The sequence below is a fragment of the Mustela nivalis genome (assembly GCF_964662115.1).
Source record: "Mustela nivalis genome assembly, chromosome: 2".
NCBI lineage: Eukaryota > Metazoa > Chordata > Mammalia > Carnivora > Mustelidae > Mustela > Mustela nivalis.
The window spans coordinates 122445022-122579267 of NC_139021.1; the positions used below are offsets into that span (position 1 = coordinate 122445022).

The following is a 134246-nucleotide window of genomic DNA, read 5'->3' on the forward strand; positions in this document are numbered from 1 at the left end:
TGGGCCATTTCCTTATACCTCACACGAAAATAGACTCAAATTGGATGAAGGACCTCAATGTGCGAAAGGAATCCATCAAAATCCTTGAGAAGAACACAGGCAGCAACCTCTTCGACCTCAGCCACAGCAACATCTTTCTAGGAACATTGCCAAAGGCAAGGGAATCAAGGGTAAAAATGAACTATTGGGATTGTATCAAGATCAAAAGGTTTTGCACAGCAAAGGAAGCACATAACAAAACCAAAAGACAACTGACAGAATGGGAGAAGATATTTGCAAATGACATATCAGATAAAGGGCTAGTGTCCAAAATCTACAAAGAACTTAGCAAACTCAACACCCAAAGAACAAATAATCCAATCAAGAAATGGGCAGAGGCCATGAACAGACATTTCTGCAAAGAAGTCTTGGCCAACAGACACATGAAAAAGTGTTCCATATCACTCGGCATCAGGGAAATACAAATCAAAACCACAATGAGATATCACCTCACACCAGTCAGAATGGCTAAAATTAACAAGTCAGGAAATGACAGATGCTGGCAAAGTGCGGGGAAAGGGGAACCCTCCTACGCTGTTGGTGGGAATGCAAGCTGGTGCAACCACTCTGGAAAACAGCTTAAAGGTTCCTCAAAACGTTGAAAATAGAACTGGCCTATGACCCAGCAATTGCACTACTGGGTATTTGCCCTAAAGATACAAACGTAGTGATCCAAAGGGGCACATGCACCCGAAATGTTTAAAGCAGCAATGTCCACAATAACCAAACTATAGAAAGAACCTAAATGTCCATCAACAGATGAATGGATAAAGAAGATGTGGTATATATACACAATGGAATACTATGCAGCCATCAAAATCTTGCCATTTGCAACAACGTGGATGAAACTAGAACATATCATGCTTAGCGAAATAAGTCAAGCAGAGAAAGACAACTATCATATGATCTCCCTGATATGAGGAAGTGGTGATGCAACATGGGGGGTTAAGAGGGTAAGAGAAGAATAAATGAAACAAGATGGGATTGGGAAGGAGACAAACCATAAGTGACTCTTAATCTCACAAAACAAACTGAAGGTTGCTGGGGGGAGGGGAGTTGGGAGAAGGGGGGTAGGGTTATGGACACTGGGGAAGGTATGTGCTATGGTGAGAGCTGTGAAGTCTGTAAATCTGGCGATTCACAGACCTGCACCCCTGGGGATAAAAATATAAAATAAAAAATTTTTAAAAAACAAAATTAATTTTTTTTTAAAAACCATGCTTATCTCTGTTCCTTTGTTTATGTTTTCATTTATTCAACAATTATTTATTGAACAAATAATCATGCCAGATAGTGGACTAAGGGCTAAAGACATAGCTACAAACAAGATAAAAGAGTTCTTCTGGTTTTACAGCCTTCTTAGGGTTTGAGTCAATATGATATACCTGCCTTGGTGTGCGAAATTTAAGGTACTCTTAGATCCCCTGGCATAGGTAAAGTTGAAACCTGCACTTGAGAGCCAGGGAAGATTTTCTTGTGGACAGAATATTTAAGTTGCAAATAAAAGGGGAAGCAGAAATAACAAAGGAGAAGGGAAGAAAAATGGTATTTCAGGTGGAAAAAATCATTATAAGCCGAAGCCCATGGATGAAAGAAGTTGGTAGAGTAGTCATAGTGGTAAAAGTGCAAGAAGGACCCTGGAGATGGCTCTGGAAAGACAACAGAGCCCAATCACAAAGGCCCTTATTGTTTTTTTCTCTGCCTGGGGACCACCCACCTGCCTCCCACTCTACTTACATGGTTTTCATAGGGACCGCCATGTTTTCACCAGACCCCACTCCCACTCTACAGCTTCTTGGTCCAGGAGTAAGGATTTGACCAGAGTTGGGCCAATGACCCCCTTTCCTAGGGCTGCTGGTCTTGAAGGTGATCAGAGTAGTGTTGTTCTTTCTCTACTGGATGAAATAGTAAGATATAAATTTAGGAGCCCCCAGCTCTTGTTTTATGGCACATGGAGAAAGCCACGCTATGACAAGAGAAAAAGTTGAGAGCAGAGATACTCAGAGATGGAACAGAAATTGAGTCTTGATTATGTTCTAGTCCCTATTTTGAACTGTTAATCCTAAGGCTCGATGGCCTTAGAGGTGCCCCGATGTCACCTCTATTATCCACATGGAGGCCTCTCTTCATGAATACCCCAATATCTTCCAATAAATGTTACTTTTTACTGAGCCCAGTTTGAATTGGGCTTTTTTTTTTTTTAAGCAAACAACAGTTAAACATACACACATTTAAAAAATTGTTTTGAGGCCCATGACCGATGGATGGACAGGGCGGCCAGGAGAAGATGCTACAGCTGGTGGAACTCCGCATGTCCCATAGGAATGATGGGCCACTGGTGGGACGGAGACATCTTTCCCACTGCCCAGAAGACCAGAAAACAGAATACCCTATTTGCCTTCTGCCTACCTTTTCTGTCCCCTTTGGAGGCAGAGATTGCCTGTGGACCCTTGACCCCCGATGCCAAACCCTACAGAGGGGCTGTTCAGAAGTAGCTCACAGTGAGTGGCAGCATCCTGGCCATTGGCTGGAGAACTGAGGGTCCTCGCCTCCTCCGAGTTTCCATCATCAACTTTCTTGACCAGCTTTCCCTGGTGATGCCGACCATGCAGCGCTAAGCCTGGGCTGGGGAAATGGGGCTAAGATCGAAATTCGTGCCCCTTCCTAGAACAGTGATCCTGTAGTAGCTGCCACGTTATTACAGGGGCCTAATCTTCTGCCTGTACTGGCCCTCAGTCACTCAGAGTCTAATTCTTTTGCTTAGCGCTTAAATCTTGGTTTCTGCAGAAAATGAAACTGATCTTCACTTTTAAAAAAATTGATTTGAGAATTTTTAAATCCAGTTTTACCACTCAGTTGTCTATTTCAAAAGAGGTCCCGTTTTGTGTTAAGGTCAGGGACGCTTCAAGTAAAGTATTGTCTAATACTTTACTTCCATTATTCTTCAATAATGGAAGTAAAGTATTAGACAATAGGAGTTTTCTCTCCAGCCTGATTTATAAAAATAATAGAGATCAGAACCAATCTCCACTCCCCATCCTCTGAAAAAATTTCTTAGGGTAAAGTATGCTAGTTTGTGCAAAACTAGCTAAAACTATTTCCTTAATTATCTGAGCCTCTGATATATGTATGGTTACATATATGGTTATGAGAAAGGATACATTTTGACTAAAAGATTAGCTGACAAATTGTCCACTATTGATATCAGTCATCATAAATTATAAACTTTGAAAAATGAATCTTGTTAGGAAAAGACTGGGAAATATATCCTGAGAGCTTGAAACTCTGATAGATTTTTTTTTAATGTATTCAAAACTCTGATTAATGATTTTACTTACTCTTGTTGCCTTAATTTTATAAAGGCCTACAAAAATTAATTTTCTATAATGCTCCAAAATCAATTGTTTCAATCCCATCACAACTCATTCGAAGGAGAAGGCAGGTGAACCTTCCTTTACAAATTCCCTGTCACGTGTTGGGCACCTGACTCAGAGCTTCCACAAATATTATTACACTTAATCCTAACAGCTCATTTATAGACGAGGAAATAAGGATTCAAAGGCATTAATCTGCTCATTGAAGGTCATCCAATTGTTTGAATGGGGAAGATAGAATCTTTCAGATTTCAAAGTTCACCCTTGAAATATAATAAAGTCCTGATCATTGCTCAATTTCAATTCACTAATTGTCATTCAAAATAAATGAGTCAGTTTTCAGGCCCTGAATAATATTTAAGAATAAAGATCTGAGGGGTTTTAAGTGGTGGAGGGTGGGAGGTTGGGGGAACCAGGTGGTGGGTATTATAGAGGGCACGGATTGCATGGAGCACTGGGTGTGACACAAAAACAATGAATACTGTTATGCTGAAAATAAATTTTAAAAAAAGAATAAAGATGGTATAATATTCTTCAGTGAAATGAGAAGGCTAAAATATGTACAATTTGGAGGTGGCTTATTAAGAGCTCTAACTAATAAATCAGAAGAGTTAAGACCCAAAATGAAGAAAATATTTAGGGGCGCCTGGGTGGCTCAGTGGTTAGGCCGCTGCCTTCGGCTCAGGTCATGATCTCAGGGTCCTGGGATCGAGTCCCGTGTCGGGCTCTCTGCTCAGCAGGGAGCCTGCTTCCTCCTCTCTCTCTCTCTGCCTGCCTCTCTGCCTACTTGTCATTTCTCTCTGTCAAATAAATAAATAAATAAAATCTTTAAAAAAAAAAAAAAAAAAAAAAAGAAAATATTTAACTTACCTAATGATGACTTTTCTTTTAATTGAAGTATTGAGGGTGAAGAGGGTTGGTGATATTTTTATATTTTTAATTTTTTGTAGCTTGCTTTTAGTTATGATACAAGCTTTATTAAATCTGCTTTAAAGACAAAGGTTTAATCCTAACAAACCACAAAAAGAAATGTGTTCATTCAGCTTCTATTTTCCTTCCATCTGCTCTGTCTAAAAGTATTGGTGTCACACTGGGAAGGGTGAAACTACTATTGTTAAGAGGAAATTGAAGCCAGAGATAGATAAAGAGGTTGTAATTGGGGATTTGGTGCTCTACATGAATTTCCAGCAGGAAGAAACAAGTGCAGGGATTGCAGAGAGAGTTGTTGTTAGTCATCTGTGAGGAATCGGAGAGAAGAAAATCATAATTGTACTCCCCACTCTCACGAAATAGAAGAAAGTGGATTCTACAGGCTCTGAACATCCAAGAAGAAATAGAAGGCCAAATGCCATGTACCAATGGTGCTAATGGATATGCGGCTGGCTGGGAGGTGACAAAAGGAATCAAACCCTTCCCTTTCCCCCCAGTTAATTTTACCTTTGTACGTCTTGAACAAAAACCAAGGATTTGGAGCAAAGATTCATAAAATGAGCACCTGAAACTCCCTGGGAATTGAATGATTACAAGCATTCAGTCCCAATCTTTCATCTATAAGTGAAGTACACAGGATGAACCACTTGAAAAATCAGGTTTTTATTCACATATATATCCCTTCCCATCAGTATCCTGCTTTGGATACTGAGAGTAAAGGTTAGACACTCCCAGTACACAAATCTGCCAGCATGCTGCTTAAGAATATAATTGAAAGTACATTACAGGACCATTTGATGTAAAATACCCCTGAAAGAGAAATTTCAGGAAGAATACATTGGGTACAAATTAAATTAACAGGAAGGTATTATGTTAGGCTACGCGGTTTTGGAGTTCATTCCTTCAACAAGAGGTCACAAGTTCCATGCTTCATTTGTGGTAGTGGGTCCAAGATATTTACAATGTGTGAGATGAATTCTATTGTGTCTCTGCTTCATGCTGGAGAACTGTCAACCCCATTTCAAGTGAGTGTTGGCACATGCAGTCTGACTCATGCTAAGAGAGTTGAAAATTATAACCTTTCAGTAGCACATTAGTCTTCATTTCCCAGTTTATTTGTAGCATTTTCAAACTGCAAGGCATTTTTACAGCATACATATATTACTGCAGTTACATAAAAGTCACATCTCATTCTAAAGCAAAGATGGATGATAGATAGGCTGTCATTCCCCATTCCCCCAGAGAAAACAGATTGTAGAGGATGAATTTAACAGTATAATTTGAGATAGCAATTGAAGTGAGATAAAGAGCAGTTTAGGGAGTATCCGAATTCTAAACGGGAATCAAGAGGCACAGTTTTGTATTCCTAAAATTCACGGTGTAACCTTGAACGTGTTCATTTTTTAATTTTTCTTTTCCTTTTTGGTAAAGGGAGAATGATATTCAAATTGTTATCTATCTCATGGGAATGTTCTGATGCTGCAGGAGATGAGAGAGAAGACAAGGGAGTCAGCAGAGATGCTCCAGATCTCTGTCTGTTTCCTTCCCTTTACTCTCCCATCAGAATAGCAATTTTCTCTTCAGCATTCTATGGTTCTTACTCCATGCCTTATGTTACAACATTTTCTCAGTGACCGTCTGGGTTGCTTTGATAATGTTTTGTAGAGGTTTTTTTTTTGTTTATAGTTTTTTAATTTTTTAACCAATGAGCTTTGTTTTTTGTTTTGTTTTGTTTTTTAATTTAAAGGGGAAAAAATAAATACAAGCCACAGTCAGTTTATAAACAGATTGTAGGGGAAAATAAACCCTGCATTTAGCTGATGCAGAAATCCACTGAACTCTCTGATACCAGTGGTAGTACCATAACAAAATTGTCTCAAACTAGTGGGTTTGTCAACAACACAGAGTTGACTGACCATGCTCAGGGATTCCTTGGTGCTTACCACTTCTGTGCTTGTCTGCCCAGTACCTGCAGCTCATTCTAAGGAAACCCATTTTTCTCCTTCTGGGCTTACCAGGAATACCAGGGAAATGATGCTCCCCAGGCAGCCTTCAACCAATGACTGACAGGAGCTGATAAATAAATACCCCACCTCTGGCTGGAATCAGCTCTCACACCCAGAACCAATCAACTGAAGCCACTGAAGGCTTTTTCCTGTGACACCACAGTAAGTATATAGAGCAGAACATAATCCTATTCCAAAAGGACTTCTGTCCATTTACCCATGTAGTTGTACACTGAAGAGAAGATGGACCAGCCCACTGAGGACTGTTTGGTGTAGAGTCTGTTCACTGAACAGCAAAGACGGGAGCAAAGACTGAGCAGTAAATGGAGGCCCAGACCAAGTTTGTCCCTCAGGGGACAGTCTCTCAGTTCCTACACGCATAATTAAGATGATATTTTTACCCCTGGTAGAACACCTACATTAGTTTAGGTCTGGGGAATAAGAATGTGGATGGCCCTATGCTGAGTGAAATGTTCCACCCGAGAAAACATTAGGAGTCCTGCTGAACTCTCTCATCACAGGCAGGTAAAGAAAGACATTGCTACACTGCCAGAAATCCTTGTCTCTGGTCATTCTAAGGAAATAGGTATGTAGCTATATAACGAGGTAAGGGGGAGTAGGTCTGGAACCCAGAGAATTCACTGGAGCCCCTCTACTTGAGGCTTGCATGCCTTCCTCTAACTGCACTTGCGCAACGGTAATAACACAGCGTTGCTGAAACAATAACCAGGGGCTGAGGCCCCTTGGAGATAAAAGCGTGGGTTATTGCCCTGCATTAGCAACCTCCCCACGCTGCCATGCCAGCTGAGAGAGGAGGGATCTAAGATGGATGGAGGCGAGAAGGATGATAAAAATCAATCATGTCTTTGAAACCGATTGAAATTTGAAACCAAGTCAGTGGGGAGTGTAGCTTGTCTACTAAGTCCTTGTGACTGGCCCCAAACTTGAAGAAATGTAGGACACAACATGAACATGGGGCCTGGGTGGATGCATGAGGGGCAAAGAAAAGACAGCAGCAGAAATCATGAGTCTTATCTCTGACCCTCAACACTTACTCTTTCCTTACTCACCTCCCAACTGCCATCACCTTTACTTGGTTTTCAAGAGCCCTTTTTGTCCTGGAGCTGATGGAAAGTGTCAAGAAACTAATCTACCCCATCCTGGAGCACCCATCCATCAGTAGCAAAGGGAACTGGTAGAGAAATAGCAGAACCCCTCCCCACTCTGGTGAGGTAATGCTGAGTCATGTCTTCTCCACTGTCTCTCAGACTTCTCTGAGGGATTAAACTCCTGTTGCCATAGAGGTAGCCTGTTATTAGCACATCCTTTTTTTGGCTGCCTTTTCTTCCCTGTTTCATTTGCCTACTCTCTATAGTGATTTCTTTGACCCCATTTCAAAGAAACTTGCATCCTTGCCTCAAATTTGTTTTTGAAGGAACACAACTTATAGGAGATGTGTTTTCTGCTAGCCACTTGCAAAAGCAGAGGTATTTACTCTCCTATAAATAAGCAAAGATGTGCTCTTCCCTGAGGCTCAAACCCACTGTTTTTGATCTCCTGTTAGGGGATCAAAAGGAGCCAGGGATTTTCCCTTGAGACCTTCATGTTTTTCTTACAGGTCTTAATAAGGAGACAGGAGTGTCTATTGAACTTTGAAATTCTTCACTTTAGGTGGAAATAATCTGAGAGTGTATGCATTCAGAAATGAAAAGGTTATGATCTTAACGGGTAATATTTATTCAGCACAAAATATACCAGATTGTCTGTAAAGGGCCTTACATACATCTTTTCATTTTATTTTCACAGTAACTTCATGAAATACTTGGGATTGTTATCCCCACTTTACTGGTGAGAACATGGAGCATAGAGTGTTCTTATAGCTTAGAAGATTCACTTTTGGGCATGGATGCCTTGAAATTTCATGCAGGTACTTTCTGGTCTGCTGCAGAAACTACCTGCAATAAAATAAAACAGATTTTGTACATTTCCTGGGCTTGGAGCTTGGAGTACATGCTGACTAGTGCAATCTCCAAAAACCATTAAGAAGCCTGAAAAAGAATATCAATTCTCAAGACAAGGAAAATGCCTTAATAAATGCAGTTTATGCTTACCAGGACTTTAGTTACTGTATACACTGCTAAGCTGTGCAGCAAACAGTGAAACAGACGTCCAAGTTCACCCAACATGAGTACATTGCCCCAAGTGTGAAAACATAGGGAACTCACAGCAGTGCTCTACCCAAAAAGTTTTCCTTTTAGCTGCAAATAAGCACACCTCAGGAAAATAGAAAGGGATAAACATAAAGTCAGACACCAAAATTATGATTTATTAGAGAAAAAGTTAATTTAAAATTTTTATTTTATTTTTTAAAAGATTTTATTTATTTATTTGGGATAGCACAAGAGGGAGGGAGACAGAGGGCAAGAGTCAGGAAGCACAAGCAGGGGGAGCGGCTGAGGGAGAGGGAGAAGCAGGCTCTCCACTGAGCAGAGAGCCCAATGCAGGGCTCAATCCCAGGACCCTGGGATGATGACCAGAGCCAAAGGCAGAGGCTTAATGGACTGAGCCACCCAGATGGTCCGATTGAGAAATTTTTAAATGACTTCATCAAAAGCAAAAGCAAACAAACCAAAAACAAACAAACAAACACAAAACAAAACAAAACCAATAACCAAAAGAATCCTCACTTTTGCTCTGTGAAATGTCCTGTGAAAAAGAAAAAAAGAAAGCTACAGACTGGGATAAAATATTTGAAAACCACATACCCAACAAAGGATTGCATCTAGAATACATATAGAACACTCAAAACTCAATAATAAAAAGATTGTAAATAATAAACAATTAGAAAATGGGCAGAAGACATGAACAGACATTTCAATGAGGAGGATATACAGATCACAAATAAACACCTGAAAATACTCAACATTGGTCACAAGGAAAATGCTAGTTAAAACCACAATGAGCTATCACTATGCACTTATGAAAATGACTAAAATCAAAAATAGTGATAACACCAACTGCTAGCAAAAATATGGAGATAGTAGATTGCTCTTACATTACTGGTGGGAATGTAAAGTTGTTATATACACTCTGGAAAAGAGTCTGGCAGTTTCTTACAAAACGAATCATGCATTTACCATGTGATCCAGCAATTAATCCTTGGCACTTATCCCAGACTAATGAAAACTTACATTCATGCAAAACCAGCATGCAAATGTCCACAGCAGCTTTATTTGTAATAATCCAAAATTTGGAAGCAATCCAAATGTCTTTCAGCCAGTAAATAGTTAAACAAGCAATGGTACATTTATATGATGGAAAAATACTCAAAAATAAAAAGGATCAAAACATTGATACACATAACAACCTAAATGGATCTCAAGGGAGTTATGCCAAGTGAAAAAAAAAAAAAAAAACTCAAAAGTTTATGTCAGAAAATGGGCAGAAGATATGAACAGACACTTCTCCAAAGAAGAATACAAACGGCTAACAGATACATGAAAAAATGTTCTTCATCACTAGCCATCAGGCAGATTCAAATCAAAACCACATTGAGATACCACCTCATACCAGTTAGAATGGCCAGAATTAACAAGACAGGAAACAACGTGTTGGAGAGGATGTGGAGACAGGGGAACCCTCTTACACTGTTGGTGGGAATGCAAGTTGGTACGGCCACTTGGAAAACAGTGTGGAGATTCCTTAAGAAATTAAAAATAGAGCTTCCCTATGACACTGCAATTGCACCATTGGGTATTTACCCCAAAGATACAGAGGTAGTGAAAAGAAAGGCCATCCGTACCCCAATGTTCATAGCAGCAAAGGCCACAGTCACCAAACTGTGTAAAGAACCAAGATGCTCTTCAACAGACAAACGGATAAAGAAGATGTGGTCCATATATACAATGGAGTATTATGCCTCCATCTGAGAGGATGAATACCCAACTTTTGTATCAACATGGATGGGACTGAAAGAGATCATGCTGAGTGAAATAAGTCAAACAGAGAGCGTCAGTTATCATATGGTTTTGCTTATTTGTGGAGCACAAGGAGTAACACAGAGGACATGGGGAGATGGAGAGAAGTGAGTTGGGGAAATTGGATCGGGAGATGAACCATGAGAGACTGTGGACTCTAAGAAACAAACTGAGGGTTTTGAAGGGGATGGGGGGGATGGGTGAACCTAGTGTTGGGTATTAAGGAGGGCATGTATTGCATGGAGCACTGGGTGTGGTATATAAACAATGAATTCTGAAACACTGAAAAGAAATATATATAAATAAATAAGTAATTTTTTTTTAAAGTTTATGTGTGGATCCATTCATATAGCATTCTTGAAATGACAAAATTGTAGAGATTAGTGGTTGCCAGGAATTAGAGAATGGGCAGGGAAAGAAGAGGCTATGGCTATGAAAGGGCAGCATGAGGGTTCCTTGTGATGAAACTGTTCTGTACCTTAAACATAGTCGTAACTTTGCTATTCTACACATATGATAAAGCACATGGAACTAAATATCACACACACACACACACAAAACAGTGCATGTAAAACCACTGAAATCTGAACATGGTCAACGGATTGTATCCATGTTAATTTCCTGATTGTAATACAGGACGTAATTGCACAAGACGTGACCATCGAGAGAAGCTGGGCAAAGATATATGAAAACTCTGAATATTTCTTACAAGTCCATGTGAATCTATAATTATCTGAAAATAAAAAGTTTTAAAAATTTAAATACAGTGGAAATGGACAATGTAATGTAACAATTTTTGTGTCTGTTTATATATTGACTAAAATGGAGTATTACGTTCACAAAATGATGGGTAGGGAGTTTATTTACATTTTTGATGCCAAGGTTGATCAGTTATTTCTCTTAAGTAAATAAAGAAAAGAAATCCAGTACTGAATTAAAGCAGACTTGGGTCTCAACAAGAATTCTTAGTTTTTCATACCTCACATGTCAACAAAAGAGTGGTGGAAATTTGCTCTAGGTAGTTTCACCATAAGCATCTTCACCAAAAGCATTTTTGCTGCAAATATTTTCTCCACAAAACTAATTGGCCAGGGCAACTAGGTGGCTCAGTAGTTTAAGTGTCTGCCTTCGGCTCAGGTTATGATCCCAGGGTCCCAGGATAGAGCCCATCAGGCTCCCTGCTCAGCAGAAAGCCTGCTTCTCCCTCTCCCATTCACCCTGCTTGCATTTCCTCTCTCACTGTCTCTCTTTCTGTCAAATAAATAAAATCTTTTAAAAAAATAGTATTTTGACATAAAAGATAAAATTACAAAAAATAAAAGGACATTAAAAAGACCATAATGAAAAAGAAAAAAAAAATGATTAATAAAATTGAAAAGATTTCTTTGTGAAATACCAAATATTTGAATACATTCAAAATGTGTACTGTAGACTCACAGCAATACCACACAAATAACTGATTTCTTTTACAAATTATACTTAAACACTTACCTTCAAAATCTTTCATTCACAGTATTATACCTTTTTTTTTTTATTTTTGATTCATTTTCACCTTGGGCATCCCATATTTTTCCTTTTTTTGCTAAAATTTCTTCCTAAAAAGAAGCATTCATTTCTAATACTAGAATGCATATTTCTTTTTTTTTTTTACGATTTTATTTATTTATTTATTTGACAGACAGAGATCACAAGTAGGCAGAGAGGCAGACAGAGAGAGAGGAGGAAGCAGGCTCCCCACTAAGCAGAGAGCCCGATGCAGGGCTCGATTCCAGGACCCTGGGATCATGACCTGAGCCGAAGGCAGAGGCTTTAACCCACTGAGCCACCCAGGCGCCCCATAGGATGCATATTTCTAACTGCATTTTATATTGTGTTGTGAAAGCTGTTCTTAGCATATCGTCATGTGTCTGTCAATAGCCATTCCAAACTTAAGTGGGAAATGGGGTTCAAAACTCTGTGCCACTGTACAGACCATTACAAGGGCTAAGACTTCCATAATTTAAAAACTGAGGTACTGCATCAAGGGAGAAATGAAACCAAACGTTGAGTTTGATGAAACCAACAAACTGACAGCCAAACTGTCAGACATTTATTTTTTTATCTTTCATGGCAAAAGCGCCTTACAACCAATTAGTTATGCAGTGAAATGTTTGCAACAAAAATGCTTGCAGGAAAGAGGCTTGCGGTTCAAATTCCAGACACGGTGGAAATGCTCCTAACATAGTAGTTAGGAACCCTATGCTCTAAGTCTGATTTTGCCTCTTTCAAAGCCTAAGCCATTTTAACCTTTAGTAATAACACAACACAAACACAATTTCCTTTAAAACATCAGTATTTGGAATGTCCCTCCTTACTAAATACTTACTCATACTAAGGTATCTTAAAGCAGGTAAGAACAATTTTTTTCCTATTTCTCCTACTTACACACTATGACCCAACCTTTTTTTTTTTTTTCCGAACAAATTCATGGAGGACCTCAGTCATATTCATAAAATTTTAGACATCTGTTCAAATAGCAAAATGTCCCAAGCCAGAAACTCAGAACTTCTCAGACTTCATAACAGACCTCATCCCTTTCATACACTACTGCTAACCTAGTAGCACAGACTCTTCCCAGCAACTCAACCTCCTCAGCCAAAATCAAACTTGAATTTATTCCAAACAATTGTGTCATTAGAACACTTATTAGCTGCATGCGATGATCTAACTACCTTTCAACAAGAGCATAGCGTGATAAAGCAGAGAAGGAGGCACTTACTGACATAGTTTCAGTTTGTTTTTGTCTTTGACATATCTGGGTAAAAAGTCACAGCTTTAAAAATGCCAGTCTGTGACTTTATCTTGCAATTAACGTTGCTGTGTCCACACTCTTTTTTTAAAGTTTTTACTTAAATTCCAATTAGTTAGCATAGGGTATAATATTAGTTTCAGGTGTACAGTATAGTGATTCAACACTTCCCTACATCGCCCTGTGCTAATCACAGCAAGTGTGCTCCTTAATCCTCAACACCTGTTTCACCCATCCCCCCCCATCCACCTCCCCCCACCAACCCCGCAACCATCCATTTCTTCCCTATAGTTAAGAGTCCTTTTGCTCAATTGTTTTGTTTGTTAAATTCCATGTGTAAGTGAAACCATATGGTATTTGTTTTACTCTGATTTATTTCACTTAGCTTAATATACTCTACCTCCATCCACGTTGTTGCAACTGGCAATATTTTATTCTTTTTATGGCTAATATATTATTTATGGCTAAATGATATTTCATTTTATATATATCTGTATCTATAGATAGATAAATGATAGATATCTCACATCTTTGTCCATTCATCAATTGATGGACACTTGGGCTGTTTCCGTAATTTGGTTATTGTAAATAATGCTGTAATAAACACCAGGGTGCTTGTATTCCTTTGAATTAGTATTTTTGTATTCTTTGAGTAAATACCTAGGAGAAGAATTGCTGAATCATAGGGCAGATGTATTATTTACTTTTGAGGAACCTCTGTAATGTTTTTTACAATAGCTACACCAGTTTGCATTTCCAACAAGAGTACAAGGGAGTTTCTCTTTCTCCCCATGCTCTCCGACACCTGTTGTTTCTTGTGTTGTGGATTTTAGCCGTTCTGACAGGTGTGAGGTGATAGCTCATCGCAGTTTTGATTTGCACTTCCCTGATGATGAATGATGTTGAGCATCTTTTTGTCCGTCATCTGTATGTCTTCTTTGGGAAAACATCTATTCAGGTCTTCTGTCCATTTTTAATTGGGTTATTCATTTTTTGAATGTTGAGTTTTATAAGTTCTTTATATTTTTTGGATACTTTATCAGATAGGGCATTTGCAAATATCTTCTTCCATTCCACAGTTTACATTTTAGTTTTGTTAATTGTTTCCTTCATGGTGCAGAAGCTTTTTTATTTTTTTTTTTTTTAAGATTTTCTTTGTTTATTTGACAGACAGAGATCACAAGTAGGCAGAGAGGCAGGCAGAGAGAGAGAGAGAGGGAAGCAGGCTCCCCGTCAAGCAGAGAGCCCAACGTGGGACTCGATCTCAGGACCCTGAGATCATGACCTGAGCCGAAGGCAGCGGCTTAACCCACTGAGCCACCCAGGCGCCCCCAGAAGCTTTTTTATACTGATGTTCCTGTAGTTCATTTTGCTTTTATTTCCCTTGCCTCAGGAGACCTATCTAGAAAAACAGTTGCTACAGAGATGTCAGAGAAATTACCGCCTGTGCTTTCCTCAAGGACTTTTATGGTTTTAGGTGCTATGTTCATGTTCTAATACATATCTAACTGATACTACTTTTTCCTCTTCAATGTTGAATGTTGAATCATCTTGTTGCAATGTCAGGGAGATACCTTACAAGGTGGGGGCCCCTACCTCCAATACATCTTGCTTGTGATTTTAAATCAGGTAGATTTCAAAGAAATTTTGGAAGAAGAGATGGCCATCTCTAGCAAATATAGGCAATAAATAGAGAATATAGTAAAAATCTCTTTGGATAATTGTTCCAAGAGAATATCTGTATTAAAATAATTTGTAGCAAATATTCTTTAAGAGGTAGCAAGCTTTGAACTTGGGCAAATACCATTTGAAACTTATAAGTAAGCGGTGATAGAAAGTGATCATTAAATTCTGAAGATAACAATCAAATTGAGATTGTGTAGGATTGTATAAATAGGCAACATTTTAAAGCTACCATCATAAAGGAAATCAAACTTTTAAGTCATACTGTGGTGTTTGATGGTCTAAAACACAACAGTAACAACAAAACTTTCTTGGTGCGTTGGCCAAGAATGGGTCTAAAATTTTGAAGGAGCTAATACAAAGAAAGAGCAAAGAAATAACTACCCAGGTGTTTCCATGTCACCAAGCACCCCAGGTAAGTCAAGCCTTAATGGGATTGTAACTTCCCCAGTATAGAATTCTGGGGTTCTCAGCACTGGGACTTTATGGGGTAAAGGGCAGACAAGGTCAAGTTACTAGCGGAAATATTTATGTGTATATATTTCTAATCATTCTTGTCTAATCTTCTCAACACTGAAACCATTACTCTCTCACCCCCGCCATGTCAAAAATAACAACTCAGAAACAAATAAAAACAGGACATTGACTGAAGAAGTAAAAGCAAAAAATTCCCTGGCTTTATTTCTTTAAAAAAAAATTAAGTGAAGTTGACACATAATGTTACATTAGTTTCAGGTATGCAAAATAGTGATTCAACATCTTTCTATGTTATGCTATGCTCACTACAAGTGAACCTACCCTCTGTCATCGTATGCTATTACAATACCGTTGACTATATTCCCTAGGCTGTGACTTTTATTCCCGTAACTTACTCATTCCATATTGGTTGCAAAGCCTGTCTCTCCCAAACCACTTTGTCCACCTTCCCCTTTCCACTGGCAACCATTGATTTTTTTTTCTCTGTATTTATAGGTCTGACATTACTTTTTGTTCATTTATTTATTCATTTGGGGTTTTTTTAGGTTCCACATAAGACTAATATCATATGTTTTTGTCTTTTTGGTCTTATTTCACTTAGCATCTTAATCTGTTTTATGACCATGTAATATTCCTTTGTAGATATACCACATCTTCTTTATCCATTTGTCTATTGATGAATACCTGGATTACTTCCATATCTTGGCTATTGTAAATAATGCTGGAACAAATACAGAGATGCATATATCTTTTCAAATTAGTGTTTTCATTTTCTTTGGGTAATTACCTATTTGTGCAATTATTGGATCATATAGTATATCTACTTTTAATTTTTTAAGGAATTTCTATACTGTTTTCCACAGCTACACCAAGTTACGTTCCCTTTTACAGTGCACAACAGTTCCTTTTTCTCCAAACCCTCACCAACACTTGTTATTTCCTATCTTTTTTATTTTAACCATTCTGACAGGTATCAGGTGATATCTCATTGTGGTTTTGATTTGCATTGGATTTGCACGATTAGTGATGTTCAGCATGTATTCATGTGTCTGTTGGCCATTGGCATGTCTTCTTTAGAAAAATGACTGTTTGGGTGCTCTGCCCATTTTAAATATTATATTGTGGTTTGTTAATTTTGGGGGGGGTATTTGTTTTTTTTTGTTTCATTTTGTTTTGGTATTAAGTTGTGTAAGGTTTTTGTATATTTTAGTTGTCCTGGCTTTGTTTCTTTTTCTGCAGTCCCCACTACTGTGGGGGTTGTGCAGAAATGCCAACAGCTAAACACAATCACACACTCAAGAGGGGCCAGATTCATGGTGGTGTCTCTAATATATTTCCCTTTTGCAATCCTCTAAACCTTAGGAAAGTCTTCTTCTGACTGCCCCAGCTGTGTCTCACAGGTACTGTGAGAAAAAAGGGAAGAGTCAATTGTCCATGGTGGGCTGGAATTCTAAAGAGAAGTTGGATATCAGTAGGAATTAGACATGATCCTAAGAGGAACATAAATGTTGGGGAAGAGTTGGGGTCATATGCTCCTGCCACCCCATCCCACTTAAAATATTTATCATCTGATCTTTACAGAAATATTTTGGGGTACCTGGCTGGCTCAGTCAGTAGAGTATGCAACTCTAGATCTTGGGGTATGAGTTTGAGCCCCACATTGCATGCAGAGATTGCTTAAAAATAAAAGCTTTAAACAAAATAATTTTGTTGCCCCCTGATATAAATAGTAAAAACAAAAAAATAAAAAGAATGCAAATAAATGCATACAAAGTATTCTTTGTACCATATTTTTAAAAGCTTTTTTCGTATACATAACCCTATTGATCTATCAATATATATTCTCTTTGGTTTTCCCACAATAACCCTGAATGTGGAAAAAAAATATGTTTTTTAAAAATATCCAAGTAAGAATAGGGCTTTAGAACAATGTGTGATGATAATCTAATTTACTATCATTTTCACACATTCCATTTGCTAGGAAGAGCAAATGCTAATCATGTTATTAGTTCTTGAACCTCTCAGGTCTGGGGTAAAACTAACTGCAGGTAATTTAACTAGCAATTCTCCCCCTGCTGGCTAGAGATGTGGCAGTGAGAGTTGGAACTAGGACCTTCACACACTGGTGGCTGCTGGCCATCTTGTCATCCCCAACCTTCAAGAAAAGACACATGTAGCAGCTACTTCAGGTGGAAATCATCCATGGGAAGAGTTACAGCTTCCTACCAAATATCTTCAATGTCTTGTGCATCAAGAGTTTTTTCTTGAGATGGTTTGAAATTTTTCTTCTTTGAGCTTTTTCATATTTTTCAAATCTTCTAAGATAAATATGCATTACCTTTGTAAGCAGAAAAAAAGGCTATTTAAAAATAAATTATACAGCATCCCATTGTATTCATGTGCACTATTTAGATTATATATATATGTCTTCTCAAGGAATAGCCATTGAAAAGGTACTATGTTGTCATGCATGTTGTTCTATGGCCACCAAGGTATGTAGGGTCTACTCCAGCACAGTTGGCCCACAATGCACCTATAAGATCTAATACAAGATCTCCCAAACTTTGTTGTGTTTTTTAAAAACAGTTTATTTTTAGAGTAACTTTATATTCCCAAAAAAATTTTCAGAAGATAATGCAAAGTTCTCATATATCCACCCTACATATAGTTTCCTCTACTAACCTCTTACCTTAGGATGGTTACCTTTGTTACAATTAATAAACCAACATTGATACTTTATTAATTAAAGTCAAAGCATTTCAGACTTTCTCAGTTGTGTGGGTTTTTTTAAAGATTTTTATTTACTTGTTTATTTGACAGAGATCACAAGCAGGCAGAGGCAGGTGGGGGGTGGAGGGAAGCAGGCTCCCCACCAAGCAGAGAGCCCAGTGTGGGGCTCCATCCTAGGACCCTGGGATCATGACCTGAGCTGAAGGCAGAGGCTTTAACCCATTGAACCACTCAGGCACCCCTCTCAGTTTTACCATATGTTCTTTTCCTATTCCAGGATCTCGTCCAGGATACCACATTATATTCAGTCATTATATCTTCTTAGGCTCCTCCTGGCTGTGAGAGTTTCTCAGACTTCCCCTGTTTTGATGACCTTGATAGTCTTGAGTACTAGTCAAGTATATTACAGGATGTCCCCCCATTGAGATTCGTCTGATGCTTTTCTTATGATTCACCTAGGATTATGAATTTTTTTTGGAGTAGGATCAAAGGGGTAAAGTAGCATTTTTCATCACATCATATCAAAGGTATATGCTATTAACATAATATATAATTACTGATGTTGACCTTGATCAATTGGCTAAGTAGTATTTGGCAGTTTTCTCCATTGTACAGTTATTTTCTTATCCCTCTCACTTTCCATACAGTACTCTCTGGAAAAATTCACTGTGCGCAGCCCACAGTTAAGGAATGGGGTGTTTTGCTTCACTTCACTGAGGGTGGGATATCTCCAGAAATTATTTGGAATCCTTCTGCATAGGAGAGTCGTCTCTTCTGCCCCATTTATTAATGTATTCATTTACTCATATCCATATGAACTCAAGGATATTTATCTCATATTTGAGGCTCTATGAAAATGTACTTTCACAGAGTTATAAAATAGTATTCCAGAGGAACATAGGCCCTGCCTGTGCTGCTCAAACAATTGATTCTATTTATTGGAACAATCTATTTCCAGGTCCAGCTCTGTCCCTCTGGGGATGGTGCTCCACTACAGAAAATAGAAAGGTTTGAAAGTGAAATGCTGAGCCCAGCCTTTCCCATTCCAGCCACAACTGACTTGTGGCTTCTGCCTGCATCATTCATTTAAACAGTACTTGCAAAATGATTAATCAATGAAAGAGTGAGGCCCTACATCTTTCAAGAGGGAGGTCTGAGTGTCAGAGAATGCAGTAAATGACATCTTCCCTAGGATGCATAGTGGTTCAGACAGAAGCCTTGACTCTCTATAGAATTCTTTCTCTTTTATTTTCCCATATGTAGCCATTAGATTATTGCCTCTCCCAGCAAAGAAAGAGATAGCATACTTTTGCCCCTGTAATTGAACTTTGATGCTGAACTAAGAATCTCACATCTATCATATGAATATTCATAGAAGCACTTTTAGGTCTTTAGTTCATTACCAAAAGACAGGGATCTTTTGAGCTCAGAGGACGTCTTTCCCAGAGAAACAAAGCATTCCTCTAAGAGAGGGTCAGGACTATGGGCAGAAACAGCACTAGTACCACTAGTACCCACATACGACAAATGATAAATAAATATGTGATGAATGAATGAATGAACTCAGGGAAGGAAATCAGGAGACCAGTCTCCCTGGCCTCTAACTGGCTATCTGTCCTTGAGAAATCATATTCTTGCTCTGGGTCTCAGTTTTTCTTGGCCTGGGATCAGGAAAGGCTATTCATTCCAACTGTTAAAAAGCAAAAGTATTCAAAATACTTTGTACGGGAAGTTCTTAGGCTTAAAAATATGTTCCAGGAACCCTATTGAGAAAATGCCTTTGCTGGGTGGAAGTAGCTAGATTGATTACAATTGTGTGACAGTCACAAAAAATGTTTAAGCCAGCCACTTCCAGCACTTCAACAATTGCTCCTGAGATGAAAAGGGGAGTGAGAATAAATAGTATACCTAATCTTCATAGCTATTTCTCTAGATCAAGCTGGACTTCAAAAAAAATGAAAATTAAACAGTTTGTGCTTTTTCATTCTCTCCCTTCTTTGTGTGTTAGGTTTAATATTTTTTTAAATCTTTTAAAATAACCTGTTATTGCAGAAACAGAACATATGATAAAAATGCAAACAAATAAAACTTAAAAAATAAAAACATCACATTCTTATTATGCAGAGATTTATACTGTGAACACCTAGTACACATCATTCTGGGTCACTTTCTACGTATGTATGTACATATGTGTGTGGGTTTAACTGAAATGAGATCATATACTTTTTTATGATCTATTTTTCAATCAACAACCTCTACATTATTTCTACTAATATCTACACAATATTCATATTTTCCCAACTGACCCCAAACTCCCCTCTAGCTGGCTTGTTCAAACTAATATCAAACCCAGGAGAGTGGTCACATTGCATCTTTTAACTTTTTCCTTCAGTATCTTTTAACCTAGTTCGCTGCCCTCCTCCTCCTCTGAATTTGGATTTGTTGTTCCCTTGCAGTGTTTTTTAGCTGTTCTCATATAATGGAAATTCAGTGTAAAGAAATCGCATCACATGAGAAGACAAAGTATCTTCGCACACCATTGGAATGCTCAGCCTGACCCCTGGATTAGCGTGATGATGGTCTCCTGTCACATCGGACTGGAAAGTATTCCACTTGCCTCTGAGCATGTACCTCTGTGCTATTGTCCTGGCATTATAGGGACATTCAATCATCCTTCAACCATCCGCCTAATGATTTTTAACATGTCGATCATGACTACCTGGGTCAATACTTTCATTATGGTTTCCAAAATGACATTTCCCTATTCCTTTCCTTTTTCACACAATGTCCATTTCCCTTTGAGCATCACAATTGTCCCAGGCACTTGTAGATTTTCAGGGTGCCACATCAATGGTCCCTACACCCTTCCTGCCATGAGGACCATACATGAAGGTGCAAGTGTCCACGTTTGTATCATACTGTTTAGCATGGAGAAGGTTAACCCTGGTCACATCCTCATGAAAAAGTGCCTGACACTTCTTTCTTTTATAACAACACTACTTGAAATGACACCATGTAAGGGAAGTTGGGATGGGTCATCAACTTCCTACATGGGATCATGAATTAGATATTGAAAATAGGCATACTCTAGGGCGCCTGGGTGGTTCAGAGGGTTAATGCCTCTGCCTTCAGCTCAGGTCGTGATCCCACGGTCCTGGGATCGAGCCCCGCGTCAGGCTCTCTGCCCCGCGTCAGAGAGCCCGCTTCCTCCTTTCTCTCTCTGCCTGCCTCTCTGCCTATGTGTGATCTCTCTCTGTCAAATAAATAAATAAAATCTTAAAAAAAAAAAAAAGAAAATAGGCATACTCTAAAGTGCTTTGCTTTTGCATAGGAAATATTTAAAAGCGGGGGGGGGGGGGTCCCTTATGGAGTTTGCCCTCTTCCTCTCCCTCTCCCTTATCATTGACCCATCAGGCTCCTCTGTAACCTCTAACAGAAAGGGGCTAACCTTATCCAAGTCAAGTTTACTTGCCCCCATCTGTTGTCCTGTATGGCCCCCATCACCCCACTACACATGACTGTTGGGACAATAGGTTCCTGAAATTCTTGAGCTTTGGATGCTGGAAGGGAAAGAACACAGTTTAATTGAGTTCATCTTGACGCCAGGCATCCCGCTAGGAACATATCTTAGGTGAGGCACCTATAACAGAATACCGCTGTCTGGGTATCTCATAAATGTTAATTTACTTCTCAGTTCTGGAAGCTAGAAGTCTGTGAGCAGGATGCCAGCATGGTCAGGTTCTGGTGAAGACCCTCTTCCAAGCTGCAGGCTGCTGACTTCTCTCTGTGCCCTCACATGGCAGAAGGAGTAAAGAGCTCTTTCGGGCCTCTCCTGTAGGCATGGATGCCATTCATGAGGGCTCTGTCTTCATGATCTAATCACCTCCCAAAGGCCCCACCTCTTCCTACCACCACACTGGGGATTAAGTTTCAACATATGAATTCTGGGGGAACACACACCCTCCTTATACGGTAGAACATACCAATTTTATGGATAATACCAATTTTATGGATAATACCAGTTTTATGGATAAAGGAACTGAGGATAGGGTTATTTCGATTTCTGACCTATGTTTCAGACTTAGAGTTGTGTATCTGACCACATCACTCTTACTTCATCATCGCTAATAGAATCTACCACCCATTCTATAGGCTAAAAATGGCACAGCTAGGGCATGGGCATGTGACCTATCCAGGCCAATGATATTTAAGAAGTGTTCAAGGGGCTTCTGCAGTCAGTTTCCTGGGCTCATAGAAAGAAGTTCCTGAGAAGAATCTGCCCCTCTCCACTGTTTTTCTTTTCAGCCATAATCATGAGAGACTGTAACACCTGGAGCTATGGTGGCCATCTTGCTCCCATTAGAGAATATGTCTGAGGAGAAGCAGGCACACTGATGGTGGCAGAGCAGAAAGACGGACAGAACTGAGTACCTCATGGAATCAAGCTGCCTTACTAGCCTTGGAATTGCCCTGGATCCCAACTCCCTCTTACAGGGGATCATAAATATCATCTAAATAGCCGACTAATACACCTAAGAAAGCCAGGAGTGAGGGTTTGAACCCCACCCTGTCTCCAATGAAGATAGAAATTTCAATTCCCTGGTTCTCCTGGTTTGTTTCTAGGCCCTCAAATTCACTGGAACCTCAGAGACTGCTTCCACGCTAAGTTCCACCCAGCTGCCTGCAAATATGTGGCGTGACATTCAGCTCTCTACGTCACTTTGCTCTCTTCCTGAACTAGGACTTATTTTCCAATGATTTGGTCTGTGACCTGCTGCCAACATTGGCCTCAAGTCTGTCCCTCCACTGAGGTTTGAACATGCCCTTAGGATGTGGCTCTGGGAAAGGCGTCTCATGCACTAAACCTCTTCATAACTGCAAGGGCCAACAGAGGAGCTTCGTTGCTGCCTGGTAACCCCAGCCAAATAAATGCTGGGCAAATGCTTTCAGTCTTCAGAATTCATTGGCCTTGCAGCTGTGCTTTCTGCTTACAGATTTGTTATCTATTCTCTATGACATATGTACATATATATATATAATATATGATCTATAGTCAGATATCTTTATGTCACTATATGTGTAATTATATACTATATATGTATAATTATATATAACTATAATATATATATATATATATATATATATATATATATATATGAATGTTCCTACCCTTTGCAATATTGCTTTTTGGCAAGTAAGTGCATACTACTTTCCCACATCAAAACTCACCTTTCACAAAGGCCATGTAATGTACTTTTATACTAAGGTTAAAGTGGCAGATAAAAGCTTAAATCTAGGGGCACCTGTGTGGCTCAGTTGGTTAAAAGACTGTCTTTGGCACAGGTCATGATCCTGGAGTCCTGGGATCAAGTCCCACATTGGGTTCCCTCCCCAGCAGGGAGTCTGCTTTTCTCCCGCTGACCTCTCTCCTCTCATGCTCTCTCTCTCTCTCTCTCTTTCAAATAAATAAATAAAATCTTAAAAAAAAAAAAAAAAAGCAAGCTTGGGACGCCTGAGTGGCTCAGTTGGTTAAGCGGCTGCCTTCGGCTCAGGTCATGATCCCAGCGTCCTGGGGTGGAGTCCTATATCAGGCTCCTGGCTCTGCAGGGAGCCTGCTTCTCCCTCTGCCTCTGCCTGCCACTCTGTCTGCCTGTGCCTGCTCTCTCACTCTCTCTGACAAATAAATAAATAAAATCTTTAATTAAAAAAAAAAAAAAAAAAGCTTAAATCTACTCCCTTAGCAGAATTGTACTTTAAGGATTTTCACTGCCTTAACCCAAAGGAAAAATTCATATAGGAACTATAGCTACTGACGCCACCTGGTGGAAAGGAATTTTTAGTTCTGAGGCTCCTTTCCTGTGCCACCTACATCCCTCCCACAGATAGCGTTGTGACTGGCATGGCAGTCCACAAGCTTTAGCAAAACATTAATAGTGAGCCAAGAGCAGAACTCCACAGTGTTGCCTGATCCAGGAGCACTCAAAGGCTGGAGTTTGTTTCTGTTTTTATTTAGTATCTGGAATTGCAAATGCCTTCTGACCCTGTTTGGTTGGAGGCTGGAGGGAGGCGGAGTAATACATTCTATGGTCCTGTTAATTACCACCATTGTTCCTTGCCTTTGTTGGAACATGTAGTTAGAATACTATAGGCAGATGTGCACTTCTTTTTTTTTTTTATGTTCAGTTAGCCACTGTATAATACATTAGTTTTTGATGTACTGTTCAACAATTCATTAGTTATGTATAACACCCAATGCTCATCACAACACATGCCCTCCTTAATATCAACGCCCCTCCCCTCTGAAACCCTTGGTTTGTTTTCTGTGGTCCACAGTCTTTCTTGGTTCATCTCCCTCCTTGATTTCTCCCCCTTCAGATTTCCCTCCCTTCCCCTATGGTGCTCCGTGCTATTGCCTATGTTTCACATATGCATGAATCCATATGATAATTGTCTTTCTCTGCTTGACTTACTTCACTCAGCATAATCCCCTCCTGTTTCATGCATGGCGATGCAAATGGAGGGCATTCATCCTTTCTGATGGCTGAGTAACATTCCATTGTCTATGTCCACTACATATCCATTTCTTAATATGGAAGGATCTCCACTCTGGGTCACAGGATTCCCAGCCCACTTGTCAGCAGGAAAGGGTCAGCAAGGCAGTGCTCATTCAAATGTTGGGAGTCAGAGAAGCTTGTGTCCAGGACCCTGCCATCTACCCCTTTTTGCCCCCTTTCCTCTCAATTAGAAGCCTATCTTTCCAAGGCTCTTGCGCCATTTTTCTCCCCAGTAGTCCTTGTTAGAACATCCTCTCCGTTAAATCTTGGGAAAATGTTAAGATAGGAAAAGATAGGATAAGCTCACCCTAGGAACAAAGCCTTAGGGTGAAATCCCAGAAGGCTGACACAGAGATGATGGGATCAGGGCTGTCCAGCTGCTCCTCAAAGTGTGTCTCCAGCCCACTTGGACACAATGATATTAACGTTCCAAATAATGCTGTTATGGGCTGAATGTTTGTGTTCTCCTCCACCCACCGAAAATTCATAGGGTAAATCCTAACCCATGTGATGGTGTCAGGAGGTTTGGTCTTTGGGGGGTGATTAGGTCAAAAGAGCGGAGCCTCCATGATGAGATTAGAGTCCAAATAAGAAGAGGAAGAAATTCGCTCGCTTTCCCTCTCTGCTCTCTGCCAGAAGAGAATACAACAAGTCAGCCATCTGCAAACCAGATGGTCCTCACTGGGACCCAACCATGCTGGCACCATGATCTTGGACTTCCATCCACCAGAACCATAAACTTTGGTGTTTATAAGCCACTCGGACTATGGTACTTTTATATACAACCCAAACAGACTCAGGCAAAGGCCATATAGCTACCAGCAGCTGCAACATCACCGTCGTCAACATCATTGTCATCACCATGATGGTGATGGCGAGGACTACAGGGAGACCAGGGAAGCACTCAATATCCAAGTCATCTTGCACTCTCACTCAGTCCCAGCTCAGATTACTTCATAGTGAATATTTAGGTTGCAGATTCAATTTAAGGCCTTTAGATGTTAGTAGTTTAGTGAATGAAAAGAGGAAATCGAATCACAGAAATATGACCAATAGACATTCTGACCAAGCTACACAGTTAATGAATGGTAAAGCTTGCATTTGAATAGTTGACAATAGAGAGGTCCCCTAAGTTTTTTTGTCACCACCCCAGGTTTATTGAGCTACAATTGACAAATTCAAAATTGTATATATTTAAGATGTAATGTAATGATTTGACATGCCTATGCATCGTGAAGTGATTGCCACAATCAAGCCAAGGAGATGTTGGGACACAGGGAGACTAAGGATATATACTCTATCCATTACTGAGTACAAATGCATCTCTGCAAAAACCCAATGAGTTATTTTTAATAGGAAGTTTGTGGGAGGAAGCAATGATTAAGAGTAGTAAGTTAATCAATAAGGTTTTGCCAGTGCCTAATGGTATGACCACAAACAAGTCAATCAGCATTTGTGGACCAGTAAGGAAACTGCCAACTCACATCTTTCCCAGAGAAGTAACCAATAAAGGGATTAAGGAATATGGGTGCAGGATAATAAGAAAGCATGTGAGGTTATGGATATCAGTAAAGCTTCTGCTCCGTCTGTCAGTTTTCTAATGCCACTTACTTTCAACCTATGCTGGCCAAGCCAACATGTCTGTTGGTGAAATTCAGCCACAGGTTGGGTTGCAGATCCATGAAGTGAGTGCAATTTCCAGGGTGCATCGTCGATGGCCAGAAGCGAATCTGTAACTTGGAGTAACTGAAGGCATTAACTCAACATTTTACAGTAACAGCTAACAGAGCTGCCAAGCTCTCTGGCTGAGCCAAGTCATCTGTGAAATGTGGACACAGTTCAATTTAAATAATAGAACAGGAGCAGCCTGGATTTGTGATTCTGCGTGACTCCCTGCTTCATTCAAATTGGACCCACTACACCGCCTGATTTCTCAGCGGGCGGTTTAGCCTCTAGGAGACATTCCACAACCAGCAATAAATCTCATTTCCTCTCAGACTGAAGAAGACAGCAAAAGCCAGATGGCCTTCCAAGGCTGTTCACGATGTTGGATGATCCAAGATGGATGCGGCCGACTTTTGGACTTCTTCTCCTGCACCACAAGGTGGGGCTGAAACACAGGAAATGCTTCTTAAGCGGGCAGAAGTCGCCAACTTCCAGAAGGCGAAGGTTATTTATCTCCAATAGCTGAATAAGAAAGGAAACCACCGGCCTCACCTGGGCCCTGCGAGGAAGACCTCCGTGCACAGCGAATTCCTACTTCTTCCTAGCAAACCCACAGATGCCTGAGTTCCAGGAGCTCGAGGCTGCTGGTAAATGAGGCCTGAAAATTCAAAGGAGCTTAAAGAGCAATTAAGCCACACTTCGATTTTGGTAATGAACCCAGCACTAAGCAATGGGCTAGTTGATTAATATAATTGAGCTCAGAGCTGAAAAAGTCACCAAATCTATGTTGTAGATTCCACACCTGTTAAGGGCTGTGTGTGTTTGCAGGTGAGCTAAGCAGTGAAGGAAACCCTAGGAAGATCCTGCAGGAAACTGTAAATGGCTAGTCTCCTCCCCAAAAGCCAAGGATCAAAGAGAAAGAAAAGAGGACAGCCTTCCCCACAGTCCTCCTAGAACAGCGTTGTCCACTTGTGGCTGTTGGGTACTTCCTGAAGAGAGATGGGCTTAAGTTTAAAATACCCTAAGTTTAAAATTCACACTGAATTTCAAAAAAAAAAAATTGATCCCATTAATCACGTTATATATTGACTATATGTTGAAATGACAATATTTTGGATCTACTGAGTAAAATAAAATATTAAAATCAATTTCCCGTTTCTTTCTTTTATTTGGTTCCTAGAAATTTTTTAACTATATATGTGGCTCACGTTGTTTTTCTATTGGACATTGCATCTTGGGATCTAGGTACTGGGATAGCCGTACCACCTTTAAAGTATTGAAATACTTTGGGGGCACCTGGGTGACTCACTTGATTGAGTGTCCAACTCTTGATTTTGGCTCAGATCATGATCTCAAGGTCATGACATAGAGCCTGGCCCCGGGCTCCACACTGAGCATAGAGCCTGATTATGATTCTCCCTCTCCCTCTCCCTCACCCCCAACCCCCGCTAGCAGGTGTCTGTCCACGCATTCTCTCACTTTCTCTAAAAAAAATAAAATAAAATAAAATAAAATAAAATAAAGTAGAATAAAGTAGAGATAAAATAAAATATTGAGATACTTCCATACCGGATGGATGAGAACCCTGGCCTAGTCCCTAAGTCCTTCCTATGTCCCGCTACTCTGGCCTCAGCCCTGAGGTGCCCACCACTCCATCCGCTTAAAATTCTTCCATGGAATGTAAAATGAAAAAGTGGGCATTTCTTATAACAGAAAAAATGCATTTCTACCTCACAACCTAGCTACTCTTCTTCTAGGTATTTCTCTCAAGAGAAATAAAAACATATACCCACAAAAAGACTTGTACAAGAATATCCATAGGAGCTTTATTCATAATAACCAAAAACAACCTAAATATCACCAAACTGTGGTACACTCATACTACTAAGTACTACTCAGCATTAAAAAAAAAAAAAAGAACTATTTTTTTTAAGAACTATTAAAAATACAATATGGATCAAAGTTACCAGATTTAGCAAATAAAAATACAAATACTGCATGGGATATACCTTTACTAAAAATTATTTGCCGTTTATCTGAAATTCAACTTTAGCTGGTCATCCTATCCTTTATCTGGCAAACTTAATGGGGCTTAATCCTAAAAACATAATGCATAATGTTAAGTAAATGAAGTCAGATGCAAAGAGCAGATCTAAATGATTCTTTTTCTATGAAGTTCGTCAATAGGCAAAATTAATATTTGCTGGTCGAAATTAGAACAGTGGTTGTCACTGAGAGGTAGAAATTAAATGGAGTAGATCCTCAAGGAAATTTCTAGGGTACTAGGAATGTTGATTGGGCTACATTTAGCAGAAGTCATCACTTTGGACACTTCATCTTACCTTAATTTAAACAACAACAATCTTCCACAGATTCTCAATACCCAAACTCGTAATAACGGCTTACAAGGTCCTTCATTCTCTTGCCATTATTTACCCATTATCCTTCCATTATCTTTAATTAATCCTACAGGTTAAATGTGTTAAAACTTTTACTCATTTCACCCTCTGCTTTGGCTCTGTCTCCTAGAAGCTCAAGACTTGCTAAGAGACATAGACCATTCTTCTCTGGTAAATTATACCTTGCAATCTACCTCCACGATACCATTGTCCCATTGCATTATTGCTACTGTCTACACCACACTAAACTGCAAATTCCTGGAGGGCCAGGACCTTTCCTTTGTATTCATGCAGCACAAGATAAAGCACTTAGTATCAACCATAACCAGAGGAACAAATCATCCAGTCTAATCTCTCTCCTTAATTCCCTACACCTATTGTATTTTTTCCAAATACAATATTAAACACATGTGCATGTAAAAAATATTCAAATGGTCAGAAGTGAATGAATGAAGGGCACAGTTTCCCTAACCAGAAGCAACCACTATGTTTTATTCTAACTCATTCCATAAATGTTCTATTCATAAGCAAGTGTGTGCCATTTCTGCATATATGTACACATTTATATATCCCTCCTATTTATATAAGTGGGAGATACTGTGTCACTTATTTCCCATTTGGTACTCCCATTCCCCATGTATTTTTTGTCCTATTCTTTGCCCCCCAAGAGGTGGACCCTGTATACCTCATTACCCAGCCTCCTTGGTTGGCTGGTTTCCAGTTGGGTTTACCCAGTGAGAGACAATGGAAAGGGTTTGGAGGATAGGAGAGTGAAGTTTGGGTATCTCTTCTTGCTGCTTTAGCCCCTAATCTGGGTGGTAACAGCACCCTTCCACACCACAGCTCCTGCATACAGCCCCTACCCCAGGCTCCAGCACCTTCAGCCCTTTCAGCTCTAGGGATATGCTCTAGACTAGGTTTCCTGGAGACACACTGAGACGGAGAGGTGAATGCAGATGGCTTATTGAGGAGTGCTCTTTGGATACTCACCTATAAGGAAAGGAGGAAAGCTGGACTGACCAGAAGGAGAAGCTAACATGAAATGCATTTGAATGAGAACTCAGATGATACTACAAAGAGCTCTGGAGTTGGGATGTTCCTTCAGAATTGTCCCAAATTGCGAAGACGGGGCTGGGCTTTTGCATCCCTATGTCAGATAGTCATTGACCATAGCTGCTCCCAAGGGGGAATATAACCTGAATGAAGTTGTCCCCTATAGAGGCTGAGGGCAACCAAACGAAGGGTCATCTGTGAGTCAACGAGGGTTGGTATTTTCCGCCCCTATGAATGGGTGCCTCAGCTCTGAAAAGGAGACCTGGATGGAGACCCTTAGGTTCTGCTATAGGATCATAGCGCCTTCCCACTGGTACTGGTACAACGGCTAATGCCTCCCCCCACACTTCTGTACATCACCAACTCATTTGTCCCATCAGGGGCAAAGTCTATCTCCTGATGGGATCCTGACTAACATATACAACACAACACACACACACACACACACACTCATACTTAATGTGTAGTGAAACACATTACATCTCAGTCAATACAATACAACATTGTACAATACAACATTGTGTATTTTTTTGTTTTTTTAAGATTTTATTTATTTATTTGACAGAGAAAGAGAGCACAAGTAAGGGAAGCAGCAGGCAGAGGGTGGGGGGGAAACAGGCTCCCTGCTGAGCAGCGAACCCAATGCAGGGCTCGATCCCAGAACCCTGAGATCATGACCTGAGCTGAAGGCAGACACTTAACAGACTGAACCACTTAGGCACCGCAAGTTATTGTCTTTAATGGCTGCAGAACAACTCACTGTATCAATATAATATAATGTAGTTACCGAGTTCCTTTCTTAGACACTGAGGTGGTTCCTGGCTTTGTTCTTACAGATAATACTTCAATGAACATTTGTGTACATCTTTGTACACTTCTATAAGATGAAGATACATTTTAATTGTGAAATTGCTGGGTCAAAGACATGCACATTTTTGATGAATGCTATCAAATTACCTGTGAACACCATGGTGAGTATGTGAGAGAGGCTATCTCCACACTTGCTGACTGGGTGCATGTTCCCTACTTTCAAAGCAGCCTGTTTGGTTCAAGATCTCCCCAGCATGAACAGTCCTCTCACCTGTCTCTTCTGCCTTCCCCCAGCCCACCCCACCCCACCACACCCCACCACACGCACACACACAGGCATGCACACATCTCTTTGTATACAAACTTATTGCTGGACTGGAGGAAGACCTCTCAGACTGTGTGTGGCTTCACTCCCTTATTTCCCTCACGGTCTTTCTGACTTTCCTTCACGTAGATGGTCTCATGATACTTGCCTCTCAGGGCTACAGTGGCAAGTGTGACAAGTGGAGGATTGCAGATTTTCTATCCGTCTTCTCTCCCTCCTGAGTTCAGGATGTCCTTAATAATTCCAATAAGTGTCGAGAACCAGAAAACTAGAGGTTAACCTAGAAAAATGAATCCTGTCATAGATGAATGCACTTTGCTGTGTAATCAGTAATCAGACCAGAGTCTTCCACTCTGCAGACATCCAGACACTCAGTATGTGTTTGCTGCTGAAAGATACTAGTAATCTCACCTTGACACCTCTTTAAAGCCATTACAACATCTCAAAGGAGGACCGATCAGATTTCAGACTAAATTCAGCTTCATCAATTCTGCCCCGTCAGCTCCAAATTCTGCCTCGAATGCCCTCCCACCCAAGCATAACATATAGATACAGTTCATTTGTTAATTAGTATGTCAACTACACTCTCTAAAATTAGTTCTGGAACATTCTTGGAAATGGAAGAGAAGTTATATAATCTCAAGAACACAAAATGGAAGAACACCTGTCATTTCGTCTAATGCTTTAATCTCTTGGTTTTAAAAGGAGCTACATTTGATTTTAATAGAAGTGGAGGTCATCCAGCACGATCTGATAGGCTTGTCACCTCCCATCACACTTTGAGGCACAACCTATGAAAAACAGACTGACTGAAAGGGCCCGGGAGAGGAGAGCAGAAGTTGGGCCAGAGTTGACTTCCAGAAACTGAGGCAGGGCTGGGTGCCTCAGGCTGTAGAAGTACCATGTGAGGGCTCCATGCCATCCTGTTACCAGGAAGACATGACCTTGGGAAAAAGAACAGCTGCTGCTCTCTGGAGCCAAGTGCAGTAGGGCTGAGCTACCAGGAGAATCTGACTGAATGGGAGACAGGTGGTCAGAAGTTTTAGGTGCCCATCCCAGCTCTGTAGCCTAAAGCAGTTCCTTAGACGCTGGAATTCTCAGTTCCTTCCTCTATAAAATGGTGAAAGCATCACTGCCTTCCTATGCCATATGGCTGATACGAGGATCAAATGAGATATTGGATAAAAGACACTTTGTAAGCCAAGCAGGGCTGAAGAATCAAAGGGGGTTATTATTCCCACCCTCCACCACCCCTCATAGCACCTGCCAGCCCGCAGGCCCAAGGGAAATGGCTCGCCCCAGTGTGCTCGATGCAGTAGAGATAACTTCCATCGGAAATAAAGCCGGGGCTCACTGTGAGTCAGAGATCTCAAGCTCTTCTTCCAAGACCATGGATGAGTTTGTAATCATCTGCCCACACTCTCGCGGGTCATTTTCAGAGGTGATTACTCCGGATAATCAAAGTCAGGAATTCATTTTTGGCCAGGAGACAAAGCAAACCAAACTGACCCTGTATTTAAACCTGACAGAGTAACAGAAATAGTAATTTGGGGCTAATTAGCATAGTCCCAAATTAGTCAACAGAGCTAATGACATTTTCATCACACAGAAGAGTAAAACTGCTTAGGAGTTGTTTGCATTCAAGGTCCTCCATCACGTTTCCCATCACCGGACCCACCTGTCAGATGGCACAGGGGACTCTCCCTCTTCTCTGAACCACCTTCTCTCCTGGGCTTCGGGGACGCCATTCTTTGTCCTCCTATTTATCCACTTGCTTGAGCCTTTGGGGCCTCCTTTGCTGGTTCCATCTTATCTTCCAGATTTCTAAATGACTGAATGCCCAGACTCAGTCCCTGCCCCTCTTCTCTATGGACAATCACCTCCTGGTGGTCTCCCCAGACTTGAGGCTTCACTTTCTCTGACGACTCCCAAGCGCGTGCACAGAACTCCTGTGCATCCATTGTCTGCTCCATATCTCTCCCTGGACGTGGAATAGATATTCAAACTGAACACACCTATAGCAGAACTTCTATTTTACAACCTGCACAATTTCTCTCATCTCAGCAAATGGCAAATCCGTCCTTCCAGCAACTGAAGCCAAAAGCTTTGGGATCGCCCTCGCCGCTCTCTGTAATCTCCCACGTCAGCTGTGTCAACGGATCTTCCTGGCTCAACCTTCAAAGTATATCCAGAATCTCGTTACGTGTCATCACCCCTGATCAGTTCCAATTCACCCTCATTTTCCAATTAAATTACTACAATAGTGTCCTGCCTTGTCTCTCTGCTTTTTCCCTAGTCTTCTATAGTCCATTCTCAATACAAAACCTGGAGTAATCTTCTTAAAACATTAGTCAGATCTTCTTCTCTCCCTCCCTCCCTTCCTTCCTTGGTTCCTACTTTCTTTCCTTCCTCCCTCCCTCACTCAGCCTCTCTCCCTCCTGCCCCTCATCACTAGGTGCCGTCAGCCTCATTTAGAGGAAAAGCCAACATCCTTACAATGGCATATAAAGCCCATACCTAAGCCTATAAGCCCCTTCACTCTCTGATCTCATGTCCGCATCATTCTCTCCACTCCACCCACCAATGCCAAGCACAGTCCTGCCTAAGGGCCTTGGCACTCGGTTCCCCGTCTTTCTTGTTTGCACCATGCTTCTACTCACAAGTCATGCCACCCGTGAAAGCTTTCCCAACAATCATAGTTTAAAAACTCCTCATACCCTGGCACTCACATCCCTCTTACCTGCCTTTCTTCTACTGTATGTGTGTGTGTATACACACACACACATACATGTGCACACGTGCACATGCGTGCACACGCGTATATACATGTATACACATGCATCATGTACATATGTGTGCATATACGTGCACACATACATGTGTACATGCATATATAGACATATACACATATGCACATACATACACACCGTATATTTGCTGTTGACTCTCATCCTTACTTAAAATTTAAGCTTCTACAGGATACTATGTGCCTGGCAGATAGTTGACATCTTGTTATTTTTATGATAAATAAGATATAAGTATATTTAAACATTCAACTTTCAAAATAAAAATATTACTAGCATTTCACATGACTTCTCAGCATAAGAGTCATGATTTTTAAGTTATATTCCATATAGTTATCTGGGTTTCAGATGTAGAGACAGAGAATATCTCTGGCTTTCATAGTATGGACTTGGTATGTGTGAGCAATGCAGTTTCCACGTTCTATCTCACAGGATTTTATGCGACATCATAAACTTAAAAGGCTTTATCAAAAATTCCCAAGACAGGGGCACCTGGAAGGCTCAGCGGGTTAAAGCCTCTACCTCCTGCTCGGGTCATGATCCCAGGGGCCTGGGATCGAGTCCCACATCAGGAGCGTGCTTCCTCCTCTCTCTCTCTCTGCCCGCCTCTCTGCCTGCTTGTGATCTCTGTCTGTCAAATAAATAAATGAAATCTTGAAAAAAAAAATTCCCAAGACATGAAAGATGTTTTTCCTCAATATTTCCTTTTAGAAACTCACATGAGAGAGCTGATTAAAAAGATAAAGTACTGGGGCTCCTGGGTGGCTCAATTGGTTAAGTGTCTGCCTTTGTTCAGGTCATAATCCCAGTGTCCTGGGATCCAGTCCAGAAAGGGCTCTGCCTCAGTGGGGAATCTACTTCTCCCTCAGCCCTCCCCCCTACTCGTGCATGCACACATAGGCGCGCACACGTTTTCTCTCTCTCTCTCTCTCTCTCTCTCAAATAAATAAATAAAATCTTTTTTTAAAAAAAGCAGGTAATACAAGTTTAGAAACATGCACGTAGCTGGTATTTAAAATACATAAATTTGTTTTTAAAATCAGTAAGAAAACATTCAGTAAAAAATCTGTCAAACGCAAAAAAATTTAAACAGGGTAAAAGAGATAAAAAACCACAAAGACAAATGACAAACTGGGAAAAATCTCTTTAAACTTATAGTACAAGGGGCAGATATCCCTAATATATAAAGAGTTTCTAAAAAATAAAGAATAAAAACACCAATAACCCTAGAGAAAAACAGTTTACAAAGAATTAAATTCAAATGTCCCTTAAATATATGAAAAGATGTTTAAGCTCACACACAGTAGGAGAAAGCAAGTTAGAACTGTACAAATAAGGCTCAGTGAGTTGCAAGTAGGTGACTTAATCACACAGAGAGGTACTATTTCAGTGGGCTAAAATACAATAATCTAAGTGCACATTCTGAATAAGTTACCTTCAGATCAGAAGAACTGCAAAGTAGTGTTTCAGTAAATGTATTACCAATAATAATAGTAATATCATTATTTTGAAAATGTTAAACACAGGACATGATAGAGCAAATGCTGTCATTATCAAATCAGGATTTCCAACATCAAAGAAAAGAGTTTAAATATAAAATCGATGAAATTAGGTTTAAAATGTGATCCTCAATTATTTAAACTAAATTGATTTATCAATATTAGCACATGATGCATTTTCTGTTGAAAAAATAAAAATATCTGTATGGGTTTTTTTTAAGATTTTATTTATTTCTTTGAGAGAGAGAAAGATCACATGTAGACAAAGAGATAGGCAGAGAGAGAGGGGGAAGCAGGCACCCTGCTGAACAGAGATCCAGATTTGGGGGGGGGGGGACTGGATCCCAGGACCCTGAGATCATAACCTGAGCCAAAGGCAGAGGCTTAACCCCGCTGAGCCACCCAAGCACCCCTAAAAGTATCTGTTTTGTAGAAACAATCCCAAGTGCCCAGATTGTGGTCTAAAAACCATCCCCTTGTGCTTCTTGGAGGAATAGCCAATTCCAGATCTGGGGCAGAGAATGTACAAAATGAGTCAGGCTAAAACTTTTTGTCATAAGAAGAAGTAAAGAAACCAGCAAAGACTATGAACTTGTGTCATTAGTACTTAAGAGTCAACTTGATGGGAAAATTTGGGCATCAGAAAATACCTGAAAATGCTGAAACCACCCCCTCCATGCCCCCTGCTTAAAATCCATAACTTCATGATGGTATCTTCTCCAGAGGCCTGGGTGGGGAGGGGGGCGGGGGGGGGGGCGGTGCAGAAGAGGGCGACTCATTGGTGACATCTGGAGGATGCCAGAAAAACCAACTTTTTTTCTGAAACTGATAAACAATTAAATAAGAAAATAAGTGTCTTGCTTTTCTGTTCCTGGGGGGAAAGTGATAGTTGACAGAAGGAAATTTCTCTTTATAGAAGTATGTCTATGTGAAGGAACGATAGAATTAGAATATCACCATTTTGCACCCTCTAATGTAATAATGAGCATAGGTAATGCTAATAACTAACTACCAAAAAACATCAGGTGAAGAAAATATTATGGGGAAATTATAATGGATAATCATACTGGACCTACTCTTCAATCTTAACACAAAATAAATCAGACAACCAGACATTTAATGCATCTTGATGGAAGTGCACACAACCAATGAATTTTTTTCTTACCAAAATAATCACACCTGACTGTGATCAAGCTCTAGGTATAACTATGTGTTTCCAGGTAATACAGGGTACAAAGGAATATATTAAATAATACCAGGGAGTTACAATCAGCAAGAGAGGATATAGGATACAAATCTGATTTCTTTAACAAATAAATCAAAGGAAAATCCTAAAAGAGGACTGAGATTCCTATCAACCAAATATAATGCGTGTAAGAATTTTAAAATATATTTTTGGATAACAATATCTACAATTGCACTATCCAGTAAGTATATAATGGAAACCATATGTAGAACCTTAAATTTTCTCATAGCCACATTAAAAAAGAAAAAGAAAGAGAAGTTAATTTTAATAATATATTTGATCTAATATGTCCATAGTATCTTCTAATCATTAAATGATCATGAGGTATATGATCAAAATTTAAAATTATTCAGTTATTTTACTTCTTGTACTAAGCCTTTGAAATCCAGGGTATTGTACATTTTATACTTAAAACACAGCTCAAATGAAATTAGTCAAATTTCAAGTGCTCAATAGCTACAATTTCTAGTGCCTACCCTGTTGGGGGGGGAATAAAAAAGGACGGTTTTGCTAAAAATAAAGTTCTGCTTACGTATTAAATGCCTGTTTTCAAGGGGCAGAAGTGATGCCATGAATTTCTAGATATAAATAATGATGCAGGAGAGTTCTGTTCTGAACCTGTCTCCTTCCGGCCCACAGTGTTTTCTTCTGTGAAGTCATGGGGTTGCATCAGATCATTTCCATATGCACATTCACTTCTCCACCTCCATAAAGAGGCAGGACCTGGGCCTGTGTCTGAGACACGGGCTGGGTGACTTTGAGCACATTGCATGGCTCATTTGAGTGTTTGGTTTCTTCATCTGTCCCAGGGTGATTGATGGTGGCTCCCTCCGCAAATGCACCGTCCACCTAGACTGCCTTCTGAGCAGTAAAATAGCAGTCGCGAGTGAGCAGGTATTGCCCAGAGGCTTTGACGGGTAGCACTAAGCTGTAACCTGATCAAAGACAGTTAACACACTGGGGAGAGAACAGGGGCTGGTCAGCCGTAATCCATTTACAAGAAGATTGTCATGGAGATAAATACTGTCTGTGCCCAAGTCCGCACTGTCTAGAGGCAGTTCCTTATAGTGGCAAAGTTTGAACCAGGCTGTCTTCTCACGATGCTATTAAACACTCATATTACTCAGTGAACTAACATGGTGCCAATCCCAGGAACCTCAAACACCTTCCAATTAGTGGTATGTGGCTTCGCGTTGGACTTAGCTATGGTTTGGAAAGGAAGACTACCAGGCGAGCTGGCGCATTCAGTCCTCTTGGCTGTTTTATTGCTCATCATACAAATCAGTATTTGCATTTTGGCTCCTATATCCATTCTTTTGGGAACGTTAGCATGAGTCAGAAGTGACAACTCCATTGGGACAATGCTAAGGGGCTATCTCAGCTCCAGAGCTTCCCATAGGAGCTGAGGTGTCTGTTGGAACCAGCTCTGGGGCCCAGACAAGCCTCCCAGAGCCAGACTCAGCTGTGAGCTCTCAGCAGCCAATCCCAGTCCCCAGGGGAATGAGTGCTCAGGTCCTGAAGGGGTCTGGGTGGCACACTACAGCATCTACTATGATAGCAATCATACATGCGTACGTTTCCCTCTCCCTAGGACAATCTTAGAGAGAGAAATGGCCTTAAAGCACAATTACTAGTTAGAATACTGTGGGGTCTAATTTTTACTTTAAAAAATCTTTGTCAACACAGGGACCCCATTTGTCTGCTTATCGCCATCACCTCAATGCCAGGATACCTGCCACATGGTGTGTGCTACATAAAAATTAGTTGAGTGAATACATAAATTAACAAGAAAATTCTTAAAAGTGGTTTCTGAATTTATACTTAATTGGATATCAGTTGGTCCTACTGAACCATGAACTTCTCAGAGCAAGAGCCTTTCTTATTTGTTCCTGTATTTCTAGAATCTAGGACCGCCCCTGAGAGTGATACACCCCTCCCCCCCACCATACCACCACTAAACAAACATTGTTAGCAGAATAGTTTGATTACATGCCCACATCATAACAGCAGTGTGGTAAGAATCTAATCTACCACATACATTGTATATCCAACATTTTACTATATACTTCCTACTTTTTTATAATACTGGGATTCACTTTATGGGAGCAGAGGTTAAAAATAATCTCTATTTTTTTTTTTTAAGAAACTACTACACACTGGACATTTTGCAACTATTATTTCTAAATCTTCCAACAATACAGTTCACCAATAACAAAAGTGAAGCTAAGAGAGTTTAACAAATGCAACTAAGTTTACTCACCTAGTAAGATGGTAGTTGGAGGAACCAGAAGGTCAAGCCTGCTCTGTTGGACTCCAGATCCCATGCTTTCTCCTATATTCTGGTCTATTTTCTTGTTAACATCTATCCCCAGTGTTCAACTTACCAGGCCCTTGGTGCTCCATGGACTTCTTGGGGCACGTTCCTATTCATAGAACGGTCCTGGCTAACTATTCACTAAGCTGCCCTCTCCTTCACTGAGAGCCCCCACCCTTCCCAAAGATTTCTTGAGGAGGGGTGGGAGAGGGGAGAAAATTCTCCTAAGGAAAAGCCAATAACCCACAAAGGAAGTTGACCTCAAACTTCCTCAAGAAGTCCAACTGAGAGGAGGCTTCCTGTTGCCTAAAAACAATCTGGGGATTTTCAATTTTCAGGTCTTTCTGGAAAGACCAAGATGCCTCAGGTCCTGAAACAAGGTCATCCTCTGAGATATTGCATAACTGTCGCCTCAGTGGACTTAGGCTAGGGTAATGAGGAGAATCCCTCTCTTGAACACCCACAGCTTTACAGCTCTCTCTCTTTCTCTCTCTCTCTCTCTCACACACACACACACAACACACTTACTCTCAGATTTCTTTGCAACATTGATTCCCAGTACCGTCAGAGCTGTCTGCCAAGGATCCTTGATGCTTCTGTTGACCCCTTTCCTTGGTTCACACCACTTCCCAGGGCTTTAAGAAAAAAGCACAGAGACAGCTCTTATCTCAGCTCATGCCTCTCTGCTAGTGACAGCAAATGCCACATGGAGGAAGGTCCTAAGTCAGACTCATAAAATGCCCCTTAGAAGTCACAGCTGTTTTTAATCTTGAGCAAAGGGGGGTCCTCATATATTATCCCATTTTATCAGACAAACTGCCACTCTATAGTTGCATCCAGAAACCTTAGCTCATTCTGCCTCTGTGTGTAGCATGGCAGTCTCCTTGGCGTCAACTGATTTCTCCATCAGTCCCTGTTCACATTTGACCTTCAGAGAGAACTTCCTTCAAGACATGATCCTGCCCAGGAGTTCTCAAAATGGCACCCTCCCAGCAACCATGGACACTATATGAAACTGGACAGTTGAGCCCGGCCCCTCATCTTTTAGCGGTTAATATAACCAGTTCCATCTGTTCTTCTTTTTTGTGATGTCCTAGGGTCCTTTGGACTACACTTAGAAATGCCCTATTAAAGCTGTAGATATTGAGGGGCTTTCAGATGTAAGCTGGAGGAATAACAGCTTGTATTATCACATTAGGCATTTTCCAGGAAGGAAAAACATGCATGTCTCCATGGGTTTGTAAGTTTAAGATGACCTACTTGACCACAATTAATTATTTGTTATAGAAAATATGCTGCTGGGGCACCTGAGTGGCTCAGTCGATTAAGTGTCCAACTCGCAGATTTTGGTTCAGGTGGTAAGTCAGGGTCATAAGAAGAAGCCCCACACTGGGCTTTATGCTGGGCTGAATGTGGAGCCTGCTGGAGATTCTCTCTCCCACGCCCTCTGCCCCTCCCCTGACTTAAAAAATTTGCTTTAAAAAAAAAGAAAGAAAATGTGCTGTTTACCAGTGTTTGTAGACTATCACTTAGAAAAATTTATTAAATTCTAAATATATATTATATATATTTTTTTAATTTTTGCAAAGAAAGAAAAAAAGTAAATGACTCTTTAGGACAAAGAATGCATATGGAAAGAAGGAACTAATGTGACAAACCTGCTAGGAATAGATTCCCAGAACACCTGGCAAGGAATTACCCTCCCCCAAGAGTAAATCTGAAAGAGGTCGGGGGAAGGCAGAGGGAGATGAGAGCCGGGAGCTGAAGCCAGTTAGTGTTCAATAAACAAATGAGAGCATTGCACTTTCTGCCGAATTTCAGGCCGGCCTTCCAAACAGCTCAGATGATGAGTTCTTAAGGAAATAAATAAAAGTTCAAATTCCCATAGCAATTCAATTTACAAAGTGAATGCTGTTTGATTTGTGGAGGAACAGCTTGTGTTTTGTTTTGTGTCGGAGCCTCTGAATGGCAATTCCAGAAAAAATGTGCTGAGTCATGAATCCCTAAGGGTAAAAGATTTTGACAAGAACATGCGTGGGGGAGGGCAATATTGTGAGAGCTGTTACCAGTTAGGGATAACAGAAGGCTCATTCTTCCACCAAATGAGGCCCTAGGAGACAAGCATTTACCCCACACCTGTGCCCAGGAACACTTGACACCTCCCTCAGATACTGAGAGGCCACACAGTAAGGGATACCGATAGCAACAAAAATAATAATAGCTAATATTTACCAAACAGGTGCCAGGAATGTACATGGGTTATGTTATTCAATTCCCCTAATAGCCCTAGGACATGGCCCATAGATAAGGAAACTGAGGCTTTGAGAGGTTAAATGATACACTCACAAATCACCTAGCACAGGACCTGGGCTGGGATTAGAACCCAGAAACCATAACCTTAACAAATATGTGTACTGCATCTGTGAATATTATCCATGTACTCATACATCTCTGATCATTTTAACTGATTGCCGTTGGACTCTTGACTCAAAGAGGCATTTTATTAACTGCCATCCTTCAGCCACAATTGACTGCAGAGCAAAAGGTCCCAAGATCTAGTTATTAATGAGGGAGAAATTGTATGGCCCTGCTCATGTAAACTGTGTACTTTGATGTGTTTAAAATAATACTCCTAAGTAAGAGAAAAAATGAGGCATTCTTTCCCTCAAAAAGGGGCTCTCCTTTATTTCCCAGAACATTTCGAGTTAAGATAATCCCAGATTGATTGCTAGAAGTGGAGGTTTTCTGAGGTCAGTGGACTTCTCCAGCCAGCAGGACACAGCTGACAGCCCCCCAGGTCATGACCTCCCGCAGCGTCAACTCCTGGTTCCTGGGAACGGTTCCTCGTGGGGCTTTTAAAAGTTGGTGGCTGAAACTTCTCTCTTGATGACATGGTCACCCTAGAGAAAATTGGATAGGCAACTGGCTCCCGGCAGGCTTCTCAGAGACAGTGAAGCAGAGGCTGACAGGAGGAGGGGCTCTGCAACGACCCCAGCACAGCTCCAGGCACTTCCAAGTTTAAAAAATACCATTTGAGTCACAAAAGAAAGATCATATTCTAATCAATGTAATTTCACTGTGTTTTCTTCTTCTTCTTTTCTTTTTCTTCTTCTTCTTTTCTTTTTCTTCTTCTTCTTCTTCTTCTTTTTATTCATTAAATGTGTTTTTAAATGTTAATTCTTGGGGTGCCTGGCAGGCTCAGTCCAAAGATCCCAGGGTCATGAGTTCAGCCCCTAACACAAACAGATACATAAACTTTTTTAAAAATGCTAATTTTTAAGAAATGGGCAAATCTTGAATAATTATTCACATAAACATGACTTTACTATTCATTAAAGGATTGGCTTTATAGTAACCCTCCCACTGAAGTCCCATTTCCTAGCCGTGTTGGAAATCATTGGGTTTAGTGGAAACTTTCTTCATTTTGCTTTTGGAAGCTACTTATACATGTTTCCATATCATGATAATTATGTTTTGCAGCATCTAATGAAGACTATAAAATCCCCACCTCACAGGGCTATAATGAAAGATAAATAATATAATGTGCCTAGAACTTATTAAGAAATCCATTAATGATTGCCAAGATCATTATTATCTTGGCAATTATTATCCCCTTTCCCTCAAAAAGATTCTGTAGTATTGACATGTTAGCTTTCTGGAAGGCAATGGTCAAAATAGTTTAGCAGATTGACTTGAAAATGTTGAGGCCCAATCACCCAGTTCTGGGGTCTGAAGTGAACATGTGGTAATTAATTTTTCTACATTCAGTGAAATGTCACTGCAATTTGGGGGAGGAGGATGGCCAAGAAGAGAAAAAGCAACCAAACCAATGCAAAACAAGCCAAAAAAATATTTTATTTTAACATAAAATTCATTCCCTAGACAATGGAAAACACACACACTGGATGACATTAGTAGACAAAGGGAAGATGCATTTGGACAATTATCAACATTGATGAATGCGAGGATGTCATGAAAGTTAAATTTTTTCAGGTTATACGATTTCCCGAAGACAGTGTTGGCAAAGAGGAACTTTCAACACTAAAACGTTCAGTTCAACTTTTTAAAATGTCACTTGTTTTATTTACTAACCTTGACAGTGACTAAAGAATGAGGTACAGAAAACTTTCCAGAAGTTTGAGTATGGAGTAGAAGTCCAAAGGCACTTTGGAGCCCCATTATTGCATTATTGAGTAGGATTAACTCAGTTATGAAATTCCCCCACACTTCAGGTTTACTGCATAGAAAAGTACTATTTACCTACCTCACTGAGGTGTGGTGGGGCTTCATGATTATAAAGTGCTTTAGGCGCCTTCCAAGAAAGGCAACATAGAAGTATAAAATCTTACATATTTCAAAAGAAATGAAAAGACAATTTTGGCACAATAGGAAGAGTCCTATTTAAAGAACCACAGTTGGCTATTTGTAAAAATCCCTCACCTCAATGGTTTATTGCTTTTTTGTGTTTCATTTAAGAGAATGACTGTTTCTCTATTGCCAGTCTTATAACACCCATTGTCGACCCGGCTGTGTTGTTAGAATTCCTTGAAGAGTTCACTACAAATATTGATGCTTGGCCCACAGCCTAGACCTACAGAATTAAAATCTCTAAGAGTAGTACTCAGGTAACTATATTTTTTTAAACCATCTAGAGGATTCCAACTTATAGCAAGGTTAAAAATATATTTCTTTAGAAAAATGTCTATTTATTAAACATTGATTTTCTTCCAAAAAGTTTTTATAAGACTGAATAATGTTGGATCAGGGTATCAATTTCTTACTGCCTTTTTCTCTTCCCATGTCCCACACAGACTTGGAGTACACACACACACACACACACACGCACACACACACCCGCGCGCGCGCGCCGCGCATTTTAGTTCTGGCCTTGAATTAAAATTTGATAGTGGTAAAATCTGATAGTGGCAAATAAATGCTTCATTGAGAAGTTATGCAAGGATTTGCAGTTCATTCCCACTGTGGCCGAAGCAAATGGATGTTGACCCTTTGCCAGAACGGAATGGTTTACGCATTCCCTATTGGGAAACAGGTAAAATGAGCACTTCCTGGGAAACACTTCCTGGGAAACATCCGTCCTGTGGATGCTGACAGGGAAGAGTGAGCGTGGTTCTAGCAGCCAACCATGACACAAGGCTGTGGGGAGGGTCCCTGTTTGGAGACTGCCTGCCTCTCAGGAAACACCTTGGGAATTGAAACGATTTAAGCGCAGTGGGTCCAAACAGGGGATGCCGCCTCAAGGTAAATAAAATCAAACAGTGAAAACTAGTGACTGTAATTTAAAATATCTTTGGAAAAAAGAAAAAAAAAAGATCGGCTTGCTCCACCACAATTCTTAATGCCATTGAAGTAACTGTTTTCATGTGCTAGCCGGTGTAACATAGGAGAATGATTTAGTCCCTAATGGCCTTCACATAGATCTCATCATGCTGCCTGCATCAGGTTTAAAACAGAAGAGCCCCCTCTGGATTCCTTGCAGGGGAACTAATGTAGCCTACAGAGAAATTATATTTCTTTACGAAGAGAAAGCCTTCCGAGACAGGCCCAAATTTTTACAACATCAAGAATCCATGAGTCATAGTAAAACAGAATAGTCCCATTTCTTGCAAAAAGAAAAAAAAGGGAAAAAATATATACAAGAGATAGAAGCTACATATACAGTACATAGAGTACATAGGATTTGTTTAAAAAAAAATTTTTTTTTTTTCATTCAGAGTCAGCCACAGTGAAATCTTGCTGTGAGAAAAGTCTGTAGTGCCTTCCAGCATTCCTCTAAACATTAGAGGTAACTTTGTACAGAAAGGTTGTTGGAGCCGGCTTGGGCAGCAGCTTGTTGCACGTGTCCCAGGAGGGCAGGGCGGCCAGCAGCAGGACGCAGCCTCCCAGCAGGACGCAGAAGCCACTGAAATAAAACGCAGTGTCATAGGTCTGGGTCCAGTCATAAAACCAACCTGAAAAGAGAGCAAGAAAAAAGTGAATTGGATAGAAAATGTATGAAGAGGAAGTCTCTTCCTCCGCTAATTTCATCAGTCTTAGCTACAGTCTTAGCTACGGTAAGGACCAGGTTACATAGTACCCCATGTACTCTCTAAAGGACTATTAGGAGTTAGCAGAGCAGAACCTCCTGAAAAATTTGGACAAGGATAAACAGGTATGTTTAGTTTCTCCCAAATAAAAAAAAAAGAACACAAATCCCTGAGCAAGTATGCTGGCCTTTTCAACTATATCAAAGTGATTGTGAATAAATCATTACCATGAGACATCTATGCCCGTTTATTTTTTGCTCGTCTGTGCTACTCTTACAATCTGGATTTCTATATCCAGGGATGTTATAAAGAAGAGCAGTAAAACAGGTTGACTTTGAGAAATATCTTACCAACAATTGGTGGTCCAAGGCTATTTCCAAGTCCAGCAAAGAACATTAATATCCCATAGGCATGGGCTAATTTTTCAATTCCCACAGTCTTTGTGGTCACATATGGGAAGATGGACCAATTACCAGTCAGAAACCCTAAAATCCCAGAAAGTATTGCCAATGTGACATAACTTTTGGCAAATGGAATTGCACACAAGGCCAGGCCCATGCTTATTAAGGTAGCTACGTAAAGATATAAGGTATTAATCCACTTGAAGTCAGCCAGTATCCCCAAGAGGAGTTTACCCACTGCTGTCATAATGCCAATAATGGAAATAAGAGGCATAATAAGCTCTTCTTCTTTCACATTTGAACTTCTTGCTACATCTTCCATAAGCAATGAAGGTGGGAATCCTCCGATGTCAAAAAGAAAGATCGCAATGAAGAGCGCTGAAAACACTTTGTTTTTAAAAAGAGCCACAGTTTCTCCACAGTAGTTTTTATATAATTGCCACTTCCTCTTGGCAAGCTGTTTGCAAAAGTATGTCTGTTCTGCAACTTTCTTTTTGTACGTCTCGGCCTCTTTTGTATGCGCCCCTGTTGTTGGGTTTTTATGAAGTAGGCTCTCCTGCTTCTGGCCACCACTGGCTAAGGCACTCTTGCAAGTTTCCTCAGCACCGTAGCTCCTTCCAGGAATGTTTGTGTTTTCTTCCAGGTCCTTTTCTTTCTCGCTGTAAATGGAGTATTGATCTGGTACACTTTCCAGAGCTGTTTTTTCAGGCAAAGGACAATCAGAGGACTGGAGGGGTCTCATCAGGCTGCCACAGGCTAATATATTTAAAGCTAGGGCACCCACAATCAGCAGGCATCCATCCAGCCCATAGAACTCAATCAGCAACCTCTGCAGAGCAGCATATATAAAAAGTCCGACACTTGAACCTAAAAAGGAAATGGGAGCTGTTCAGTCTTAATCTCTTACAATTTGAGACTCTCAGAATAACCATTATTAATACTGGCCAAATAAGAGTGGTAAAGGGAAGAACATGGTTTTATATTCCAATAAACCTTTATCTATGGACATTGAAATTTTAATTGCACATAATTTTCATATGCCCTGAAATATCCTTATTCTGATTTTTTTTATTAACCATAAAAAATGTAAAAATCATTCTTTGCCCATGAGCTCTCCAAAAACAGGCAGAAGACCAGCTCTGGACTGTGGACATTCGTTACTAACTCCTGTGCACCACGGGACAAGATTGCATCCCTCAAATCTTTGTTTCATGCACACCACGTTCCTTTTTGTCGATGAGGTCACAATATTTCACATACTTTTATTTTTGGTTTCTTTTCGATGTTTAAAAAATTCTGCTGTGATTTCTGCTTTGCTTGTCCTCTTTCACTGAATGCGGATACTGTAGGTTGAATGTCCTTGTCCCCACCCCAGTTCCTATGTTGAAATCCTAACCTCCAACATGGTGGTATTAGGAAGTGGGGCCTTTGGGAGGTTATGAGGTCATGAGCCCAGGGAGCACTCATGAACGGGATTAGCACCCACAGCAAAGAGACCCCTGAGAGACCATCTCCCTTTCCACCATGTGGGGAAACAGCAAAAAAATGGCACTCTGCAGCCTGGAAGAGGTCTGTCACCAGAACCCCACCATGCTGGTATTCTGATGTCAGATTCCCAGCCTCCAGAATGGAGAAATACATTTGTGTTTTAATCCATGGGACTTGTTATCACACTAAGTAGATCCATGATTTCTCCCTAATTTTGCCTCACTGGGCTCCCTGTGAGTTGAAGCTAAAAACTCCTTGATTCTGCCAATTTAGGTGTCCAGAGTTGAACCACTTTTACTTCAGTGTTCCGTGGCCGAAGCCCTTAGGCCCTCCTTTCTAGACTGAGTGAGAGCATACAGCATACAATTTCTGCCATGGTCGGCACACATAAATTTGGACATTAAGGGAAACCTAGATCATAATTATAAAACTCCCTGTGTTAGAGCCCTTGCTGTGTCCCTTACACGGATGCTCCTTTAATATTCCCAATAACTTGATGTGATGAGTACTATTATCCCCATTTTACAGTTCAGAAAACTGAGCTTAACTCAGCAGTTAACTAGACAGAATGGTTAGAGAACTTGTCTGTCACCAGACAGCAAGTGAGTGACACAGGCAGGACTCAAAACCAGGTGGTCTGGGTCTGGGGTCTGTGCTCGTTGCTACGCTCTATGCCCCTACAAAGACAGCAGGGGTGCCTGCGTGGCTCAGTGGGTTAAAGCCTCTGCCTTCAGCTCAGGTCATGATCCCAGGGTCGTGGGATCGAGCCCTGCATCGGGCTCTCTGCTCAGTGGGGAGCCTGATTCCTCCTCTCTCCCTGCCTGCTTCTCTGCCTGCTTTTGATCTCTGTCTGTCAAATAAATAAATAAAAATCTTAAAAAACAAAAAACAAAAACAGCAGATAAGCCCTATTGTCCTTCAGGCTCATGCCTGCCCTCATACTCCCTCCCACCCCTGTGCAACAGCCTGTAAGGTTCTTTGAACTGCATTCCAACTGCTTTGGGTTCTCCGTCTTCTGTTTTTGCTATTTCTTCTCCCAGTCCTGCCTTAACCTTAACTGTGTCCTCAGACTCTGGCCCTGTCTCCTCTTAAACCATGATTCACATTTCTCACCTAGCAATGCTTCCTTTAACCACCTTCAGTAAATATCCCGCTCCATTTAATTCAATCTGGAATCACTTTGTTGCCACTGGGTTAGCCTCAGGAATAAAACATTCGTTTGGATTCTGTTGCCAGAAAGATCATTGAACTTACTCGGTTTCTCTGGAAATCTGACCTCCCAGGACTACATGCTCATTAACAAGTAAGTAGCATATGTAAATGTACAACTTTTACCAAACTTGGCAGCTCTGTCTCCGAAGCAGACTCATAAAGTTTTTGGCCACAGAAGATTTGGTAAGTTCCCTAAACAGTGTAGGAAAAAGTCCATCTGAATAGTACAACACGACTTTAAAGCATCAGAGGAACTCCGGAAGGCTGTTATATTTACGTGCCCCGCCACTGCCCCAGTGATCATCTCTTGATTATTAAAGAACAAGAGTCAACAGTCTATCCTGAGGATATGCACATGGCCAGGGAGATGCATTCATTAATCAGGACTCTTGAAAAAACTATACACTCTGCAGTAAGTGGAGATGGCGAGACGGCGGCATCAGGCTTCCTGACAGAGCCCGGGGGTCTCCACGTTCCTGGCATTTCTCCTACCCCTCTCGGACAGAAGGGGCCTCTCCTAAGTGCCCTCTGCTTCTCTGAGTAAAGCTCTCACCAGCTTGTGTCTCTCCGTTGACTAAGCCCATCAGCTTTTCTTTCCTTCATTATATTGGTCATCAAATTCCCCAGATTTTTTGTATATGTATCCTAAGATTTTCTGGAAGCTGTACCCTTATTTACAGGAGAAAATAACATTTCCTTCTTGGACTAGAGTTAAAAAATGGAGCTTCCTAAGTGGGATCTGGGAAGGGGCTGGTTAAACATCTGTGTTTGGTAACTTTTGACTTTGATTAGAAGGATGGATGGTGATAAAGCTATACTTATTTTGAAAACGTACCTGTTGAAATCAGGCCAAGGGCAAGGCCTCGATGGCTGTCAAAATACTGGCATGTAATGGTCACTGTTGCTGTGTATAATAATCCACATCCGAGTCCTAAACATAAGAAGACAATGCATAAATTCAGACGGACTACGGTTCTTCACTGAAAAAACAAAAACCAACAAGAGTAATTAAGTATGTCCTGTAGGTCGTTCTGTTTGTGACTGACTAAAACTCTTCGGAGCATGGACTCCTGGATCCTTTACACTTAATGAATATATTTGGGTAGGCTCAGTTCTCATTCTATACCCATCATAAGGTTGGGTTCAAATTAAAAAAAATAAAAATAAAAAAGTCCAATTGCTAAAGCATGAATGAATAATGCAAATTTAAATCAAGACATTATGGGCAGAGAGAGAAAATGGTTACATTACCAAATAATAAAATTTTATCCAACATGCTTCCTTCTGTCTCTCTTCCAAATCCTTGCCCTGAGCTCAGCGTCCCTTCCTCCTCAAAGAGCTCTAAACAATTTGAGAAATTTCCCTTCACCGGTGCAAGCTATTTTAGGAGGGCTTATAGTTTGCACACCCCAGTCTACAAAACAAAGGCCCCCCTGCAGGTCCTCTAGGGTTCTCAGATCATCCCAACACAGTAAAATATGTGTTTGTGAGTTTTTTCCTTGCAGAGATGCAAACTACCTTATTTGGGAGTAAAATGTCTTTTTTTTTTTTTTTAAGAGATTTTATTTATTTATTTGACAGAGAGAGATCACAAGTAGGCAGAGAGGCAGGCAGAGAGAGAGGAGCAAGCAGGCTCCCTGCCGAGCAGAGAGCCCGATGTGGAATAAAATGTCTTTAGTTTAAGATATCTTTGAAAAAAAAAAAAAAGGAAGCAAATAAAATAAAATATTAACAACTGTCAAATTTAAGTGGAACATACAGTTGTTTGCTGTATGATTCTCTACTTTTCTGTAGATTTGAAATTCTTTTATAATTAAAAAAAAAAATACCTTACCAAATTTCCCTTTCTTGAAATCAAAGGACAATACTTATCTCTAGATCTTCTCCAAGGCTTTTGTTTATTAACTTAATCTTTTCTTCCCTATTTAGCACCTGATAAACCCAATTTGTCTTTCACAAAATTTTCCTCTGGCTTCTAGCTTACGACTTTTTTCCTTTCTTCCGCAACATTATCTGCTCTTGGAGATCATTCTATAAAAAACACATAAGCCATAGTTTAAAAACTGGATTTTAACCATTGCCCATTTAATGAGTTAGATCATTTTCAGTACTTTTAATTGGTACCTAAACTATGATTAGAAAGACTACATGGGCTTCACAAATATACTGTAAGTTTTAGGAAATTAAGACTTTAAACAACCTAAGACCTTGAGGATCGTCTGGGATTCCATAAAAAGTCTTCTTAAAGAAATGAAATAAACTAAAACAATTACACTTTAAGTAAGCTTTTTATAACAATGTGCCCTTTTTATATGATTTAAGGGAAAAAATATCAACTAAAATATGAGTTGGATTGATTTACACAGTTACTACGTATATATGGGACACTTTGCGATATGAAATAAATAATAATAAATGTTTATATAATAAATGTATTTATTTATTTTATAAATAATAATAAATAAAATAAACAAAATAAATGTTTCCAAACAACCAATTTCAAAACCAAAAAATAACACTCTTAACTGAGACTATATGTCAGAAAGCCTAGGGAGGGCGAATGAATTTACTTTTCTGTGATTTGCTTGTCAGGGCTCTGTCAAATGTTAGGCATTAGAGACAAGGGGAAAAAAAGACATTTCTGATTGCTAAATGTCAATGTCAGAAAAGTTGAAGCAGCAACTTTTAAACTTTTAGCCCGAGACAAAAAAAGCCATTTTTAAAAATTATGTCACAGCCATGGGTTTCAGTTAAGTTTATTTATTTATTTTTTTAATGTCGCAGAAATTTGAAATGCTTTCTCCTTAAACTTTTCAAAAAGGTAGCATGATAGGCACCTGGGTGGCTCAGTGGGTTAAAGCCTCTGCCTTCGGCTCAGGTCATGATCCCAGAGTCTTGGGATAGAGCCCTGAATCCGTCTCTCTGCTCAGCAGGGAGCCTGCTTCCTCTTTCTCTCTGCCTGCCTCTCTGCTCACTTGTGATCTCTGTCTGTCAAATAAATAAATAAAATCTGAAAAAAAAAAAAAAAAAAAGGTAGCATGATGCTTTCCTACACCTGAATCAGGCTGACCTTAAACTGGAAATTATTGAAGAGAGGTTCCTAGAACCTCTAAGATCTTTCCCAGAGTCCATAAAGTCAAAACTATTTTCATCATAGTCATAACTAGTCTCCCACTTAACCGCAGTTTTGCTTTCCATCGTTTCAGTTACCTACAGTCAACCGCAGTCCAGGAGCATGTGATCCTCCTCCCATACCATCCGAAGGTGAGTAGTAGCCTAACACTACGTCGTGGTGTCTATCTCATTCACCTCACTTCCTCTCATCACACAGGCATTTTATCATCTCACATCATCAGAAGAAGGGTAAGTACAGTTCAGTAAGGTATTTTGAGAGAGAGACCACTTCACATAACTTTCATTACAGTATATTGTTATAATTGTTTTATTTTATTATTAGTTATTGTTAATCTCTTACTGTGCCTAATTTATAAATTCAACTTTATCATAGGTGTGTACGTACATATAGGAGAAAACATAGGGCTCATTTCTATGCATGTTTTCAGACATTTGTTGGTGGTCTTAGACTGTATCTCCCATGGATAAGGGGTGACAACTGTAATACTAACATGATCTCTGCTTTTTTTTTTTTTTTTCACTGTGTTTACATTTATGCTGAGGGAGAAAAACAGAGGGTGAGTATAACCACAAGGGCCTTAGCACAAATCAAGGTATTGGTACCAAAATTTTGTATCAGGTTAAGCTACCTAACTACATACTCACAATAAAAACAAACAAAAATTTTTAAAAATGCATTTGGATGACAATTGTTACAAGGGAAAGCCCTTATGCAATTGTTTCAGTTGCCAGCTCAAATAGCCCCTCTTCTCCAGTGTAACCATTTGTATTTGAAAGAATGTCTAACAGAAAAACTATGGTTACTCAGACTTGGGTATTTGGCAGACATCTTTTTGAAAACAAACTAAGAAGGGAGACAACTGGCACTAACTGTTACCAATGATAAAATCCAAACATTCCAGGGGAAAAAAATAGAATTTTAGAAAATTTGTATTTTGACAGCTTGAATTTGGACAGCTTCCCAATATATAAAGTTTTCTGATGAGTTTGTTGGTGATAGTAACAAAAGTGATTCTTGATGTTGTATAATGAAATTTGTCAACATTTAAAAGTTCTTTCATAACTCAGTGAACCAATATTTTTCAAATAACCAATTCATGTTATTATAAAATGAAGCTTGAATGAAGATCTGTTAAAAGGACAGAACATGGGGCGCCTGGATGGCTCAGTGGGTTAAAACCTCTGCCTTTGGCTCAGGTCATGATCCCAGAGTTCTGAGATCGAGCCCTACACGGGGCTCTCTGCTTGGTGGGAAGCCTGCTTCCCCTTCTCTCTCTCTGCCTGTCTCTCGGCCTACTTGTGATCTCTGTGTGTCACATAAATAAATAAAATCTAAAAAAAAATTGTTAAAAAAGTGCAGAAACATGTCATTTGCAACGATGTAGATGGAGCTACAGAGTATTCTGCTAAGTGAAGTAAGTCAGTCAGAGAAAGACAAATACCATATGATCTCTCTCATATGTGGAATTCAAGAAAGTAAACAGATGAACATATGGGAAGGGGTAAAAGAAAAAATGGAGAGAGGAAAATAAGCCATAAGAGACTCTTAATTCTAGAGAAAAAACTGAGGGTTGATGGAAGGATGTGGGTGCAGGATGGATTGATGGGTGATTATTAAGGAGGGCACTTGTGATGAGCACTGGGTGTTGCATGTAAGTGATGAATCACTGAAGAAATGAAAAAAGAAAAAGAGAAATGCAGAATAAATAAATGGGCTTAATATAACAGAGTATGAAAAGTATGCTGATGTGGTACCAGGTTCCACATTACAATTAACATTGAAAAACCATCCCTCATCAAGTTTTGATATAGTACCAAAGAAGGATATCTATAATTACCTGAACAGGCTATTAAAAAATACTCCCTTTTCTACATACATCTTTGTTTGTGACTATATTTACTTCATACACTTCAATCAAAAAAAACAGATTGCAACAGATTGTGTATGGAGCCAATATGAGAATCCAGAAATCTTCTAAGAAGCCAAACATTAAAAAGAGATTTGCAGAACTATAAAATAATGTAGCTCTTTTCACTAAATTCTGTTTTTCTTTGGAGAAAATAGGGGTATTTTTCATAATAAGTACATTATTTATGTTATCATGTACTGGATTTGTTATTATCTTTAAATGAATTACTAACCAAATATTTTCAAATTCCGCAGCACTTAATACAGTTAATTTTAACAGAATATATATCTACAAGTATAATCTGTATATTCAAAAGCTCCATGGGGTCCTACAAAAGGAATGTAAAGGGTCCCAAGAATATAAAGTTTGGAAATCAGTGTCTTAAATCATCCCTTAGTCTCCTGTCATTTTTGGTCAGACTCCTCTCAGTGAAGACTATCTTAAGCATCCGCCTGCAGTATAATTTTTAAACTAAATACCTATATTAGCAATTCAAAGCATGAACATTAGTGAAATATTATTGTTTCCCTTTACTTAAGGAGGTAAAAACGAAATGTACTTACATGTTCTGACATTTCCTTTCCACACCTTCTGTTCCATTTCACACACCTCTGGGCAAGACCACAACTTCCGAGGCCTCTTTTCCCTCATCTCCTCCCATCAAACCAGACCCGTGCTCTTTATCACGCTCACTGCCTAAGTTATCAGCCTCCCTCTGGGCCCTACCACTGCTTCCATTCACCTCCTCATCTTTTCTGAGCTGAATCCCGGCTTCCTCATCGCTGTCTCAAACATCCAGTACTTTTTCCACCAATCTGTCTTCTTCTTTTTTCTTTTTCCAACAATCTGTATTCTAAGCTGCTGTTATACAATTATCATTACGTCACACTCCTACAGTCAAGTCTGTATAAAAACATTTTGTCGTCCTTTGGTGCATACCAGGCGTTGAGGTACTTGCTCTATCCACATGACTTCTGTAGTCCTTAAACAAGTATCTGTAAGAACACTCTTATCCACCCTGTATCACACCTCTGAGCATTTGCTGATTCCACCCCCCTCACTCCCCATTCGAAACCCATGCCCACCTGACTGCATCCTACTTGTCTTTCCACACCCAGCTCACGCATCAACTCCTGCATGAAGCCTGCTTCAGCACCCCCTCCCCTACAGGTACATACGACACCGGCACGGAATATTGGTTTCATCCACAAGTGGCAAAACTACAAGTTTATCCCCCCAACTAGACAATGGGCTATCTGATGGTAGGCTGTGTCTTATTCATCCAAGTATTTTGGTTCCAGGTCCAAGCCTGGCACAGAGTATTTCTAAAATCTGATGAATGGGGGCGTCTGGGTGGCTCAGTGGGTTAAGCCTCTGCCTTCAGCTCAGGTCAGGATCTCAGTGTCCTGTGATTGAGCCCCACATCAGGCGCTCTGCTCAGCGGGGAGTCTGCTTCCCCCTCTCTCTCTGCTTGCCTACTTGTGATCTCTCTCTCTCTCTCTCTCTGTCAAATAAATAAATAAATATTTTAAAAATACATATAAAAATTAAATAAATTCTGTTGAATGAACTCCCCATAGAAGTTAGTCTACTACCTTTACCCATAAATCTCATTTGCGTTCTTACATTTTTCTCTTCCTGTTTGTGTCTCTATGCATACAACAAACACAATCACTCTATATGTATATACATGTGTATTATATGTATTTTTAATTTAATTTTTTTAAAAGATTTTATTTATTTATTTGACAGACAGAGTTCACAAGTAGGCAGAGAGGCAGGCAGAGAGAGGAAGAAGCAGGCTCCCCAGTGAGCAGAGAGCCTGATGCGGAGTTTGACCCCAGGACCCTGGGATCATGACCTGAGACTAAGACAGAGGCTTAACCCACTGAGCCACCCAGGTGCACCATATGTATTTTTTAAATAACTTCTTATATCTGTTCCCCATTTCAATGATGCTGATTTTTTTTTACTTTTTATTTTAGCCAAAAACTAAATCTTAGCTTAAAAAATATTAAAGATTTTTTCTTTTACATTAATTAATTCATTAGGATAGCCTCATTAGAAAGACAGAATTAGAATTACATGGTTTGAATAAAGATACAACTAATTTGCTACTTCTATGCATTAAAGGATGATGATGCTTTGGGCAAATCACACTAAACTTCCTCATTTTCTCATTTTCCTCAATCCTTACATATAAACTAAAAAAACAAAAAACAAAACACCTACATCAATTAAACTAATAAGAGAGCTACGAGGAGAAAATATAACTGAAGTAAAACGCTCTGATATTATAAAACACTTCAAATTTAGAATAACTAAAGCAAGCATCTCTAAAGAACTAGTATGTGAATGAAAGCATATAAAGTAGAAGTCTGATCTATTTTAGGAAGACAGGCAATAGAACATCTGAAATCAAATATGTATTTTTGAAAATGTCCATGAATTTGTTTTAAATATCCTGCCATTATATATATATATATATTTTTGCATGTAACTGAGTGGATATCTATCAAACCCCTACATTTATATATGAAAACTTTTCCCTGCAGTATTACTTTAATGAGAAGGAAACATTTTAGTAACAGTGCACTTTAAAATGGCAATCTTAAACAACATGGGTGAAGCTACAGAATCCGACACTGTGTGCAGTTGGGGGAAGGGCCAGTGCCCAGGACATTCCCTGTTTGGCTACTAGAAGTCTCATATCTTAAAAAACCCAAGAGTCCCCTTCTGTATGTTTTAAAGCAAGTATTTGAACCACTTCTTAGAATAGTTGAGCCAAGATGATTTATTATCCTGACCAACGGTTAGGAGAGACAATTGCATATAGTGTTCCAGAAAAATCTACTTCTAGAAATGAAACTGTGAGAAGGTAACTTAAAGCACCAAAAAAGATAAATAAATTTAGCATATATCCAAGTGCAGCCCCTTTTAAAAAAATATTTTATTTATTTATTTGACAGAGAGAGAGATCCCAAGTAGGCAGAGCAGCAGGCGAGGTGGGGAGAGGAAGCAGGCTCCCCACCAAGCAGAGAGCCCGATGCAGGGCTCGATCCCAGGACCCTGAGATCATGACTGGAGCCGAAGGCAGAGGCTTAACCCACTGAACCACCCAGGTGCCCCCAAATGCAGGTACTTTTATGCAACTAGCTTTAAACATCTGCATGGAGAGCTTAAAAGTGCAAGCAGTTGGCTAGCATTTTTAATAAACTGGCTCTGATTTTTGTAGCTTAGCATGAATACCCTTAACATGACATTGACTAGTTATGAGCACAGGCTTGGCAATCAGGCAGGCTTGGATTCAAATCCCAGCTCTAACTTTGCTGGCTGGGTGACTTGAGGACTTGAGAGTTTCCTTAATCTCTAATTCTTAGTGCCTTTATCTTTAAAACAATCTCACAAGATAGCTGTAAAGATTAGGAAACATAAAAAATGTAAAAGATTTAGTATCTGTGCCTGGAATAACCATTGTATTGATAATATGTTTTCACTTTTCACTGAGTATTATGGCATTATATCAATAACAGCCTCAAACTAATTAGAAAATCATAGTTCCTTATTACAACTAAGCATCTGGGAGACAAAAAAGAACTATCATTAATGATATAACCATGAAAAACAAAACAAAACAAAACAAAATGACTTATTAAAACTCTAATGGCTAAAATGAACCTCAGGAAATGACCTTCATTACATTTGCCATAACTGAGCAAACGTGGTCTTTTCCCTCCTCAATCTCAATAACCTGAGCAGATTCAGGACATATGCAGATATTACCATGAACACACAGGAGGAGAAAATTGAATTTTTCCAAAAACTGAGAAGGAATAGTAAGAAAACACTACCCAGGTAGCTAAATAACAATACACTCTGAAGAAAAGAGACAGAAGACATGGATTTTGAGTTGTGCTTTTCAGAAAAGCCAAAATAAATTATTGGGGAGACATGTGAACAACTCAGAAAAGCCAAAAGAAATTATTGGGGAGACACTTGAACAACTCATTCAGCACACATTTCCCACCCCGCACCCCACACCCGACTTCATTTTTCCTGATTTAATAAAGTAATTGAGAAAACAGAAGCCTGAATTCCCAGGTTTGGCAGTGTGGTCTGCAGTCACTTGAAAAAGGGGAAATGGTCATTCCATGGTAGCTATTAAAAACTGGGGGTTCCTGGGTGGCTCAGTTGTTAAGCATCTGCCTTCGGCTCAGGTCCTGATCCCAGGGTCCTGGGATCGAGCCCTGCATCAGGCTTCCTGCTCAGCAGAGAGTCTGCTTCCCTGCTTGTATTTCCTCTCTCACTGTCTCTGTCAAATAAATAAATAAAATCTTAAAAAAAAAAAAAAGAAAAGAAAAAGAAAATCTGAACAAGATGATACTTTTTAAAACATCAGTTAAGTGGTAAAACAGAATTGTACCCGTTAATACACTTTAGTATCTTTTTTGATATTGTGTATTATAATTAAACATACTAAAAAGGTTTAATTTCTTTTTCTATCTTCTTAAATCTGTCATACAAATATTGCTGATTCAAAAAGCTTCCTCAGTAGCAAAAAACTGATGCTGTGGTCTTGAACTAAGTGTTCAGAAAGGAATTTAAGGGAAGGGATGTATGAAACACCTCCTCGTGCTTTTCTATATACATTATCTCATGAAAAGGCACAATAGCTTCATGAAGTCATCCAATAAAAATTAAAAGAAAAGCTCAGAGAGATCAAATAACTTTCCAAGGTCACAAAACTATTAATAACAGTTATGCTAACTAATATTTATTGAATTACATCCTCAATTCACAAAACCTGAAGGTGGATGTCATTATTACATTGTTTTAAAAATAAAACAATAAGAAAATAGGGGAATCCTGGGTGGCTCAGTGGGTTAAGCCTCTGCCTTCGGCACAGGTCATGATCTCGGAATTCTGGGATCAAGCCCTGCATCAGGTTGTCTGCTCAGCAGGAAGCCTGCTTCCCCATCTCTCTCTGCCTGCCTCTCTGCCTAATTGTGATCTCTCTCTCTCTGTGTCAAATAAATAAATAAAATCTTAAAAATAAAAAAAGAAAGAAAGAAAGAAAGAAAGAAAGAAAATAGAAGTTAAGTAACTTGTCTGGAGTCACACAGCTGGCAAGTGAGTAAGATAAGTTTAACCCACATGATTGGAGCCCAGAGACTGCCTCTTGGTGTTGGCTCCTTCCCTCCCCATACTCTCGCTCTTAAGAGACCATCTAGTTCATCCTAGGCAAATGAAAATGCTTAGTATACAATTCTTCATAGAACTGGTGCTCAATGAATAATATAATTAAAGTGAATCTTTCTGGGCACCTTGGTGGCTCAGTGGGTTAAAGCCTCTGCCTTTGTCTCAGGTCATGATCCCAGAATACTGGGATCTAGCCCCATATCGGGCCCTCTGTTCTGCAGGGAGCCTGCTTCTCCCTCTCTCTCTGCCTGCCTCACTGCCTACTTGTGATCTCTGTCTGCCAAATAAATAAATAAAATATTTAAAGTGAATCTTTTTATTTTTTCTAAGAAACTCAATACAAAAAGGAAAATGCCTTTAGAACATAATAATTTCCTGTCACTTCCTTTTCAACTGGAGATTCTAAATGATGATACAGTAGAAGTATTATTCAGTATTATCTCATTTATTTATCCCAGAAATATTCAATGAGCCCTGGATTATGAGCATACCGATGAAAAAAGGAAAGAAAGAGACACAAAGATGTTGACCATGGCATTAAGTATTAATTATCTGCTGGCTAGGAGTAATTCACAGGGCCCCAGTAATTACCAGTGGAAGCGATCTCTTTATTAACTGAAATCCAACCCAATTCTTTTATTTGTTTTATTTGTATTTATATTTCACTTGACTTTATTTAGTCCTCACAAAACCTGTGTGAGTTAGGTTTCCCAGCCCGCCTTCACAGATGAAGGGATGGCCATTTGTCATTTAACTTGCTCAGGCTTACGGAATCTCTGTCTCCTAACCCTAAACCCAGTACTCCCTCCAAGAGCTAACAATTGCTTCTTAGTTTCAGGGATTCAGAACCTATTGCCAAATCAGAGTCTTCAGACATGAGCCAGTTTTCTGACCCAGAATCATTAAGTGAAAGAGAGACCAGCATTCCAGGAGGAAAGACATTACAGTAAATGCTATGACAAGTATGTAGGTAATGGTACTGCAAATACTTCTTATTTAGGTAATTGTACACTAGTGAAAGTGGGATACCTTTTGACCATGGTTGGACACAGAACATGAGCTGGCAATATTAACCAGGGTCCTCAAGCATTTACATGGCCTTAGGATCATGGCCCGGGTCTGGCTCACAATGGATCCACTGAGTCCATGGACCCATCCAAGTTCCTCATTGGCTCACCCAATCATGGTGATGGGTATAACCCTCTACAATGTTCCTTGGCCAACGGGGTAAGAGTTATCATAGTAGAGAAAGCCAAGAGACCTATAACATCATCACCAGCCAAGACAAATCTCAAGTCCTATCTAATTAATTGAAAATCATGGACTCATGGAGGTGGGGGTGGGGGGCACAGTTAGCTCTCAAAAGGTTCCAACAACATATGCCAAACCAAAAATAACTTCACAGGTGATAAAACTCCCTCCATTGCTAGAGAAATTGAAATTTAGTTATGGAAGTTAGTCAATATTGTATTTTTCTTTCTATATATCTTAGTTATGGGAGTTAGTTAATATTGTCTTTTTCTTTCTATGTATCATTAGATATTCTTCCAAAACAATCAAATGTATATAACTCTTAGACATGTAAACAGATTTTTTCTTCTTAGAAATTTATTTTTATCTATAGGTAATGCAAATGCTATGGTATCACTCACTGCTCATCAGTTTTTAAGTCCGTAACACCTTCGTATGCCTAGATAAACCTTGAAACCATGTGGAGGAGGAAAATCCCAAGAAAATTTAAGTGTGGAGTCCAGAGTTTGGGGAAAAAGCCCAAATCATATTAATGGCATCATCATTCAATTTTCTACGTAAAAAGGGATTTATCCTAAAAGGAATAATCCAATATTCATGTGTAAACACAGATACCTACATTTTTATTTTTATGACTTTAGACAATAAAGCAAAATGACTATTCAGTGGAACTCTCAGATTTTACACAAGAGACTAATGTACTTGTACCCACAGTCCAAAACTATATTAACCACCAGGAAATATAAAATACCAAAAATGTACTGCATGCTTTCAAAGAACTAACATGGAATTCAGGTCTCAGCAGTATTAGAGTATGTAGTTAAATTTAAAATAGACTTCAAGGACTGGAAAAGCACCAAAAATAGTTACAAAAATGTGAAAGAGATTGGTATCTGGTGTCAAACTGAGTGGATTCAACCCCAAATCTCCTAGTTACATAGCTTCAGTTAGTAATTTCCCTTCTCTGAGCTTCACTTTCCCTCTCTGTAATGTGAGTTCTTGTGAAGATTAACTGAGGTCAGAGAAAGAATTCAGCACAGAGCCAGGCACATAGGAAGTACTCCGTGCATATTAGCTGCTCTTATTTCTATTATGTATTATTCAGGAAACAGTCCCAAGTGAAAAAGAGGAGTATCACTCGTCAACAAAATTAGGTTCTTTCAGACACTAAGAAAAACTTCAGCAGCTGGCATCATCTTTCCAAATTCCCTACGACAGCCCCTAGGAATAATCTGATGAGGTTGAACATTGAATACAATTAGTATAATACATCCCAAAGGCGTCTGCCCCAAAAATGTCCTCGCAGGCCCCTGAGCCCTCTGTTTTTCCTCTCCTGTAACCAGGATCATCATCACTTTTCCCCACCATTCACCATTTTCTTCACTCTTGTCTTATCTTTTTAAAAAATTAATAATAATAATGATAATAATAGTAATAGTAATAATAATAATAATAATATGTTTTAAAAACCACTTTTTACTTCTGTGGTAACTTTGCGATATGGGCCCTGGAAGCACAGGATGTTTGGAACACAAACAACTCAACAGAGCCCTGCTGAACCGGCCAATATGAAAGGGACCACTCCCTAAGTCAGTGAGAAGCGCTGTTAGTCTCCTGTTCCCGCCCCTTGCCTTTTTTGTGCTGTGTTGAAATGAAAAACCTTCTTGTGCCTTGCAAGAGAACATAATGTGCATTGATAAAACATGTTTATGCTTTCAAATATTTTGATTCACTGGGCAGACCATGTTACTAAGGCAGTAATTTTTGGTGACATGTCACTGAAAGTAAATTATTTTCCATCATTTTCATGCTGCATATTAACTGAATAATAAACCTGATGTTGGTAAAATGATGTTGAACTCTTGAATCTTAGAAAAATTATAGTGACCAGGTTTCTTACCTACAACAATGCCATAGGAAAAAAACAGAAAGTAGATATTGGGGGCAAAACTGCTCAACATCAGGCCTCCAGCTACCATGAAGCCACTGAAGATTGTCACAGGTCTTGCTCCAAAGGAGGAGACACAGAGGCTGCAGACAGGACCTAAAATAATAAATGAAACCTTCACTTATTTAACAATAACCTCCTTCCCACAATCATAAGTTCCATCCCATCATAAATTCAAAATGATTCCTTCCATCACACAATAACACTAAAGTAAACAGCTACCGTGTGTTTACTACACTCCAGACACTCTGCGAGATACTTCATATAAACAATCACATTTCATTTTAATCTCACTGCAGCCCAGGAAGGTAGATACTACCTCATTTTTTGATAAGGAAATTAAAGTTTCCGGATAGTAAGGCCACAGAGTTAAGAAATGGGCGTTCTGGAGTCAGACCTTCTTCAAATTCGAGTTCTAATATTTGCTGGCAATATGATCTCAGGCAACTGTTCTGATCTCTCTGTGCCTCAGTTTCCTCATCTGATGACTGTAATGACTGTAATGGCAGTACCACCTCATAGAGTTACCATGATGACCAATGAGAGCATAGATGTCAAGCTGATCCCGAAGCCTGACCCAAGGATGTCCCCAGTCACTGCCAGCTCTTCAGTGATGAGAACAGCAGCAGCCACCAGAATAGTAACAGAAGAAGACGTAAAAACCCAGGCAGTCTGACTCCTGAGTCCAGCGTCTTATCCATCATATTATGCTGAGGATTTTGCCCCCTGAATCTGCCCCCTGCATTTGCCCCCTGGTTAAACTTCCCTCATCATACACTGATGAGGAAAACAAGCTTGATGACTGGCTGAACACAACCAATCATGACCCTATAGAGGGATGCAGGGGTGATTATTCATTTCCTAGAGAATATTCTGGCAGGTGAGGCTAAATGGAGAAGCACCCCCACCCCCCCATTCCAGTAAGAGTCCATCAGTACCACTGTCCTACAGTCTATGTGTAACCTGGAATTTGTGAGAGGAAGTACACTGTTGAGTGACAGGTAACGGTGACACTACCTGGATCTGTTCTATGGAAAAGTGGGTGACATGGATAACCATGGTAAGTAATGGGATTTAAGTGATAGTGAAATTCTCTCCCACTAGAAGTGTACCTAGAAAGCACCTACAACTACAGAGCTGAGCTTATCAGAAATGAAAGGACATTAAGGATTATTCAGCCCATTAGTCTCATTTACATGGAAGGAAACCAAGCCTCAGAGAGGTTGTCTAAGCCCATAGCAGAAGAGAGACCCCAGGATTTAAAAACAAAGAGAAATACATCTTAATTAAGTTGACAACAGCCTTTCAAAATACAAATTATTATTCCCAATTTTTAAAAAATATAGTCACCAGGATGGCTAAGGACAGACAACAGTAAGTGTTAGCAAGGATAGGAAAGGATCAGAACTCTTAAAAACTGCTGGTATTGTCTCCTGAAGCTGAATATAGCGTATTGTATAGCCCAGAAATTCTGCTTCTATGTATATACTCAAAAGAAATTCCTGTACCAAAGTATGTAATGTTCATAGCAGAACAATTCAGAGTTGCCTAGAAACCCAGATGTTCATCAGCAAGAGAACACAGAAGTGAATTCTGGTATAGTCATACAATGGACTATTATATGGCAATGAGAACGAATGATCTGTAGCTATACAAACAGAAGTATCTCATAAACATATGGAGAGAGAAAGACAGTCAACACAAGAAAAGAATACCTTGTATAATTGCATAATTTGCAAAAATAGGTGAAATTACTCTATGCTTAGAAGTCAGGATAATGGTTATCTTTGGTAATGGGTAGGAAGCTTAACTAGAAGGGGGCATAGCCCCACTTCCAGGGTACTACCAAAGTTCTGTTTCTTGATGTGAATGTGCTTATTACATGAGTATAATTTGTTTTATGAAAAGTTCACCAAGCTATCTATACTCATGATATGCACACTTTTCTGTATATATCTTTCATTTAGTAACTTCAAACAGAGAAACGAATTTCATTGTAAGTAAGTGACAGAGCCAGGATCCAGCCACCCCAAGTCCAACATTCCTGCTAATACCAGAGAATCTCTCAAGTGCATACTTAAGACCAGGATATGACCATTGAGATACCACAGAGCTCTCAAAACACACAGCTCTCCCAAATTTCTCCCGGTCATGAACTGGCCCCTGACTTTTCAGGCCTTCTGTGAAAGCCGCTACAGAAGGGCAGACTGATACAGTTATACGCCACACAGAAGAGAATACTCCGTGCCACTGTTTTAAAAGGAAAACCCACTTGAAAGACCAAACTTATCCAGTAGTTGAGCTGTCTGTATACCCAATGAGAAATACTTAGACACTTCAAAAATAGAAATGATTTTAAGGGTCAAATTTCGTAAATGGATGGGTGACGTCATAAAAGCATGATCCTTCCGAGTTGTTTACTAGCCTCGTTGACACTGAGAGTTAGTGTCAACAAATTCAACAACACAAAGGAACTAAAACACAGAGATTATTATTATTGGCATACCTGGAAAGTTTCAAGTTCCATCCTCAAAGTAAGACTTTAAATCTATGCTCTTTGATGCATGATAACTCCACGAGGAGATGCAAAGTATGGGAAACTAGGGGTGTGGATGAAGGGTAATAATTTAATAGCATGTACAATTACACTGTGACTATTACATGCTAAAAAGTACATAATTATTATCAGTTATGTGATAAGTTCATAAACCATGTGGGTCTAAATACTTGAATCTTTGAAAAAAAAAAAAAAGCTCAGGGAAGACATGAGCAGAATTTCTTTGATGAAAAGAGCAAATTGAAAACTCGTTTTTAAAAATTTCTCTACTTTCATACTGCCATCTGCTGTTTACTTAGAAAAATATCTTGGTCTCAGAGATTTAAAACAGAATTTTAGAGCTGAAAGAGGCCTTGGATAGAGTCCAAACACCACATTTTTAGAATGATAAAACTAGAACTCAGAAAGATCCTGCAATTTGACCAAGAATCCAGAGCCAATCAATGAGAGGGCTAAGGCGAAAGTCAGCTTAGCATTCTTCCCAACTGAGAAGCATTTCAACTGACACCTAAAAATCAAAATATTAATAAAAACGCCAATGTACATTTGTTAATATCTTACAGCTTAAGAGTTCCTATAAATTTATGGCAGATGAAAATGTAACATCCATGCTTGTTTTGGTATTTAAAAGTTCAGAGCAAATTATTTTATTCTCATTCTAGAACCACAGTATTTCTAGATTCTGTTTATATGGATTTAAACCACAGCAGTCCCGTATTTTATCAATAACAATCAGGGCAAAGTATAACTGGAATTGACCATTAAGTCACATCTGCAAGACATGACACACGTATGTGTTTAGCTCTCAGTAATAGCAGGCAAGTTTCCCAAGATGAGAAACCATAGAGTACTCCTCAGTACTCCTCAAGAGATAAATACAATGGAAGGACAACTCTCAGGGGAGATTACTTTTAACGTTTCAGGTCTTGTACTTTACAGAAGGCGCCTCTGGAACAAAAGTTAGTTAACTCATAATATGAGCCAGTGCTTCCATTTATGGAAAGTTGTAAAATTTTAGAAAAAAGGAAGAAGGAAGCTTCATCGTCTGTGTGCCAGTTTTTAACAAGCAAAGTCAGTTTTTAAAATGCAACAGCCGTCTATTATCTCTGCCATTTCATTTAAGAGAAAGAAGGAATCTTTTAATAAGGAAATAGTGAGAATATATCATTTGCAAATAAAATGGAAAAGCGTGAGAAGATAGTGGGAAGCTAATACACACCAAGGATCAATGCCTTCATATTCAGTTTGCCTTCAGTGAAAATGTTTCTCGAAACTACAACTGTGTGTATACTGGTGTTTGGGAGACATTATTACTATTACTACATTCCGTCTGGGAGGTTAATGTTGACAAGTTGGGGGAACTGAAAGTCCTTTAGTCCTTGGCTAAATGTTAAGTGGCGGAGCCGCCAGTCAGCACAGAATGGTCTCAGGATGGTAGACGGCGGTGCAGGGCACTAAGAGGGGAACAGCTCTCTCCTTCCTAGCGTACAGTAGTCAGGGCTCTTAAAGATATTCTATTCTTCTAGCAACATTTTTGGCACAGTGGGGACACATTCACTCAAAAAAAGCAAGAACCTGTATGTTAGGAAATAACCCTACAAACTGAGGAAAGGAGCAAAGAAAGTGAGCAAGATAAGGATGGGATTTTGAGCCCTGCAACCTCGTCAGTACAAAATGAAACTAAAAACATAAAATAATTTGTTACTAGTCATCTGCAAATCAGACTGATTGAGGTAATTTTCAGCCAATGAAGGGAATAAAAAAGGAAGTGAAAGTGAAAATTCTAACTGAAAAAGCGTTTTGTTATGATCACGGGTGAATTAAGAAAATGAGAAGAATGAATTATTATAAGGAAGTCAGAACGATCTACAAGTGAGTGGTGAAATTGTTTCCTTCAGCCCTCAGGGTAATTTAGGAAGTAACAACAGAGCTACATTTTTGCTGGCTGTTCAAATTAGCATGGAGGAAGAATATATTTCTTAAAATTTTAAAATACATTGGTAACATTATATTTAGGTCTGCATTCATTAAACGAAAAACTAAATATTTGCTCACTGTCATCCCTTCACTATTTACCAAGTGTCTTCTCGAGCAACGCTACACAATAGAAATACAAGGACGCGGACACGTGAGCCACATATGGAACTCTAAACTCCCTCGTAGGAACATTAGAAAAATAAAAAGAGGGGCGCCTAGGTGGCTCAGTGGGTTAAGCCGCTGCCTTAGGCTCAGGTCATGATCTCAGGGTCCTGGGATCGAGTCCCGCATCGGGCTCTCTTCTCAGCGGGGAGCCTGCTTCCTTCTCTCTCTCTCTCTGCCTGCCTCTCAGTGTACTTGTAATTTCTCTCCGTCAAATAAATAAATAAAATCTTTAAAAAAAAAGAAAAAGAAAAAGAGGTAAAATTAATTTAAGTAATACATTTTATCTCACTCGATATATCTAAAACCTTATCATTTCAACACTGCAATATCATTAAGGAGACATTTGAAATTCTTTTGTTTTGTAGTAAGGTTTTGAAATCCAGTGTGAATTTTTTACACTTAGAGTACTTCTCAACTTGAGCTTGCTGCATTTCAAGTGCTCAGTAGCCACATGTGGTGGGTGGCAGCTGTGCTGGACAGCCCAGACCTGGAGTCTCCTATTATGGCAGAAGCACAGAGAGGAGGACACACAATATAAGACCTACCCCAGAAGACAAAATAAACACACAAGTGTTCAATTAAAATCCAAGGTCATGGGGTGCCTGGGTGGCTCAGTGGATTAAAGCCTCTGCTTTCGGCTCAGGTCATGGTCCCAGGTTCCTGGGATCGAGTCCCGCATCGGGCTCTCTGCTCAGCGGGGAGACTGCTTCCTCCTCTCTCTCTGCCTGCCTCTCTGCCTGCTTGTGATCTCTGTCTGTCAAATAAATAAATAAAATAAAATAAAACCAAGGTCACAGATAAGAGGCACCGAAAGAAAAGCTCAAATCATGTGTTTAGGGATTTCAGAAAAGGGAGACCGCCATGGGCAAAAAAAAAAAAAAAAAAAAAAAAGTCTTGAACTCGGCCCTAAAATGTGCTTATATCAACAAAGGGATGAAAATTCTAAATGGAGGAAAACCGAAACATAATGTGGTTTTCAAATTTGTCATTATTATAAGATAGCTTTGGGAAAGAAAGCATGCCTTTTGGGAAACAAATCACTTCCATGCACTTATTTCTCCTAAAAAGTTTTAGAATCCCAAGAGTGGTCAGATGGTGAGGCCTACTGCACTGAAGCCATAAGTAGGCTGATAGCACAATGAGGGAAAAAAAAAAACAAAAAACAGAGCTGTAACCAGGTTGTATGCTGGCAGCAGAGCAAGCATTTCCTAAGAGAGCAGATGACTGAGCCAGGAAAGTCTTACCCCGATACCCACAATGCAGGGAGCCCAGCAAACTCTTGTAGGTTCTCATCCCTTGTTCCTGCTGAGACCAGAATTTCAAGTTCATCTCCCTAAAGGAAGAGAAAGGCACTAAGGAGCCAAACCCACTCAAATTCTTGATCATGCATACAGCTGCTTTGCTTGCTGGTTGGTTTGCTGATCTATAAAGAGCACGGAAAGCTTAAGCAAAACCTGGAGTTATTCTCACCAATCCTGGAAATGCCTAGCATCCTGGGAACTGGCCGATGCAACAGAACCCTTGTAGGAGGCAGAAATTCAGTCCTACTTGAAGGAGTAACAGTGCCTGAGAGTAAAATCGTCCAGATATCCTCTAACACCACTCTGCCTGCACTCACAACTCATTCAGCAAGCCCAACTGGCTATGCTGAGTCACTATTAAGCTGAGCATAGATTTATTGACTTATTATCAGTTTGCAGGCCTTTGGAGAAATTAAGGAGAAAAGGGAGGGGAGAGACTGTTAAATCTGCTTAGAGCACAAAAATAGAGAACAAAAGGTCTCCCTGCTGTTTCAGCAACACTTTGTCTGAAAAACGGCCCCACCCTTCTTGAATTTGAAGAATGACGTCTAAAGGAAAAGTGTTTGAGCTCATCTGAAAACAATGCAGGGCCCTGAGAGCCCCTGATTTCAGTTAAGTTCCTTCCCTCCTGTATCCGTCACATTTCAACCAGAGAAACAGAACCAGAAGATGTGTGTTGGGAAATTTATTGCAAAAAACGGGCTTATGCGATTGTGAGACCCGGCAAGGCAAGTACAAAACCCATAGGGCAGGCCACCAGGAGGGGCGGCTTGACACTCTCTGGCACAGGCGGAAGCTACAGCCTGAAGACGGAATTTCTTCTGGGAAAGTTCATTTCTGCTCTTAAGTCTTTTTAAATGTACTGAGTCAAGTTCACCCAAATTATTTAGGATAATCTCTCTTAAAGTCAGTTGATAGTGAACTTGAAGCACATCTGTAAAATACCTTTAAAATAACACCTACACTGGTGTTTGGCTAACTGGGGAATACAGGCTACCCAGGTGGATGCTGACCATCACATCTCCCAATGCAAGGCCTCCTTCTGCCGGATTTACTCTACCTGGCGTACCTGCAGTGCAGGCTGCAGACCTTTGCATAGAGGGAGTCAGTGTGGATGGTCTTCTCCCTGTCAGCCCACCATGCACAGCCCTTCCTTCCATCTAACAACCCATCTCTATAAAACTCCAGACATTGCTTTGCCTTTGCATTTTCGAAGTCTGAAATTATCAGTAAGCCTTTTTTTCTATCTCTTCCCTGAAACTAAAATCCCTGATAAGCACAGAGGATAAGCTTTTGAATCCTGAGCACGGAGGAGATATGAATATGTGTAACCGAGGTGAGCTCGTTTACAATATAACCCCAATTCCCAGCTTTTTTTAACGCAAGGATCATCTGGATAAGCAAATAATTCAGACGAGAGGAAGAAGTATTTTCCCCTCAACTGCTCGAGTTTCAAAGAGAAGGAATGAAGAATTAAGATGATGAAGAGTGTGAAGTAAAGGAGTGCATGTCTTGCATGGTTTGAATATTCTACTGTTAGCTACTGTCCAAGTCTAGGTTTGCCAGAGAAAAGGGGTGGGCCTTTACATTTGAGAGGCTCAGGCACAATCTTACCAAAGTTCCAGTCTCCCTCCAGTCCATAGCCCAGAAATATCTTTGTCTCTCATACTGAAGGGTCCCTTTCTTTTGCGGCTTCCACAGTTTGGTCTGAATTGCTTGTTAAAGTAATTTTATTTGTGGCTGATTCTTGTCCTCTAATAGCTAATATTTGTTGAGCACCTGCATCTCAGTCATACCAAGCACCATCTCCATTATTCTACACAACAATCATAGAAGGTAATACTTTATTGTCCCCAATTTAAAGATGAAGAAATGGGTTGAACACGTTAGCAAAACTGGAGCCTGGGGGACCACTATTCCTCCTAGAGGATGTGCTTTGCCTTGGGCGTCATCTTTGTGTGGGCATCTTAGGCTCTATATCTTAAGGACAATAATGCCTATATCGGTGCATTGTTCGGAGGATCAACTAAGATCAAGTAAGTGAAAGCGGCTGATACTGAGCCAAGCACACAAAAGGGTGCTTAGTGAACGTTAAAGGACAAGCACAAGAACCTCAGAATTTAGATGTTGCTTGGCAAAAGTACTTACTCTTCTGTGCCTTGCTCAGTTATAAAGCTTCAGACATTGGATCACAGAACTGAGGATGACATCTTCTATGTTTTCTCTGGACAAAACTGGGTAAAGGCAATGACTCATGTTTCTCAGATATAATATGGCCTGCCTGCATCATAATCATCTGGGGAGCTAGTTAAAATGAAGACGCCCAGGACGACCCCTCCTCCCCCAACCCCACTGCACTGATAGGTAGGAAATTGCCTTTTTAGACAAGCTTGAGTAATTTACATACACTCCTGAATTTAAAAGCAAATACACACACACATACACATATGTATGTGTATAAATCCCATCTTTATCAAAAAATGTATGAATGTAAATATATATATACATATGTATATATTATATTTTATCAAAAAGATGCAAGGTCATCCATTTTTGTGGGGTTTCTTTTCACCAGAATCAGAGTCAGTGGACATTATTTTTCATGTTTTATATAGCATGAATGGTGCTACAACCAAGCAGAAACCTACAGTAGCTCCATTTACAAATAAGTCAAAGCAAATCATACATTGGAGAATTCTCAAGAAGGGCAAGATTGAAATCTAAGTCAAGAGGGTCTAAGCCAATGGTAGCTCTCAATTGAAAATCACTTTTCAGGCTTACAAAAATTCATGTATGTGGGCCCCTTCATAGATTGACTGAATTAGAATGTCTGAGGGTTGAAGAGAGTAAACTTGATTGACTCCTCTGCTGTTGTCTCAAAATTCTTAATTTTTAACAAGGGGCCTTGCATTTTTATTTTGCAATGGGGCCTGCAAATTATGTAGCTGGTCCTGCCTACAGATTAACGGGGTGCCCTTGAAGCAGAGGGAAGTTGGAGTAAGTGCAGAGCTGCAGTTCACTTTGAGTCTCAGCCTGAGTTCTGACAACCAGGGCCCCATTCATCCCTAAGGAGCTCTCAGCTCCTCTGAACCCTCAACTCCTACCTGGACAGACTTTGTGAAAAAATTTGTTTTCTGAGTATGTGCTAACTGAGGTATATATCATTTTCATCATCCCTGACCCTTGCTGGAAGATGAAGTAATGACATTTCTGTTTAACTTAGTATTTGCTAATAAAAATGGTGACTAGGGGCGCCTGGGTGGCTCAGTGGGTTAAGCCGCTGCCTTCGGCTCAGGTCATGATCTCAGAGTCCTGGGATCGAGTCCCGCATCGGGCTCTCTGCTCAGCGGAGAGCCTGCTTCCCTCTCTCTTTCTCTGCCTGCCTCTCCATCTACTTGTGATTTCTCTCTGTCAAATAAATTAATAAAATCTTTAAAAAAAAAAATGGTGACTAATTGGAGAACATTAAAAAATTCTGTCCTCCCACAGAAAAGGGCTGATACCCAAGATCTATAAAGAAATCCTCAAACTCAACACCCAAAAAACAGAAATCATGTCAAAAAATGGGCAGAAGACATGAAGACAGACAGAAGACACTTCTCCAAAGAAGACATACAAATGGCTAATAGACACATGAAAAAATGTTCATCATTAGCCATCAGGGAAACTGATCAAAACCACATTGAGGGGGCGCCTGGGTGGCTCAGTGGGTTAAGCCGCTGCCTTCGGCTCAGGTCATGATCTCAGGGTCCTGGGATCGAGTCCCGCATCGGGCTCTCTGCTCAGCAGGGAGTCTGCTTCCCTCTCTCTCTCTCTCTGCCTGCCTCTCCATCTACTTGTGATTTCTCTCTGTCAAATAAATAAATAAAATCTTTAAAAAAAAAAAAAAAAAAAAAAAAAAAAAAAAAAAAACCACATTGAGATACCACCTTACACCAGTTAGAATGGCCAAAATTAATAAGACAGGAAACAACAAGTGTTGGAGAGGATGTGGAGAAAGGGGAACCCTCTTGCAATGTTGGTGGGAAAGCAAGTTGGTGCAGCCACTTTGGAAAATAGTGTTGAGATTCCTCAAAAAATTAAAAATAGAGCTACCCTATGATCCAGCAATTGCACTACTGGGTATTTACCCCAAAGATATAGATCTAGTGAAAAGAAGGGCCATCTGTACCCCAGGGTTCACAGCAGCAATGGTCATTGTCTCCAAACTGTGGAAAGAGCCAAGATGCCCTTCACCAGACGAATGGATAAAGAAGATAGGGTCCATATATACAATGGAGTATTATGCCTCCATCAGAAGGGATGAATACCCAACTTTTGTATCACGTGGCTGGGACTGGAGGAGATTATGCTGAGTAAAATAAGTCAAGTAGAGAGCATCAATTATCATATGGTTTCACTTACTTGTGGAGCATAAGGAATATCATGGAGGACATTAGGAGAAGGATAGGAAAAGTGAATTGGGGCAAATAGGAGGGGGAGACAAAGCATGAGAGGCTGTGGGCTCTGAGAAACAAACAGGGTTTTGGAGGGGACGGGGGTGGAAGGATGGACGGGGGTGGAAGGAAGGCCTGGTGGTGGGTATTAAGGAGGGCACGTATTGCATGGAGCACTAGGTGTGGTGCATAAACGATAAATCTTGGAACACTAAAAAAATTAAATTAAATTAAATTTTAAAAAAACTATTTCCTCTTCATACCTGATCATTTTCAAGAAATCAGTACTTGCAAACCCATATATTAACATATCAGTTATCATCCTTTTGTACTTTGACAGCTTTGCAAACAATCCGCGTTTTAAAAAACTCTTTCAAACAAATCTTGAGCAAACTCTTCCTGTTTTTCTTGAGTTCATAATGACAGTATTATTTTCATTTGTTTAGTTATGTTTAGTTATCTTATCTGGCATGACCAGATGATCCAGGATTGTTTTTCAAGTCCTGCTTTTAATTTAACAAGGTAATACATTAATTGGAAGCAAATGTTTTTGTTTTGTTTTGAGAAATCCCTTTTAGGGGTACCTGGGTGGCTCAGTTGATTAAGCAACTGCCTTCAGCTCAGGTCATGATCCTGGAGACTTAGGATCCAGTCCCGCACTGGGCTCCTTGCTCAGCAGGGAGTCTGCTTCTCCCTCCGACCTCTCCCCTCTCATGCTCTCTCTCTCTCTCTCTCTCATTCTCTCTCTCTCTCTCTCTCTCTCTCAAATAAATAAATAAAATCTTTTTAAAAATCCCTTTTAGAGATCAGGAAAGACAACATACTCAAAAGAAGGTACAGCTAGTTTATTTTGTTTTCATGAAATCATTTCAGAGCTGAAAATTACCTTACAAATCACCACATCCAATGTCCTTATTTTCTCCCTATGTTCCCACAGAACAGAGATTGTGATTTGTTCAATGAACCACGTCAACTTCGTAGCAATAGGAAGAGACTCCGGGGCAACTGACCCCAAACCATCCTAGCACACCTGTGCTTAGATAGTTCCAAGTAAATTACATGATCATTAAACACTGCTGCAGAGTTCAAACTATTACTTCAGAAATAGAAGGGTCATATGATTTTCATCCTTTAAAGGTAAATTAAAACCCTCTATTGTTCTTTCTAAAGATGACAGGAATCACATTATATCATATATAAATGTTTATGAAGAACATTACTCTTGGAGGCATTATAAAAAGCCTTTGAAGACAAATATATCACATCTACATCATGCATAACACTGCATTAGAATTCTGAATAGCATCACCATTGTGAGATGGGACAACCCCTTGCTATGTCACACTTCTCTTATAAAGGGGACACAAATGATGTTCATACAATTTGATCACAGTGTGCCTAAATGGCAGAGAACTAACTTTGAATTATACAGGATCTGCTTAGTACTGCCCAACATCACGTGGTCCTCTGGTTACCAGCATTCACTGGACATGCCTGGATCTGTGTCCTCATCTCCCTGTGAGTCTCTTAAGGGCAGGAACAGTGTGTTTACTATTCATCTTTTTATATCCAGAATCTAGCACACTGACTGGCATGTAACAGCAAATAAATGGATAAAGAGATGAATGACAATCTTCCAGATCCCTGTATTTTCACATAGATTTACTATAGTGAAAAGGTACTAAAATTTCAGTGAAAGCAGGGAATATGTTATACTTAAAATATATATATATATCTTTCTATGGCTTGCACAGTGTTAGTGAGGCAGCAAATTTAATTCAACGATAGGGGACAGAGGAGAAGCATGCATTTATCCACTTACTTGCAAGCAAGCCAACTCCACTTGCAAGGGATCCGACCCAGGCTGTTTTTCCTTTTCCTTCACCAAAGATGTCCAGCCATTCTATGTACAAGACTCCAACAGCCAACGGTGATCCATAACACAAAAACTGAGTAAAAAAGGAGACAAGCACTATCACCCAGCCCCATCCACCATCAGGTGACTTTTTAAATTCCATCGTAGGTAAGAGATCAAAGAAGTATTCTTCTGTAGGTCCTAAGCGAAAAAAAAAAAAAAAAGGAGAAAAACATATTTAGAGTGTGGAAGGGCACAGTATTTTGGATTAAAAATATCTCCTCCTAAATTAAGTCATAAAAGTCTTCTTTAAAAATACACATGGAAAAGCATAAAATATCACTGACATATCAAGTTAACTTAAAAAAATTTTTTTTTAATTTTACTTATCTATTTGACAGACAGAGATCACAAGCAGGCAGAGAGGCAGGCAGAGAGAGAGGAGGAAACAGTCTCCCTGCTGAGCAGAGAGCACGATGCGGGGCTCGATCCCAGGACCCTGAGATCATGACCTGAACCGAAGGCAGAGGCTTTAATCCACTGAGCCATCCAGGTGCCCTAACTTTAAAATGTTTACTCTTGATTTGAGTAAAGAATACATCCACATGCTTCAAAAGAAATTTTTTAATTGCAAAAAGGCACAGTTTGAACACCTTGTCCCCATTCACCAGGTTTGGTTTCTTGCCACATGTTAGCTTCCCCAGGAAGAAGGTTCTTAGTAAGAAGAAAGTTTTTTAGAACTATTCTTTTCCATTGGAAGGTAATAGGCCAGAGAGGAAAAAAGATAAGCAGCCATGTAGTGTCAAGGAAGGGGACTTCTAAAGCTGGGATGCCCTTCAGAGTTGCTCTGAAGAGTTAGGCATGGAGAGTTGGCCCATCACACTCCCATGTTGGTCATTCACCGGGTTCAGGCCATCCAGGGAGTAGGCATGACCATAGGTGAGGGGGCTCCCTTCAAATGAGGCAATCATTTCTGTAGGGCTGTCAGCTGAAGGCACCCTGCCAACAGCACTGTGTGCAGCTAGGGCAAGGAATCTCTCAGTCCCAAAGGGAGTCTGGAGGGGAACTGGTAGTACATCATAACACCCACCAACTTGAGTATCCTCCCAGACTTTCTCCACGAATGTACAGGAAATTTCCTCTTTTTTGACAAAAAATAGCATATTGTACATTCTATTCCAAACCTTGTCTCATGCCCTTAACATCCCCAAGATTTTTCCCTATCAATACATAGACAGCATCCCTAGTCATTTTTTTCTTAATTAAGCACAAAGTATCTCACCATATGGTTGCACACTTGTTTATTTAGTTACCAAATAAGCAGAACATTACACAGCCTTTTAGTCTCTTGAGGTGTTTGGCTATTGTTATCATATATTATCGTTTATTATCTAGATTATTATCTAGTTCAAGAATGAAAAAGAGGGACCAAAGGTATATAATCCACACCTACCTATTTCTCACCTAATTCCCATATCCTCCACAGGAAACCAGTGCTTCTTGTTTCTTTTATATCCTTCTTTAGAGTTTGTTTATGCATATATTGCTAACTCAAATATAGCTTTCCTCTATTTTTTACACAGAAAAATAGCATGATATATATGTACATATATACATATGTATCTGTATATGTCTTGCTTTTTTTCACTTGGAAAATATCCTAAAGATCTTTCCCATCAATGCATAGCGACCTTCCTCATTCTCTTCTTTGTGCTGCCCTGTGTTTCAGTATAGGGCTTTCTCTTAATTCTTAACTAATTCTCTTAGTTCCCTGTGATTTACAATGAAAACAACACTGCAGTGAATAACCTTACATATACATATATCTTTTTGCATATATGCGTATCTGTTAGGTAAAACCTAAAAGAGGAATTGCAGAGTCAAAAGCTATGTACACTGTAATTGTAACTAATATTACAAAATTGGCTTCAAGGGATTAAACCAATTTACGTCATGCCCGGCAATTTGCCGTGTGTCATAAACTTTTGGATTTTTGCCAATATGGTAACTGTAGAACAGTATTTCATTATAGACTTCACTTGCATTTTTCAGCTTTCCCTGAATGTTGTATGTCATCTCATAGATGAAAAGCCATCTGTAATTCCTACCTAGTTCTTGGGTATGTATATACGGGTGTGTTTCGGGATTTTCCATTCTGTGCCTATTCACTCACCATTACCACATTAGTTTAATTATTAAGTTTAAGGTAATTTTAAGTACTCTATTCTTTTTGCTAATATTATAATTGGGGTTATTTCTTTGGCTTTTGTGCGTAAAAGTTATTGATGTCTGTATGTTAATTTTGTGTCCCACTACCTTACTAAATTCTCTCATTTGCCTTAGATGCTTGGACAATTCTCTTGGGTATATACAATATATAATACAATAAAGTTCCACAATCATCTACTAACAGTAATAGTTTTACATTTTTACCTTGTATTTTTACACTTCAGATTTCCTTCTTTTGCCTTTGCATCAAACAGGGTATACAGGATAATGTCAAATAATGAGGGTGTATGTCTCTGGCTCCTAACTTAGAACACCTTCAAATGCCAAGGTGCTGCCTCTGGGGCTTAAATCAATTTATTCCACAAAATTAAGAAAATATATCTATTTCCCTAACTTTGAGTGTTCTTATAGAGAATGCTTACTATGTTTTATCAAAGGCATTTCTGGTGCACAGGGAGATGATTATGATCTCTTCCATAGAACTTTAAATGTAATAAATCTGTACTTTCTTTTCTTTTCTTTTCCTTTCTTTATTCGTCAGAAAGAGAGAGAAAGCACAAGCAGGGGTGAGCAGCAGGCAGAGGGAAAAGCAGGTTCCCCACTGAGCAGGAAGGCAGATGTGAAGTTCAATTCCAGGACCCCAGGATCATGACCTGAGCCGAAGGCAGAGGCTTAAGGCAATTGAGCCACCCAGGCACCCCTAAAACTCTATTTTTCTACCTTGAACCATCCTTGCATTATTGGATTAAATCATCCTTGGTTCATGCACTATTTTGATTATATCTGCCTATTTGGGGGACAGGGGAAGGATTTTTAAATTGACAAGTGAGATTTTTCTTTTTGTTTTTAATTTTTACTAACTTTTTTAAAATCAAAGTAATATTTTCAAATTCTTTGAAAATATTACTTCTTCCAAAGTTCTAAAACAGTTTACATGGCAATGGATTTGGAGGGCCAAATCTCCACCTCCCTGCCCCCGCAAGGCTTCCCACTTAATCTACACTTCCTATGTCCCTGTACCATGTCAGGTTTACAGTTTCAACAGAGTCTTCTTTGACCACAGGTCTTTCTAAGCCATTCCCTTGGCTGTTGTTTCATCAGATAATAGCTAAAGACAGTGGAAAATATCATTCAGCCATTCATGCATGCTCCTAATTAGATGGTGGAGCATTTGGCTATCTTAAGAGAGTCATGGTTACAACCACCAATTTATCTGGGCTTCAGTGAATGTATTCACTTTGACATTCAGAACACTAGGCAAAAACCACATCCCCACCTGCCACAGGCCTTTGTATAAATTAACTTTCGGTATTTCATAATTGAAAACTGGAAGAGGTTACAATTTGTACACAAAATTGCAGAGTCTAAAGGCCAGCCTCTCAGACCAAATGATTGTGTTAGCAGACAGAATACTGCAAACTTCCAAATATCTAAATCCTTTGAAATAACCATCAGAAACTAGCTCTTTCTAGTACCTACTCTACTATAAAAGCAAATAATATAATGCTGGTCCTTCTAATGACAATTGGGTACTCTGCCATTTTTCTTGGTCAAAATTCCTTTTAAAGAAAATATAGTCTTGATTCCCTAAACTAGATACTATATGATAGCAATAGCCAAACAGCTAGCGAGACTAAAAAGCTATATAAGAACAAATGCATATGAGACTGTTGTTTATTTAAATCTTCAAATTACAGAACTTCAGGAAAAGTATACAATTACATAGGCAGGACACCAGAATTGCAAAGAAAGCCCCAGTATTTTCTGGAGGGTGGGGAAAGTGAAGGGGTGAGGAGAATCTCCCTTGCCAGTGTGCACACTTCAGGAGACAGAAATGCCTTTATACACAAAATACCTTGGCCTTGCTTTACTTTGCTTTGCCTAGGGTGACATTTCAACACATAGGACAAGAGCCAGAGAATTCTTCTCACCATAAATATTTGGGAGAACAACCTTTGAAATACAAAGCTCCCATGTATATCAACTCTGACTAGAAAGACAAGTTTTTACAACGAGTTGGCTAACAGTTTCTAATCTTTAATTGTCTCATAGTTTGATATACATGTAGTCTCAATAGAACATGCTGGAAAATACCATTTCGTGATTTCTTGTCAGGGTAATGAATAACTTCCTCCTACAGGTCTCTCTATTCCTTAGGTGTTTCTCACCTGCTATTTCTCTGACATTATATATTCTGCAAGTTGATTTCACAAATAAACTAATCTTTATTTCCCTCCCCCCCTTCTGTAATGGCTCCCAATTTCCTGTGGAAGACTTGGATCTTCTCTATAGGTAGACAGTTGGTAACACTGCTGATTAAGATTCCTTGATCTTGACCCATAGGACAGTATCTAACCCAAGCAAGGGCAACAGGACCTCTCTATCAGGTTTCTGAATCTTAGGTGAAATGCCATAAGGAAAAAAACAGACATTTGAAGTTTATTGATTTCAAAGATAGTACACTGAAGAGACCTTCTGTCAGTTCCTACTACCTTGACTACCTAGGGGATACCCAAGATTGGTTTCTCCAGGCTTTCATTTCACTCCATGAGCTAACTCAAAAGATTATTTGTGAAGTTAGCTGGTGTTTGTTTCTTTTACTTAGAACAGACTAAATAAATTTGAGTACACCATAATTTCAAATTGATTATTTTAACTTTCTATGCCCTATTTGGTTCCATTTGGGTCAAAGGGCAAGTTTAGGGATATAGTCTATGGCCACATAATATAGGAAATATAGATATGCCATATTTTTTTCTGAAATTAATTATCCTTCCTTCTTCATATCTTATGATTCTATATATGATAACAATCTCTTCTCTGGCATTATTTAAATAAAAACTTCAAATTAACTGAAATTTCCACTAAGCACACTTACACTAATATCTACAGAAATGCAGCTTTATAAAAGGGGTTTTTACACAATAAGTTTCTCGATCACTTACAAATTAAATTATATTGCCCTAGACAGCAAGTGAACTCAGAAGAAATATGACATGGCCTTAAGATAGCGTGTGATCTCTGAGTTCCAAAGAGGTGTCCGGCTATTAAAAGTTTGGGAGTCAGAGGAAAATGAAATCAGGAGTGGAAGGCCTTAGGAAGTAGGTTTCTAAAGAACAATGGAGAGATTCGGGAAAGCGTGGCTCTGGCAAGAAAAACAACATGCACCTGGGTGTGGAATCAGGACAGGCCTGCTACCTTTGGGGGAAGGTAAAGAAGGCAGGTCTTAGAGGATGCACAGAGGAAAACAAGATTAGAAAGGTAGCACTCTCAGTTGAAACTGAAGAAGAAAGTATCTCAGGAAGCCTATACCTATAATCCCAAGATAGGATTTTTTTTCATATTTTACATAATGTATGCTGGCATTAATAACCCACTTATATTACCTAAATGATGGATTTTTTTTGTACTAAAAAATAACAAGCTCTGTAACATCAGAGAATGTTGTTTTATTTGGACTAGAGTTCCATGAGTATATTCAAAGTTTGGGGCTCTTACGCATATAACTGTAAGAAAGTATGCTTCTAGGAAACACACACATTGTAGCATATTCTAGTACATTCTTTGAAAATTTGGAATCTTTTTTAATCAGAGTGTTCACACACCAAGACTTTGCATAACAAGACACCTTATAAAACTCAAAATTATAAGCCATTTTGAGAAGACCATTCTTTGTCACACTACAGTCTAAGGGAACATCACAAAATTAATGTTAACTTATCATTTAAGTGCACTTCTTATTTTTAATTTAAACAGTAAATATGTTCTACGTATTATAAACCTTGTTTGGAGTGGAGAGAAAACAGCATGAAATAAAACTTACCATGGCAACATATTATTACTCAAGAAAATCAGATTATCATAGTATAAAGGACAGTGTATCTCTTAACTCTAGAATTTGTTTTGTCAAAGGCAAATGCCAACTGTTGATGAAAGTCTATATTTCACTCATGGTGATTAAGATCTAATACCTTAGACTGCATTTAGTTCTGCATTTAGTAATGCCAATTCTTTGTTATTTCCTTAAGCATCCACTGGCTGAAAATGTCTATTCTCCACATATAGGATCCCAGAACTGCATATTTGACATTTATCAATATTCACTGTTGACATAGAAGCTTTTTGTCCCTGAAATGTATACACACATACTATACTACTTTTTGCCAAATTGGGAGTGATTTACAATTGATCTTACTTTCAGTTGATGGTCCCTCTTGCCTTTGTTCCCCCCACAATAATAATTTTTAATAGTCCATTTTTAAGTTTTTATACCAGAAAGCATTTTACCATTCATTCATTCATTCATTCATTTTTATTAACATATAATATATTATTTGCTTCAGGGGTACACGTCTGTGAATCATTAGTCTTACACAATACACAACACTCACCACAGCACATATGCTCCCCCATGTCCATAACCCAACCACCCTACCCCTTTTGAGTGTTACCTATATGTCAGTAAAGAGTCCTAGATACATTTTTCGCTCAAATCTTAGGAGGTAAAAGAGAACTTTTTTTTTCTTTTGTTCAGTCTCAATCACTGCCAAATTACCTGATGCTGAAACACTTTTTTTTTTTTTTTTAATTAGGAGCATAGGATCACATGACTACATCCTGGTAAAGGAAATGGTTGATTCCAGGTTGGTTTTGTCTTGACCTGGTCATCCATCAGCTGTGTCAAAAGTCTAAGTCAACCTGGGCTTTGTGACTTTCCTCAGTTACATTGATGCTACTCTTGTTAAATGAAAGGCTCTAAACCAGAGGCCAGGATGAGGCAACCTGAAACCCTAGCACGTCACTGTTGGGGATGAAAACACGGCAGCCACTACTGAGAAGCGTTTGAAAGTGGGCATGAGCGTGGACTGTCAAGGGCACAAGATTTCTTTCTGGGGTAATGGAAATGTTTTCAGATTATTTTGAAGTATTTTAAAAATAGATTATGATACACTTTGCACAACTCCTGGTTAGAATCAACAGACCTGAACACATTAAGTAGGTGAGCTTTATCACAAAGCTCTTAGAGTAAAACACATTCGAAAGCTACTGGATATTAGGTTTTGGTTCTGACTCCAATGCAAGTAACAAGCTTCATAAACTACTGCTCTGTGGGAAGCAGTTCTAGCACTGACACCGCGCTTGCACAACGGTGACTTCTGCTTTCCCAAACATCCATCATAGATCCTCCACCACTGCAGTCTGGGTCCAGGGATGCTGGAAATTGAGGGGAAAAAAAAATGGGGGGAATTCTCATAAAAAAAGTGAGTAAACAAATCATTCTTTGTTTTAATAAAAATGAAGACAAGGAAATAATTATTTGGGAATTCTAAAAATATATAGGTAAAAAAAATACCCTTTAACATATATTGAGGTTCATAATTCAACTATAAGTTAATAAAATTCCATTTAGTGGGACACGAGCACAAGAGAGGCAGTTCAGAGGTACAAGTAATTGTGCCTGTGGCCAGCGCTCGAGCCCGCCTCCAGCTCGCCTATGTCGCCACCTCTTTCACTTTCCTATTCTCAAGTAGCTTCATTCTACAGTGTTTGAGGAGTGAAAAGTGTAGCATGTGTACTCATCACTTGCAAAAGAGTCAACACACTTATGACTGATTTTTGGTTACTTGGGAGTAGCATAAAGATTTAAAATAGTAGAAATTCCCTCTGAGCCAATAATATAAACTTTGAAGTGAGTCTACTCCACTTGGCGATTCATGTGTTAGTGAACACAGACACATTAACACCAATGTTAGTCCTTTAAATGTTATATTCAGTGGATAAATTTTGTCATTTTCCAATGACATATCATAATCAGTACAGCTTACGATTTCTCTTCTGAAGTAAAATAAACTTAGTTATATATCAAGGTCTTTTTTTTAACATATATAAACATTTTTTTAATAAACATGTAATGTATTATTTGCCCAAGATCAAGGTCGTTTTTAAAGGAAAAGAATCCACCTTGTTGTCCTTCTAGAAAACTATTAGAACTCTTTGTAAAGTCATATTGAGATAGCCTTATTTTATACACACACAGACATACACACAGATTTCTATACTTACAATTCTGTAAGCATTTTCTACAAAATGGCAGAGCTATAAAAGGAAGTCAACTCCAAATAACAACTTTAATACTACTGTGAAATCAATTGTGGTGGCCTTAATCGGACGGTCTCAGAAGTTAAAAGAAATAAGCCATTTCAGACTTCTGGTATATTAAATATAGAAGAAAAAAAGCCAAAATGAGGTTAGAGAAATCAAGATTATCTGTTAAAAGTTTACACTTTAAAAATTAATGCTATCAGCCAAAAAAGGGTGAACAACCCCAATGTCCATCCACTGATGACTGGATGACTGAAATGTGGTCTAAAGGGGCGAAGCGCTGGTTCATGCTTCCACATCATGAACCTTAAAAACATGATGCTAAATGAAAGGAGCCAACCATGAAAGACCACCTAGTACAGGATTCTCATTTATATGAAACTCCCAGTATAGGGAATCTAGAGACAGGAAGTAGATTAGGGGTTGCCTAGGTTTAGGAGGTTTGGTAGGGGGGACAGGAAGTAACTGCTAATATGTATGAAGTTTCTCTCTGGGGTGAAGAAAATGTTTTAGAATTAATCCTGGGGCACCTGGGTGGCTCAGTGGGTTAAAGCCTCTGCCTTTGGCTCAGGTCATGATCCCAGGGCCCTGGGATTGAGCCCCGAGTTGGGCTCCCTACTCAGCAGGGAGCCTGCTTCCCTTCCTCTCTGCTTGTCAAATAAATAAATAAAATCTTTAAAAAAAAAAAAATTCTGATGATGGTTGCACAAGTCTGTGAATATACTGAAAACAATCAAACTTTAAATATGCATTATAGGGTATGTGGGTTACATTTTTGATAAAGCTTTATCAAAAACTTAATGTAAACTCCAACTGTATATATTTGCCAAAATTCGTTATATTACACACTAATAACCATCGAATTTTACTATAGGTAAATTATACCTCAATAAAGCTGACTTTATGAAGGAAAAAAATAATTCTATAAACACACACACAGTTACAATCGCCAGATATATGATCTGATCTGGAGGTAAAATCGACAATCTTTGTAGAAGGTCTTCCACCCAGGGGAGGAATTCCCCAGGGCCAATATAGTCCTTCTCCCTACACACACTCCCCCAACACACATGCCCAGACTTTTAACCTAGAAAACAGGTTATACTAAGGAAATGAAATCAGGAGATGATGTGTTGCTTATTTCAACATGTAGCTCCTCGAACAAAGGAATAACAGAAAGCAAAGCTGCTTTCTGTTCAGGTGCAGGAGTGACCACATATCATAAAAGAAGAATCTAAGCGATGAAAATGAAACGTAAATTCAGGGTTTCTGGAGTACATCATGGTGTCTGGATGTTTTATGTCTACACACAAGAAGGATGTAAAGAAAATGGTATGAAGCAAGTTAACATTTTCAATTGCATAATAGCTTCTCTTTATTCCTCTTAATTTTACCATAAAGATGGGATAGAGAGGAAGAGGGAAATTTTTCCAATATGTAGTTCCAGAATTTCAGGAGCTTTGTTATTACACATATACATTTGGCTTCTAACCTAGTCTATGCTACTTACCATGTGTTTTTGAGCCAATTACTTACTATCTCTAGGCCCCACTTTTCTCATCTTAAAATGGGATAACAGTGAACTTCAAATGCAAACCTTAGTGCCTAGCACGCATTAAAAAGGTTTAATAAATGTTAGCCATTATTTTAAAAACCATAAAGGATTCCTGATCACTTGATAGCCTCTTCAAGAAGTAGTTACTAGTTACTCATGTAAGAGTTTCATAGCAACTAGTTACTGAATCATATTTAAATCTAGGGTTTCTATGACTTTTCATTTTTTAATTTTTAAAGAAAGATTTTAATTATTTATTTGACAAACAGAGATCACAAGTAGGCAGAGAGGCAGGCAGAGAGAGAGGAAGGGAAGCAGGCTCCCTGCTGAGCAGAGAGCCCGATGAGGGGCTCGATCCCAGGACCCTGGGATCATGACCTGAGCTGAAGGCAGAGGCTTTAACCCACTGAGCCACCCAGGTGCCCCTCTAAGACTTTTTAATCTCAGTTATCTCTTAATATTTAGAATAGTTAAACCAAGATCTGGATATTACCAGATTCCAACTTGAATCATTCAAAAATTGTGTTTCCTACCAGATTTAGTTTCCTTTTATTGCAGGTTCAAGGCCTAAGCATTTTTAGTGTATTAGAACCTCAGAAATTGCATTTTTAAAAAATCACCCTGTGACTCTAAAGGAGGTCATCCACAGACACTCTGAAAACGGCTGCCCAACCCCTGGGGTCCTTGACTGGAATCATCTGGAGAGTTTAATCATCCATCTGTGATGGATGGTCCCACACACACTGCTCTGGGATAGGGCCTGACCTTTTCTGTCCTTCCATTGTGCAGTCAGAGTTGAGAACCACTGTCCTACAAGGGAGAACAACCTTTGACCAAACATCACATCTTCTTTCCCAGCAGAGAAGGAATACAGGCGAGGGAGAGAAGAGATTGAGAGCTAGGGACGAAGTGGGAGACAGGAACACATGCAAACTCTTACCTGAGCCTGCTGGTCCCAGTGCAGCGCCAGTACTTTTCAGCTCTTTCGGCTCAGCCCTGTCATCTATAACATGGCCAAGGACAAAGCTTATTTACCCCCAAAGCTCCATTGACCCAAAGCAAAAATTGCTATAGAAGTGATGTCCACGACAAAGGTATTTTCTTGATTTTCTATAAAATGTTTGAGAAGGCGCAAAAGGGGATCATTATCTATGATACAAAATTTAAAAGATGATTACATCCATTTATCTGAAGGCTTGCAAAAGTTTTGTTGTTGTTGTTGTTTTTTTAATGAAAACAGGAGAACATAGCGTCAGAGTGTATTGACTCAAAAAACAACCTCCAACATGTTAATGTGCCCTAGTGAATTCGAAGGCTAGAGACAAGTAAGCATCCCTCTCCAAAGAATCCTAACTTGACAAAACAAAAGAGCAGAATAATTGGACCTTCTCAGGAGAGCACGGTTTTTATTTTTTAACTACCCCAGCGTGCAGAGGGAGAACAAAGGAATGGACAGTTGCCTGCTCTCTCTTCATTTGTGACACTTGGCTCTGTCCCCACTGGTGGTGGCCATGCTACTAACCCCACACTTTGATGTGGCAACTCCCCAAAATCTGTTGGCTGCTTTCCGGCTGGAGAATGAGCAGAGTTCCACCCTTGTGGCTCCCGAGAAAGCAAGCACCCATTGCCAGCCAGAAGAGAGAAAATTTTTCCTCTCTTTCTTCCTCTGACCCAAATGACCAAGCCCGGGCACACTCCTTGGAGAGAACACTCAATCACCCATAATGCCACGCTTCTCTAGCACAGCAGCCCAGCCAAAACCTGAGGAGAAGTAGCTCCAAAAACCTCCAGGCAGTCGGTGCAAAAATGGTCACCCCACCTCTCTGGGTCCAAGTCACATGCCCCAACAGAGGGCATCTGCAGTCCCCAGCCTCGATAGTCCCCAGCAGAGCAGGCCTGCAGTTGGCAGGTGAAACTCTGAGCAGATTCTAATGATGATGATGATGATGCTAGACGGTGATAATTCTAATAATCTGCCCGCAGAATGATGGCGTCACCTAGTGATTTGTTCACATTCGTCAAGGAACCTCTCCATTTGAGGACGGTAGTGGGAGAGAAGCTGGGATCTTCTAGGAATGGTATTGTGAGGTCCCCAAATGTGGTTAGTGGGATTTTGGTTAGCTAGGATTTTGTTTTTGTTTTTTGGGTCTTTCTTGGCACATGTGGATTTTGTTTTGTATAAAATGAAATTACTTTTTTTTTTGGTCTTTGATGATGGGTTTAAAATTAAAGGAGCATCTGGTCGCGGTGTGGGGGTGATCCAGAATTATGTTGTGACTGATGTATATTAGTTACTTGTACATTTTTTCCGGATCTTTACAAGGGGAAAGCTACAAGTAACGAGTTTTGTATAATTAATTTAAATTTGTTACAGGTTTTCATGTTCAGGATAAACAATTTTTCAACCTTTGGTGAAAATACTTGCAACAGTTTAAGGTGACTGTATTTTACCTTAAGACAACAGTTGCAATGCCAATTTTTTTTTTTTTGGGTGTGTGTGAAAACACTTCAAAATTGAATTAAAAGATGTACATTTAAAATTGGTTGTGTATCTAATCTGCCCCAAGTTCAGTAAATAAACACTTCTTTAAAAAAAAAAAAAGCTACAGCTTCATACAAGTACATACACAGATATTTATATCTAAAAATACAGGAAGATCTATATTCTAGAAGTTTTAGCATAAAGGATAAGAATGTGGCTTGTTTGCACATCCCATCTCTGATACCAGCCAAGAGTGTGACTTTTAGCAAGTTCCTCTGTGCCTCACTTTTTCCATCCATAGAGGAGGGGATGATAGTATTTACTTCGCCAGACTACTATGATGATGACATGAGTTACTTTACATAAAGCACTCAGCACAGTGCCTGGCACGTAGCAATTTTAAGTTTTTTTGTTTTTTTTTTTATTATTTATTTATTCGATGGACAGAGATCACAAGTAGGCAGAGAAGCAGGCAGAGAGAGAGGAAGGAAGCAGAGAGAGGAAGCTCCCTGCTGAGCAGAGAGCCTGATGCGGGGCTCGATCCCAGGACCCTGGGATCACAACCCGAGCTGAAGGCAGAGGCCTTAACCCACTGAGCCACCCAGGCGCCCCACGTAGCAATTTTAATGTACATTATTATTTCTTATCCTTTTGAATATAATCATCTGTCATAAAAACGTTCTTTTTTTATCTTGGCAGAGATCCTCTCAAAATCTGAAAGTACTATACCCACAAATACCGCTGACCAGAACAACCACAGCTACCTCTCCTTCCCTGCCGCAATAGTGCGTGCGCACAAGCACACACACACACACACTCACTCACTCCACTACCAAATTCCTCCCTCCAGGAAAAAAAAAAAAAAAAAAGATATGGAAATGACACATCATGGATAATTTCCTGGCAGTAAGAAAAATTCAGCAAATGGAAAGAAGGAAGTCTCCGTGAGGGAAGAACACAATGAAAAGGACAGTCTGCTCTTAGGTCACCAAGAGTCAAGAAAAGACAAAACGAGGAGGTGCTGAAATCCAAACAAGGTTTGCTTTCATCTCCTTTCTTTTGTTCTCTTTCTCCTTTTCATTTTCTCCCTTCCTTTTCTTCCCAACTCAGGAAGCCACACAACTTTCCAGCACCTTTTCCAGCCGCTGCTGCACCTGGTAGAGTGGAGGAAAGCACTGATCACCAGAGCGGGCCAGAAACTTTTAAACTCAGCTCCTTTGCCTCTCAAAGAACTACAAGAACTCGAGCTCCTCTTTGTACTCTTCACACCCCAGTTTTCTAATCGTCCCAGTTCAAAACCCCCTTTCCTATTCCAAAGACTCCTAAGATCTTCCTTTCTAAATCAGTTCTCAAGGAAAGGTGGTGACTCTACATGCAATCGAGGAGCAAAAAGGCAGAATCCTATTTTGAGGTTATATCTGCACTTGAGCTTGCTTCTAATGGTTTGATGGAACCATCCTAAGCACACTTAGTAAGAAACACATACCTACATACTAAGCACTTAGCACACTAAGACCTGCAGGATATTGCAAATCTGACTACCGGGCAGAATCACCTTGGGAGCTTAAGAATGACCCATGTCTGGGCCCACCCTCCAGCAACGAAAACAGGATCTCTGGAGGGGAGACCAGGTTGTTAGAGAGCTCTGGGTGATTTTACCATGTGATTCTGAGCAAAAGAAGGGGACAACAGCACTACAAGCCATCTTAAATAACTGCACATCCTAACGTACAATCATAAAATGAAAGGCATGGCTGCTTTTAGTTATTTAAATAGATTTTCTTTCTTTTTTTTTTCCCACTTCAATCACAGCTATGGAAAAATATTTCAAAATGTCCTTAATCCCAAAAATGATATCATACTTTGCTAAAAAGTCCCTAAACAGTGGACTGAAGAAAGTTTTCTAAGGTTTAAATGTACTACTACTTAGCCATATCATGGAATAACTTCTAATTGCCATTTTCTATTGACACCTCCTGTACGTCAGACACAGTGTCAAGGTCTTTCAAATATTATCTTTTTTAAAAAAGATTTTATTTATTTATTTGAGAGAGGAGGGAGAAGGAGAGAGAGCATGAGCACGAGAGCATGAGCAGGGGTGGGGAAGGGGTACGGGGGTGGGAAGCAGACTTCCCACTGAGCAGGAACCCTGTCACCCTTGCTGGGGTCTCTATCCCAGGACCCTGGGATCAAGACCTGAGCTGAAGGCACAGGTTTAACTGACTAAGCCACCCAGGCGCCATTCAAACGTTATCTTTTTAATCTGCATACAACCCTACATAAAACTTAGGTAATTATTAATAATTCCCATTCTACCCCAGGGTCCATAGGTTTTTGTCAAATTCTATTTGAAGCTTCTCCGTTCCACCTGAGGAGCTGTTGCCTAATGCAGGTTCATGAAGAATGCATGGTTGCATTCTTTTACTTCGGGAAGTTGATGGTAAACTTTTTTTAACGGATGCTCTTGGATTTTAAAATGTTTCAGTGGATGTCCTTTATTATTTTTTTAAGATTTTATTTACTTAGAGAGAGAGAGAGCTGAGGGAGAGAGGCAGAGGGAGAGGAACTCATGCCCACTCCATGCTGAGTGTGGAACCTGACATAGTCTCAGTCTCGTGACCCTGAGATCATGGCCTGCGCCAGAGCCAAGAGTGAATGTTTAACCGACTGAGCCACCCAGGCGCCCCTTTAATGGATTTCTTTAATATGACTGAATTTGCTAACATCATCCAGGGGGTTTACACTGAACAAACAGATGTCTAGATAAAAATAATATTTTGACCACTTCAGGAGCTTTGAGAAAAATACACAGAATATCATGGTCTTCAAATCTCCTTTGGCCTCTACTCTTAAAAGTCTTTACCAGAGACATTTGTATTCATTTCATAAAAGTTTTTTAAAAATATTTTCATAGCACAGGAAACAACAGACACTACTAGTCAAATCCATACACATTTAGAGCCAGCATTAAGCGCCCTGGGCTTCCATGCGATGTGGCTTACATCACTCTTTTCTTCTTATTTCATTCTGGTGTGCCATTTACTCATCCTCTTCCCTTCCTCTTCACTAACAAAAATTCCTGGGCAAAGGGCACAACTTATATTCTTTTGTTTTTGTTTTTGTTTTTTATTTTTATTTATTTTTATTTTTTATTTTTTAAAAATATGGAACGCTTCAGAAATTTGCGTGTCATCCTTGCACAGGGGCCATGCTAATCTTCTCTGTATCGTTCCAATTTTAGTATATGTGCTGCCGAAGCCAGCACACAACTTATCTTCTTTACGTTCTTTCTGCATCTATGCATACAATAGGCACTCAATCAATGTTCGTTGAGTGTAACAGAAAAGAGTATTAAGCAGCAGTTTGGGAAGCCCACCAAGCTGTGGGCTAGAGCAGTGTTGTCCAAACTCTGCAATGCATCGCAGGTCATGAAATCAAGTGTGGATTGTGAGTACATTTTTTTTTTTTAATTGGAACAAAACAGGTAAGAATCAAAAATGTAAGAACAGCTCCTGCAGGGTGGTGAGGGCTCCGTGGCAGTCTGGGAAACTGCGCTTCGGGGTGTATGAGTGTGTGTGTGTGTGTGTGTGTGTGTGTGCAGGGCGCACAAACATATCGCACTGCGGGTCACTGTCAAATTGCCACAAGTCCCTGCTCTAGAACATGGACCCTGGAGTCATTTCTCTGGGGTTCGTGGTTGCACCCGGCCCTTAGCCCCAAGACTCACCGCAAGTTCACGATCTTCCCAGTTTCTTCATCTACAGAATGGAAAGAGCAAGAACTCCAACGTCTCGGGACTTTTAGGAGAAACACAGGACACAATCCACGCAACCCAAAGCCCGGGGCTTGGCAGAGTGAGTGCGCACCGTTCTCCTCACGGTCCTTGCGCCTTTCACAGGTTTTCTGAGAAAAACGCGAAAGAACACGCTCCCTGGCTCCACTTTCTCACCCCCTGATGATTCCGCAACTGTGGTCTGGCTCCCACGCGTCCACACAAGAGAAATGCTCCGGCTGTGGAGCCCCCACCGCCTCAGCGCGGAGCCAGGTCGGGCTTGCCTTCCACCACCCTCCTGACAGTGCCCAACCACCGCCCCCCTCCCCAATCTTCTCTGCAAACCAGCGCCCCCCCTGGTCTTCCGCACCCACCCGACCCCACAAGCTCTCTAGCCTCACTGGGGGACCGCATGTCTGCAAAGGATGGAGTCCCAAATCTCCATCTGCAGGCCTGACCTCTCTCCAGAACTCCAAACCCACAGGTCTACCCCATTTCTTATCATTTTCTATGTCAAAATGCCCCTCTGGCTGGGTTCAGGCCCCTCCCACCCCATGCAGCCATCAATCTCCTCCTCCCAAATTCATCTGGAATTTCATCTGGAAAACCAACACAGCCAGGCTTTCATTGGACCAAGCAGAAAGCGCCGTCTGCAGCCCGTCCCTGATCCTCCTCCCCTGGATCCCAGGTCAGCCAGGACCCGGCCTACCAAGCAGGAGCTCTGGGGTCGGACCCTCCCTCTACATCTTTGCAAATCCGTACAGCTGCCTGCTCACAGACCCTTCTGCTTCTGTTCTCTCCCTGCAGCAATGCACCTGCAGGCTGCGGCCAAACCAGGCTTCTCATCTCAAATTCCGCCTCCAACTTCTCAGATCTCTCAGCCATCCCTCACCACCCACAGTGTATCCACTAGTAGGGCACAAGCTCTCTGTTTAATTCATTAGTAAAAGCATATAAGAAAATCTAAGATTTTTCCTGCCCTCATGGAGCTGACAGTCCCCCATCAATGAATGAGTATTCAAAACTTATAAAAATGAAAAATTTGTTCTAGAAATCCATGTTTTGTCCATACATTAGATATTTACATTTTTAAATACCCAGCGAGTTACTAGATGCCTTTTGTTTTCCTCTAAAAATCTGCAACAATCCAACTCCCAACTATACCCCTTTAGGATGTCCCACAAGCCTGTGGTCCCCAAGCCATTGTCGCAATTCAGCACATGAGCCCCGCTCCTTCCGTCCTTTAGAGAGGGGCTGTAATGCCTATCTCCAACCTGCCTACTGACAAGCTCCTGCTTTTCCTCTAAGACTTAGCCTAAAATGTCTCTTTCTACTTAATGCCATCCTGACTCTTCAACAGTCAATCTATCCTCCCCTAATATCTCATACCAATTTGGACAATCTTGCTATTACAACATTCATCCCAATAAACTGTTATTGCTTGTTACTATTTGTTAACTTACAAGCCTGTCCCACATCCCAAGCACTAAGAATTGTGTTGGACACATAGTAAAAGCTCAATAAATCTTTATGAAATTAATGAATGCTAAAAAAAAAAAAAAAACCTACTTACCTAACTCTATTAAAATGATGAATCAAACATCTCTCATTCAACAAAATGAATTACGTGCATTTAGAAGATAACATGCCTTTATTTAGAAGAAAATGAATTAGAAGGCACGGTGGAACCAAGACGGCCTGGTCCCTGCAATCATGGAGATTAGAGGTTGCTTCCATCATTGAATCTGAAGGACTAGCCAAACACGTGGATAAAAATAAAGAAATTGTAGGGTTTTTTCTAATTCAAACTTTTTTACCAATATAATATCAAATGCTATGTCTTTAACGGCCAGACAGTTACCTGATTCTAGATTTGGTTTTAAATGTTAAACATGATTGACACACTGAAGGGCAATATGGTAGGGGGGCAGGGGCAGGGGCACTTTGGGAGGTGGGGGTGGGCGACACATTCCTGGAGCCAGAACAAGGACAAACTGTGGCTCACAACTGTCATCCAGAGCCTTCTGTTTGTCCTCTGTCCTCTTGAAATCAGCTCCGTCACAAGAAGATATGTGGTTTCTCTAAACATGCCATTCTTGTGTTATTTATTCAAATGCTTCCGTCTCATTGTCAACATCTGCTCTGAACTTTTCAGTTAGAATCAGACTCTTTTGTTTGTAAAATGGCTCATTGACATAAAGTGAGGAATACATCTTAGCCAGTTAAATCCAATACACTGAGCTTTAAAAAAAATTTATATTAAAGAGTTTTGACTGCAGAGGAACCAGAGTTATTAAAGGTAATTTGGAATTGGAATCAGACATAAATGCATTACTTTTTGTTTTCATTTTTACTTTGGGGTCCATATAAGAATGTTTAAAAAAAAAAAAAAAGGCCCTAAACTGCTGAATTAACACAACTCAAAAGCTAAACCCTTAATTCAGTATGCAATTCAAGAACATTCCCAAATACTTCCAAGTTTAAAAGGAGAGACAGACTACACAGTGAAACTTTGCCAGGGTAAAGACGATGAAGATTTCTTTGTCCAAGGGCCATAAGTCAGACCACGAGTACAAGTTGCCCAAGGGGGAGCCAGGATCAATTTCCTGACGGGTTATTATCTCAGGTTGGAGTGAGAAGGAAAATGTTTAGAGAAATAACTCTGGGCCCTCGAATTAAATCACATTAACCATCCCCAAAAGAGATAATTAACACAAGTAATTAACTGCTGGAACCTATGAATTATGAAAACAGCTTGGCCATCAAAAAAGGACATTCTTTCTCTTTAAGGCCTTACAAATCGATCACAGTCCAGCACTTAGCAAAGAGCTCCTCCAAAGCTAAATTATCCTCCAAAGCATGACTTAGATATGGTGTTATGTTTCACCAAAATGGAAGAAATAGGTTAGAGATAACACGGATTGAGTATAGGATCATGGAAGCCTGAAGCCAGAAGGAGCCTTAGGAATCATCTAGCAAAGTGACAGCCTTCAAACCAGATCTGATCTCTAGATCTCCAGAGGTATTTTGTTGGCCTGCACAATTTTTTATTTTTTTATTTTATTTTTATTTTACTTTTGCAAATTCTGAATGAATTTAAAACTGGAAGATTTCACATAAAAATCTGACTTTTTGGATTCTCTTGAAAATCCATCAGAAGACCCGGCAACACTGGGCCCTTATTCCCACATAACAGTTGGCTGGAACTGAGTCGCTTTCATCGTCACGGAATGGCCATGTTCTCTCCAGTTCCTTCCACTCTCTAACATCTCCCTGACACAAGACCAAGGTTGACCTGCATTGAGAGTTTCACCTCTCCCCACTCTACCCATCATCTGCCTTGCCTGTCTCCCCTGGCTGAACCCTGTGAACTTGCTTCCACCAATCTGGGGGTGTGTGGTTAGAGGAGAGTCCAGTACCCAGGTCCCTCACTGACTAATCCAGTAATAGTCACCTACTTCCAGTACCGCTCTCAGGCTCAGAAGAGAAAATGGCCAAATTTGTAAACCACGCAGAGTCTGAGAAAAGATGGAAAGATCTAGATTTAACAGAGTTAAGAACAAGCAAGTGAGAGACAGATGCTTAAATTTGGTATAATCATTTCGCAGCATCCCATACTCTTATCATGTGTCCTATGCTACTGGGCTCTTGTTTTAGCTTTTCCCTGGAGTGGTAGCTACTATTTGGGCCATGCTTTGAGTGATATGGTTCGTGTGATGATAGTATCTACACCGGTGTATTCTTTTGCTTAGTATATGTTTTGCATAATTTGTACATGATTATGTAGAGTCCAATCTGTTGTCTGAGCACACAATTGAGTATGTCATGTATAAACCAGTATATTTGCTGTATCACTTTCAGAATAAAAACTCAAGACACAAGGCAACCTATATGGGATGTTGAAACACAAAAATATCTGGTGCATTCGGGAGGGTTATTGGGAATAATGAGAAGGATATTTGAAATTGACACTCTTCCAGAGAATCTGGCAGATCTGGTCTTTGTGTCATATTTGCTAATGTTTTACCCATCCATAACCTATCTCTCTCTTCTCAAAGTGCTAAAGAGTTTCTTTGGGGTGTGTCATAAAAACACAAGATCATAGAATAGTTTGAAGATGTGTTAAAACATTTAAATGTCTCGGGCACCTGGATGGCTCAGTCGTTAAGCGTCTGCCTTCAGCTCAGATCATGATCCCAAAGTCCTGGATGGGGTCCCACACGGAGCCCCCGCTCAGCCGGAAGCCTGCTTCTCCCTCTCCCAATCCCCCAGCTTGTGTTCCCTCTCTCACTATCTCTCTCTGTCAAACAAATAAACAAAATCTTTAAAAAAATTTTTTTAAATGTCGCATCATTAATTTATAAAGTGAAATTAATCAGAATGATGAGTAATGTACAATATGATGACCTAGTATATCATATATTTGAAAGAATGGATCTTAAAAGTTCTCATCACCCAAAAAACTGTATGTGTGATGATGGGTGTTAACTAAGCTTACAGTCGTAATCACTTCACAATATATACATATATCGAATCATTATGCTGTACATGTAAAAGTAATACAATGCTATACGTCTTTATAACAATTAAAATAATAAAATCAGAATGATGTGAATGAGGATGCAAATTTAAAAAAATACAGAAACACTTCTACTGGTAGCAGGCTCAATTTCTAATTTCTTTTAACTAGCTATCATGTATTATGCCCTTGTTGCGTGACAGTCCAACAATAGGATTCAAGTTCAAAGGATGGGCTTTTGAGAGACATTTCTGGGCTTCAAATTCTGGTCCCATCATCTACTTAGCTGAGTGATCTTATTAACATTATCAGCTTAAGATCAAAATTATGCCTTCTTCCTCGACAAAATAAGGCATGTGGCTCACATGACATATCATCTTTAATAAACATTAATAATAATTATTATTATTGGCAGTGGAAACACAGAACAGACAGTGTCTCTACTCTGCATATTGCTCAGGAAAGTGGATGTGTCTTCCTATCCGGAATTTTCATCAAACTAAGAGTCGGTATACCATAAGACTGCAGACTTGGAGGGAAAACTATTGGATTTATATAAAGCATTAAAGGCTACTTGAAATATATTACTCTTTTACAGTAATGTTTATAGGAAGCAAATACCATTTAGATTATATCCCTTTATTTATTTTAGGATATATACAAAACTGAGGGCGCCTGGGTGGTTCAGTGGGTTAAATAAAGCCTCTGCTTTGGGCTCAGGTCATGATCTCAGGATCCTGGGATCTAGCCCCACATCAGGCTCTCTGCTCAGTAAGGAGCCTGCCTCCCCTCACCCCCCTGCTTGCCTCTCTGCCTACTTGTGATCTCTCTCTCTGTGTCAAATAAATAAGTAAAATCTTTTAAAAAATAAAAAATAAACAAAACTGAACTTCAAGGTATAAATTATAGTTAAGGATGCTAACATTGCTGGTATAAATAATAATAATAACAATAATAATGATGTTCAATCACATTTTTAATTTCTTCACATGGCTGGTCATATTCTCCCCAATCTAGCCCCATCCTATCTCCCAGCCTTATCTATCTGAAATTCCAGGCTCCAGCCACTCCAAACTACCCTGCTTCCTTTGGACACATTGGACTTCCAGAACTCTGTGCCATTCACTTGTTCCAGCAAGGCTCCCTTCAATGGAGGAAATCCTCTTCCTTCTTCAAATACCAGCTCAAACACTACACCTGCTATGTAACTTTTTTTAGTTCTTAACCTTGAATGAACCTTCCCTTTTCTCTGCCATCAACAGCACACTAATGATGTTGCTGCCATCTGTCTCCATTTGTACTATCTTGTATTGTAGATATTTGTAAACATACCCATTTCGCACTAGACTAAACTCTTTGAAGGCAGGGACCATGTGTTCTTTGCTTGAACTCGGTTGTTAAATACTTGCTCAATCTCATTAGCTACAAGAAATATGCCGGTATCTGCAAAGCCTCTCCCAAAGAAAAGGCCAACTAGCTCAAAATATAAGTACTCTTGCGGTCAGAACAATTTCTCAGAGCTAAAGCCAACCTGAATCTAAGAAACTATCAGAACATACTAAATTAACACAATTTGATGGAACAACTAAATATCCTACTGGGGGGAAGGAAGAATCCATCTGCGTTCTGAACTACTACCCAGATAATTGGAGATTTAAAAAAAAAAATACACCGAAACTAATTGTGACCCAGGAAATTGGTCCCCAAAATGTTATATGAAATAACTTATTGTTTAAGTATATTGTTTAGTGTAAATCCCCCCTAAACAGCCCGGATGGATTGACCTGTGCTGAATGAATTAGACCTGGCAACCAAAGAAGCATTGATTTGCTTTTGATGACCAAGTTTTTAAATGGTTTCAGCACTTTCCAGAGCCTCCGGCGCCGCGGACAGCTGAGCAGGTTACCCGCCGCGAACCACAGATGGAGCGGTAATCTCCAAGTCCTCCCAATTCCCGCGCGTGTCCGGGAGGCCGAGGTGCTGTGCCTCCCGCGGCGGTCGCCCGGACTGACCCGGTGGTGCTGAACCTGGCGCGGCGGCGTAGAAGCAGCTAGCCCCGCGCGCTGCCTCCCGCCCGCCCCCGCAAGCCCTGGAGTACCCGGGGGCCCCGGCCGCGACCCTCCCGAGGGCGGCAGCGTGCACCAGCGAGGTACCTGGAGTCCTCTCTGCTCTCTGAGAAAGAGGGGACCACCCGGTCGCATTGCCCCCCAAGCCCCTCTCTGCCACCAGCTGCTGTCTCGGGAGTTCTGAGCCGGACCTGAGCACGGTCCTTCCTCCAGGACCCCTTTCTTTCTATCTGTGTCTCCCTCTTCCACCTCCGCGCAAAATGCCCCCTGAGATTGCTGGGAAAACTTGCCCACCGCGGAGAAGCACCTTTCCATAGGGGCGGGTATGCAGGGCTGGGCACACGGAGGACGCTCAGCCCCCCGGTACACACCCTAAACCAGAAACCTGTTCCAAAGTGCTTGACCGCGGGTAACAGCGTCGCCGCCGCCGCCTCCCGCTCCGAGCCAGAGGAGTTTACTTCTCGCCTCTGGGAGGCGAGGCAGCGCGGGTGCCCGCCGAGCCTTGGCGCCCTCCCGCGAGCTCCAGCCCTTTACCTGGGTAGCGGCCTCGGCCGGGGCTCCGGGGCGCAGCTGCGGGCGCAGAGCCCCGGGCGAGCCGGGCGGGTGGTGAGGTGAGAAACGCGGCCGCTGCTCTCCCCTGCTGCTCGCGGCCTGAAGGAGGTATTTATCCGGGGGCCCGGGCCCGGCCCCGGCCCCTGCCGGAGTATTGGGCAATCGGTCCCGCTACGCGCGGCCCCGGGAGCCGCCACCCTCTGCCCCCGCCGAGCCCCGCGCCGGCGGCGGCCGCGTGCAGGGAGAGAGGGAGCCGGCCCCCTCCTCGGGGCTCCACCTTCTCTTCCTCCTCCTCCTACTCCTTCCCGGGAAGTTCTTCCCCGCAGTTTGCCCCCTGCCTCTTTCCTTTGCGGGGCACCCTGGCCAGTCTGAACCGGTTGTGACTGCGCGGGTGGCTGGGGGAAGGAGGAGGAGGCGGAGGAGATGGAGGCGGAAAAGCGGGCGGTAGGGGCGCTGCTCCTGCTCTCGCGGCTCCGGCCCCCGCCCGGCCCCGGGCCACCAGGGCCTCGGGAGAGCGGGGTACCGCCGGCCAGGCGTCCTATCGGTGCGCACACGCGCGCGCCCCCCCGCGCCTCCGCGCCCTTGCCGCCCACCGCGTGCCCGCACGGGCTAGCCAAAGACCCAGTGTATTTGCGGAAGCCGGGGTCTAGCCGAGATGAGGGCAAGCCGCCTCCGGTCTCCTAGTCTCCTGGGGCCGCTGGGCGCCCTCCTGGCCAGAGCTGTATACCCAGCTGGCAGCGATCCCAGAGAACCGGGCACCAGAACTTTGTGGAGTCGGTGCTCCTGGGCAGTGAGGAGTGAGGATGCCAAGTGCTGTCCTTTGTGACAGCTCCATGGGAAAGGAGGGCGACCCTGCAGTGCGCACGGCTGCTGGGAGAGAGGGTGCATCTAAGTACAGTTCCGTCTGTGGGGCAGGCGCACTGCATTAACAGTACACCTGTCTGTGGCTGAAAGGTAATGGTCATGGGAGCTGAACTGGATGTGTGCTGAATCCCCACAGAGAGGCACTGCAGCAGATGGGGGACAGTTCCTAAGTACCAGGGGCTCACTGGTGAGGGGAACCCCTAAATTGATAGGTGCTTTCGGTGTATACATTTTTCTGGGAAAAAGCACCATGCCTTCCACCAGCTTCTCAAAGAGGCCTAGGGCCACTATTCATTACCGAGGTGAGGGTTCTCCTTATACCCCGAAGCCTCTGGTTCTGACCTAGGCCAAGACTCCACACTTTGCAAAGGTTTCTTTTCTGAAATCGAGATTAAGCTGCCTCACCTTCCTGAGCCTCTCTTTTCTCATCTTGGCTGCATGGTACGGTCTCCCCGAAATGAGAGCTCCAAAAATCCTGAGGACCCTGACAGCACATATCCAGTTTTCTTACTGATAGGAAAACAGTGGTTCATCCCCTTTGCGCCCCACCATTCCTTTTGGACCCAATTTACTGACTTTCAGGTTATGAGGAAGAGAATGGCCAGTGCTAGTTGATACAGGGTGTTTTGTTTTGTCCTAAGAGGGCGGAAGATGGGGGGCAGGGAATGAAGTAACCGTGAGAATGAGAGGGGGGTGGCCCCAGGAATGGTTCTGGAAGGGAACACAGAGAGGTGATGCTGTTAATAAGATCATAAACATATTCCTGAGAAGGAGAGAAGATAGAATAAGGACTTCTCACTATGTTCTACTTTTGAGTTGGTTTTGGTTACTCAATGGTTCACTTTATAAGAATGTATTGACCTGCACATTGATCGCATGTGTCCTTTTCTCCATATGTTTTGATAAAAGATATTTTAGAAAGTTTTATCTTTGATTCAAATATCTTCTAACCACCAAAAAAAGTGTCATCTTGGTAGTTAGTTGGTTGAAGAAATCCATGTATATAAAATTATATTTTGAGGACAAGGAAAAATATTTGTGTTCTTGAAAATATTTGTTCACCAGTTGGTTTCTGAAGGTGCCTGTCCCTGTTCTCATCTCCACCAAGTTTTCCCAGAATTTTTTTTCCCTAAGATTTAATCCTTTATTTCTAGAGAGAACAAGCCCCAGCAGGAGGGGCAGAGGGAGAGAATTCCAAGCAGACCCCGTGCTGAGCATGGAGCCCCATGCAGGGCTTGATCCCAAGACCCTGAGATCACCACCTGAGTCGAAACCAAGATGTGGTCACTTAGCCAGACTGCACTCTCCAGGGGCCCCTCCCAGATTTTTTTAAAGGAGAGTGTATGACCAGTACTCCCATGTCTGCTCAGGCCAGTCCATACCTATCAAGTAAGAACTGAAAATGAGCTCATTCTTACACACGGGAGCATGGTCCCAACTTTAGTGTAAGACTGGATCCCAAAGACTGGGTCCAAAACTCGCATGGCTGGGGGCCCAGGCTTCTACTGCAATGAACAGAGTGGGCAGAAGAAGCCCAGAGGACTTCAGGAGTTAGGAAGGTGGCTCTGGGAGCAGTGGATGCTGGCTTAGGGAATTGCTGCCATTACTAGAATGTAAGAATTGCCCCTACCCGCTTGTGAAGGTTCATTGTTCAGTCACACCTCAGCAGAGCAATTAGACATGCAAGAGAGCTCAGAAATCTAGCCCAACCCTGACACTTTACCCATGAGTGGAATTTGACCCAGAGAAGCTGGGGATGTTCTGATCTCACATGCTCCCACACTGCTCTCACAGTGCAGAGGAAGTGGAGAGCAGGTTGGCAAAGACAAGACCAAAACCACCTCCTTATCATCCAGAATTTTCGTCCCCATTGACTGGAAGAAGCAAGATTTGCTAGTGAGGTAAGGGTCAGATGAGTTTCAGTATTCTGGCTTTATAGCTGTGTGCAGGCCTTGCCCTTCGGGCCTCTCTTCGGCCCAGAAGCATATGTACTTGCAAGACAGAGTAAGAGAAAAAGACAGGTCATCAAATAAGCTGGATTTAATAAAACTCCCTTGGGAAGAAAAAAAACCTGAATGTGCATTTAAAGAAAAATTGATATAAAGGCAGTACCCTGGACTGAGAAGTTGGTCCTTTGTCTTGCATTATTATTATTGTTTGGAGCACTTATTAAGAAGTTGGTGATTTGTGAGACAGCCTAAGGCCCACCCCCCACGTAGACCATTTGCTGATTTAATCATTTAGAGAAAAGACAGAGAAATTAACCCAAAATTGCCGTGCAGACCTCACACCAGCCAGGAAGCCAGAAATGCGGAGGGTGGATGGACGCATCAGGGGTCAGGGGAGGGTGGGACACTTGCACAACACCTGAGTCATCCGTCCAGAGCCTGCCCAGCTGAGCAGCCTTTCTTTCCTGACTTACTACAGCAGGACATGCTTCTCTTCTTTTGTACATGCTGCTCTTCCCCTGTTTATGAATGATGGCATAGCTACATAGACACTACATTTGAAAATAATAATAAAGAAAATAGAGTTTTTTATAGCAGTTAGCTCTGATATAGAGATCATTCTATGAATTCCATTTCATTCACTCACACTCTAACAGACAAAAGATGAAAAACAAAACTAGAAGTGGATAAGCCATTCTCTCACATACTTACAGAGATTTGTTTTTAAAGACACATTTTCAAATGTTAAAAATGACCTTAAAAAACATACTGCATCATATTTTTACTTGTAATTCTCCAAAATATTGTTTCTTCTTTTTCTTGCCTTTACTTTCTTCCCATTATTGGGCTCAAATGGTTTTTAATCTTAGGGAAGGGATAAAGAGGGATGAATGCTGTTCTTTGAGTGCCTGGTAATTGCCAAGAACTATGCAATCTCATAGAGTTACGTATTGCTATCTTTGTTTTACAGGTGAGAAAACTGGAATTCAGAAGCTGAGTTACTGGCTTGGTTGGTAAGTGATGAAGTAGGACTCAGGCCCTGGTCTGGCTGGTTATTAAACCTGTGCCTTTCCCACTCTACCTTATGAAAATGATCCAAGGCTGGTAAGAGCTAACATTGTGGACCGTCAGCTCACTAAACTCACTACAATCCACAGTGGACCGAAGTACGCGCTATTATAATCATCCACGTTGGCTGCTAATGAAAATGAACCAGAGAGAAGTTAAATAATTTGCCTCTAATCACACAGTGAATGACAGTAGGGCTGGAGTTTTAATCTAGGCATCCATGCTCTGAACCACTACTCTCTATCTTCATGGAAGTGGAAATCTGAAATGTAAAACTACATAGAATGTGTGTCCTTCTCTGTGTGTGTGTACACATATATACACTTTCCACTCAACATCCTTCTGACCTGCTTTGCATGGTTTCAAGGCCATAAAAAAAATTACATTTTTATATGTACCAGTTTCCAGAGCACCCAGTTTATATCCACATATGGGACTCCAGACATCTATGATGTACTCATTGTTTGCACAGGGCAACAATAAAATCCTGAAGGCAGGTACCTGGTCTGTCCTGTTCATCACTGCTCCCTAGGGCACAGTGACAGCAGTAGAGAAGCACTTTGCTTAATGAACTTTTGCTGATGAGTGAGTGGCCAAATGAGCCGTGAATGCATGAATACATGCTCAAACTGTTGGTGGCTTTTTTGCTGCAACAGTGCCCGTATTCTGCCAAGCTCTATTCTATTACTTTTTTTAACTGAAGAACGATCGACATGCAATATTATGTTAGTTTCAGGTGTACAACATAATGATTCAGTATTTACATACAAGTATGAGAGGGTCACCATAATAAGTCGTTACCATCTGTCACTATATGAAGTTGTTACAATATTGTAACAACTATACTGTACCTTAAATCTCCATGTCTTATTTATTTTATAACTGGAAGATTGTACCTCTGAACCCCCTTCACCGATTTCATCCACCACCTCCCTCCCCTCTGGCAACCATCAGTTTGTTCTCTGGATCTATGAGTCTGTTACTGTTTTATTATTTTTTTTTGTCTGTTTTGTTTTTAGATTCTACATGTAAGTGAAGTCATATGGTATTTGTTTTTTTCTTATAACTTCTTTCACTTAGCATGCTACCCTCTAGTTTCTTCCATATGGTCGCAAATGGCAAGACCTCATTCTTTTTTATGGCTTGGTAATATTCCATTGTGTATATACTTGCCACATCTTCTTGATCCATTCACCTACTGATGGACACTTAGGTTACTGCTATATCTTGGCTATTGTAAATAATACTGTGGTGAACACAGGGATATCCATAGATAGATATTTCTTTTCAAATTAGAGTTTCCATTTTATAGATGGGAAACTAAGGCCCCATGAGGTTCAGTGAACTCCCAAAGTCAGAAGGCAACAAAGCAGCAGAGATGGAAGCAGACAGGCAGCGGGAATGCAGAGGCCACGCTTGTGAGATGAGACTGTATGGTTTCTGCCTTTCTCCTGTTCACAGCACTAGCTCAAGATCCAGCACCGCGCTTGTGCGTAGGAGAGTCTCCAGAACTGTACTGAAGGAGGGAAGGAGAGAACTCCCTCATGTGTCCGGGACAGTTTCAGACTATTTCTCACATTTTCATTGACTCACAGAATCGTGTCTGTGACAAATTCAGGTTGTATGATTTATGATGTAATCTTATTGGATAATAGATCACCAGAAAAGGCTTTAATCCCAAAGGCAGGCTGTCAGGTTCAAATGTACCAATGAATTCAATGTCTTTTTTTGAAAACACAGGTGGAATTGATTAATGTTGTTTTAAAATAAACCTAAGGCCACTGAACTGAACCTTTTTGTGAAACAGAGCCTATTTTGTTCATGGGGTTCTGCCTTGGTATCTGACTTACGTGCTGTGTGTTTCAGACAGCCGGGAACAATGTTTCCGCCCCCAGGTGGGAAGTTTTAGTCTTCCCTTCCTCACCACATGATGGAGGTGAGAATGCCTGACCTCTACTCTGTGCACAGGGTCTATGTGGTCCAAGACCATGGACAATCCAACCAGTTTACCACATGGTCTCAGTGAGTAAACATTCGGGGTTTGGGGGTTTGAAAAATGGTCACCTCTTTTGACTTGTTGAGCCTGATTTCAAACATGGTAGCTAACCTATGAAACTCAAAGTTATAAAGAAAAAAATACACCCTTGAGGGACGAAAGTGTACAGTCAACCAAGTTCTGTAAGAGTTTGGGCATAGGCGGGAAAAGTGCGAGTGGGATCAGCCCAACAGCACGAGCAGACTGTTCCCACCACCCCAGGCGTGCTCACGTGGGAAGGTGTGCTCGGCTCTCGCCCTCCTACCCACACCCTGGACAGCTTCTTCAACTTTCCATCTGAGTACTTGGCAGTTGTTCCAAACCACAGGCAAAACAGCCAACTGTACAGCTGAAATGTGCTTGAAATCCTCTGCTTTATTTTAAAGGTGTGAATCCTGTTTTCTACTCAATAGCCATAAATGTTTTAATATCATAACAATATTTAATATTTACAATAATCTATTTATGGCAACTTACCTATGTTCCATTAATGGTGTTTAATATTCATTTTAAAATTGAATAATTGAACATTTAATATTAATAATTAAATATAAAAATAGTTCACATTTTTAAGCGATTTATACATAAGAGTGTATTAGTCAAGATCCAGGCAGGAAACAGAAGACATCTCAGATAATTAAGTGAAGGAATCTTAAGGGAAATAATTTTAGCACTGTGGGCAGGGTTAAAGGCATAAACAAGAGGCATCCAAAGACCAGACAGTGGGACGTGATTGCTGCTGCTGGGCCTTAAGTAACAAAGAGAAGACCTAGTGTTACCAGTACCTAGGAAAGCAGAGCTTGCAAAGGATGGATCCCACCCCCTGACACCCCCCCCCCCACCACCAAAGGGAGCTGGAATTGAGAGGAGACATAGTCTGAGTGTCAGAGACAAAGTGCCAAGACGAGTGTGGAGAGAATACCCCTGCCTCTCTCTGCTTGCACACCTCTCGATGGTGTTCACCATTGGCCAAAGCCAAGGTGAAGCCATGCACCAAGAACCCCACAAGTGGTCAGCCTCCTGGGTCCAGAGCAGGACAAAGAAGGGCAGAAACTGAATTGAATGGGAGAAACTGGCAAATGGAGATGACCAGAACTACTAGGGGCTGTGCTAAGCACTTAAGAATATTATTTCCCCTATTTTATAGATGGAAAAAAAGAAGTAGTGAAGTTTAAATCCAGACTGTCTAACTCTGGCATTCTGTGCTCTTAACTGCTACACTCTTTAACTAAGCTGTATTTAAAATAATGTTTTAAAATTACTATCTAGTTTAAAAAAAAAAAAAGCTTAACAGTAAAACAAATGCTATTTGTTGTAAGACTTAGTGATCACCACCCTTATTCTGATAAATTTATCTTAATCTCATCAGCAATTTACCTGATGGTTAGTCTCTTGCAATTTATGTCGATTCTATGATCTACAACTTGCAACCTGTTTTCTGAAATCTGTTGTCCATAACACAAAACCTCATGCATGAACTACAAAATATATTGTCAATTCTTATTTATTCTTATTTACTCACTCATCAAAAATTCTTAATCATTTATTTTGCGCCAGGCATTTCACAAAACAAAGGGTCCTACTATCTAGGAGGGAATACTGACAGGTAAATAGTAAGGAGAATGTGCTAAGGACCTCCGTTAAGGTACCCATGCTGCATTAAGGGAACACAGAAACAGAAACACAGCTTGGGTAGAGAAGGAGGCATCCCAAGACAAAGGTAAGAGCATTTAAAAGGTCTTTACGTTTACAAAGTCTTAATGGCATGAAAGCTTCTTCTGTTAAGGACTACACTGAGAACTACAGTGGATAATTACAAAGGATTAAGGGTAAGCATATTTGTGGGAAGTAGAAAGTAAACAGCAACAGAGCTTTTAACTGCAAGCAGTAGTTCCCATCTCTTGGCAGGATTGCATAAATGGAGAACCCAAGTGGACATGAGTCCACTTAGAGATCTAGTTGGCAGGGACTCATAGTCTCATCAGCAAATGAATGGGCTCTGACTATTTTCTCCCTCCTTGCCAGATTCCATTCAAGATTCAGAGTTCCAGAGGAAAGGTAAAACGGACATTGGCTTGGGCAAGATAACCATCTCTCAACTAGGGGCACATGGAGAAGCACTCCATGGAGTACCCACAGCAGAAGATTCTCCAAAAGCAAATTGGATTGCTGACTAGCCAAAACACAACAAATGTCTTCTCCAATGGGTTAGACCATGCGAGTTCTTGTCTCCATATGAAGGCTTTATCTGGGAAATAAAGAGGAAGCACTGAAGGATTCTAAACAGAAGGGTGACATGGTTAGATTTGTGTTTCAACATGATCAATCTTTGAAACCACCGAAGGGTAGACTGAGAGAGAGAGACTAGTTAGGAGGCTGATTAAACAGTTGAGGAAAAAAACTTAGGAAGTTGTAAAACCTATGAGATTATGAAAGGATAAGGGGACCAATTTGAGAGATTAAGAAGTACCACATGAGGATTGGTAAAAGGAAAGGCTATTGTGGCCTCCAGTTTTCCCCTAAGAGCTTTATAGGGAATTGTTGGAAAATTAGGGACACTAATAGGAAAATAAAGGGACACCCTGAAAGACCCTCATGTAATAGGCCAAATTTCAAATATTATATTCATTGCTCCAATAAAACATGAAAAGTTTCCCAAAACTCCAGATCTAAAATATGTCTCTGAGATTTATTTTGCCATTTGAAATGGTACAAAATTCTTTGATCAGATTCAAGTTTTCTAATTCTTGGTTTGGATAATGTGGTCAAAGATAGCTTTGTAACCTTGATGAGGTTCCTTATCCTTCCTGTGCCTGTTCCCTCATCTGAAAATGAGTAGAATAATCTCATATGGTAGTTAGCCTTAAAACCAAGAAGACTTGAATCTTTCCTCTGGTGTCGACATGGGTCTATGCTCTGTCAACTATGGTCTTAATGAACTCAAGGGCTGAATCCTGGCTTAGGTGTAATTCTTGGAAAGGCTGTTAGGTGAACTTTTCTTTGGCTGGCCAAGATTATTTTTCAACAGATTCTTTAGCCAATAGTGTTACAATATACCACCAGATAAGCCAAGAAATTAATATTGCTGTGGGGTGAATAAAGAAACACCTATTGGAATTCTCGTCATGCTGACAACGCTGCAGTAGATCTGACTCCCTATGTGCAGCCCAAATAGTATATGTTGGAGAAAGTAAGCTAATGAATATCAAAAGCCAAAAATTCAATCTGCGAAGGGTCTGCTTATGGAAAATGAACTATAGGAATCATTTATAGAGCGCCTGTGTGGCTCAGTCATTAAGCATCTGCCTTCAGCTCAGGTTGTCATCCCAGGGTCCTGGGATCAAGCCCCACCTCGAGCTTCCTGCTCAGTGGGGAGTCTGCTTCTCCCTTTGCTCTTCCTCCCTGCCCATGATCACTGTCTTTCTCCTACGATCTATCTCTCAAATAAATAAATAAAACCTTAAAAAAAAAAAAAGAATCAATTACACTACAGAGTATTCCTCCAACCACATAACTAATAAAGTGAACCTTCTGAAGTTGAAAGCAGAGAGGAACTATCCAACACCTAGAACATGCCTGGCTTAGAGTAGGTATCCAATGAATAGTAAGTAATCAAATAAATCTAGCCTCCGTCAGTGAAGAAGTATCTCATGCTAACTTGGGTTTTTTTTAACTGGACCTAAAGTACTTAAAGGAAATGTCAGGAATTTTTTATGTAATTAATTTTTGAAATGAAATGGATAATAAGGAACACAGATAACATGTTGTGATTGCAGATAGCATAAAATAGAGATTTAAAGAAATTTATTAAAGGTTTCAAAACTCAAATCTAGAGGAAAGGGCAGATGCTTTCATCTTTAGCCCTTATTTCATGATCCACCTATTTAATATTTGAAATCCTAAGGATTATCAAGGTAACAAAAATGTTCTCTAGGGGCACATGGATGGCTCAGTTGGTTAAGCCTCTGACTCTTGATTTTGGTTCAGGTCATGATCTCAAAGTCATGGAATTGAGCCTGATGCTTTGAATTATCTCCCCCTCCCTCCCCTCCACCCCACTCACACTCTTTCCCTCAAATAGAATTAAAAAATAAATAAATAAAATTTAAAAAATATATATATATATACATATATATGTATAAGTATATATATCTTTTAAATGTTCTTTCTGTCCCTAGAGATCAAAAGAAAACCTTTTCAAAAACTTAGATGTGGGGCAGCTCCTCTGTGAAATAGTCTGGCAGTTCCTCAAAAGTTTAAAATTTAAAAAAAGTTTAAAAGTAGAGTCATCATACAACCCAGTAATTCCACGAACTGGTAAATATCCAAAATAAATGAAAACATATGCTTTCACACACAAAAGAATGTATACATGAGTGTTCCTAAAAGTACCATTCATCATTGCCAAAAAATGGAAATAATCCAAACGTCCATCAACTGATGAGTAGGTAACTAAATGGTGATGTATCCATGTAATGGATGACCATAAAGAAGCCAATACAAAATATTATATATTGGATGATTCTAGTTCTATTAAATGCCCAGAAGAGGAGATCTATAGAGACAGAGAGTGGGTCAGTAGTTGCCTGGGGCTGCTGGGGGAGGGGTCATTGGGAGCAGCTGGGAATAACTACTGATGGGTGCTCGTGGGGTTTCTCTTTAGGGTGGTGAACATGTTCTAAAATTAATTGTGCTGATGGTTACTCAGCTCGGTAAATATACTAAAAATGACGGAACTGTATGGTATATGAATTATAATAATAAAGCTGTTATTTAAAAAACCACAGCAGATACAATTTTTGCTCTGCATGTGGTTTTTAAAAAGCTGTCCTAAAAACATGACTTTTAAAGTTAACGAGTCAAGCAATGAAGCTCCCTCACATTGCAACAAGTTAGGGGCCAGTTATGGTCAGCCTGGAGTAACCATGGAAAAATCACAATCTTCAGAGAGGGTCGGTTGTCTGCTCAATATTTATTGAGAGTGTGCCAATACAAAGGACACAGAACATGAGCTATGCTCACGTTCTTTCTCCAGTTTGCCATGAGAAAGTTTCAGTAACCATCCAGGTTATGCAACAAATATTAAAGAAGTCATATAGAAGCTGATTTTTATCAATGCTAAAAAAAACTCTCCCTACTTGTTCACTGATCTGTAGTCACACTGGCCTTCGTAATGTTTTTGCTGAGCTCAGCCTACCTCAGGGCCTTTGTACATACTGTTCTCTGTACCTGAAGTCCTAACGCTCAGGCTGCTCATCAGTCGAGGCTCTGCTCCAATGTTGCTTTCTTGGGAAACATTTCTTAGATCCTCTGAGCTAAAGTAGTCTTATCCCACATAAACTCTCTCTTTCATTGCTTTGTTTTATTTCCTTCACAGCATTTAGAACTATCCAAAATTCTCATGACTTTATCAGCCTGTTGTCTGCCTCCCCCATCAGAAGGCAAGCTCTGCGAGGACAGAACCTGTAATCTTGCCCCGTGCCTACAGCACTACCAGACAGGCAATGAGTGCTTGTTAAATATTTATTGAGCAAATGATCTCCATAGTGCAAGTTATAATCAACTTCGTAAACAACACCCAAAGGTCAGTCTCTGTGCCTTGAGATCACACCAGTCGAGGGACACTGACCATCCAGAGAACAGTCTGTAGCTAGCTCCTGGCTGAAAGGGCAGATGCCCAGGCTGGAAACCCCATTGGCCCTCAAGGACTTCCCGTGCTCTCTCACTAATCTCTCACCATCATTCCCGGTCGGAAGGCAGAGCACACTCAAGGGGCCTTTCCTGTAGGTTTATAAATAAGTCTGTGCTCATGGCTGATCCCAGACTGGCCTACATGGCAACACGCCCTCAGTTTGCTCAGTTAGTAGGACTGCTCCCCGTCAGGTTAGCAAATAACCATCGCGCAGAGAGCAGCCCAGAACAAAAACCTGTTCTGCGTCCTCACACAAACACCACATGTTGAAGATTCTCTCCCAAACCTCGGTCCCAGTCTCTACGGCAGTAGTCCACCCCGGTCCTACCCTGAAGCGCTAACTCAGAGGGGCTACCTGGCTTATTGTTTTTTGTAAGTCATTTCAGTCAAGTAAACACTGAAGTTAATGCGTAAACTGTAGAATGCTTATCACTCAAAAGATGCTAGTACTAAGCCCAGGCAATTGGCACATTTACCAAGGTGTCCCTTGTGAGTTCTTTGGGGACAGATTGCTCAAAATAGTATTTGAGATTTTTCAATTATTAAGAAATTGACATGAAATAATTTTATAGACACAACTTCTATTTCTTTGTGTACCGAATGCAGCACAATAATCCAAGACTTCCTTTTTATAAAGACTGACTTCATATTTGATAACATGCAGCAATGGGACTCAATGACCAGAGAGTACATATGCCCTTTTATTATAGACAGAAGCCTTAGAAAGACCAGCGCCCGTAAGGTGAATAGTCATCACATTGCAAGGTGTCACAATACAATAGGTTATATGCGACAGGTTGCCTCCCTCAGCGTAGGATTAGACTGCTTCATTTAGTGCAAACTTCTTGCCCTTCCAAGCAAAAAGCCAGTGAGGAAATTAACCTCTATGACTTGATGTGAAGATAACTGCATGGTCAAGAACAGGGTTCTGGAGGCAGATCATTTTGCATCGAGGGTCTGGGTTCTCTCACTTTCAGCGGTGTGACCACCGTCAGGATGTCCTGTGCGAACTTGGCCATCGTACTTAATTCCTCTGAGCTGGCATCTCTTCATCTGCAGAGTGGAAATACCTCATAGATCTCTCAGTACAAATTAAATTGCATAATGTATGCAAAACATTTAGCACAGCCCATTCCAACTTCAGGTTTTGCCATTGATGAGTTAGGAGGATTCTAGCAAGTAACTTCTGACCTCTCTCCTGAAGTTCTCCAAGGACTGCAGAACTGGGAAGGGTGCAAGGGCACTTGAGTTGATACCGAGATTATGAAATTGACAGCGTGTAGACAGAGCTCAGGCATGGCCAGACGATTCATACATATTAGTGGCAAGTTAAAAAAAAAAAAAAAAAAAACATCACCCAGTTCAGCTGGAGGGTTGACTATAACAGTGCCTGTGGATGTTAAGTTCTACGAAACTCCACAGAAATTCATCCAAGAAAACACACGTTACCTAATCCGGGCTGCAGACCTGCATCCGTGCAGTGGATATGGTTGCCATTTAGAAGAACAATCCATTTCCAGTTCTCCTAAAAGGAGTCATGGGTCCCTTACCTCCCAGAGCTATTCCTGTTTTCTTGATGTTTATGACGTCTTAGATTTATATAACTGTTTTCTGTAACGCATTTCTGTGTGTTTCCATTCAGTTCGTTTAAAATTCACAATATTTCTACGTGTTCTGCAAAGCAGGTAGTATTTATACCATTTTCGGTATTTCTTCATTCTGTTCATTCTGTTCCATTTTAATGCAGGAGGAGTATGAGACCCAGAGAGGTTAAGCAATTTGCCCAGAGGTCACGTTATCTGTCCACTAGCCAGACAGTAGGAACAATTAGTCCAGTAAGCTTTCTTCCACGTAAGTGTTTCTCCAACTGTAGCATGCATATGAATCACTAGGGATCTGGTTACAGTGCAGCTTCTGAATTCAGTAGGTCTGCGGGGAAGCTAGGGTTCTGCATGTCTAACAGGATCCCGGGACTCTGCTGCTGGAGAACGTCCTCCACAACACCACACCCTCCCAGGCATATTCTGTCTACTACTCACCCCATGGCAATTGAACCCTTTGGGTATCCATTCACCTCCACCTCCACTGGACTTTGAGCTCCCTGGGAGCAGGAAAAGTATGCTTTGTTCACTACTTTGCCCAGGTTATTCAATACCATGCCTGGCAAAAAGGAACTGAATGAGTATTTTTGAAGAGTGAAAAAAAAAATATATATATATATATTTCTGATTATAAAGCCAGGACTCTACTTATTGCAAGAAGATATTTACCAGTGTTTCTTTGTTGTCGCAAGTCATACTGTACCTAGCGGTAATTGCCAGGTCCCAAAATAACATCCCCAAAGGAGGCCTGCACTGTCAACAGGGTTAGACCTATACCTCGCCCAGAACTCTGCTGGGCCCAGTGGCAAACAGTCACACTCGCAGGGAATGGGTTAATGTGAGGTCATTCTGAGAGCAAGGGGGGCATGTAGGACAGGCGGTTGACTGAGACCCACTAACATTCAGCTTGAAGGAAGCCAAGTCACCTGTGCTTCTCCCTGAGGATGCTGATAACACCAGTCTGTCACAGTTTTCTGTTTTCCATACACCAAGAACTATGCTAAGCGTTTTGCATGCTCATTTCATCCTCTCTAAAAACCTGGGACACAGGTACTTGTTTTATAGGTCAGGGAGGAAAGACGCAGGGTTATTAAACTGTAGGAGGCATAGCCCAGATTTGGACACACGTAATCTGGCTTCATAGTCAGTGCTTCTAACCACACTGTCTACTGCCTGGAAGCAGACAGGGTGGAAGAAAAACAATTTCTAGAAGATGGAGTGACTTTGCTCTCCTGTCAGTAACCTGATAATATAGGTCCCAACAAATCCCAAATACAGGGAAGTGGGGAGAAACCTGTTATACATCAACAGGACGTGACATTTTTTTTTTTTTAAGATTTTATTTATTTATTTGAGAGAGAATGAGTGAGAGAGAGCATGAGAGAGGAGAAGGTCAGAGGGAGAAGCAGACTCCTCAAGGTGCTGGGAGCTCGATGCGGGACTCGATCCTGGAAGTCCGGGCTCATAACCTGAGCCCAAGGCAGTCGCTCAACCAACTGAGCCACCCAGGCACCCAGGACGTGACTCTTCTATCCAAAAGGAAGGGTGTGAATGTATAGTGTAGAAAAAGTAGGATTTTCTGTTACAGCAAGTGTGCAAGGAGTTTGACTCTGCTTGGCTTATGGTTAAATACACAACACCACTGAAAGGTTAAGTAAGAGTCAGTTAAGTAATAAGTCTCAAAGGTCCCAGATTCCTTTCACACTTCATTAGGCTTCTTATGAAAGCTTGTGTTAATGACTGGGCCAAATCTGAGAAAATGGTCATCACATGGAGGAAATCAGAATTTGGTGAAGCATGTGTGTCCAATGTAAAAAGTCAGAAAGTCTAAAGGACAGAGTGACCTTTGCTTTTCAGAAGCTTAAAAAGCAGAAGTTCAACAGTTATATTTTAACACTGTCAGAAAATGAGGAAATCAAGAAAACAAGTAAAGAGAATGCATTGTCAAGCAGGGTAATTGATGTCTCTTTCATAAAAGATTTTTAAATGCAGAATGAGAAAATAGTGGTGATATAAAAGTACAGCCCTAAGGAGCACCTGGGTGGCTCAATAGGGTAAAGCCTCTAAAGCAAGGAGCCTGCTTCCCCCTCTCTCTCAGCCTGCCTCTCTCTCTGCCTACTTGTGATCTCTTTTTGCCAAATAAATAAATAAAATCTTAAAAAAAAAAAATACAACCCTAAAGACTTAACTAAAACATTGTGAGAAGAAGCTGAGCTCTGCAGATTGGTTTTTAATCACACTCGTCTTCTTATTTACCTTTGGATTGCGAAGGCCCAAGACCTGGTTCTGGTCACTTCCTCGTTTTGGTCTCACGCTAGCATATTTCTCCCCAACATCCCATTTTTCCTTCTGTAAAATGAGGGCAACAAAGCTGTCTCCTAGAATTTTGTGAGCCTTACATTAAATGACATACGGGGAGCCTTTAGACCCAAATAGAAAATCGACACGTTGCTCCTGTTTTCTCTCCTCTCTTGTAACTTCTGTTTTCTTAAAAGAATCTCTTTACGGTATTTCTGTTCCTAACTTTAAGTTCTTGTTGATAGAAACATAAAATTGTCCAGGGTTTGGAAAAACATACCTACCTCCACACAGATGAGATAAGTGTATAAGAAAATGAGTATAACTTACTGGCATATCGTATGGAAAGATTGTCATATGTTAAGCTTGGTGTGTTAAAAATAGAACCATATAAAATTTCACATAGTTATGCATCCTGAAAAAAAATCACCCATACTTACACTTATAAATTTTAGTCAATATACCAAATTACAATCATATTAAAAAGTCAAGAAGTTTTATAAGTCAGTAGTGTAGATTTCTAGGGAAAAAAAACATGAATTTTTATAATGTTTTATAAACCTTAAGGTACTAAGCAATACACGGTATTGTTTTGATTGTAATGTCCTTTTGGCTTCTAGAATATTAGCAAATTAAAATCACTCAAAAAATTAAACTACAAATTTTATTCAGTGGAATTAATGTGAAATTTACATGTGAAGCAAGGGAATTCAGTTCTTTAGGAAGTTATAATGACATATATAATAGACATAAAGTCAACAAAGATAACAAACAAAATTTTTAGAAGTCTTCCAAGAATTTCATCTTCTGGACTTGCAGAAATAGTAGTAGACATTAATATCCAGTTTTTACACATCATATCCAGAATGCTCTTGCTCCCTGATGGGGGAAAAGAGAAAAGTATCCTGAAATAAATGTATTTATAATCCTGATTTTTTAACTTCAGTGGAATAGCTGCACTGTAAAAAATAGTGATGAGGGAACATCTGTACACATCTGTAACCTACCAATAAACTAAAATACTTTTCCCCCTAATTAATTAAAATATTTTCTACCCACTCATTTTGACCACTTTATGTCATAATCAGACATTTTTCTACATGTCAAATATGCCTTTCTTTCTAAAAAAGGACAGCTTGGGGCACTTGGGTGGCTCAGTCGGTTAAGCTTCTGCCTTAGCCTCAGGTCATGATCCTGGGGTCCTGGGATTGAGCCCTGCATAGGGCTCCCTGCTCAGCAGGGAGTCTGCTTCTTTCTCTGCCGGCTGATCCCCCTGTTTGTGTGCTCTTGCTCTATCTCTCTTTGCCAAATAAATGTACAAAATCTTAAAAAAAAAAAAAAAAGGAAGAAAAAGAAATAGTTCAAGGGACTAGCAGAATGGCCATTCTCTTGTCATGTTATCATGTAATTAGTTTTGTATGAAATCTTATCTACAAAGTTATTTACCATCATTTCTACTGGCATCAGTGAAATTGCCATTCTTCCCACCTATATGGGTGGCATCACCAGGAAATGAGAATTAGAAGACACAGAAAAAGGCAGGTGACAAAATGTTTTTTTAATTAAGCAACAATTTTTCATTGTCCTGATCTTTCCTCAAGATCCTCTCTCTCATTATTTTGGTCACTTAACAAGATATCAAACATTTAATTTCCTCCACATTTCTGTGTTAATCAGATAGTTTTTACAAACAACAGCAATTTCAAAAAATATTACGGAATTTTAAAAGGTATTAATGTGAGTTCAGCACACTGTTGGAACATTTTACCAAATGAACGCCTGTCAGGGAGGGCGTTTAGAACCGTTCTGAATTCCTTTTTCAGGAATGCAAGGTCAAATAAATCAAGCAGTTTTCAAAGACTTGCCTCAGAGTTCCTTTTATACACTCAAAAGGAGTGTCAATACTTTTTAAAAGTGGCAATGTTGGAGTAGAAGAATACTTTTTGCTATTTTCACTCAAAAACCAAAAAGGCAGGTTGAGTTGTAAGAGAGAGGACTAGACGAGGTTTCTACGGTATTGTCTTCTCCCATTTCAGCAATCTGGTTTAAGTTCTGTAATAACTAGCCCCGATCCTGGAGGAGGGAATGACATGCCCCAAACTACGCAGCAGTCACTGGCAAAGTAAACACCTAGAATTTCCCTGACATCCAAAGATTCCTTTCACCTATGTTTCAGAAGCAATGGGTGAGAAGAATATACGAGTTTGTAAAGTGATTTTTTCATTCCTATGGCCTCCAGCTTGTGTTTCTTTCATCTGTGCTCTGAAGGACACTTTTACTTTCCTCCAACAACAGCAAGAGACTGAGATAGGAAGTTTGGAAAAGACCAGGTAGCGGGTGGGGACTGATGAGTGAGTAGAAACCCATTTCTCACCTGACTTGATCCCAGGTAATGGTAGATAACCCCACTCCTGGGGTTCACTCCGCAAGCTCTTGCTTGAACAAAGTGCATTCAACGCAGGTGGTCTCTTAGCAACCTTGGTCCCTGTGTCAAAGCACATTGAAAGGTTTTAGTAGATAGTGAGGTAGTGTACAAAGTAGAGGGGCAGGGAGCCTGCTTGGAGAAACTTCTAAAAGAAGTCAGGAAGATGTCAAAGGTCAGACTTCGGAAAATATGACACTTTAATTTTAATTTATCACAGATTTGTGCAGCTAAACAGTAAAACTTTAACAGAAAGGTTAAGCTGAATTTTAAGGTTTTCCTGGCAGGGAAAACATTCACTGTATCTTTTAAACATTTCTCTGATTAAACATTTCTCTCTCTGAGAAATGTTTAAAGATATATACATTTGCAACTAGTAAGTAAATTCTAAAGACCTAATTCCCATTACAGTGATTATAGATAATAAAACTGTATTATAACATTAAACTTGCTAAAAGACTAGGTTTTAATTGTTTTCAACACAAGAAGAGATGATAATTATGTGGTATGATATAGGTATTGGCTAATACTACTACAGCAATCATACTGTACAACACAACCAAAAAATTCCCTAAGAGTTGTTTTAAATATAATTGCTTCAATACCTTCTATGACAATGAACAAAATGCCACTGTCTACATAAGACCATAGTTCATGTGACTGTATGTCTGCTATAAATTCTATAAGTTTTAGGACTTTGTACCACTTTTATGAACAAATTAGAAAGTGCAGGAGTAAATTTATTACAAAAGACCAGGCTACAAAATTAAGGCACCAATGGAAGATTATTTATCCAATAAAATGATGGTTATTATAACTACAAAATAATAAAAACACTACTTAGAAAATTATGTTTAGGGGCACCTGGGTGGCTCAGCAGACTGAGGCTCTGCCTTCGGCTCAAGTCATGATCTCAGGGTCCTGGGATTGAGCCCCGCGTCAGGCTCTCTGCTCAGCAGGGAGCCTGCTTCCCCCTCTGTCTCTCCCTGCCGCTCTGCCTGCTTGTGATCTCTCTCTCTCTGTGTTAAATAAATAAATAAAATCTTAAAAAAAGAAAAGAAAATTATGTTTAATATTTAAATATGATTGAAACCCATACCTTATGACCACCCATACACTCCAAAGTACATACGAGATACATGAATATCCGCGTTAGGGCACCCACTGTTCATCATACTCTCCACTCAGCAACAACCCACAGGACCATTAGCAGATAAACAGATAAATTCATAGAACGGAATACTGCACAATAATGAACATTAAGCTATAGCTACATACAAAAGCAGGGGTAAATTTTATGATCATAATATCAAAGTCTTAGAAAGCAAGGCCCCAAAAGGGCTCCTGGCTTGGCACAGTTGGGTAAAACGTCCAACTCCCGGTTTTGGCTCAGGTCATAATCTCAGGGTCACGAGATCGTGCCCCACCTCAGGCTCTGCACACAGTATGGAGTCTGCTTGAGATTCTCTCTCTCTGCCCCTCCCACTGCACACACTCTCTCTCTCTCTCAAATAAATAATAAATCTTTTTTAAAGAGTGCACAATTAAGGGGTGCATATGTGAATGGCAGCTGTGTAGGAGGTAAATTTATCAAGGAAAGCAAGGGATTGGCTACCATGTCAGGATGGGTGACTTCAGTGAGGGTTAAGGGAAGAGATAAGTGGGATGAGGAGCTCCCAACACTGTTTAAGTTCCCGTCCTGGGCAGTGGTTGCACTGGCAATCACTTTTTTTTTTTAAGAGTTTTTTCATTCATTTGACAGAGATCACAAGTAGGCAGAGAGGCAGGCAGAGAGAGGGAGGAAGCAGACTCCCCGCTGAGAGCCCGATGTGGGGCTCGAACCCAGGTCCCCAGGACCATGACCTGAGCTGAAGGCAGAGGCTTTAATCCACTGAGCCACCCAGGTGCCCCACACTGGCAATCACTTTTTAACCATTTGTTAAACTGTACTGTAAGTTTTATGCACTTTTCTGTATGTATATTAAACTCCACAATGGAACTACGGGTGGGTGGTGGAGAAAGGAAAGAAAAGAACACTAAGAAATACCTACAAATGATCACAGTGGTCAATTTTGGAAGGAAGGACAGTATGTGATTTTTTTCTCCTTCTGTTTCCATTTCTCCCATTTTCATTTAAAGGGGCATTGCTTGCTTATATAACTTTGGAAAATAGTTTCAAAACTGCCAGTCTTCTTCTTTCTTCATATATATAACAGTAACATATACTAATTTTATTTTGTGAAACTGATCATTTAAGCAAGTATGAACTCGGGAAAATTAGATTTATCCATGAAACATTTTAATTGAAAACATATCAGTACAAATGATGTTTTCAATTAAAATGTTTCACTGATAAACTTAACTTTCCTTGAGTTCATTGTAAGTCTTTTTTGCTAAAGAACATGTTCTTGTCTCATCCAAAACACTCATGATCAATGGGAATATGGGTGGTTCCTGTTTAGCTCTTCTGCTTGATGGTAGATCTGCTTTTAGATCTCAGTCACTGGAAGGACACAGACTTGTATCATCACAAGCTTACTAATGTGCTCAGATTTTACTGTGGATTAAAATTATGAGTGTCACTGCACCTTAATTTATGTTTTGTCTAATTCTTACATGGCTAGAAGCTTTGTAATCAGGTGTTTTTTTCTTTGGGATTGGAGGGACATTCTTTTGGGGGGAAAGCTATTTAGCAACAGCAATACTCAGAGCAAAAAAATTCCTAGTGTTTTTTATTGGGTACAACATGCATCACAAATTTCAGGGGCACCTGGGTGGTTCAATGGGTTAAAGCCTCTGCCTTCAGCTCGGGTCATGATCCCAAGATCCTGGGACTCTCTGCTCAGCGGAGAGCCTGCTTCCTCCTCTCCCTCTCTCTCTTTCTCTCTGCCTGCCTTTCTGCCTACTAGTGATCTCAGTCTGTCAAATAAATAAAATCTTTAAAAAAAAACAAATTTCAAATAAATTTGGACACTTTTAAGAGTATGATAGACCATATTGAGTGTGACTATTTCAAGACCACAGGCTTATCTTGAATATAGTATTTAAAAGTCATAACTAAAATAATCTCCAATTTCTAATCTAAGACATCCCCGATTATTTTGGACCTTTGTGTAGAAATTTCAGAAGATTGCGAATAATTTATCATCTTATTCACAATGCTTCTACCTACCTTTCTTTTCCCTATTTCAGAAGGTACTGGGAATCAAATTATTATTTTATAGACTGTTGTACTGCAAATACTCTCATCTGTTTTTTAAAATTTGTATTTATTTTATCTTTTGACTCCAGAAAGAGTCCAAATAATCTAATTCAAAGTGACCTGTTCATTGTTTATCAGTGGTTGAAAAGTGGTATCCCCCAAAGTTGGACAAATAGAAAGTAGCAATAAACTTTGGTCTCTGGGAATGGAATTTCACTGTATGCCCTGTTTTTCCTCCTGCCATCAGCTTGTAGGTTCTTGCCTTTTTTTTTTTTTTTTTAAGATTTTATTTATTTATTTGACAGAGAGAGAGACAACAAGAGAATGAACACAAGCAGGGGGAGTGGGAGAAGGAGAATCAAGCTTCCCACCGAGCAGGGAGCCCCATGTGGGGCTCGATCCCGACCCCTGGATCATGACCTGAGCCTAAGGCAAACACTTAACGACTGAACCACCCTGGTGGCCCTAGGCTCTTGCCTTTAAAACCTTCATGAATTTGTTTTTATATAAAATGAGGCTTCTCAAATCAACTCTGACTTCTGCAACCATAAGAAGAGTGGATTTGCTAAATGGCTTGCACCTCACCCCCCCAAGTAAGACCTCACCATTTTCTCAATTTCTCTTAACCTCTACTATTTCCCCTTACTGGGCATGGATTCTTGGTCGAGACGAAGAACAGAACATACTTTGGAAAGTCTCTTTTCAGTCAAAAGAAAAACAATTTTCATTGGATTCAAGTTTATAGTCTTAAACTCTTGAGTCATAGTTCAAAAATATTTTCTTTTTTGACAAGAATTTGTTCATCCTACTCCTGTTTCCATCAGTATCTAATGGTCAAAATAATACTGAGCAAAGTTGCCTAAAGACACATGTTGAAAATGACACATAATTGAAATCTGTCCATTTTTACCTTTAGGTCACTCCAGTAGAGTACAGTAATTCCCATTTATTGAGGAGCCAGCCTGTGGCAGGCCGTGGCGACACGCCATGAGAACATAGCGCAACTACCCAGAGCCACTCAGTATTCTGCGCTGGGTCCTAGATTCTCCTAGCCCAGGGCTCCAAATGGCACCATCTTTCAAATACATAGATTTATTAATGTTTTCAAACAAGAAGTTACTTTTGAAAAGATCTGTTTTACAATGGAAATTGACCATACTGAAGTGGAAATACCTGCATGTAATTATTAACGGCCACTCTTCCTCTTCAGCCCCAACTCCTTTCTGTGTATGTGAACTGTTGATCAAATAATGCTATATACTGTCTTGCAATGGCCCTTCTGGGAGAGAGAACCCAGAATCTGCTGGAAAATCTCTACAACAGTCAGCTGTCCATTCACTCACATCAAAATAGCCTGCTCTTTGTGAATGGGACAGTCACAGACCACCAGTATGACCTTACTCTAGCAGCCAGGTTTGCTGAAAGTACAGGTTTTAAAACATATTTATTAGCTTTTTATTTGCAATTTTTTTTAAAGATTTATTTATTTATTTGACAGAGAGAGATTACAAGTAGGCAGAGAGGCAGGCAGAGAGAGAGAGGAGGAAGCAGGCTCCCTGCTGAGCAGAGAGCCCGATGCGGGACTCGATCCTAGGACCCTGAGATCATGACCTGAGCCGAAGGCAGTGGCTTAACCCACTGAGCCACCCAGGCGCCCCTTTATTTGCAATTTTATTCTGGTTTATTATTACCTTGTTTTTGATCCACTTATCAACCTTTGACTGATAGGTTTTTTTTTCCCCCTTGACCTCCTTAACCTTAACTAGACAAAGAAATAACAAGAATGTTTTCTGCACATGATGGTTGAGCGATGGGTGTAGAATCAGACTGATAGAGTTTCCCTCAGATCTGTTACTTAACATGAAACCTTAGACGATCCCTCTGTGCCTTCATTAGCCCTTCTAGAAAATGGGGATGAAAATAAAGTACCTATTTCTTAGGGCAGTATGAGCATGAAATGAGATGATTCTTGTGCCTGGCAAGTACACATCATAAGCAATGGTAAATATTATTGTAATTATAATCTAGCATATTACCTCCTAGAGGGTATCCTTGAATGAGTCATTCTTCTCGGGCTCTCTTTAAACACCTAAACACACGGAACTGTCACACACCTTTGAAACCCAATGGTACCTCCTCTGTGATCTATCCTGACTTCCTCGGGCAGAACTGAAGCCAGCTTGTCTCTCCCACATTTCAACTCACTACACCCCATTATGATTATTGGTTTGCGTATAGCACTGCGTAGACTGCGATGAGGATGGCTTTACCCACCCTGGATCCCAGTGCCTCACAGTATCTGACACCAATCCATTTTCAACAAATATTGATTTAATAGCTGCATGTAAAGTAGAAGTGTTTTCAGAAGACTGGAAGGCCATTTGGTTTAAATGACAATTGCAACAAGAAAAACATATGTATTAAGTCTACCTTTTCTAGCCAATATTTGAAAAGCATCCAAAATCCCAAAGTTGGATGCTTTCTACATGGAAAATGTCTCTTTTCAAGTTTATGTTTAATAAAATTACTTTTAGACACTTCGGAAATCATAGGGGAGTTATATCTCGTTGGTGGTTTTGCTTCTGTATTTATGTTTTATTTGTAATTAGGGAACCGAGTCTAGTTGCTAGAAGGCAACTAAAATTTGACAGCAGCCATAGGGGATTTTAGGATAGGAACATCCTGTTAGGATGGCTACCGTTTCTATGGCATCATGGAGATTTGTCCCCTGGGGTCTCTAGAAATGGCCACTGGTTGTGGCAGGGCAGGAGACCTTCAAATTTGAGTCATTTAGAAGTTAACCAAAAACTCAGACCTATTCAACAGTATTGTGCGTTACATAAGCTTCTAAAATTTGAGTTCAAATTGCATTTTTTGAACTAGCTAAGCCTCCCTTAGATTCTGCCCAAAGCCAAATTATGTGAGAAAGGAAATTTAACACACATCTGAAAAATTAATTCATCAATGATACGAGTCTTGTATGAGAGAAATGTTGTTGAATGAGAATCATAATAAATGGCATATGGCTTTGCACTTAAATGACTGTGGCATGATCATTGTACCTTGTTTCCTGCTTGAGATAGGATTTCAAAGAGATTTTTCTCTTTCCAGCTAAGAAAAACAATAGCAGTGAAAGGTCTGAAATATGACAGAAATGCTGGCTCTGGAAAAGGTATTTGCGATTTTGACACTTCCCATCGGACCAACGAGGCCCAGAGAAGGACAGGAATTCCAGAGACTTGTCTGAGGCTCCTCCACAGCTACTGTCTTTCACAAAGACCATCACGATGGCCTTAGCCATGTTTTGACATTTGAGATAAATCATTTCTGCATTTCACTCGCCTATTTGGAGACCCTCTACCTTCCTCACCTCCCAACTTCTCCGATTCCGGCCAGGGTCAGACGAGCGAGTCCAAAACCAAGGAAGTTGCAAGCGAAGACTGGAGCACTTTTGGCAGGTCTCAACTTGACAAAGTAGACTTCCGCTGAGGACAAAACCCTCTTGGTCACAGATGTTCGGTCAGCAAAGTGCAGCGAGGAGAGAATATAGGTTTTAGAGCCAGACCAAACTGGTTTTAGATCCTGGTTCTAGGTGGTATAACCCTGTAGCCTCAGACCCTGCCCTTAACCTCACCTGCTACTCAGAGACGCTATAGGTCTTGCAGGGGATTGAAAGGATTTTATTCGTCACTATCATTAGGAAAAGCCTATGAATGCTTTGATTGTCATCACGTAAAGCCCGATACCATGAGTAATTAGCACTCCCATTTCCTTAGTTCTAGAAACTGAAGAGCAGAGAGGTTAAATAAACCACTTCACATCACACACCAGGGATAAACCGGGATCTGAATGAAGGTCTGTCTGACCCCACAGACTTTGCTGCTGCCGCTGTATCTCAGGATCAGGAAGAAGGGAAGCCAGGAGCCCAGCATGCTGCCTGGTGCTCGAGCAAACAGTGGTTGTTGCAGTGAAGCTGAGGAATTAGAAACATGGTCACTTCCCCGCCGCCCAGCACCGTGGAAAGCATAGTGACTCCGATGGAGGAGAGGAAACAAGTGGATCTTGAGATGGAAAGGGGAGGTGGAGACAGGTGTGCAGGTGTGTGGGCTGGATTGCCTGGCAGCACTCCCGAGGGTCCCCCCTGACTCTTAGGGAGCTGGGGGGTGCTCCCCAACTTGGGTGGATCTACTCTACTTCTCTTCAACTCTCCCTCTCTCATGTTTTTTTTCTGTTGATCCTGTGCAGTTGGGGTCTTCCCGGGCCATCCTGACCATGCCTCAGATTTTTGTTAAGTAAATATCTTGGCCCTAAAATGAACTATTTTTCGACACATGAACAAACGTCTCTTAATCATCCATGACCAAGACTTCTGAAGGTTAAGATATCTCACTGGTACATTCCTGCCCCAAATAGAAGATTGTGCCTTGCCCCCAAGTTAATGGGCACTTAACATGAAGAAGTCTTCTGGAAGCACAATAATCAAAATGTTATCAATCTTCTCCCTGACAAGTTCCCCGACCTCCTCCATAAATCACAGCTATAGTGTCGTCTTACTAGGCCGGATGAACTGCCCTGAGTCTGGGTGGGGATTAGCTCTGCAAGGTTTTAGGAGGAAGCCCCAGCACATATTTGTCCTGCCCTGGTGTGAGGAAGCAGGAGTGAGACAGAGGGTGATGTTTGTGAGGTCTGCGTTTTTTATCTGCAGAATTCGTACAGCCACACAATGGCCCTTCCAGGCTGGGGGGCTGGTGAGTGGAGGAGAGCGGAGGCCTGTCTGGAGGTCTTCTGGAGCTCTAAAAAGCATCCGGCAGAACCCTTCAAACTACTTTCTGCAACACACACACACACTGCATAAATTCTGTGGTGGCAATTTTGGATTCATTAAGGCACAGATTTGATTTCTGAAACCAGTTGAGTGTTTTTTGGAGTCAAGTTTAGCTGAGAAGGTAGGTGGCTGGGGGGAGAACAGAATTTTAAGTTAAATGAAAATCTGTGAGTCTTTAAAGGCAGAATTATACTTCCAGCATTTAGCACAGGCCCTAGAAGAAAACTGTGTGTTTAATACAAAGTAAGTGGGGGCACCTGGGTGGCTCAGTCGTTTCAGTGTCTGTCTTCATGATCTCAGAGTCCTGGGATGGGGGCCTAAGTCAGGCTCCCCACTCAGTGGGGGAGTCTGCTTCTCCCTTACCTGCTGGCCCTCCCCCTGCTCGTGTATGCTCTCCCACGCACGGGCTTTCTTGCTCTCTTGCAAATAAGTAAATAAAATCTTTTTAAAAAGTAATTGGGGAAGTGGGAGGTCGAGGGATAAGGATGAGGCGCCGGTTTAAGGTGCTGTCCTTTTATGCCTCACCAGCTCATTACTTAGAAGGTGAATCTTAGGAGGAACCCTGAAAATTCCGGAATCATTTTCCAAGAATTTACAGCCTTCCAAGGGGAAGCCTAACCAACAATGCCTGTTTTTGGTGGGTCAGTTTTGGATGCGAAGGCCTGTGGAATCCGGGCCCTGTCTGTCTTCTGTCTGAACTTCTCAAGTATCACAGAAAAAGCCCGTTCTGACTTATGCCTGAGTTACTCACAAAATGACTTCTTTCTCCTACTGAATACAGAGCCCACTGATCCCTTGCTAACCTTGCACACAGTAGGAATTAAATAAATGTGTGCATGATGAAAGCTTGTAGAGGAAAGCAAGAATCTCATCTCCTGTTTCCTCCAGGCACAGAATCGATCTGGCAAGCCAGGGGAACCAGTCCCTTCTAGCCATAGAAACACATATGAAAAACAAATGTTAGAATACGGGTAAACCTGGCAAGTTTATGAAAATACTAGCTTACACTTTGAAATTGTTTTGGAAGCTTTGGCATCTTCCTTGATCTTGCTATAGCCTAACGTCCCGAACTGCCAACCAACCGTATGCTCCAGCCTCGACCTCCACACCGATTGCCCATCCTAAAGAGGAAACCAATTATTGTCTCTACCATTTATTTTTTTCTTCGTCCTCCTTGTTGTTTCCTTCCAAGATTTAATTTAAATTCAAGCTAGCTAACAAAAGAGCGTAGTTTGGGTTTAGAAGTAGGATTTAGTGATTCATCATTTACATATGACACCCAGTGCTCATCACAACACGTGTCCTCCTTAATGTCCGTCACCGATTTACCCCATCCCCGGTCCACCTGCCTCCTTCGTCTCTACCATTTAGATTAATACTTTCTGTCAAAGACCCACCCCGGAGTGTCTAGATTTGATTCTGAAACAAACAAGAGATGATTAAGAAGATTCAGGAGACATTCAAATGAGGGATTTCATAAATACCGTTAGTATACTTGGCCACTTATATACATTATGAGAAAACCCCACTCCGCTCAGAGAGCTTAGGACTTGCTTGAACTCGCACAGTTGGTTAGCGCTCCAGGCCAGGGCTCCACACCAGGCCAGCACCGGTCTCCTTCCAGTTCGCTGCAATGCCTCCCTCACACATGTCACTTAGAAAAGCCTGATGTCCACGTTCAAGAGCACCGAATACATCGTAACCAAAGCAGGAAGCTGCATGCGACCCCGGTCCGGAAGAATGACTGGATTGTCTGGTTTCCGCTGAGCTCGCGGGGACCAAGTTGGTCCTCGTTTTCCAGACAGAAAACACAGTGACCTACTTTTCAGGACTCTCAGAAGCAACCATTATAAAGGAGGCTGCAAAGACAAAGCCTTCGGCTAAAAGAAAACAAGAAGGCGATGAATCGCTGGAACAAGGCAGGTGCCGTGTCTGAATGGAGACTCCAGGACGGGGGAACGACAAGACCCACAGCTCCTGGGCAGCCCTCCATGCGAACACTCTCCCTGGGGGAGACTTCCTTTCGCAGTCACTGGAGCTACGGGAAGACCAAGCGTACCACCAGGTGTGGGCAAGTCATTTAGGATTTATTACTCCCTTGCTTCTCCTCCTACCTTTACTTAGCCAGAAACACATGAGAGGAAGCGAATTCTAATGCATTCGTCTGTCGTGCAAACAGCCTCATCCACATTAAAGGGAGGCTGAAACAGAGTGAGAGAAATTGGCTTTGGGAGTCTAAGTTTTGGCTTACTGCCTTCTCCCCCTACCAGAAGCAAACGGGAGTTGCATAAACTTCCCTCCCACGTCCACGTTGCAAAACGTCCTATAGTTTAAACACCCAAACTTACTGCTCAGGGGCTCGGTAAGTGAAGTCCAAAGCCAAGGAGAATGATGTCTCTTCTCTTTTGTGAAAAACACCATATGCTCTTAGGTGGGTCAGGAGACGCGCTGGGCCGTTATTAATAACTGGCTTAGAGCTTCATGAAGAAACATGAGCCAGGCTGTCACGGGAGGAGGCAAGTGGAAAGGAACTGACAGGCACAGGTGGGATAAATTACAACAAAAATATGCTTGGCCCCACAGGAGCTCAAACAGCCCGTGAGGAGGGGAACCGCTCCCCCGCCCCAGTAATCGATAGACCCTCTGTCAGATGTTCTAAGAATCAAACCATAACTTACAAGAATACCGTTTTACTCTCTTGGAGAACACCATGACTAATTCAACGTCATACTACCCTTTGTTCTTCGGAGCGATCCTTGTCCATGGATAGCTGAGTATCTTTTCACATGTATCCATTTTGCCTTGTTTACCTTGACTTCCTCCTGTTTTTAAAATATATAAACAAGTGGATTTTCAAAAAAGAAAGAAAGAAACACTAAACAAATGGATTTTCAAACGCACGTTATCATTTTGAGATCTAGTTACCTGTGAGCATATCCCTGTCTTCCCCTTACAGAACCGGAACCCGAAAGCATTCCTGGTGAAGTGTATGTATGTGAGTGTGTCGGGGGAAGGAAGCAGGCCTCGGGATAGTATCACAACAGGGAAGCTGCAGCTTTGAAGTCAGTCACAACCTGGCTACTGGTTGTAGTGTTTCTCCTTTTGAAAAACTGCATCTCACAAAAAGCCCAAAAAAGATACGCCTCCCCGGTCCCCAACAACTGATGTTAAATTGTTTGGATCATTAACAGCATGTCTTCAGACCTAAATTATATTGAACACTAGCTCTCCCTGTCTGTGTGGGTGTTGAAAAGGAAACTGACCATTAGACAAAGTTACTGAAATACATAAGGATACAAACTGAAGGGAAAAAAATCTCGTCAAATCGCCTCATTCTTAAGGTTCTAGCCACCTGTCACCTTGGCTCAGGCCTGGTGACTGTCCTTTTTCCAAACTAAACCCTTTTCAACCAAATCCTGGGGGTGAGGGGAACTCAAAACCCCTCACTACAAATAGTGGAGTGCTGCTTTGCTGAGGCAACTGTTAAAAAGAGAAAGCAATATACCAGTGACCACCGGTTTAAGAGATGGGTAAGAGGGAACAGAGTAGGTACAAGGCTTTAATTTTCTTTTTCATTCACTGATCAGTTACAGTTCTTGAGTACCCACTGAATATCCGTACCTTTATAGAACACATTCATGTACTATTGCGAATACATGACGTACATCTAAAACACAAATGGAATTTTCTTAAAGATGAAATTTTAAAAATAGACATTCTGATATCGTCTTAACACCCACTCAAGGGACATTTTGACCAGTACTGCGGCCCGAGATCCCACTCTGCAGATGACTGGGGAGTGGTTCCAAGCCCTAGCTCTCACCTACTACCTGCTATGGGTTGAATTGTGTCCCTCAAAAAGATATGTTCAAGTCCTCCCTCCCAGGACCTGAGACTGTGGCCTTATTTGGAAGTAGGATCTTATATAATCCTCATATAATCCATTTAAGATGAGCTCTTACTGGATTAAGATTGGTAGTACTTAGAAGAGAGGGCAATTTGGACCCAGAGAGGACACCATGTGACAAAGGAAACAGAGACAGAATGGTAGGTCCATGAGCCAGGAACACTGCTGACAACCACTTCAGCTATGACAACACAAGGAAGAATCCTCCCTGGGTGACTTCAGAGAAAGGAGGGCCTTGTGGACACTTGGATCTTGGACTCTCAGTTTCCAAAACGGAGACAATACATTTCTGTTGTTTTAAGCCACCAAGTTTGTGGTCATTTGTCTCGCAGCCCTAGGAAACGAATATATTAATTATGTGATATTAGTAATGTGACATATTCTTCTTGTGCCTCACTTTCTTCATCTGTAAAATGGCAATCGAAACGGGATCAGGTTGTTTCAAGAAATGAGTGACATAAGACATGCCCTGTCCTCAGCATGGCACCAGGAACACTCAAAAAATAGCTTGCACTTTAGGAAGCCTTACGAGCAAGGACTGGGGCTGGCCAACTTTGGTGGAGCACTCCTTCAAAAACTCACTACTCGGCAACTCGTGTGGGGGCGATGGGGGACGGGGAGAAGGGGCAGTGGCGTGATACTGCCGGGCTCTACCTGAATCCTGTTCCCCTGAAATTCCTTACCACTTTGTGTTCCGGGAAGAGGTTTACCACAAATAACCACCCTTCTACAAATGACTTCGACAAGACTGGTGGGTCACTCCCTTGTTCACGGCAGCAAGCCCAGACACAAACCCTCTCCATTGCCCTCTGTCTCAGAAACGGTCAGCTGAGCCTTTTGCCCCCACTGACTAATCTGAACAAAATACCTGCTCACGTGTCTTGACCGAACTCTACTCAGGCTTCTCGCTCCACAGTCCCCTGAACTTTGACCCCCCTGCATCAGAATACAGAACAGCCCTTCCTTAGCATGTTTTCTAAAAATAAGTTGACCACAGACATTCTCTGATCAGTTGTCTGATCATACACCCTCTCACCTAATTGTGGACACCCAGTCCTTTCAGCTTTGTTTACTCCTCTTTATTTAAAAAAAAAAAAAAAAAAAGCCATTTTCTTTTTCCTTTTTTAAAAGATTTTATTTCTTTGAATAAGAGAGAGAGACAGCGAGAAAAAGAGCACAAGCAGGGGAAGCAGCAGAGGCAGGGGGAGAAGTAGACTCCCCGCTGAGCAGGGAGCCCCACGTGGGGCTGGATCCCAAGACCCTGAGATCATGACCTGAGCTGAAGGCAGATGCTTAACAACTGAGCCTCCCAGGTGTCCCGAAAAAGCCATTTTCTGCCTGAAATTTGAGATGCTTGTAGATCTTTTGATCACTGTTTTCTGAATTTTAATGGGTCCCTGCCATATCATGTCTCTTCTTTTTAATAATTTAAAATGTCTTTAATTGTGGTAAAATACACATATCATAATCTTTACCATCTTAATCATTTTTTTTAAAGATTTTATTTATTTATTTATCAGAGAGATAGAGACAATATAAGCAGTAGTGGGTGGCAGGCAGAGGGAGAATCAGGATCCCAGCTGAGCAAGGAGCCCGAAGCCGGACTCAATCCCAAGACCCCGGGATCATGATCTGAGTTGAAGGCAGACACTTACCTGAATGAGCCACCCAGGGGCCTCTCATCTTAATTACTTTTAAGTTTCCATTCAGCAATGTTAAGTATATTTACACTGTTGGGCAACAGAGGTTCAGAACTTTTTCATCTTGCAAAACTGAAACTCCATACCCCCTAAACAGCAACTCTCCCCTCCCCCTTCTCCCCAGCCCCAGACCCTGTCAACCACCTACAACAGTCTTTTCAAATGAAGTCTCCCCTTACCTGAATCTAGATTTGTTTTTCTTTGACGGTTTTCTGGTGCCGTGTCTTACATAGTGCGCCAACCCCCCCACCCCCGGACCCCTCGTCTTCACCCTGGTGTTCATGCTGGCTTCTCGGACTCTTTGCGTCCTGGGGGTGTGGCATCCATGATGGTGAGTGGATCCAGGGCTCTGGACATTTGTGTGTTGTAACACTCTAAGGAGGTACACTGATTCTTTCATGCAAGGAGAATTTTCTCTGTCTCTTCTGCGAGGCTTCTTCCATTTTTCCTCTGTTTCTCTAATGATTTGTTTTGTAAGGAAGTACCCTCAGCTCCTCCACTGAGGTCTGAACAAAGGGTGATTGGGATTGTGTAAGGAGAACTAGAGAAATAAAGCAAGTAGTATCTTTTCTGTCTTCTTTAAGGTCTTTTGCCTGATTAAATCATCTAATCCCCTGGGTTACTGGATATATTAGTTTCCCTGGGCTGTCATCATAAAATACCAGAACTAGGAGGCTTTCAACAATGGAGTTTTGTTGTCTCACAGATCTAGAGGCCTCCAGTCTGAAATCAAGGGTCCAGGGCCAGGGAGGGAGGTGTCCTCCCCCGGAGGCTATAGGGGAAGAGCCCTCCTTACCCCTCCCTGGCGCCACACAGTCACCTTCTCCCTGTGTGTCTCTATCTTCTCTTCTTATAAGGACACCAGTCATGTTGGATTATGGCCCACCCCAATGACCTCTGCCTAACTTGTTTATCCCTATAAACATCCTATTTCCATGTAAAACCACATTTATAGGTACCAGAGTTAGGACATCAACGTGTCTTTAGAGGGGACACAATTTGATCCAGGACAATAATTCTCTCTCTGGCACTCCCCTCCTCTTCTCCCTCCCTCTACTTTGCCCCGATGACACTGATTCAGTTCAATATCTTCAGTAATGGCCAAATTTTCCTGAAGACCCCTTAGAACTCGAGTGACTTCTTGAGGAAACGAGACAACTCCTCAGTCTGGTCCTCACCTAAAATCTTCCTTCCTGTCATTCCCTGTCCCTCATGGCTCCTTCTTCCTCCTTTTTACTAAGTCTGACCTTCCTTTAAATTCCCTTGCATTGTTTGATCTGTTCCCCTTCAAAACTCTTCCGTCTTCCATCTCTATTTCTACCCTACCCTTCCCAGGCTGGCCCATCAGCTTCTATAGTCACTGGAGCTAGAGGTGGCCCTCCCCTTGTCAGGGTCCTCAAGGGGTTCAAGGACACTAAGAGCAATCACCCGAGGTTGAAAAAACGAACTGGACACAGATGGGGTATTTAAGACACTTAGATGGGCGACTTGGTCCCTCTCAGCCCTTTGTCCAAAATTTCGTTCACAGTTCAGAAAATGGCATATCTCTCCCTCTCTCTCTTTCTCAAGAAAAAAAAAAATGTTACCCTTGAATGAAACTCTCTGGGACACACAAGTGCAGAAAGAAATAATACAAGATAACCAGGATGCACCCTTGTTAAGGGAAAGGAGAGTAGATTTGTCCTAAAGTAATGACTGGGTGTTTAAGACCGAGGAAGAGGAACATGTAGGACAAAATCTGAATGGATAGAGAAAGGTGTAGAAGTTTCATAGAAAGATAATTTCATTTGTCATGGTCAATGCTGGTGAAAGTTTGATGGGCTTATTTATAAGTTTATCTTTAAAAGAGCGTTAGTATCAGGGCACCTGGGTGGCTCAGCCGGTTAAGTGTCTGCCTTCGACTCAGGTCATGACCCTGGGGTGCTGGGATCCAGCCATACGTTGGGCTTCCTGCTCAGCAGGAAGGCTGTTTCTCACTCTCCTCTCCATTTGTGCTCTCTCTCATTATCTCTGTCTCTCACTCTCAAATAAATAAGTAAAACCTTAAAAAAAAGAGAAGAGTTTTAGTATCAAATATTACACTGATGCAAAACTAAACTTTTGTCTTTGCTAAATGAATGAAATCTTCCTATTTTGGAAATAGCTAACGTTTCTTTACGATCATGTCATATTTATTTATTTATTTATTTATTTTATTTGCAGGGTGGGGAGGGGCAGAGAGAGAGAGAGAGAGAGAATCTTAAGTAGGCTCCATGCCCAGCACAGAGCCTGATGCAGGGCTCCATCTCACAACCCTGAGATCATGACTGGAGTTGAGGCTCAAGAAAGCTTTTAAAAGTCCATTCTGATATTTCTTATGAAAGCTTCCAACAAAGCAAACTTAAAAAGGCCTGCACATTAAATCATCATTCTTGCCGAACCTCTGCTAATAATCAAATCATATCTAATGAGACTATCTTTATTTTATGATTGAGAATGATGTTTCCTTGTGATCGTCTTTGATCAAAAGGGAGATAACTCTCGAGAGAATTTTGTTTCATTGGAAAGCAGTAGCACAACTTGTGGGTTATCAGATTCTGGCCCTGTTCATTGTTTCTGAGCTAGCCTGGGCGTCTTTGTAATTGCCTGTAACTGAGGAATATGCACCTCTGTAAACTGAACTCGATCCTATCATCTTGCACACATCGTCAAAACTTGTTGAATTTTCACATCTGTTATTTTCCTTCAGTATCTGTGTACAACCATCCAAACTAATATTTCCAATTTTTCTCCCCCTCCCCACCTTGTCTTGGCATCACCAAGAACGAAAATATGACTTAGCAGATCCTCCTTGGGACTGTAGGTTGCCTTGTCATTGGCTTCATCCCCAGCATCTGAGGCAGCAGTGCAACCTAAAACCTCTGTAGGGGCACCTGGGTGGCCCAGTCATTAAGTGTCTGCCTTTGGCTCAGGTCATGATCCCAGAGTCCTAGGATTGAGCCCTGCATGGGCTCCCTGTTCAGCGGAGAGCCTACTTGTCCCTCTCCCACTCCCCTTGCTTGTGTTCCCTCTCTCGCTGTGTCTCTCCCTGTCAAAGAAACAAAATCCTTTAAAAAATAAATAAAACCTCTATAGACCTCAAAAGAATTCCCCGCAGCAGCCTATGCACAGACCAGAATTCTCCCTGGAAAGGGCCTTGATTGGGCTAGCAAAGAAACCTGGTGAAATGCTCAGGTTATGTGTGCCTTTATATATAAGGCAACCATGACCACACACAGCATTTCCAAGAGCACTGACATCTTAGCTTCGACAAGTGCAATGACCAGTGCTGGATTACCACCTGCCTCTCGGAACCTACTGGAATACACAGCCCCAGGACAACTTCTGGCTCTTTACCTAAAATAACTCTTTATTTTTGATATTTCTCTATTTTACTCCAGTCAACTTTCTCTTGAAAGGCCTGATCAGTGGGATTCTTAGTCAACCGATCTTATCTACTACCTCTCAGTAGTAAATGACTTAACTGATGTTTCAGAAACAACACCAATGAGAGTCTTCCGGAGACTATTTTTTTAGATGGTTTTTCCACTCAGGAGATTTATGACTGCCTCTGAGTTGTTAGTGATAAATGATATCTATTCATCTTGAACAAAAGAAGGATGGACATGGGGTATCTGAATGGTTCAGTCAGTTAAGCATCTGTCTTTGGCTCAGGTCCTGATCCCAGGGGCCTAGAATCAAGGCCCCAGTCGGGCTCCCTGATCAGCGGGGAGTTTGTTTCTCCCTCTGCCTCTGCACCTTCTCCTTGCTTGTGCTCTCCTCTCCTCTCTCTCTCTCAAATAAATAAATAAAATCTTTAAAAAAAAAAAAAAAAGGGACTGACCATGCTGAATTTCTAAAAATTTTTGAGTGTAGTAAAAGACACACAACATTAAATCTACCATCTTAACCATTTTCAGGTGTACAGTTCAGTGGTGTTAAATGCATCCACGTTGTTGGACAACCAATCTCCAGAACTCTTTCTGTCTTGCAAAACTGAAATTTTTTGTCCTTTCAAAAATAACTCCCGATTTTCCTCTCTTCCCAACCTCTGGTAAACCACTCTGCTACTTTCTGTTTCTATGATTTTTTAAAAGATTTTATTTATTTGACAGAGATCACAAGTAGGTGGAGAGTCAGGCAGGGCGGGGGTGGGGGGGTGGGGGGGGAAAGCAGGCTCCCCACTGTGCCAAGATGCCAGGCTCCATCCCAGGACCCTGAGCCCTGATCATGACCTGAGCCCAAGGCAGAGACTTTAACCCACTGAGCCACCCAGGCACCCCTGTTTCTATGATTTTGACCACTCTAGAGACCTGGTGTGAGTGGACTTGTACAGCATTTGTCTTCTGGCCACTGGTTTATTTCATTTACACAATGTCCTCAAGATTCATGGGTGTTGTAGCATGTCAGAGTTTCCTTCCTTTTCAAGGCTGAATCATATTCTATTAAATGCATTTACCATGTGTTGTTTATCCATTCATCCATCAGTGGATGATAATGTTGAACTTTACCTGAGCCTTATGTTCCTAGAAAACAGTAGTCAAGAAATCCCCTCACACTTTTGTGCTTCAAAATGGCTTTCTGCAAAGAACCACAGTTGTTTTGTGATTTAGATAAGACCCATGGATGGCCAACTACTTATTTAAGACAAGACCAGACACACACTCTCCAACTTCCCCTTCTTTGTCTCATAAAATGATTAGCTGAATTGTTCGCTCCTACCAACCAATCTGGATTGAATAATGGCTAAACTTTAGTCAAGCTTCTCCCCTTCCCACAGGCCCTTGATTAGAACGCACAACAGCCTTTCCTCACCACCCCAGTCTGCAGAAACTTATGAGACGCTTGCCAATCAATCTTCCGTTCAGAATGTTCTCACCATTGCAATAGTCCCATCTATCTATTGCAATAGTCTTCTCAAATAAAATTTCTCCATACCTGAGTCTGGATTTGTTTTTATTTGACCGGGATTAATGAGAAAATGCTGAGAGGTGTACTGCTAGACACAGACTTTGAGAACCATGGATGTGGTCCCAGACTTTAGGCAGATAATAAATTCTTTTTTTTTTAGAGTTTTTTTTTTTTTAAAGATCTTATTTATTTATTTGACAGAGGGATCACAAGTAGGCAAAGAGGCAGGCAGAGAGAGAGAGGGGGAAGCAGGCTCCCTGCTGAGCAGAGAGCCCGATGTGGGGCTCAATCCCGGGACCCTGAGATCATGACCTGAGCCAAAGGCAGAGGTTTAACCCACTGAGCCACCCAGGCGCCCCAGATAATAATTTCTTAATCCCATTTTCTAGGTAAGGAGGTGGAATTATAAGAAGGCCAAAGAACAGGCTGACAGTCCCAGCACCATGACAGAGTAGGAATTGGGTGCTATTGCTGATCTCCTACAAAACAATGCCCTTTCCAGCAAGAACGTGCCTAATCTTGGTCAATATTTGTAGTTGACGAAACTTTCTCCAGTATTCTAAGAAAAGGGAAATGGATCCAAGAGTGAAAAAAATTGAACAGAATACCCAGAGCTTAACGGAACTTCATTCTATCCATGGAAATGAATGAAAACCATCCAAATGAGAACCACCAAGTCTGTTTCTTCAGAGGCTGCTCCAGCAAGGGAGTTGGCCCTCACATACACTGGGTGGAGACTCAAAGGCAGGCAGAACACTGGGAACACTTTACAGTGCATAAGAAAGAAGGCCCCAAGTGTGGCTTGATTGGAGGCTGGAGGCATGGGGCTGCCATACATAGGCTAACTAAAGTTGGGGAAACCTATGGAACTGGTTAGGAAATACATATTGGGGGCGCCTGGGTGGCTCAGTGGGTTAAGCCTCTG

The 134246-nt window shown here is 40.8% G+C and overlaps 2 protein-coding genes and 1 long non-coding RNA gene across 7 annotated transcripts; 1 reads left to right on the plus strand and 2 right to left on the minus strand.

Moving 5' to 3' along the window:
• Nucleotides 1-42503: 42503 nt before the first annotated feature.
• SLC16A9 (solute carrier family 16 member 9) lies at nucleotides 42504-97406 on the minus strand. Of its 4 annotated transcripts, none has more exons than XM_082721623.1 (6): nucleotides 96812-97403; nucleotides 73520-73753; nucleotides 61214-61357; nucleotides 48654-48749; nucleotides 45068-45985; nucleotides 42504-44642 (listed from the first exon to the last, which is right to left on the minus strand). In XM_082721623.1, the coding sequence occupies exons 2-6, from the start codon at nucleotides 73713-73715 to the stop codon at nucleotides 44464-44466; spliced, it is 1533 nt and encodes a 510-aa protein (XP_082577749.1). In that variant the 5' UTR covers nucleotides 73716-73753; nucleotides 96812-97403; the 3' UTR covers nucleotides 42504-44463. The 4 variants fall into 4 exon arrangements, with proteins under 4 accessions (XP_082577749.1, XP_082577750.1, XP_082577751.1 ...); XM_082721624.1 differs by lacking the exon at nucleotides 96812-97403 and adding an exon at nucleotides 67205-67293 and having other exon boundaries at nucleotides 73520-73618; XM_082721625.1 differs by lacking the exon at nucleotides 61214-61357 and having other exon boundaries at nucleotides 96812-97406.
• A 2052-nt stretch (nucleotides 97407-99458) lies between these two features.
• On the plus strand, nucleotides 99459-105361 carry LOC309860100. The gene is made up of 3 exons (XR_014309149.1): nucleotides 99459-99594; nucleotides 100613-100655; nucleotides 104771-105361. It is a non-coding gene; the product is annotated as an uncharacterized lncRNA (long non-coding RNA).
• A 7625-nt stretch (nucleotides 105362-112986) lies between these two features.
• MRLN (myoregulin) lies at nucleotides 112987-121461 on the minus strand. 2 transcript variants are annotated; one of them, XM_082721629.1, is made up of 3 exons: nucleotides 121331-121461; nucleotides 114711-114821; nucleotides 112987-113215 (listed from the first exon to the last, which is right to left on the minus strand). In XM_082721629.1, exon 3 carries the CDS (start codon nucleotides 113193-113195, stop codon nucleotides 113055-113057), a length of 141 nt encoding a protein of 46 aa, XP_082577755.1. In that variant the 5' UTR covers nucleotides 113196-113215; nucleotides 114711-114821; nucleotides 121331-121461; the 3' UTR covers nucleotides 112987-113054. The 2 variants fall into 2 exon arrangements, with proteins under 2 accessions (XP_082577755.1, XP_082577754.1); XM_082721628.1 differs by lacking the exon at nucleotides 121331-121461 and having other exon boundaries at nucleotides 114711-114931.
• Nucleotides 121462-134246: the final 12785 nt, after the last annotated feature.

Coding starts and splice junctions, on each gene's coding strand:
- SLC16A9 (XM_082721623.1), bottom strand. CDS start 73,715: ATGGAATTTAAAAAGTCACCTGATGGTGGATGGGGCTGGGTGATAGTG. Junction 48,750..61,213: donor TTCCTATGGCATTGTTGTAG/GTAAGAAACCTG, acceptor TCTTATGTTTAG/GACTCGGATGTGGATTATTA. Junction 45,986..48,653: donor CCTTGGCCTGATTTCAACAG/GTACGTTTTCAA, acceptor TTTCCTTTTTAG/GTTCAAGTGTCGGACTTTTT.
- MRLN (XM_082721628.1), bottom strand. CDS start 114,837: ATGTGCTTTGACACAGGGACCAAGGTTGCTAAGAGACCACCTGCGTTG. Junction 113,216..114,710: donor ATTACCTGGGATCAAGTCAG/GTGAGAAATGGG, acceptor TTCCCCCATCAG/GGAGCAAGAGCATTCTGGAT.